This window comes from Anser brachyrhynchus (genome assembly GCF_964034855.1).
Source record: "Anser brachyrhynchus genome assembly, chromosome: 9".
NCBI lineage: Eukaryota > Metazoa > Chordata > Aves > Anseriformes > Anatidae > Anser > Anser brachyrhynchus.
In genome coordinates, this window is record NC_137703.1 from 11,943,469 (window position 1) to 12,049,509 (window position 106,041).

The 106,041-nt window shown below is 43.2% G+C and overlaps 1 protein-coding gene and 3 long non-coding RNA genes across 7 annotated transcripts; 3 read left to right on the forward strand and 1 right to left on the reverse strand.

Moving 5' to 3' along the window:
* The first annotated feature begins 4,658 nt into the window (after positions 1–4,658).
* LOC308199463 lies at positions 4,659–14,371 on the forward strand. Its single transcript, XR_013954670.1, has 3 exons — positions 4,659–5,476; positions 13,088–13,272; positions 13,418–14,371. It is a non-coding gene; the product is annotated as an uncharacterized lncRNA (long non-coding RNA).
* Positions 14,372–18,948: 4,577 nt separating this feature from the next.
* LOC308199462 lies at positions 18,949–34,907 on the forward strand. Its single transcript, XR_013954669.1, has 4 exons — positions 18,949–19,399; positions 26,940–27,030; positions 33,734–33,764; positions 34,765–34,907. It is a non-coding gene; the product is annotated as an uncharacterized lncRNA (long non-coding RNA).
* Positions 34,908–39,508: 4,601 nt separating this feature from the next.
* Positions 39,509–47,415, reverse strand: GMNC (geminin coiled-coil domain containing; the record flags this gene model as incomplete). 2 transcript variants are annotated; one of them, XM_080603648.1, is made up of 5 exons in its annotated part: positions 44,213–47,415; positions 43,093–43,252; positions 42,915–43,000; positions 41,661–41,777; positions 39,509–40,153 (listed from the first exon to the last, which is right to left on the reverse strand). In XM_080603648.1, the coding sequence occupies exons 1-5, from the start codon at positions 44,213–44,215 to the stop codon at positions 39,509–39,511; spliced, it is 1,011 nt and encodes a 336-aa protein (XP_080459774.1). In that variant the 5' UTR covers positions 44,216–47,415. The 2 variants fall into 2 exon arrangements, with proteins under 2 accessions (XP_080459774.1, XP_080459773.1); XM_080603647.1 differs by lacking the exon at positions 44,213–47,415 and having other exon boundaries at positions 43,093–43,809.
* A 181-nt stretch (positions 47,416–47,596) lies between these two features.
* On the forward strand, positions 47,597–102,304 carry LOC308199461. 3 transcript variants are annotated; one of them, XR_013954666.1, is made up of 6 exons: positions 47,597–48,800; positions 83,666–83,789; positions 83,917–83,999; positions 89,240–89,336; positions 89,738–89,824; positions 100,585–102,304. It is a non-coding gene; the product is annotated as an uncharacterized lncRNA (long non-coding RNA). The 3 variants fall into 3 exon arrangements; XR_013954667.1 differs by lacking the exon at positions 89,240–89,336 and having other exon boundaries at positions 47,608–48,800; XR_013954668.1 differs by lacking the exons at positions 83,917–83,999; positions 89,240–89,336 and having other exon boundaries at positions 47,627–48,800.
* Positions 102,305–106,041: the final 3,737 nt, after the last annotated feature.

The window sequence follows — 106,041 nt, forward strand, 5'->3', positions numbered from 1 at the left end:
GCTTACAAAAGACTGCCATGTCTATGTACCTACAGTTACCAGCCAAGCTGGAAATACCGTTGATTGGAAAAGGTTATTTGGGAATAGCTAATCCCATAAAGCCATGTTCATTGGCTACTAATTAGTTATACTGACACCGTGAAATTCCATACGTAGGCACCTCCACACTTACCTTCCCAATACTGAGATCCAGTCTGGGAATGAAGCTGCAATTACTCCTACAGATTCACAAAATATTTGAGTTTCCTATTCATAGAAAATTCCATTGTTCTGGTTATTTTTCCTCTCCTGTTATCAAAACAGAGCACAAATAGCAGATGACATTATTGTTTACCATGAAGAAAATGTTTTCTTAGCAATCTGCATCCATAGTGAGAGGAAAGCATTTAATTCCCAATTTAACTTTATTTTTTTTTAACATAAACATTTAAAATGTGCTATACCAAGAGTGTCAAAAACACGTTGGCATTTCATTTCTGTTTTGTGTACAGTATGTTTTGTTGAAACTAGTCCCTTTGAAACACTTCAACTTAAACAAAAACAGCATTTTCCTTTGAAAAACAACTTCATTATAAACATGCAATCAAGTCTGCTTTGGTCATCACACTGCCCTGTTTCTACATATTGGCCCAGCATACTCAGTTTTCAGTGTTTGCAGTTTCTCAGTATTCTAAGATTTATTAAAGAATTAGGTCAGTGATGCCATGAGCTCCTCAGCCAACACTTTAGCAACTGAAAAGCCTCCAACTGTATTCTTATGGCTAGCTGGAATAAATCAACATGTTTGCATATCAGATCATACCAGCTCCTCAAATCGCACTATGTTAGTGAGTCAGGTCCAAGAACTCGGCTGCAGAGAATGTCTTACTACCTCTTTCCTCTTATATATTGCCAACACAAATGGAGATGTCTCTGAAGACGGTAATCCATGCCTTCTGCTTTGCTCACACTCTTTCAATGTATGCTGTTGCCAGTAAAAGAAAACCCTGCTCCTTTCATGCTTATATTTTAATTGCATGCTCCTTTCTGTAGGCAGGCGAAAGTAACATCTATTGTTTTGTTTCCCATCTCTGTCTCAAATACATCTGCTCCACTTGTGGCGATGCACTAGAGAACAGCTGTTTGCTCCCATTCAGCATCAGCCCTGCTGACACATGTTCATTTACCTGCATTTAACAGCCTGAAAGAGTTGGAAAGCATTTCAAACTCACTCACTATCCCCTTCAGATTTACATGCATGAAAATAAAAATCAAGTACTGGTGAAGTCCCTTAATATCTGAATCTGTTTTGGCTACTTTCATCTACTCGGCAGCACAAGCCTGCCAGAGCCCTGGCTCATCCAAACAACAGTAAATGCGCAATTGGTCTACTCTTGTCCAGCATTTGACAAAAAGCTGGACCTGAATTAAGAAAACTGAGGGCATCTGGGCTATGTCACAGACACCACCACCTTGCATCTCTGCTTTGCTTTGTTTTTAGAAGTGAGCCAGACCACTCGCACGCTGCTCTCTTAGCCCTGCCAGGCTCCCACACACTGTCATCGCTGGGAAGAGGCCCGGAGCTCACTCCAAACCTCCTGCTTTGCTCAGTGCAGCTCTACTGCTTGCAATTCCTCTTACATGAATTTTATGTCTTGAGGTCACCACCTTTTTGACTAGATCAAGATGATTTAACTTCACATCCTCATTGCAAATTTATCTGGCTTTCTTTCTTGCCTGTCCGTATCTGAAGCTTCTCAATAGCCATTGTAACACATGTAACAAGCATCCAAATCCTTCTGGTTGCTCTGCACACTAGGCTGGGTATTAGAGGGAGACAGACTTAGCAGGTGGCTGGGGCTCACTGCCTGGCTGCACTCCAGCCTGCTGCCTTTCTTTATCTTCCCTCATTTACTCCTCTCTGTAATCCAGCAACTTGCACCCTGCCCTTCTACCCCTCCTTTGTCAAAGTATCTTGGCAGTTCACAGTCCTTAGCACATTCTTCCTCTCCATCCTCCATAGGAAAGGACATACGTGCCAGGTGCTACGTAGATGTCAGGAGTTGCTTTCTACTCTAAAGAGGTTCCGCTCTTATTTTGAGCAATCCCAGCTGCCAAACATAGCCCGAGAGGACAGCTCCTGCAGGTACTGCAAGTCTCCTCAGTTTGGTCCTGCATACAATGAAGAGGTCAGCACAGCAGACGCTTTTGAGCAGTGACTTCATCAGCAAATGTGGTCCCAGTCTGTGTGCAGACACCTGTCTGCCAGTTACCAGCCCAATGCTGGAGCAGCCGGATCTGAGCAGCCTGCAGGGTGTCACCTCCTGTCACCGCTTGTTTCAGTTCGGTGCACAGCTTATATTTAGCCTTTAGTAGGTGATGTTATGAGAGGAGATGGAACAAGGAAAGATGTGACAGAGGAAATAGATCACATTGTTCCCATTAAAAAGTGTATTAATCCTGGCATTTTTACTTGTACTTTTATTTATGGTAATTTTTTTTTTTCCCTCCCCAGAAAGATCACTTGACAGGCAAATAGCAGCTCTCTGTTATAGTACTATGAAGTGAAAGCCTGGCCTCTCATTTCACAGACTAAAGCTAACTCTTATTATCCTGCATTTAGCCAATACTTCTCCTGATACATTAAAATAAGATCAACTTGCCCAAAAGCACACACCAGGGCTATTGTTGAGAATTCACAGCTGCGTGGCTTGCACCTTAACAGCATTTCCCATTAGCTGCCGTCACCTTTATTGCTCAATTGGAATACCCACTACATTATTAGATTTTCATCACTTTCCTCTCAGGTTGGCATTTGGCCTTTCTTTTTAAATACCATTTGCTGGGTGTAGCGAGGGACAGCTAGAAGCTCTTGCTGTACAGAGCAGGAGCAGAACAGATAGGATTAATGCTACACAGTAGTACATCAGTATTTTCCTTTCTTTCTGAAGGGTGGAAAGCACCAAAGAAAGGCTACAAAGCTCTGCTCTGAGATACTTGGAACCAGCTCTTCTCTATCAGCAAATAACATTGCTAGTAAATGGCAGGGAGAATCCTTACAAGTCACACCTCTGTTTCCTCAAGCAATTCCCTTAAGGGTCCCATCATTAACTAATTAGTCACAGCTTGTAGGTTCCATCAGCTGTGTCTGAGGATTATAGCAAGGCAAGCAAGCCCCCCCACAAATGGTTGTGAAGCAGGGTTGGGTTGAGGTAGATTGCTACATGTATGCTTTGGAAGCGATGGTTACTGGAGATAACTTTTCCTATGGATCAAAATGGAAAAGTACCAATTACTATTTCCCTTAAGAAAAAAAAATCTAGATATCTGAGTATTTTTGGATACCTTACTCTAAATAACTGCTCTTGGTTACATGCAGACCTTATTGTAGAACAGAGATAAACTTTTGCATCTGTTAAGCTTAGCTTGCTCAGCTTGAGTACAGATTCTGTATTTTCTCTATGGAAAAAATGGAAGGAATGTGTGCTGGTACTTCACCCTGTTATTTTCAAAAAGAACTCCTTTGAGTTTCAGGGATCCTAGTGTTTGCATAAGTGACTAGATAGCTCTCTTCTGGGTGTCCCCAAATCCTGTTAATGTTGAATGGGTGTTCTTACTACTGAGCTCAATAGTGTTTAGCGCTCATCTTCCTCTCCAGGTTTTTGTCAAGTTAGTCCTTCTTATCAAGCTACCCTAGACTTGCTGTCACAATGCACAGCTTATTCTTGACAGTCCCAGTCTTGATAAGCTCACCCCCCCTACCTCCTCATTTTTATTTTTTTCCTTCTGACTATCTACAAATCCTTCTCTGCTGGCCCATTTGGTTTCGGCAAGAAAAGGGTAACCAGGTCATGCAAAATCCTGACATTGTGCTCATGACTTGTGCCGCACAGCAGTTGGATATCCAGTAAGGATAAATACAAGTGAAATCTATAACCACTTTGCACTTTCCCCACCGTGTCATCAGATATAGCTAGTACAGGCTGACTAACACGTTGGGAGTATATCACACCCTTCCAAAGTGCCTGGAGGGTGGAGGATGTGAGTGGGTGATTTTGTCCTGTTCTGCCTTTTCAGAGATGTCTGTGAAGCCCTGTGCTCCCAATGTACAGCTTCTTATACAAGGGTGATGTGTTCAGTCTTCTCCTTGCAGCTGGAGCCCCCAGCAGCTGTGCTTCCCTCTTAACCCTTGCCCTGCCTCCAGGCCAGACAGTCTTCTACAGAGACTAGTGGCGTCACCTGCAGATACAGTCAGACCATTTCCCACAGGTCCAGCCTAAAAGGCAGGTTATCCTCAGAAAATGCAGCCAGCAACTCACACTTCTTTCTGCATTAAGTGCACATCAGAGGGGACGCTAAGGGGTGAGCAGGGGCTCTTTGGGTAGGGTTGGCAGCGTGGGGCTTGGCTGGGTGCTGCCCTGCTCAGAGCTCTCCTCCTGGCATCCACCTTTCGTGGGCACAGGGGTCGTTTGCAGTTCTACCACGAGACAACACACCTTGCCACTCTGATGAGGCAGCTCTTTTGAAGCGTCTTGCTTGCTCAGGACACTTCTGCATGGAGGCGTCAGCTCCTATTGCATTACTGTGTGTACTGGGAGTGCTGTGATATTTGCTCTGTGCTCAGGATGGGAGCTCTTCTAGCCTCCCCCACCCACTTCACATGCAGATACACACACTTCAAGCTGTCCAGTATATCTCCAGAGAGTGGAAAGTAGTTGCTAAAAATACTTATGTACAAGTTATTTATGGCCTGGCCCACATCAACCCTGTGGCACCCATTACACAATGCAGCACAAAGAAGCCCTTATCTGGAGGAGCTCAGAGCCAGTTTTACAGCCCACAAGTAACCAAAGGGCAATCCTACTGGCTTTTCAATTGAATCCTAGGAATTTGAGGTCCAGGCATTCAATTTAGGTGTCAAATCTCGTTCAGCGGGATCTGCCAAGTTTCTTTCTTCTGATTTGCATGGAGCTCTGGTAGAAGGGATCAGAAAATGCTGCACTACTAAAAGGCATGGTATCCCTCTACCAAACAACTGGGGGCAGGAAAAAGCAGATCTTCCCAGCTGGAATTTAGTTCAAGATAATTATTTTCTTTCTCTCTTTTGTAGAAAGATTTGCAATAATCCATGGAAAAGGAGGGAGGCTTACCCCTTAGCTGGCACTGGGCAAATACCCTTTGTTGGGCACAGAAATTGGATTTGGTTCACAAATGCACATCTGGTCTGGGTGGCTTTTGGCTCAAATCCCAATAAAGCCATAGGGAATTCATAAAAACCCTTATTCTTTATTCATAACTAGGTCTGAAGAACAGAAATGACTCAAAACACAGTGCAAGGAAGTTCCATCCTTTTCTTCTGGACCATATCCACTTTCAGATAGCTTCTGATTACACTTGTGTTCCATAATGGCCTCGTGGGTGCTGATCTTTAAAGGTCTGTACTAAAACTTCCAGCTTTCTCTGTTATGGTGAGGACATGAGAAGCAAGCTTATGCAGGTAAGAAATTAGAAGATACTTTTGATGTAATGGTACTGGTGGGACAAAACTATAAAGAGGTTACAGGAGTATTAGCACTCCTTTGCCTGCCAGCTCACGAGTCAGAGGTGGTCAGAGCATAATTCCTTGGTTTACTTATAAGGTGGCAGGGAAAAAGCAGTGGAAGCCTCACCGCTCTCAGGCTAGGACTGCTCACATCAGTCTCCAATTCCCCTTGGGGTCACTCACCATCTCAAGGAAATCAGATTGGTTTGACACACTTGTTCTCATCAAATCCCTGGAGGTGGGTCCTTATCTTCTTATTCTTTTGCTGCTAATGATGGGATGCTCAGTAATTGCTCACATGTCCTGGCTCCTGGACAGACTAATCCCCAGAGCCTCTCTCTGCCCTCTGAGGAGCATTACGCTTGCCCTCCTCTACTCCTTTGGGACCCTTACTGTCATCTTTGCTTCCTCAAATGCAATCGTTAATGTTTCAGAGGTTTAGTTCAGTTAATTCTTTAAGCACTCTAGGGGGAATTTCAGCACTCCTTGCCAGCTTGAGCACATGCTTTTTCTTTAAGCCTAGATATTTCTTTAATTCATTTTTCCTCTATGCTGCTTTGGAGTAATCTATTCTCTTACAATAATTAGCCATGCTAATTGCTTGGTTAGAATTGACTTGTCGATTAAAAATGGAACAAAATAATTCTGAGTGTTTCAGCTTTGATCTGTTTTTCACTACTGAAACTTCTGTGCTGTGCAGTGGGCAGGTAGCTCCTTTTGTCAAAGCCTGTTCCTTCCCCCCTGCACCTCTGCCTCCCCTCTTGCAGATAGCCAGGCCAGAGCACTCCCTTTTCGGGGCTTTTCATAGCAAAAGGGATAGAAAGAAGCCTTCAGAGCTGGAGAACTGGGCAGGACATACATGCTGGCAACACCTGTCTGCTTCTGAGCAAACGTTGGCAGGACTGCAGGACTTTGCCTGCAGCACTTGTGTGCAGGTGAACAGTTCTGAAGGGAGTTTGTGCACTTTTATGCATTTGCTCCTCCTGGTGCTATTACCTCTGCCTTGGTTAGATTTCAGCTGAGGCCACCACCAGCAATTTCCTTCTGGTCCCACAGTGGTACCTGAGCTGGTGTTTGTGTCTCACACACAAGGAGAATGGCAACAGAACTGCCCAGCAGTACTGCCCATGGTTTGGCCACTGAGGACATATCTCTATACAACATGGCCGTAAAGCCACCCCATTTAGAGACATGTCTGGGAAACAGGAGGAGAATTACTTCTGGTTAACACCTTCTATTGCTTGCTGGCATTCCTGAGTTGTTCTTCTGCTGGATGATTATCAGCTGCAACTGCATGCATTTGAAAAAGAGCATTAGATTTATTTTCCTGATGTTTTTCTACCTCTTGCAGGTGTCAAGAGCTAAGGAACATAATCTGTGAAAGTCAAATGGCCAAGTTCTTGTTCTTCCGATCTAAATCAGTTACTGCCTACTAAGATCTGTAGCAAACTAATGTGTGTGAGATTATCATACATCGGCTGCTGTGGTTTTCCTTCCTGTGAAGCACTTGGCTATTATCAGATTCAAGTTCTTGAGTATCTGGGTTGGGTTATGGAACAGTTTGTCTTGTGTCTCTACAAGCGTCAAACAACAACAACAAAAAAAAAGGGGGGGGGGGGATTCTAAAAGCCTTGTAATCATCGTTTTAATCAATCGTTATCTTCAGGCTGATCTGCTTTTGGAAGGGCTGCTTTTGGAAGCACGGATTGCCACCTGCATGCACTATAGTTGATAGTGGATGCAAGCAGTTTGCCCGTACAAGGGCAGCCCGTGTGTTACAGATACATTCTCGGTGTGCACACCCACTTTTAAAATTAACTTCGGGGCTCTTAGGAAGGGCAGGGCCATCCTCAAAGCCGAACCACGTTCCAACTCGCCTTGCTTGATGCCACCTACTGGCAGACGGGAGCTCTTAGAAGAGCACAAAATTTGGGGAACACCTCATCTTTAGGAAAGTGGCACTGCAAGTAGTAGTTATTCTTGGAGTTGCAAACATTAAGCCAGATGAGGTTGCTCTCAATTATCTGCTGGCATTAACCAAGTCACTGAATCCATGGCAGAGCCCAGCACAGGCACGGCTCATCAGAGTTGGCCCAGCTGTCATCTAGAAAAGCCCATCAGGAAACAACCTGTAAAAGTGAATTGTATGTGTGTGTGTCACAGAAGCCACAGAAAAAGAACTTCCTTAAAAACTTATGTCACATCCACAGCATGGATGTGGAGCCAACGCTCATCAGCAGTTTCAAACCTGGCCACTTGCACTTCATGCAAGTCTATTCCAGTTTCTTCCAAATGCTTTTATGGTAGATCTGAGTGACCTAACAAAGGGAGCCAAACACTTTTCCCCAGCCAGCTGTATCCCAACTGATTGCACTGATTTGCATCAAATCCTAATTAAGGCTAAGATTTTGGGTGTAAATGTAGATAATAACCAAATAAAGCATATTTCATTTGGTTAAAATTTGCAACCGAGCAAGTCACCCAATGAAACCTTTCCTCTTTTATTCACAAATCAGTTGAGGCAGACTTTAATTTTTACTGAGTCTACTGAATGATTTCAGACAATGGCTTACAGCCTGCCTGGAATATCCATGTCAATAGATATTTGTCCAAAAGCTAAAGATTATTTCTGGCTTAAATGAGTTTTGATGGAAAACTTATGGTCTCAAATGTTTGTTCGTTTGTCTTAGTGAGCACTAGGAGCTGTGTCTTTTATTTTTAGTGTTTTTGCCTGAGTATTTGAGAAAATACTAATATTTACTTATCAAAACATCTAGGCAGATACAGTCTGAGCTTCTGTAGAATGTCCAATTTATACATAAAAACATGAAAAAGTATGTTTTCCATCACATGATCATAAACCTGTTTTCTGACAACAAGAATTGACTGTATGAGAAATTCCAAATGGAAATTTGATTTCTTTCCTTTTCTGTGATGCTAAGAACTCTAGTTGCATTTGCTTTCTTGGATTATCTGTAGTAAGTTTTTCTAATTTAGCAAAGACAAACTAGAATTTTCAAAATATAAAATATTTAGTATTTATTCCTATAAAGAGAAATAGTTTATTTATATACAGTATTTTTGAATAATTTACTTTCCATACAGCTCAGCTGTCCCAGCTATCTAGATATCCTCTCTAATTCCTCTTTTTGCCTGCTACTGTTTAAACAAAGATCATCTTTATTATTTTTCCAACTAAAAGCTCTTTTAATAGCCACTTACACTGAGCATACATCACAAAGTCTATGGCCCCATAGATCACAAATTATGAGATCATTGGCTGATGAATTGTCAATTGTTTCCAAAGGGTTTGTAGGCAACACAGTTTTGGAAAGGAATGTAGAGAGCCTATTTTTGCTTCTATTATTCATCCATTCCTTTTTCCCCTGAAATAGCCTCTTTTCAGTTCCAGTGCATGTGCAAACTAGAAATAACATCAGCCCTGGAGGATTTTCCTTTACCATTCCCTCAGACATTCGTTCCCCAATTTAGGGTGTCTGTTCTCAACTTTTCAGAATAGCATCTCCTTCCCTTGCTCCGTGCCACATGCCTCCCGTACAGCGGCAGTGACCGGGCTGCCTCGGGAGATTCTTATTTAGGCCAAAGTAAGTCGGAACAACCCCTCTGCTTGTCTTCTGCCCAGGGACCTGACTTCATCCATCAGAATAGATGGTGCAAAAGTCCCTGTTCTCTGCTTTGTAGTCACTAGAGGGCAAAGCAGGTCTCTGTAAGGCAATCCTGCAGCCCGAAGGGGGCTGACCTGGCACAGCTCCTGCCTTTGGCTCAGGAGGCTCTGATGCGGGGATCCTGCCTGCAGGGGCAGAGCTGGACGTACCCAGCCTGGCTGCTGAGCCTCAGCTTGCTCTGTAGCAGCTGCAGTGCTGGCAGACCAGCAGCAGGGAATTTCTGGGGTTGCCCAGGTTTACCTGGGACATGGTCACGTTTGCCCAGAGACAGCAGTTCTCGTGTGTTTCTGCTTTTGGAGCACAGGGTTGGCATCTTTGATCTTGTTTTGCTTTTATAAGAGTATTTACATAAGGTCAGGGCAAGGGGCCTTGTAATCCAGAGTCCAACCACCCATGTGTCTATTTATCCAGAAAATCCTCCCAAATAGCTGTGCTCTGTGGCTCAGATACTCCAGAAAGCAGAGCCGGGACCTTTGTAGCTAACATGATGTTTTCTTCTTGAATTTCTCTGTTTAAAGTACTTTTGTTATGTTCTCACCCATTTGTTTCTCTTTCGGGGTGAAAGGCTCTAGTGAATGTCCAAACCACTAGATACACTAAGTCATTCATCCTGTACAGCAGATCAGGAACCACCCCCTGAAGTCAGTGTAAAGCTAACCTGGGGAGGCAGAGGAGGAGTGAAATCTGGAGATGACAACTCCAGAGCACAGGAAGGGTTTTCAGTCTACAGGGCTTTACCCCAAGATGGGGAGTCAGCTCATAAATTGCCTCTCAGGTGAGTCAGTACACCTGACCTTGAGCCAAAACCAACAAAGCCTGTGCGTGGGCCTTGCTCCTGTGAAATGGTAATTGCTTTGGGAGTTGTGCTCAAAATCTCCAGCTAGAAACAGGACATACATCTCCTATCCATCTCCTTTAATTTCAGTATCACTCTTCACTATTCTCCTCAGTCGTGTAGGTATCAGATATTGTTCAGTAAGTGCAAGAAATAATCAAAAACACACAGATGTGGGGGAATGACCGTTGTTTACTGAAGGGGTTTTATGACAAAGCAGAGTTCCATGACAGTCAATAGGAGGATGTTCCATTCTGTCATGCAACATGTGGCCTTACTGCAGGAAAGATAAAGATCTAAAGCTACTTCTTTTTTTTTTTTAAACCCATTTAAAATGATGCATCTGAATGCCTAGTCTGGGCTTTTTGATTGCTAAGCAGCCACAGCTCACACTGAGCACGGGGATAATTTTAAGTTTTCATCACTTCTAGAAAATAGGCCATTAAATAGGTCATTAAGTATAGCATTAGCTGCCTCATTTCAGCCACCCAGGCTGAAGAAATCTGGCTGTTGAAAGGCAAACAGAGGCTCAGATTAGCACTGGGTTCAGACTGGCTGGCCACGCCATTGTTTGCTACAACATATATGGCACTGCAACTGCACGAGCGTCCCGGGAGCCTTCAAACAGATACCATGAAGTCCAGACTGGTATTTAATAACCCGTCTCCTCAAAAGGAATTTCACCTTTTCTGGAAATGTGTTTCCAGAACACAGAGGAGATCCACACCAGACACAGGACCTCTAAAAGTGGTAATCAGTTTTATGGTTTTAGGTTATCGATTCATGCCTGGTTCAGGATGGAAAGTCATTCAAACATTGGCTCTCGGTATGCTGCTGTAAAGTGAGCTGACTGTTGTCCCTTTTGGAGCCTGGCTGTCCACAGGAGAAACACCCAGGTTCCTCTCACGAGCAGCCATCAGTCCCCTGGGAAGATGAGACTGGCTGTACTGACTTAGTGCAGAGGCCCGTCTATCCTGATATGCTGTCTCCAGCAGTGACAAAAGCAGACCATGGGAAAACATGGAAGAACTCAGCAAGGCCATATGACTTCTCCCAACTCCAGTTAGTTGCTGCTTAGGAACTTTCAGAGTCAGAAGGAGTTTCTGTGTATTTAGTAACTTTCAATGCATTCCTCCTTCAGGAAGTTACTCTGTCCTCCTTGGTCTCACATAGAATTGTAGCATCCACAACATCCTAACATGGGGATAAGCTAAACAAATCTAAATCTGAGAAGTAAGAGAGAATGGATATGAGCAACAGTTGGAAGCAGCAGGAGAAAGCAAGCTGGCTCTCTGCTGGCTCAATTTTTCCTTCATGCAGCTATAAGGAGGTCTTTTCACAGCATGCTGAATCTCTGGATGTGCTGAAACATTTTGTGAAGAATCAGGAACATTAAAAAAAAAAAAAAGGTATTAAGTACTTAGTATGAACATGAGCGAATGAAACCAACAGTGGCACTATGGGATGTCCCCACCCAAACCCACATGAGTTCTGTAGGTCCCGGAAACAGAACTGAGGTCTCAAATAGCATCATTGTACTGCAGAGAGCTCTCTTTTTTTGAAACATTTAATGATAAATGTTTAAACAGCTGCCCTCATAGGATTCAGGGAAGGAGAGCAGTAAGGCATTGTCTTGTATTAAAGCCACAACTGGAGCTTGGCCAGAGCTGAAGAATTTGTAGGTGACCTGAGTACATTTTTCATGCATTTTGCTGAATCCCCTGCATGGCGTAACTTTCTCTGTGGGAGATTTAGCCAAACAGTCCAAAGAAAAGAAAGAAATGTGGACAAACCAGCTTCTGTGATTTATTGCCTCAAAGCCATTCACTACAGATTGTCCCAGCTGGTCATAAACTACACATTTCCTACTTCAGTGGAGGGGAAGAAGGGTACTGGATGCACATTTTACCGAGATAGAGATCTCTATTCTTTAATTTATCTCATACACTTAGGACAAATGAATAGTAGTGTTGATCTTATCCCCTGCTTAATTTCTAGTTTATTTTTCTTTGCTCTACCCCCCCCTCCTTCTTCCGCTCCTCCCCACCAACGTCAGGTGAGATTTACAGAAAGAGAAATAGGCCCATCCCTTATTCAACAAGATGGGAAGTTTCTTACACTAGCTTTGTATTTGGCTGGAGGGTTGATAAAATTCTTAAATCAATAACCTTGGAGATCAAGGCAGAGCAAACCTTATTCATCTCAGTTCCTTAGTAACTGTAATGCCTCATCTGGTATGATCCTAGAGAATACAAATATTCAAGGAGTAGAGTCCTTAGTTGTTTTTTTTTTTTTTTCTTTTAGCACAGCTAATTGTGATTTTCTTCCAAAATACGGATTGAAGCTACAGATCCATTAACTAAAAACACTGTGAAGTCCTGAGTGTGTGTCTGCATTAATGTTTCAGTTCAGATCGGGAGCTCGCTTTGGAAGTAAATTGTTTTGCATTATGGTGTCATCGTAAGAGTACTTGAATTAGTGCCCTTTTGGAGGAAATTTATCTGTAATATGTGCTCCCCTAATCCATTTTAGTCACTACTGGGCAATCAATCCCTAAGGCCAGACTATGGATAGCATGAACTGGAAAAGAAAAAAAAAAGAAAAAAGAATCCAACCATGAGATATACGTACTGTGAATGTCAAGTCCTCAGCAAAAATTCTTGTGGCCCATGGCTTTGCTCTTCTTAGTCCACACTACTTAACAATGCAGATACAGTCCTAGAAAATCCACAGATGGTCCTCAATTAATTTGAAGGCTTCATAGCTAAGCAATTCCAGCATAAACAACAAAGAAACAGTAGGAAATTAAATGAGTGATAGACCAGATGATGTCTGGCCCTTCATGATAGGACAAGGGGTAATGGCTTTAAACTTAATGAGGGGGAATGTAGATTAGACATTAGGAAGAAATTCTTCCCTCAGAGGGTGCTGAGGCCCTGGCCCAGGCTGCCCAGAGAAGCTGTGGATGCCCCATCCCTGGAGGTGTTCAAGGCCAGACTGGATGCTGCTGTAGTTTGCATTTCTTTTTCTTGCCAATGTATGCAGGAAATCACTTAACGTGAAGGCATTCATCCTTTGGAGCACAATCCTGCCCACCTGTGGCACCAGTGTCCCAGCCCCATTGATGGCTTATCCTCAAGGCCAGAGGCCCACCGAGCCCCACACAAGCATGGGTCCCTGTGTCTCCTGTCCTCCCACACCCTGCATCTCCGCTACCCCTTCAGACAACTGTAAGTAAATCCGTCATTCGTCAGAGCTGCCTGAGGTACAGTACCTACGGTGTTACGGGGGCAGAGGTGCAGCATGACCACGGCTGCTCTGTTAGGCGTGGGATTAAGTGTTCCTTGCCATCACACCTCTGTTTCTGCATGCCAGCCCCACGCTCTCACCTGAGTGTACACACTTGGCTTTTCTTCTGGTGACAAAGAAGTCAATTCAAATCAACTGAGGCTGATTCTTTTGAGAGGGAAAGAAGAGAAAGCGAGCGAGACGGGCCGGCACACGTCTGATCCTCCCGAAGCTGCTGCGTAGGTGGTGAGGGCCGAGCAGCGTGCCCTGCTCTGAGCTGCCTCGGTGAAGTGGCGATGAAAAAGTGGGCACGACCCCCACCACCTCGCTGCCCACCATGATTAGAGATCCTCCAGAAGTGAGCTGGGAGGTCGCTTTGTTCAAGTGTTGGCAAGACCTCTGAGTTTCCAGCGGCAGATTGTGAAAGGTTTCTTGGTTTATTTCTTGGGGCTTTCTGTAAAATGACTGAATGCAAGCTTCTTTCTCTTTCTCTCTCTTTCTGACACATGCATGCAGGTGCTAACACCCCCCCTTATGTCAACCACCATCTCAATAATAAGAGAATCACTTTATCCTTGATTTTATACCTATAAGCAACTCAGCTCCAGTCGGTATGAATAATTAAAAGGAAGCTCATGGTGGTGCTGCAAATCAGAATAAAATGTGATGTCTTATATATTTCTTGTTGAAGTATTTTATAATTAAAAATGGCAAAAAAATTAAGTATGTTCTGGAAAAGGTTAATAGTTCTGATCTTTTGCTAAAAAGCACTTTGGCTGAAAGTTTGTTTTCAATTAAGATGTATTACCTCTTCAATAACTTAGAGTTTTAAATATGCTTTTTGCAAGACTTTTAAGGAAATTACAGGCAGTTAAAATGTAAAGGATTGTTAACAACTCTGGCAAAATATCCTACCAGACCTACTTTTTTCTAATTTGGTTTTAAATCCATGAGGCCTGATGCAGTGATGTACCGTGCCCTCAGCACCCATGAACCCCATGGTCTGCCTTCTCAGTGTAATTTTGGTCAATGCATGTAACAGCACTTTGGGGCTCTATCTTCTCCCAGACCATCTCGGTAGCAGCCTTGCCCTCTTCTTGCCCATCCTTTTCCCAGGCCTTTGTGGACACAGATTCCATGGAAGCAGGCTGATACGAGAGAATTTATCAGCCAACCTTCACCTTCTGTGCAGACATGAGAGCTGTGTATGGAAATTCATCACAAACACAGACCCTGAAACCCAATGTGCAACCTTAGGATTTAAGGACACATTCAAACTTAGCAAAAAGTAGTGATTCAGTGAACATGAAAAGTCATGGCCTTTGTTTTGCGGCTTATGTATGACATCCATTTCTGCAGCCACAGTATTTTCCGAAAGGGGTTTCCCACCTGAGCACCTCACTGATCTGTTTTTATGCTGTGGAGAGGTTACAGCACCGTGCTGGACATTGTTTCCTTTTACATACAAGGTGTTGGTAACACTCTGTTTTGCAAATGAGGCATTTCATAAACTATGATGAGAATAAGGAACTACTCCAGCTGGGGGAGGGTGAAATGGAATGAGAGGGAGGAGAGAGCAGAGAATAACTTTGCAGACAAATCCTCCACACTATTGAATTTTGCTGACAGAGAGTAACAAAACAAAACAAAAAAATCAACAACAACAACAACAACAAAAAGTCCAACAACACACAAAAATACATCAGAGAAATCATGCTTCAATTCTCTACCATCTTTTTCTCTTTCATTTGCTAGTTCAAAATACCTAAAGGTATGCTGCCCTCCTTGAAATGGCCTCTTTAAAAATTAAGTGTACATTTCAAAGATTGCGTACAATATAAATCTTTGTGTTTGGCTTGGAGAAATATTTGTTGAGTGGAAAGGAAAAAGGAATTTAAGTAGCTGGTAGTAATTAAATGTTCCAACACTGCCTGAACAAAACACATTGAAAGTAAGGATAGGTCTTGTCTGTGCAGGACAGGAGTTGCATCTTGTGACTTTAGAAAAGAATTGGAGCTCTTGACAGGGCACTGCAAAATCAAACGCCCCCAAGACCTGTCAGACACACCTAGAGATGGGTAAATTCACACTTGTGAATCTGATGGTGCCATAGTGGATGCCATGGTGGGACTGGATGTCTCAGTGTTTGTCCCTGGTCCTGGGCAGGGTCCTGACCTCTCTGTGGCACAGCTGTACCATTGGTGGGGCTGTTACTGGTGAGTTCAAAGTGTACTGTATCTACATGTGGGGCAGCAGTGACAACATACTCTTCTTGTTCCCCCTGCCTTGACCTCTTCATCCTCTCAAAAACTCTGTGAGGCAGAGAAATGACAGTATCTACTGCGTACAGATAGGGACCCGAGGCCTAAAGAGAGAGAACTGGATACTGCCTAGATATTGCCACTAGACTGTGTTACAAATAACTCCACAAGTACTGAGGTTACCTTTGATGAGAGAATGAGAGGGTTTTTTTAATTCCAAACTAGCAACTTGATAGTAAGTCACTTGTTTTCTTTTGGTTCCTCATTTGAGCCAAACACTTCCAAAATACAACTTCTGGAGAGCCAGCAGGAGAATCAATGCTGAAGGGAGGTGACACACTCTACCTGCTCTACATTCCCCAGGTAAAATCAAGCAGGACCAATGATTTGGATCACCTTTTGTTTGCTGAGCACTGGTACAGATGAGACCGATTAGCTAGAATAAGTGGGTAGAAGTGAACTTTCTAAATATATATTTATTTTGTCCTCATTTCTTTTCATTTTGTCTCAGGTGCCAATGCCTGCCAAGCATGTTACCATGATGATATATATACTGAGGTCTTGGAAAATTAGAACTAAATATGTGTATTTTTAGTAAGTTGAGACAGCATATAAAAAGGAACTCTAAGTCAAGTGTAAATAGCTATCAAACTACTGTTTATTTTTCAGTCCAATTGTCTACATGTGCTATTCCTCATGTTTTAAAATAATACTTGAGCTGAGCTGATGCCAGGCTTAATTTTATACATGACAAAGAAGTACCTCAGTTAGTGCTTGAAATCTAGGGAATGCTAATTTCTCACGTCTTGTATGACTTTCAGCCCAGGACAGTCTGAAAGTTCTCCAGTTTTTGACCAATCATGGCCTGAAGATGTCCCAAGCAGAACTGAACATTTCAAGAGTATTAATAATTTCAGTGTATTTTGAAATCCAAAAAATACTGTTACCAAAAAAAAAAAAAAAGAAGCTGTTACAAATGTAATTATATAATTTCATTTTTGAAAGATCATTTTGAAATTAAGAATAAAAGCAGTCAATTTTAAAAGTATTTTAATATTTTAGAAAAGCTTCATTTTGGGTTGGGCTTTCCTATGCCACTGTTTTTTTATTTTGTTTTGCTTTGTTTTGTTTTTCATTTAGATGAAAACAATGTTTGGTTGACAAATATTTCAGTTAAAATCTCCCTTCTAGCTCTCTTCATGAGCATTCGTCAGGGTTACTTTGGAAATGTTTGTTTCAGAGGGCATACAGGTATTCCTGGGCATGGTCCTGAGTACGAGTCCCTCTCCATGAGGTGCCAGCCAACACAAGGATAGCAGGTCTCCTGCCTAGGGACCTCAAAGTTAAGGTACACATTGCTTGTTTCCATGGGGAATAAATAGAGCGAGAGATAGCCAATGAAATAAAAAATGCTATGTTCAAAATCAATTTTAAACTACTTTTTTCATTCCAGGTACAATGGCTGGGAGGCCAGTATCATTTGTAGTAATTGTGGTCAAGAATATCACAAGATGCATAAAATATCTTGGACTTGAGATGAACATAAGTATATATCTGTGTGTACATACATATCATCAGAGCTATCATAACTCATTCTACCATATTTGTATATAATATTAAATATTCTGCCACTGTGTTTGTGCCACAAAGGTGTTTAGGTACTAATCTGTATCTAGGATTTAAGATCACATTGAAATCTAGGAGCCTAAATAGGCTGATTTCCAGCTTCTGTTGTCCAGCTATGAAGCATGCATTGCTCTAGCTCAAATAATCTGACCTGAGTACTGCAGCTCCAGCTGAGCCAGTCTCAGTGCTCTTGGAGATCCAGATGTATAAGCGAAAAAAAAAAAGGCCAACCTGATGGTTCATATTTGGTTGGAGAGTTGCAGGCTGGCCATACTGGCATCTTGTCTATAAAGCAACAGGTTCCAGTGGAGTCAAGTAACTGGAACCTGCCAAAGGGTTGTGTGAGCATGTCCAAGCTGCAAGTTTTGAAACCATTGGGAAGCAGTGAGTCAGCAGAGGGAGCAGAAAAGAATCTGATAAATTCTTTGTCAAGGGCTTGTTCCAGTCCTAATTAATCACATTCAATAACAATTAAATTAGAGCCATGAGTTAAAAATTACCAAGTTAGCTGTATATACTGAGATGGACATATTCAAGGCTGAGATAAAAATAGGCTGGCAGAAATAAGAGGCATTGAATAGAGCAAGGATCTCCTGGGACATTTCTGGAAATTGTTCAGGGCTATTTTCCATGTCCTCATTCTCCAAATGCTTATAGTATCACTTTCCTTCTCTGGCCTAGGTTGTCTGTGGCATTTCTCCCTCACCTTTTTGCTACAGGGGAAGAGTGGAGACTATTGGCATGAACGTGGTCTGGTTAGTTGAAGCAGATTGAAACCTCTCTGAGGAACTCAGTCCCACCCTGTTAAAAGCACTCCATACACATAATAAAAACACAGACACTGGGAAAGCTTTGGAAAGATGGATAAAAACAAATCCACAAGCAAAAGGAATATAATTGACTATAATCAGTATCTCTGACAGCAGATGGTCCAAGTATCTTAGCTGCCAGCCCTCAGTCTTCTGGACACTGCACTCACGTTTACCAGTTGGTAATATACTGTACAGTTTCTTCCTGCTGGCCTCTCCTATAGACCATTTCTGTATGTAGTTACCTCTTTTGTCTTGCTTTTTAGCCTTTACAGCTTTTTGGAATGCGTTCAGTGTTTATACGGCATCAAATACAACAGGGTTCTGACTTCACTTTTTGGCTGGTAAAATAGGAGGTCAAGTGAAACTCATTATCCCGGGCTTTAGAGAATTAAAATTCAGAGATATAAATATACTAAAGGAGCAGAGAAGTTCTTTTACCAAGGGGAAAACAGAAGCACAATATTAAAAATTCTCAGTTATTCTTTTTATAAGAAAATAAAAATTAAACAAGGGAAATCATCTTCCACAAGCCAGGTTTTGTTTCAAACCAAGCTTGTCTTTACCAGAACACAAATTTTACTGCTCAACCAATATCTAACTGGGGTCTAGAGTGACTTTTGTACATAGTGAATCTCCACACATCTCTTCATCAATTAGTCAGAATATTTACCTCTAACCTCATTTCAAACTGAAAAGTGTGAACAAATTCCAATATATCATTCTGGATAAATGATTTGGAAACAAAATTAATCAGAGATGTTTTCTGATACCTAGAAACTTCATCACTTTCTTCTAGTAGCTGGAGGAACTACATGCAAATATACAACCACAGCCTTTAAGGTAGGCCTTAGGGCCCTGATGGTACTAATAGGCCTTAACTAATAGGCCTCACCTGGGCCCTCTACTAATAGCCCCTGCCCAACAATCCTATTTAAACTCAAGCTGGGGTCTTCAGGCCTGTTTTGAGCCCTGTTCTGTAACTTGATACACCTTTATTTTTGGCAATGAACACTACTGAGCAAGGCCCCAGTACCTGGGCTGATTTTCTGGCCTAACCCTGGACGTGCCTTGCTACTGTGGGCCTGACAGGCCATTTTTGGATCTGACCCATGGATTGTCTTCATGGTTGACTTTGAACCTGCCTCATCACCCTGAATGTCTCTAGATGTCCCTAGTTATCTAGGATCTTGGCTGCTTTCAAGGCTGGCTTTGCTTGGATGTATGTGATGGGCTTCTGGCTGGTAAGGCCCTTATGCTGCAAGTCATTGCTGCTCCTGGACAATGTGCTTGGTGCCTTGAATGTAGAAGATCTCTTTGAATTTCCTACACTTGCTGTTTTAGCTGTGGAACTGTCCCCCTCTTCAAAGCAGGTAAGTGCATTGAAGGCATGCATTGAATTTCAAGGTTTCCTTTCTGTTGTGACAAAAGACAGAAGGATTAGGCATGTACTGCTGTACCACATATAGACCTTGCTTTGAGGAGGGATAGCTGTGGCAGCCTGCTATCAGCTACTCTCTTCTTCACATGCTCATCAGCTAGACATAGCACAGGAGATCTGGCCCTTGACAGGACTCTGCATTCACTGAAGCCAGTCTTGGCAGAGGGAGGATCAGGTCTCTGACCCCTAGAGATGTCAGCAGTATGCTATAGGCTTAACTAAGACCCTACTGTATGCCAAGCTTGTAAGCTTGTTTTGGCAAGAACTATCTTTTTATTGCATATGGAGCACTTACTGTTGTGTGGTCTTGGTCACACTTCATGGTGCTGCTGTAATGTAAATAATTATTAAAGTAATATCCAAGTTCCAGAAGCCTTTGTTATGCTTTTCATAAGCTTACATACCAGAGAGGGCTGGAATTCAGGAGTACCAGGAACAGACCGTAATCTAAAGGTGATGTTGTCTCTGGCAGAGAGAGTGATAGTATATAAAGGTGGATGAGGTATGTTAACAGGTAGCAGATGTGGTGGCTCTTGAGGGGGAAAAAAGCTACAATTGCTTGTGAATGCATTGAGAATTATTTAAAGCACAGAGCATGTCCTGCTTGTTTAAAATGTTAGAATTATTCATTAGTTCAGATCGAACTTGCTCTCTTTACCACTATGAATACTTTCAAGTGTACCTCTTATCTGCCTAGGTTAAGCTAACTAATGCTGGTGACAGGTTAAACTATTTGGTGGGTTTTGGAAATCTGTTCTTGGTGACTGGTACTGGGAAGATGAAGGGAGTTGGTGAATCTGAAACAAATCACAGCCCCAAAATCACATTAGAATGACAAAAGGAAGAAAAGTAGTATTGGATGAGGCTGTCTGTAGGGACTTTATGCACATAAAATGTTGAAGAACAGTGTAATGGACTCAATAATATCCTTTGTGTAGGGATGCTTATAGTGCTGTGGTGGTACCTGTAGACCAGCATCATATGGACACTGTCAAGGCTCCAGTCACCCTGTGCTTTGTGTGAATATAGGGAATTTGAGTCACTGGCTGTGTCTGGACTAATCCCAGTGAGCTGCCATTCTTGATGAAAGGTTTGTAGATCACTTGGGTCTGTGGGGCCATGATCTCACCTGACACCCCTTGGGCCTCATCGCAGATGATGATAACACAGCCTTTCAAGACCTGCCTGTAGCCTGCACTTGTGTTGCAAGCTGACACTTCTCTGACAGCAAGTTCTCTGAGATAAGAGATGAAGTCCCAAGATGACTGTTTTTCTTTGCAATTTGCATTTTTTTTTTTTTACCTTAGACCTAGAAACTTAACTGGTTTTAGAGAAAGTGTCTTTTGCTTCATACATCTTTCTAGTACAATTTCTCTCTAATTCTTCACCATGGCAGAGAGTCTTGTAGCTGTTTAGCATTAGTGTAGTGTATTGCTGGTGCAGCTGGAAATGGACAGCTCTGGCATTTGGGTTTTGAAATGGAAATCTCTTCTTTGACTATTTTTCCTCCTGCTGAAGAAAAGCCTCAGATCTGTTTGATTTGGAAATAGATAAAATATTTCTTGTAGCAGCACAAGTACTTGCACTCTTTGTAGTGTTAGGTGTTATGATGCAGAAGTGACATCAGCTCAGTTTACACAAATGCTGTCAAATACCTTTTGGACTTTCTAATAAAATAAATCATCTATAAAGCAATAATTTATACACAGTTCTGTCACTGCAAATGTGTATGCCCTTGGTTACAGATGTTTTCCTATTGATGTAAATGGCAATGTTCAAATGAATAAGTATTTAGTTTCAAATACCATTTGTGTATATATATGGATGCAAAAGTACATGTATATATAAACTGTGCTATTATCCTCCATCAAAATATAGGAAAGAACCTTCTCTGATAAGAGTCTGATAAGAGTAATTCACATGGTATGGGGAAGAGAAATGCAACTGTCTTGGTCTTAATTGCAGCCTCCCAAAATTAGGAACTGTGCTTGAGCAATGCATGCCAGAAGGATTTCTGACTCAGAAAGTTACTTCTGACACTTCCAAACCAGCCCAAGCAAGCATTCCTCCAGGAAACCCACCACAAGTGGGATTCATGTCTCATTTGAGGAAGTTATTAATGCTTGCATTAGTTATACTGGGAAAATGTGTGTGTGTAAGAACAGAACCCAGTGATTGCAGGACATGCTGGCCAAATTTCTAGATCTTCTTGGAAGACTGTGGTGTTTGAGAAACTAGTTTTTGTTTCAAAATTTATTGTCATGTGATTTAACTGAGTTGTTTCAAGGGAAAATTCCTTTGGATCAACCTACTCTGTTTTCAGACAAAACCAGAGCCTTTGCTGAGCAAACAATAGAGGCTGCAGTGCCAGCATCTCCCTTGCTCTGCTGCAATTGTCCATGCACTTCTTACGCAGCTGGACTGGAATCTCAACCCTCATGTCTGATCTGTTTAGAATGAGCTGGTTAAAAGGGCCTGGGATCAGAGTAAAGCTGAGGATTGCAGTCCTCAAGGGAGAGGGATGAATCCTGGGTTCTGCTGTGGCCAGTTGGTTTTGGTAACAGTTCACTTGCGGATCATGGCACCGTTCAGTGCAGTCCTTCAGGCAGTACTTGTGCAGACATCACAGGGGATTCCAGTCTTTGATTTGGAATCAAACAACTCAAGAGAATATTCTGTAGTGTCTGATCAAGCTGCTTTGGAAGCTGCTTCTGTTTTCCTTCTTCTCCCTTCTTCCCTGCCCTACACCTAATCCTCTTTCCTGAACCTTTTTTAGTACATGAAAGCTGAAATTATATAGAATATGCGTACTTAATGCAGGCCACCTGCACACATTCAATGTCTTCTGTACAGTCCATGAATTGTAAGCCTGACAACCTCAATGTAAAATGCACTGCAACAACAAACTGCAGATACGAGAGGGCTATGCTGCTGCTAAGACATAGTGAAAAGCCTAAATTGTTCATATGTGGTTCCATTCCTATAAGTTTTATTTGCATAAGTTCAGAAGAGCCTCCTGGACTTCCTTAAAGCTGCAGCTGTTCCACTGGATTAACCTCAGCCACCTCAATTTGCTCTGCTGTGTGCTACAATTCTGCCAGCACCCAGGGCTGTCTGTAGGGCACAGCTCTTTGGGTGTGTATGCTGCTCCTGACCTAGCACGTCCAGTAGCTGCCAATGGTGTAAAATGCTATTAATGGGACAGATCCAGAAGTTTAGACACATTCATACCTGCTAGGAATATGGTTTTACAGAAATTTTGTACAGAACTCATGCAGTGAAGCTTAAATCTGTAAATACAACAACAGAAGTAGCAGATAATCATAATCAAAGTGCCAATGAATGTTTCATAAGCACTCTCCTGGCATGATGTTCTCATGGGTATGCTGTTATGCAAGCCATTTCCCCTTATTAATTGTTAATTGCTTTCAATGTGAGCGATCCCTTAACTAGCTTAACATGGCGGATTTAAGCAAGAAAATATTTCACTTGCTCAAAGAATAAGTAGAACAAAGCCAGAATAGCTCCTGGGCTTGTCTCTCTCTGCTACTTGGTCTCCTTGGGAATGTTTCATATCACTGCTTTCAGACTCAGTGGGCTGTGCATCTTGTAAAAGAAGAATACAGGTGATATCTGTTGCTTCTCCCTAGTGCAAGTGATTCAAGGACCATTTTTTTTATTTCAGAACACCAGCTTCTACTAGATGTAAAAGCATATTACAGTGATGCCAAAGATGTGCCTTGAATGCTTAACCAGTAACACCAGCTCTGAGACTTTTAAACAATGGCATCAGTCAAAACAAATCTGATCACTTGGAAGGTGGTGGTGCTTCCAATCAAATCTGGACAGAGCCTTTTCTTGAGATGCTCACACAACACTGCACATTTTCATCCTCAGAATAAATAGATTTAACAGCTTGGATCTCTTCAGAAGTGTTTGATTTATGGGACTTGGACACCAATGCTTACCCAGAAAAGCAGGGCCACTGCTGGGTGAGAGAGTATAGTTGAAGGCTGATCTCTGTATAAACATATACAGAGACAGACTTAATCTGATTGTGAATGCAACCTGGCTTTAGCACCCTAATGGTATTTGCTTAAAACACTTGAGTGAAATAAATGGAATCTATAAACAAATAAATATATATTTGGATAATCCACCTCCTTATTTGTCTACTAAACTGCTTAAATGATTGAGGAAACCCAAAGTGTGTAGGGTCTTATTGAGCTGCTTGCTTGTAGCTTGTAAAGCAGGAATATACGATTAGTTATCACTCAACCCCAGGGCTCAGAAAAGAAATGAGTCTTTGAAAACATGTCCTGGTGAAAGACCTTGTAATCCTAGTTTTAACCAAGTCACATGCTGGAACCCTCACAAACCAGAGGTGAAGAGAAATCTGTGGTTCAGATTACCAGAACTGGGAAAAGAGCAGCCAGTCTGAGACTATCGACTGCCAGCACTGTCACAGTAACACATGATGGATAATCCAGGTGCTGGAGAAGACCTGGGCTCCGACTTGTTTCAGCAGCAGATGGGCTTTGATAGGTAGAACAAAAGCAGACTGTGGGGGAGGAAAGAGGTGGTCTGGTCTGAGAGCAGCCCCCCCCCCAGCTGCCAGTATGTGGTGATGCTTTAGATGAAGGACTCTTCTGAGCTGTCTCCAATAGAGCAGAGGGAAAACGGGGTAGCACGAAGAGTGTCCAGGGAACCATGTGCAAAATGCCCATGTAGAGGCACCAGGAGCAGCTCTCAGGAACTGCCCCACTCCTTGACTCAGTCAGGTGTATTTCTGCAAGAGGAGCAAGGAACTTGGCTATTGCTAATACCTCTGTTTGTTTTCTCTACAATACCCTCCTCTGATTCCCTCTTTGGTTAAACTTATTTATGTTCATTGTTCCTTTCTTGTTCTGCTTTAAATTCACAAAACAGTTAAACTTTCCCTCTTGTTTAACTAAAGGCTAAAGGGAGCAGAGCTTGAAGATTGGCCAAAAGTTTTCCAAATGATACAGTGAAGAGGTATGACATGAGTAAATATTCAACTGTTTCCCTGTTGTGTGTGACTCATGGCCACAGGGCACATCTCAGCAAAGTGTAGGCAGGTATAGGGCATCCAGTCCTCTGTCCTCCAGTCTGCAGGGAGAGCTGTGCAAAAGCCCTTGACTGACTTGTTTTCTGGAAATCTGGAGGAAGCTTTGTGTTCAAATGAACTGCACATGAAGCTGCTTGGGATGCTGTATTTAAGGAGAGTGACTGGGAAAACTGATGAGCAATGCTTTTCTGTGATGGTGTGAGGAAACCATTGTCTTCAGCTTAGATGAAGGAGCCTTACTTCATGTAGATGATGTCAAAAGTAGCAAGGACCAAGGAGACAGTGTTATTTTTGCATGCAGATGCCAAAGTCAGCATGGCAGTAAACAGAAGCTGTCCTGTCTGTGCCTTTTTGGTGCATAAGCCAATTCCCAGGCAGGTCAGTGGTTCAACTGGGGCCATCGGTACAGAACCAGATCCCTGTGATCTGTGATGTGTGTACCTGCAAGGCTACTTTGCACCCAGATCAGAAGTACTGGTGTATTAACACAAGGAATATTCACTGAACATCATTTAAGTGTGCTTTAGCCTGGTCCTAAGGATTCGAGCTCTGAGGGTGCTGATCTAGAAAACATCAGACTAACTACAGAGTGATTTTTTTTTTTAAAAACTGTTTTTCATTAACTAAGCATAATTAAGACTGCAATAATTTACTAATAACCATTTTAATATCACTAAAGTATGGGAAGGATCTTAAATGTCATTTAAGAGGTTTCAGTGAGCTTTGGTTTTGAACAACTTCAAATTATAAGCATATTTTTTTTCGCAGAATCGCTCTTCTAACTAACTGTTACAGAAGGGCTTTGAAGGCAGGAAAGAGCTGCTTTCTTACCTGTCCTGCACACCAACACATCACTGCAGCCTAATTAGAGCTGTACTTGTGACCCATCTGTGCCCTATGTTGCTGTTTTATTTTAGCAAGAAAAGACACTACACCACTCTGACCAGAAGATGGCAATGAGAAATGAGGTTTTAAACTTTACACGTAACTGTTTCTTTATCAAGTGTTATATAGTGATTCTTCAAGCTTATCACAGTTTATGCCAAAGAATTCCAAACAGATTATTTTGAATAATTACAAATGAGCAGCTTTAACTCTGTACAGATGAGCTATCAAGGCAGCATCTGAGGGATAAGAGGTGATTTAAGATCACTTTTCCTATAACTGTTTTTTTCACAGCTGGTTTCCCTGGACTGTGTGGTGATTGAAACCCCCAGAAATGCTCACGGTGGATGGGCTTGAATGAGTTCAGCAAGACCTGGCAGCTTCACCCTAGTACTGTAGACCTTCAAGCTTCACCCCAGTACTGAGCTACCCCCTTAGGGTCTCAGCTGACTGGTTTCCCAGGTGTCTACTGTGAGTTTAGTTGTGCAGAGGGAAATTGTTAGAAATACTTGATTTCTCAAGAGTTTCTCACACTCAGTAGGAACATAGCAGTTCTAATACAACATTCTTTGTATGAGTTTCCTCAACACAATTGAAGACAAAGCTGTGTGGTCGCCCTTCAGGAGCTGGATGTGTGGGAGACCTGTTGCTCACCTGCCACGGGGACATGAGGGTGGCGCTCCTCCAAGCCTGGAGTGGCAACTCGGTGTTGTTAGATGTGACACCCAGATCACTTGGAGCTGCATTGCTTTGGCTTTCATTCTCACTTCTGGAAAGCTCTTGAGTCTTGGCACAGGATGGGAGATTTCTGGAAGTCTTCAAAAACCATTTTGCACTAAACTCTTGCTATTGTTACCATGCTGGCTCCTAATATATGTCGGGAGTAGCATGGTGGAGTTGCAGGGGCATACTGGCATGGTGGTAGAAGAAAGCTCTCCTTTAGTAATTCTATGATTGATTGTAAATGCAGCGTGCATCCCAGACAGATAAACTGTGCCAGTGTTACTGACTGGAGGGTGGCTTAAAATGGAATCATTCCTCTGGCCTGAGTGAATGACCAGTTCTTTCAAAAATGTCTCTGTCAAACAGGAAACGAATTGCTCACAGTCTTCACAAGGTCACTTTTGCCAGTCCCCAGGAAATGAGATCTGTTTCCAGCAGGAAAGCAGATAGCAGATCAGCTGAACAGGCAGTGGAGGAGAAGCAATGCCACCCAGGGGAGAGGCTCAGGAGTTAGTGTCAGAGCCAGGCTGAGAGCTCGCCTTATCACCTAACTTGTGCCGTTTCCACAAGGTGTCTCTTGAGATCAGGAGCTCATACCTCACTGTTTCACAGTCCTGCTGGGGCTAACTAGCTTCTGGACCTGCTTGGGGGAGGACTTTGTTTGAGGCTTTCACTGTAGAGTTCAGTGGATGAGTCTGTGGTGGATATTGAGCATAGTGATGGTAATTTGTGTGTCAGTGATTTACTCTAGCTTCCTTGTTTGTATTCATTTCAGCTGTTATAGCGAAGAAACTCCAGTGTCCTCTGCTGTTCAATTCAACCAGACCAAGTGTCAACAAGGAAGCAGCTAATCAAAGGCTGTTAGCGTAAGTGATCAGATCCAAGATAACACAACTAATGCCCATGTGTCCACAAGTGCCCCTTGCCCCCTCTGTTCGTCATTCCTTGGTTTTGCACTAACCTGGCACTGTTGTTCACCTTCTCTGTGGGTGACAGTCACAACTCTGATTTCATGGGACCGTACACAGAAATATCTGGGCACGTGGCTTTCTCTATCTGCTCTTGTCATTTGCCAGAGCTATGTGTTTTTAGCAAGAAGTGTAGGGCCTCCAGTTTGACATTAGCATGTGCCCTCCTAGACTGAGACTAGGTTTCTAAAAAGTTGCATCTCCAGATGCGAGTGCCTGGGGATTCTGCTGTGTGAGATGTGCAGAAGCATCACAGGTGGATGCTATCCAATTTTCTAGCAGAAGGGAGGTGCCAAGCAATCAAAACCTTTTTACACTGTGGCATGTAGTAAATCAAGGCTCTGATATTTTAAGCAGTGAGTTGTGCAAAACCTGAAGGAAGAATAGGCCAGCCATGCTGGTTATTCATCATTTCCATCAGCTTAGGCAGTCTCAGGTATTCAAGTTGTTCTTTCCCTCTTATTTCTCAGTAAGCATTACTTTATTTTGTAGAGAGCACAGAAATAAGAATAGGGAATGAACATAATGATGACAAATGACTGCTTTGGCCTTCTCTGGGAGGACTGTGATAACCTAGGTCTGGTCTTTGTGTGTTCCCTCTGCCTCGCAGTATGGGTTCACCGAGGTGGCTCTGGACTGGCAGACCTCCAAATTGGCGTGTGTCTGACATTGTTCAGCGGGAACACTCTGTGCAGACCCAGGCACGCTCCTCTCTTTAGCATCAGAGGAAAGAAAACAAAAGACCTTGGTCCCAAGTTTGCTGGCTTTATCAGCACGTATTCTGGTTGCCTCCTCTATCTTCAAAAAGCTGTTGCAACCCCAAGATCAGATCATCAGTAGTGTCTGGTAAATCCCTCTTCATTTACTGGTGAGAGATAGCTGGCTGGCTTGGAGCTGATGAGAAATGCTTCTCTGCACACTGGTTATAAGCAGGGAGGAATAGCTGAACATCAATACATCATAGTCATTGTCACCCCGACTACCTGGTAGTGCAGCTTAAGTGTGGCTCTGGCGCAAAACTGATTCAGCCAAGGCTGCTGTATGCAGCTGGATCTCCCATGTGAGAGCATTTGCAATCGATGGCTCTGTTTTCCATCCCCCATGTTTTCCTTCAAAGCTGAGAAAAGCTTTCTGTAAAAAATTCAGCAAAACTGTTTTCCATCAGAAAATGCATTTCCATAAGAATCAAAATACTTCAAGAAATACTATTGATTTTTTGAGATTTCCACTGCAGGTAGAAAATGCATCCCAAACATGTTTCACTTCAAAGTCTGTCTTAACTTTTTAATTTTCCTTGTACAGCGTTTTTTTCAAAATGAAAGTAAAAAGCTGTGTCAAACACTATAAAAATGGAATCAACGGTTTTCAGCTTAGCTTTAGGGGCCATCAGTCAAACCACAGGTGTAAAGATTGCTATCAAACTTCTCAGGTTGATATAAGGGATGGATTACAGTGGAATTTCACAGCAATCTCAAAGCTGATTTTTAATCAGCCTTCAAGTTAGGATGTAAAACTGCTTTTAGTCAGCCTGAACCCAACTCTCCACTTCTGAGTCAAGAGATGGATTTGGTCTCCCAGCTCTTGCTCTAGCTATAGCGTGAGGATGGAAATGAATAAAGGGAGCACTATTTGAATAGTTATCTGCTAATACTAACACCAGCTTGATTCTATTAGTAAGTGCAATGAATGAAAGGTGGTGTGAGAAATTCAGGTTGCCACCTGCATCTCTTACTTCATCCTCTGGTTAGGAAAACTTACCACTGCTGCAGCAGCGATCTGAGCACCTTCTCCTTGAGTCTGCAGCTCTGGGAAGGATGGGAGCTTGTGCCCAAAGTGGTGCTTGAGGCTGCGCAGTTGAGCCCCAGCACTAAGCTGTTTCTCTGTAGGTTTTCACTTGAAATTTCTGCTCTGAAATGCGAAAGCATAAGTTCATGTCAGACTTTGCCCACTTCACAGAAGAAAAACAAGGGCATAGCATCCTCAGGGGACTTCTGCTTCAGAGTAAAGCCCCAGTACTTTGGTCTGGCCCAAAGAGCATCCTGCACTGCTGTAAAAGTGAAGGCTTTATACAGACTTTACACAGGGATGACAACTGCCCAGCAGAGTGAGCTCCTGGGACTCTGGTGAACCTGGGAGTGTGTGTGGGGGGGAGTCTGCATCCCTGGTTACCTCCTGACATGTTAGAAACAGTGCCAGAGGAAAGGCTTCCAATTGCACGGGCTTTTTCCAGTGTTGCTGTCATCGGTTGGGTGACCAACTGGGGAGCATTAAGTGCAGTCTGAGCAGCTGGTGTCTCTGATCTGTGTTAATGTGGAATAACAAGAGACAAAAAAATTATTCTACTCATATTAAACATTAAACATGAAAGAATCACATTAAAATGCCATAGGAGAAGGGAATTAATTGAGTCTTTTTGATCTGTGGGTACTTCTTTTAGAAGACTTGACCCTGGCATGTGTCTGACTTGGTGCACCCAGTTATATTTTAAACATCAGAAGTTGAATTGTCCTTTTTAAATTGAGTGAGTACGTAGCCAGGGTTAATACAGAAACCACCAGAAATGGCTGTCCTTTGAAATGCCTAGGGGAAGAGTTAGAGTGGATGAGTGGGATTTCTGATGCATTTGAACAGAAGGAAGGGTAAGGGGTTACAATGGAGATCTGTAACCCTATATTACAGGGAAAAGGGAAGTGATGGATCATGCTCCAGGTAGTGATGGTTAGTCTAAGGTGGATGAAATCTGAATGACTACATGCAGGTAAATGGTACGTAAACAGATTGCTGATTGAGCAAGTGTGGTCTTAGAATCACTGAAATGTTAACAACTTGAGGTAGAAAGGGATGTATAGAGGCTTTCTTACTCAAACAGGCGTAACTTCAAAGTTGAATCAGGTTGCTCAGAGCCTTGTCCAGCCAACTTCCCACCTGCAGGGAGTAGGTGGTACACCACCTCCTGGGGCCTTGCTGTGCTTCCTGGGAAAAAAGTGTACTTCTGCTAGTATCATGAGGAATTTTATCTGGAAGTACATGCGTCCTTGTTTGTCTGTGCTTAACACAGATGATGAAGAGATGAAAGCCAACATAATACTACTGAAGGTTGCCTAAAAGGGACTGGAAACCACCAGGGGGAGAGGAAAGAAGACAGAGTGAATGCTGTTACTTAGGTAATAGGCTTTAGCTTCACAGCAAACAAAAACCGAAGAGGAGAGGATGTTGCTCACCTGATCTGATCTGATCTGATCTGGATCTGAAAGAGCCAAAGAACATGAAAGTCAAAAGAATCAGCAAGTGCTCACCATTTATTTTCCTTTCCTCCATGCCACTGAGCATTACTTGGCTTTCCTGTCTCTTGATGTCCTGTTGCCTTAGAGTCAGAGAGCAGAGATCTTGAGCAAGCCGTGCAATTTCCTGCTCCACTTCAGGGCCTGCCAGGGAAGGCAAGGGGCTTCCAGCTGCCTTGGACAAGCAGGGGTTGCCGATCCTACGGGCTAGTGGCCAGTACATTTGCTTTGTTCATTGTAGCCTTCGTTGGGATGTGAAGAGTGCCAGCCACGGATTTCATTAATTCCACCATCAGTAGGTCTGAATTCATTGCCACTAATACAATGCCTTTTTCTATATACTGTGCCAGGGGTATTTTTTTGACACCATGTGTGACCTCCTGTTATTTCTCAACAAATGTTGGCAGGCGCAACACAGCCGGCAGAGCAAAACAGCACAGTGTGTCACAAACTGCTGAGTGCATCCATGCTGAAATGAACAGCCAATTCCAAAGTGGGCTGAAAATGAAATCAGGGAGAAAAGAATACATACTAATATTGCTCCCTTCTCCTCCAGCTTTGCTTCCTTTTGCACTTTACCTGCCTTGAACTGGACTCAGGCAACAACTAGAACAAGATGGTATTTTTTATTTTCTAGCCTTCCAAAAATTGCCCGTACTACTGTAGCTGCAGTTTCAAAGCTAATCCAAAGCAATTTACCAATCAGTTCCTTCCTCTGAGCTGACGTTCATCCTGCTTTTTGCCTTTCTACAGAAAGTTTTGACCTGGTCAAATCACTTACTACAAATAACTCCTGTGGTTAATGGTGGTCTTCATCACTGTAAACTCACTTTTCCCTCCCTCCTTTTTCTCTGGGGTGTAGTTTCTCCCCTCCATGTTGCTGCGTACTTGCTGCTGTGGAAGAGGAGAGCAGGGAGAAGCATTGCAGACAGCCTGAGCTTGTCCAGTGACAGAAATAGTTGTGAAAGCTTTAACAGTGCCGATGCAGGACAGGGCTGTGTAATGTTGCAGAGCATGTATGTAGGGGATACTGGGTTTGCTTCTTTATTATTAATCACCTGCATTGTGTGCTAGGGAGCAGCCATGCCAGAAACTCCCCACCACACCAAGTTGGTCTCACTGCATGCCTCTCCCCTCTGCTCAAGCCACCGAGGGGCTCAGTCACTGCTGCCAGCCCAGGGCTCTGCCTGCTCTGCCTCACACATTCAGCCCTCGGGGAATTCAGCTCAGGTTGGTTAACAGTGTTCAGCTCTGTCCCTCAGGGTGACTAATACACACTGCGTTTGGGCTCATGTCTCCTCACGGGGTTTTATTTAGCAGCTGTCAGCTATGGTGCAATTAATTCAACCTGTCTTAGGATGACCACGGTAGGAGGCAAATGCTCGCAGAGCAGATTCATGCTGAGGCACCCTCCGCACTCTGTCAGCCCTGCACATTCTGTGAGCTCAGTATGAGGTGCTGGACTTGAGTCTGGAGACATGTTCCCCTGCCAACATGCCTTTCAAGAAAGCAAGGCAAAAAAAAATAGCTTCAATACAACCATCCTGCAAGCCTGGTTCTGCAGAGAATTGTCATTTTTTTGGCATCAAGGAAAGCATTTTAAAGTTGATGAGAAAAGGCAATAGGCTGATTTACTTGGATGCTTCAGCGTTTCTTTGACTTTAGCCAGGGGAGGCCACAAGGGGGGTAGAGAGAACCAAAATAGAATACTGCACAAGGCTTGTTTGTATGCACTGGGGCTTGCAGACACTTGCTAAACTTGTACCTGCACATAGGCCAAGTGGAAAAGGAGGGCAGGCAGGAGTAAAAAGCAATCAGCCCTTGCAGAGGCAGATTAACTTTCACTGTCAGCAGCCACAAGTGATGCCATGTGGCCTGGAAAAGTTCTTGAACAAAGCGTGTGTGTGTGTGTGTGGGGGTGTCTTATACCTGCATGTTCATGTCCTCTCTGCAATCAGGCTCCGTTGCAGAGGAGTTGGGCTGTTGCATCTCCTCTGACTGCACCCTCCCCTTCCTTCCCATGGGAGTGGGCCTGTAGAGCTGGGGCCCACCACGTGACACTGGCAAGACAAAATGCCCTGCAAAAAGTACTCCTAGAAAAAGCCATGTCCTTGGAGACTTTGACTTCAAAATTCCAGTGCATTTAGGGATGGAGATGCAAGAAAACTCACGCTCCCATTGCAATAGGGAGCACGGTGTTGCATCTCTGGAGCAGCAGTACATGATGGATCTTTCTGGAACAGCTGCTGGACATGTTTATAGCACAGAAACCTGGGTGGAGAGGGTGACTGGTCCTGTGCCATCATGCTGATGTCTCTGGTGATACTTCTTCGATCCTTTTTCTGCTACTGTAGAAGACAAATGAGACCAGAACTCACTGGCTGCTCTTTCCCTTTGCTGTCTTTTTTGGTTAGTTTTCAGGCGCTCAAACTCAATTGCACCTGCTCTCACAGGCCTTCTGTGGGTTTTGGTCATATCCTTTGGAAACCTAGTCCAAAAGTTGGATACTGGCAGTTTTTCCTTTTCTGGTTGACTTAGCAAAAATTTCTGGAAGTGGTCTTGGCTTCTGGAGTTGTGGTGTATACTGCTTGTCTTCCCCCCATGAAGGCTGAATTAGATTAGGACTTGTTTTACAGGAAATCTTAGATAACGCCTGCCTGTGTTCACAGCTCAGCTCCTTGGGTGTTGCCCAGTAGTCTGAATAGACTGTGATTTACTGCCACCAGTGGAATGAAACAAAATCACTTTCTCTGATTTATATCCCCTATTGTAGTTAAATATTTACACGGTATCAAGATCTTAGTAATTGAATGGCTAACAGATAGGCAACAAGTGTTTATACACCTCTGAAATGGCCACAGGGCCATTGAGGTAATGATATTTCAAACTGATAAAAGGCCTTTCAGTAAGGAGAAACTTAAAGCTCTTTCAGCTCCATTTGTTCTCAGGGATAGTACTAACTCATGCAGATTTCAGTGGGCAGTGCAATTTTTAGACTGCAAAAGATGAACAACTTATTTCAGAAAAATAGTTCTGCTGAAATGAAACAATTGTGGAGGCACGCAGCAGCTTTCACACAGCGGTATTGTTGAATGCTTCAGGTAAGAAGGCAAGAATAAACACTAGATTAATATCAGTCTTTGAAGGAAACTGAAGCTGGCAAATTTAAACAATACCTACCAGTATTAAATCAGGACTTCTCCATTCACTTGCAGAAAGGTATCATTAAATATTTCATGACCTATGGGTAATCAAAATTAGCCCTGTTTCCTGAAGCAAGGAGGGATCACTTAATTCCTACTTGTTCTGTGTAATTCTAGGTCCAGGTGAGGAAGCTGGAATTCAAAGCAGGTACAACAGTTGTAAATGAGTTCAAGTACTGCTGAGCTAAATTTTAACTTGTTCTACAGTAATCTTCTGAGCTTTTAAGTAAAGCTGATCTGGGTTACACTATTGTCAGGTCAAGATTTTGTCTGGGGCTGGCCAGTGGTGTCTATTTCCCAGAGAAAGGAGTTACTTGTGCCTTCAAACTGTGGCGTCGTATAATGAAAGAGATGTCAGCACTTCTTAAAACTAAAAACTGCATGGAACCTCTTTATTTACATAGATTTTTCCTTTTCACTATTGTTTGAAGTTGCCAGATAATTTTGCACTGCTGGGATTCAAATGGGACTGGAGGGGCATAGAATAGAAGATCACTGGCAAGCCAGTTCTTATTTTTGGTCTTTTGATGGCTGCAAATCATCACAGCAGCAGTCTGTCATGTAATTCCAGGGTGGATGATGGAAAGTGCAGCAGAATACTATATATTTCAGGTCCCGTTTATGATGGTTTAACTTCAGATAAACTTTTAGAAAAGAGGTAGGCTGTCTGGGATCCTAATTAGTGGAAATGAGAGCAGAATTCACTTGAGAGTATTTAAAGACTGAATAGCATTCCCCAAATAACAGACCCTATATTGCCATCTGGACAGTCAACCTAACCCTACAACAACAACAACAAAAAGTAATGATGATTTTAACTCTAACAAGTTTTAGTGTCCAGGTATAAAACTTAGGATATGTGGAAATAAAGTATGTAATGTTTGAGATTAAAGGGCCTTGCGCGGGCCGCTGGCTCGGCTGCGCCGCCATTTCAGCACCACGGCCAGAGCCGGCGGCCCCGGCCGGGCTCCGGGAGCGCCTCGCTGCTGCGGCGGCCCTCGGAGTGCCGGCTGCGGCCTGGCCTGCCCGGGGGAGGCTCCTGGCCTGTCCCGCTCCTCATCCAAGGGCACGTTCCGAGGCCCTGGAAGTGCCGAAAAGCGCCCACGCTCCCGGGTTTTTTTGACCCTTTCTTCTGTGATCATTAACAGGGAACACGGCGGTGGTGATGGTGGTGGAAGATGTTAGCCATGCGTACGTTGGTTTTATAAACAAAGAGTGTGTTCTTTGGATAACAGCCTTCTGAAGAGGTAACTGGGAGTTTCGGCTAACCATACCAGTGTCGCAGCTACTACTTGAGTGGGGATTTTGACTAAATCAGGAAATATGCAGACCTCCCAGATGTTCATGCCCCTGATGATTTTTATACTCCGTTGCTCGCACTCCTCTATTATGCTGATTTCCTTGGGCTGCGGTGCATGTAAATATTTAGCCTCGAAATAACTCAGCGATGCACAACTGATGAACCAGAGGAATGACTGGAAAGATGGCATTTTAGGTGAATCACAACTCATTCTACGAATTATTTATAGACTGCTCTCTCTGTGACAGGGTGTCATCTACCTGGCAACAAGCCAGGATGTTTGCGAATCATCTGCTAGGCTAACAGTGGCTTCTAGAGGACAAAAGAGTTTAAAGCAGAAGGTTCTTTTTTTATCTCAGGAGCAATTAAAAAATAATAATCTCGCTTTCCAATGAAAAATAGATCTCGCTGGTCCTAGCTGGTGTCTGGTCACTACTAAACCTTCTCCCAGTCAGAAAAGGAAGTTAATAAATAACAGTTTTACTTTTGGTGTCGAGTATAGCTGACTAAATGGAGACTCGCATTCTTTACTCATGCTTTTCTCTCATCTTCAGTCTCTTTACATGACACCTCGGTACCACTTTACAATTCATCACTTCAGAGTCAAAATTAGGAGTACACAGAGTACTATCATGATGCTCAGATGATTAAGAAGGAAGGTGTAGGTCTATTAAGTGGGTTTGCTGCAAAAATAACAGACAAAAAAAAAGCACAGTACTTCCCTTGGTCCTAGTCATCCTGTAGTGTGGAATCTATTTCTTAGCCAAAACAATAGTGGATCACTGAAAGGCATTGTGCAAGCCCTGGCTGAAGTGGCATACCTGTGGCTATTGCATCTTTACTTCTGTTATAACGTGCTCACAAGCTGCACCTACTTGTGTGGACACTTGTGCTTGCAAGAAATAAAGATCTCTCTCAGTCCTCTGAAGAGATGTGTAGGTGCTAGGTGTTATGCTGTGCAGTGTGAACAATGGTTGTTTAATAGATGTTTAAGTGTGTAGTTATGGGCAGATTTGCATCAATTAGGTGTTATTTCAAGTTTTATTAGACATAACTTAAACTTAATTACACAGGTAAAATTGATGTTTATGTATAATCATAGACTCAATCACAAAAATCAAACATCAAGTGTTAAATTAACTTCTGTTTCTAATAGCATACATTCTAGAAACATGGGTTGTTTTAAAGTGTGCAGCTGCATGTGTTCCACTCACAAAGAAAAAGAACTTCAAATAAAAAAATAAAACAGATATGTTAATACAAAAGGAGTATTTACAGACGATGAAGTTCCCATTGCCCAAAGAGCCTCCCAGTGCCCCTGGGCCATTTAAGTCATGCCTCCCAGTCCCAGAGGTACACACATCTGGAGCTGCTCCTGGGCAAGAGGGAACCTCACACAGTTTGCAGCAGCAAGTATTGTGTTTTCTTGTTAAACTGCTCTGAACTGGTTCCACCACTGGTGAAACCAGTAGAAATCAAAGCACAGAAATGAAGTAGCATACCAGAGGCCATATCAGAATCCAGAGGTGCTTCCTCTTGTTTTTAGAGAAACAGAAAGCAGAAGAGTCTCAGTCCTCACCTTGGCTTGTTTATTGTGCACTGGTGCTAGAGTAGTCTTGTCTGCATTGTACTTAATGATAGCTAAGGAAATAGTTATTCAAATCATGGTGTTGGGGGGAAAAAAAAAATCACCTTTAGTTATTTGGTGAATTTCCTTTCCAGTGTGCTCCTTCTGCTATGGCAATCAGCAGCATTGTTCACATGTAGCAGACAGCAGATATATTTTCTCACAGTTTTCTAAACTAGAATTGTAAGTTTTCATGTTTGCAAGCCAGGAGCAGCACTATGGGACTCTACACAAATCCCTGCCACAGGACTCCATATTTCTGTGCTGAGCAAAACTCAGGAGCCTGCAGCAAAAGAGGAAGATATGTTTAGGTGAAGTATTCATTGAACTATTCAGTTACATCTATAATTTATTTGCTACAAGACAAGGGGGCCAGTCATCCTTTTACAAAATGCTGCAAAGATTCGAGCACTGTTTCAGTTCTGCTGAAACCCTACTTGGAATTGTACCAAAGATCTGACTGTTTTGTGCTGGTTCTCTGCAAAGAAATTTTCAAATGAATTGATCTAAAGATGTGGAAAGGAAACGTCAAATGGGGAAAGGTTTTCTCTCCTTAGAGAATACAAAATATGATTTAATATTTGCTGACAGAAGAATATATTTGTTACTGCTGCTGACTCCGTATCATTGAAAATATAGGCAATGGTATTGAGCACCATCAGAATACAGAGATCTTTCTCTGCTTAAGTTTTACAGCTGCTTTGAATGATGTGGTATCTACAGCTGTGTTGGGTATAATCCTCTGGCCACACTGTCTATTTGTCTGCATGTTGTTCATCCCATATCACCACAAATAGCAGGGCTTCCCATCACTTAAGGCCAGATATTTCCTGCACTATCATATGCATCAATAAAAACTCCAGTGAATGGAGTTATTTTCTTCAGTGTCACATTATATATTAAATCTAGAGTCTATTAGTAGAAAAACGCCTTGAAGAAAAATAAACTGTCTGTAGGACAGGTTTTTTTTAAATATACTTCCATGGAAAAGCAGAAAAGTGCTATAGATCAGTAGTCTTGTCTGACCAGTTTTTATCAGCTGGCCACATTTTCACAGACTACAACAAAACCCCAGAAAAAAAATAATCTTGTATTTATTTCATGTGCGTTGTTGTTTTTAATCCAGTGCAATAGTGCCTACAATCAGTGCTTTCAAATAGCCTATTCTGGAAGTCTGCCCTATGACTTTAAAGTAACTACACAGAAATACAATCACTTATTTAAAAGTCTTCTGGGAAATCACTATTGCTCCTGAAGGAGAAATCCAAATATTGTAATTCTAAGGCACAAGAGGCTGTTTGGGAGATGCTTTTATCCTTTAAAAAATAAAATATCTAATTTTCTATAGAAAAATAAGCCCACTGGAAGGAAATCCTCACATATGGTTATTTTTACTTATGAAAGTACTTCCTCAATGTCACTGGGGCCATTCTGAAAGCCAGAATAACCAAATCATTCCCTTCACTTCCAATGTTTAGGCATCAAACAACTACAAAGTGGAAAACAAATGTAACACAAACATCACCAGTGAGCTTACTGCAGGTCAGTTGACTTTATATCATTAATAATGTTACCAACTGCTCTGGGCAGTGCTGGAGCACCTCCTCGCCAGGCATTTTAAAACATTCTCAAGGCAGTCACGGTCTTAGCTTCAGGTCACCACTGTCTGACAGAGACATGGAGAGGCAAGAGGTGGTGTTGAAGGTTGAGTTCCCAAACACTCACTAATCACTAAGTGATACTGCCTCCACAAACCAGGAGAAACATAAGCGTTTCCCACAGGAAGCATGAAGGGTATGGTGGGGAGGAGGAAGCAGCCCTGATTCTGGGCTGATGTTGACTGCAGGTAAATCTCTGCATGATCTCAAAGATCAAGACAAAAAGGTCAAGAAGTTGTTCCCTAGAAACAATATCTCCACTTTCACAAGTGCAAAACAGCCCAATGGAACCAACAGAAACCACTTCTGAAGCCAGGAGTGGCTTCCTTCTATAAAAAACATCCATTATTAGGCCAGTAGAATGGGATGAAAATTGATCAGAAGGCTAGTGGGATCCTGCAGCTGAGCGGAATGCATGTTTTGCAGAAGAAAGAAGTGCTCTGAGTGTACTTCAACCACAGCTGAGAAAATGCCTGCCACTAATATATCAGGTCAGGGCCTTGGCTGGAGATGGCAGTGTCATTACTCCACAGCACCTTCAAATCTAGTTCCTGTTCTGTAGCTAAAGTTGGTGAGATACAGGGCTCTAAGTATCTTAACTCCTGACAGATAAAATGCCTTTAAAACAATGCAGAAAACAGATCGGTCTTCTAATCACAGCAGAAGAAAATCTCTCAAACTTCTGGATCGCTTGTAATTAAGTAGCCTTTAGGCAACAGAAGCAAGTCCTGTTTTGAATTATTATAAAAAAATAAATAATGATAGTACCAAATGACTGCAGGTAGGGCAACCTAGTGTAACACGTTAACAAATAGAGTGGTTGCCTTAATCCAAGGCAATCTATGTAGCCAGGAGAGACCCAAATCACAGACACTGCTGACCCTCAGCCTATGCCATCTTCGTCATCTGTGGATGTTGGGGAGAGATGTTATTTCCAAACTGTGTTCCCCAAATCCCTTCCAGTTTGGTGCATGTGAGAGTGACCGTCAATGCTGAAAGTAGTTCAGTCTGGAAGACATGAGTTAACAAGGAATAGTTGATGACAAAGAAACCATGATGCAAGAAAAAGAAGGTATCTCAACACAGGCACAAGAGAATTAGGTCCAATCTAAACACCTGGCCTGGGGCAGATACCTGTCTCAGTGCAATCCGGAGCCACACCTGTGAAAATCTGGAAGGGAATGACAAATGGGTGGGTGGCAGGGTAGCATTTAACAGGCTTGTTTCTGATGCCTGAAGTTGTCTCAAGCACAGGGTGAAGTGTATGTCTCTTACATCCTCTCTAGCTGACCCTTGATGCAGGTACCTTATTCAGCCTGCTTGGGCACCCAGGTGAATCTCCATCCTCCATCATCTTCTCTGCGCACAAAAGCTTGTCCTTGGTGGAAGGTGTGTGTTCTCACATTGCGGTGAGGACTTAGAGATGTTGTGAAGGCCACTTCTGTTCTGTTAGGTGACAAATCGTTAGTCAAATATGGCAACCCATAGGCTGGGAGGGAGGAAACACTTGGCACTGGTGAAGAGACACAGGGTGCTGAAGGAAACTGGGGAAGGAAGGTAGAGTCCGTGCTGCATGGATGGACACTGCTGTTAGCTGGAGGCATGTGGCTGTAGCTATATGCTGCTGCTGCTCCTTCGCTGTGGCCATAGTCTATTGCTTCATCGGGGCTCAGGCAGTATGAATCTTTTCCAAGGTCTGAGGACAGGGCACTGTAGTTAGCTGAAGATTCATCGATGGTGTCGACATCTTTCAGTCCTAAGGTCTGCAAGACCCAGCTGTCCACAGCAGGACTGGCTTGCTCTTCACAGGCAGTGAATTCATTAAAGAGGTTCCTTCTGGCTTTGGAAGCATGAGGAGTTTCTTGAGGAGTAAAGCAGTAGTCCTCTTTTAATCTCCTTTTGGTGTTTTTGAGAATAGAAGAGTTTTTTTGGCCATGGCAGGATAGCACTTTCTATTTAAAAAAAAAAAAAAAAAAGATAAGATTAAAGGTCAATTATTTAGTTACCAGTAAGTAACATATTTCTGATCTCAGATTTTAGATGGGCAAAACAGTTACTACTGTCCTTATAAAAATATATTTTTTTCCACTCTGTGTTCTTTTTGGACTCCGTAAACATACGGAATATGACTAATTATTTTGTCCTTACAGCCTCTGAAACAACCGAGTTGCTGAAAGAGAAGAATTTGACAATGTCAATAAGGCCTGTGCTTTGATTGCATTCTCACTCAGTAAGGCGTGAAATGAGAGCTCCCGTCTGGCTGTGCTGCACTTCTCCGTGCTGGTGCTGCCAGCAGCATTTGGCAGGTGAGTGGGGTATTGGGGGGGAATGTGGCAGCTTGACAAAGAAGGAGGATGCTGAGGTAAGTCATGCTGGGGCAGGTGCATTCACAGCCAGGGAGCACTTGGAGCTGCAGCCTCCACAACTCTGAGCTCTTTCATCCACCTCGGCTGCCACTAGCCCGGGAAGAAGGCCCTTCAGGCGCCCAGGGATGGTCAAAGAAAGGCAGGAATAACAAGGAAGGTCCCTACCATGTCATGAACTCGCTGCTTGGCCACCTCCCATGACAGTGTCACACTGGACTCTCCTCCACATAGCATCGAGGGGTGGCCACATCTCCCTGCTAGGCCCAATGAAGGAGACCTCTTCTACTACCAGGAGCCAGGTCTTGGCACGGCAGAGGGATGGATGTGCCACATTGTCAGCTGGGAATAGGATGTAAAAGGAAAGGCCCCTATTTTTTTGTAAGCCTTTTTACCTCATGCCCAATCCAAAGAGCTGAGCAAATAATCACTTGTTTTCATGGGGAAGTCTGGAATAGTTTTAAAAAAAAAAAGTCTTTGAGTTGACAAGAAATACATATTTTTATTTTCTTTTGGGAGAGAATTAAAATATCAAAAAATAATAAAGTAAACACAAAGATTTTTAACATGCTAAGTATAATACTAATATACATAATACTAATTAATAAATTGGAAAAAAATGAGAAGATCAGTGTTCTAATGTAAATGAATAAAATGTATCATGGGAAGGTAACAAAAACAAAACAAAAAAGAAATCACCCAAAGCATAAAAAATGGAAAAATTAATCCTCCTCCAAAGGAGTAACTGACAAAGCAAACAATTTCAATAAATATTTTAATATGATCAAATCTGAACTCACCGCAAAAAAAAAAAAAGTTTTAGACCAAATAATTTTACCTTGCTCTACTCACAACCTAAATTTAATCATGCTATGGGCTACAATGTCTCCACAGTCAGAACCTGATAGGATATTACTCCTGAAGGAAACCATCACCTGAGACCCATGAGCAACAATTTCACAGCTCTGGTATGTTAAAAAGCAGATCTCAGCTGCAGGTTGTCTGCACTCTTAGACCTTCTACATATTTTAATGGCATGTATCTATTCAAAGTGTTTCTTCTGCACACATTTGTACAACAGGCTTGAGTACAATACCTTGGCTTTTTCTTCTAAGCATTTAATCAGGGCAGAATTCAGGTATTGTCGGAGGTTATTATTTTCTTCATGTAACCTAGCAAGTTCCTCTTCCTTCTGAAGCAAAGTATCTTGAAGCTGTGGAGTAGAGATACTGATGAATAGGTGTTGACTCTGTAACTTAATAGCAATTGCCCTATGGTACAGGCTGCTTGGATTTGGTGAACTGGGTGTTTGCTTTGTGAACGCAACCCATCCCCTCAAGCCTCTTGCTTCTGTATATCTAAGTGGCTAAGTTCAGTTTTCACTTTTGACTTTTATTCTTTAGTAAGTGTTTGAAAAGATTACTCTGGAGAGAGGAAAAAAACAAACCAACCAACCACCTGTAATTGTGGAATAATAACAGAAAAGAATTAAAGGTAGTTCCATGGACAGCCAGAAACCATCATGGGCATGACAGCAGCTACCAGATCTCCTCCTGAGTGGCAGTAAGCATCCTTTTACATCCCTCTCATTCCAATTTATAGTTGGCTGATGGAGAAAAGGAGAAAGGAGCTGGAGGCTAACAATTTATGGGGATAGGATACAGAAGGAAGATGCAATTGTCATTGGCAGGATCTCCTGCACCCGGCATCTGCTGACCACAGGCTGAAAAACACTGATTTAAATGATTAAGGTAGAGCCAAAGAACGAAGTACACTGATGTCTGGAACTAGGATTTGATTCCAGGGACCTTAAAATTAGTAAGTGAGCTTCCATTTACTTTAATGTGTCAAAATATCACTCCAGGTCTTTCTTCAGAATGATCTCTCTGGAATTCCTTCATCTAGGACTGTTCAGAATTTGTCCTGCTGCTTGATGCGATGTACAAAAAAAAAAAGGAAAGGAGAGAAAATTACAAGGCAATGCTTGTTGGTCAAAATGGTTGATTCTCCATATATATGAGTAGGTAATTCTGGTGGAATCGTTTCTCATGAAGGTAATCCTGGTGGATTAGGAGGACAGACATAGTGTAATTTCAGTTAACAGCATGAGGCTCCGCAACATTACAGCCTGAAGTCCCCGGACTTCCCCTGCGCAATGCGCAGTAAGAGGGGGGAAGGTGAGCAGGGAACCCCCAACAGCTGTCCCATCTCCGTGGGACAACACGGGGAAGACAAACACGAGCAAGGACCGGAGAACCCGCAGAAAGGGGTCAGCCCCGCTCCCCACCCCCGAACCAGCCCCAGAAGGCGCGCAGCGAAGTGCGGGATGCCGAGGGGGGGACACCCTTACCTGCTTGTTCCTGTAGAGCTGGGAGGACAGCTGGTCTCCCCGCCACGCCTCGTCCTGCCCACCGAGCTCGGGGGTGCACAGCCGGCCTGGGCGACAGCAGCGCGGGGTTAGCCCGCTCCGACCGCGGGGCCGCGGCGCTCTCCCTGCCGGGGCCGAGCCCCCCTCGCCCCCCACTTACCGGGCGGCCGAGCCTCCCGCCGGCCCTGGCCGTGCAGCGGCGGCTCCGCGGCGCGGACGGCGGCCCGGCTCTCCCTGGAAACCCCGCCGGGGGCCGGCCAGGGGCAGGAGCAGCCCGGCCCCCCGCTGAAGTCCAGCTGCGGGCACGGCCGGCTGCCGCTCTGCGGAAGGAAAAGGGGTCGTGGGGATGGGGGGGCCGGCGGCTGGGTCCCCCCTCTCCTCTCTCCTGCCCCTCCGGCTGCGGCAAGCCCCGGGGGGGAGGCGGTGTCAGCCCTCCTCTGGACCCTCAGCGGGGCGCATCCCGGTGAGGAGCATCCCATCGCTCCGGCAGGGTCCCCCCTCGGTGGGGAAGGGCTCCCCCCTTTCCCCTCTCCCCTTATTCCCTCCCTTACCCCTTCCCCTCTGTCCCAGCTGGGGCTCGCTCAGGTGCCTGGCTCAGGAGGGCACCGCTGCCCCCCCCGGCAGCTCCCAGCCCCGCCCCGGGTGCCCGCTCGGGGACCCGGCCCCCCCCATGTCCCCCCCCGGCCCGGCGGCACCGCAGCGCCCCGCTCTCAGCCGCTGGGCACCCGGCGGTGCCGCCCCCGCCGCAGCCCCCCGTGGCAGAGGGGCTCCGAGCAGAGGTGTGCCAGGGAGGGGGCTGAGTTTCCTGCGGTGCCTTGGGAAATGCTACGGTCCTGAGCGGGTTTAAGATGGAGAGAGGAGCCAGGTTGTCCTCGGCCGGTTCATTCGTCCCACCTTGGGGGCTTGATTCAGGTCTACAGCTGCACAAAGCTAGCGGAGTCACCTCCAGGCTGCCTGCTCTCTTTTCTGCCCCTGCCGTTCTGCAGGAGTCCCAGACTGCACAGTAGCAAAGCCTGGGGGTTGTCTCTGGAGTCACCCCTTTTCCCTCCAAATAAGCACGATCTGAATCTCTGCAAAGCAACGGCAGAGCCTGGAGCCTCGAGAGGGGAATCTGCTCATCCTTGGGAAGGCAAAGCAGCAGGGACTGCTCCTGCAGGTAGAGGAGAGCCCTCTTCCTTCCCCATATTAGAGGGCACAAAACCTCCTGCAAAGCCCCAAGGCAAAGAGACCAGCTGCTCCTTTTCTGCCTCCAGGTCGAGAGAAATGCAAAGAGCACTTACCATGTTAGAGGCAGAATGAAATGCAGGTCTTGGGAGCACGTTTCTGTTAAAGCCCCAGCGAGGTTTAAATGGCTCTGAAGGAGGGGGAGAGGGGGGAGACCGGGGAGGCGAGTTTAATCTAAAGGAGCTCCCAGTGACGCCTCAGAGCTCTCCTGAAACCCAGCAATCTGATTTGGTGTAAAGCTGTCAAACTTGTGACGTGAATAAACAGCAAACTTGCTGAAATCAAAGTCATTCTGGCCCCACAAATCAACACAAGGAAGGAGGGAAAAGAAAAGAAGGAGAGAGAGGAAAAAAAAGCCTCCACACACTTCAGGACAGCACTGAGCTGGTGTGTCTGAGTTTCACTCCAGGAAATGAGCAGGGATCCAGGGAAGCATCCCACACGTTCAGAGCAGGGCTGTTGGTGTTACTAGTAAGGTTTTTTTGTTTTGTTTTGTTTTGATTTGTTTTGAAGCCTTGTTTGCAGCTGTAAAATCCAGCAGAAGGAAGCAAGTTTGTCCAACATGCCTGGCTGAGGGAGTGAGTTTTCCACAATTTCCTGGGGGTGTGTAAAAGCAAACATGATCCAGGGCAGTTCTGTGGACAGTTCTGATGAGAAAGAAAGCACAGATTTCAGAGCAATACAGTCTGCAATGACAAGCTTCTGCAAAAGTCTCACTTTATTGGGAATTTGATTGCTGTCAAGCCCCAGGTTTCCAGGAGAAGATCTCAGGATAAAAATGCAGTGTCAATGGTGTAAGATTTACTGTCATACAGGGTAATGTTGCAAAAGCCATATGCAGGTGTGTAACAGATTGTCTGCATACAGTCACCTCTAACTCAAAGCAGTTCCATGACAACTAAAATCTGTAGATAGACTTTGGATTTTCCCAGGGGGAAAAAAAAAAAAGTCAAAAACCTCTTCAGTGAGGGTCTGTCTTTGAATAGCACAGGGGATGGTGTGAATAAGGCTAACAGCAGAGCAGTTGTTTGGTCAGGATCCTGCCTCCTGCCATGGTGAGGGCTGTTCAGGGAGGTGACCCGACCTGCTTGAGGACACAAGCTGCAGCCAGCTGACAGTGAGGCAGGGCCAAAGGCAGGCCAGGCTGGCATATGGGACGGTCTTTCATTTCCCCCATGAAGGATGCTCAGTGCTGTTACCCATTTAGCAAGGCTCAGGGACAATAAAAACCAAGGGGGCCACTTATATTCTTTTCTTATTGGCATACTTTCCTAGGTTGCTGCCCAAGGTAAACTGGTGGCTATGCCAAATTAAATCACTGCCATCACCCGCCTCGATTATGTTTTCTTCCAAGAGAGGCATTTTACAAAGGGCTTGCGCTCCAGAGCCACACCACACCCAGCCTTGGGTCACCAAGCTATGTCAGCTTTCCTAAACCCCAGCTCTGCACAGTCTGTCCCCTAACTGCTGCAATAACCCCCGCTCTTCAGGTGCCAGCTTGGCTGGGGGGCTCGCCAGGACCACAAGCACAACGAAATGCTCCCAGTGGGCATCAGGGCCCCGTACTGCTGTGCTTGGCTTGTTTTTATTCCCTTCTCTGGACTGCTTCAGGGGCCTCCCAGGGCTATGCAGCAGCGGCTGCTCCCTCACACCCGGGGCACTAACGCCCTGGGGAAGGGCCGTGGGCAGGCAGGCAAAGCCCCCAGAGGCCGCAGGGCGGGAGAGGCAGCGGGCCTGGCAGCCTCGGGCGGGCTGGAAGGGACGGCGGGGCCCGCAACAGCGCTGCGTGAGGCGCCGAGGCCGCGCGGTGCCCGCCCGTCCCCGGGAGCCCCTCCAGGGGCTGCGACTTCGGCCCCGGGCCGGCCGAGGCAGCCGCCATCTTGGGGCTGCCTCAGGCAGCGGGAGCGCCGGGCCCCGCCATTGGGAGAGGCGAGCGGGCCCGGTGACGTCATCAGCCAGCGTCTGCTGAGCGGGGGGATGGTGGCTGGGGGGGCAATGGTGGCTGTAGGGGGCATTGCCTCAGCCAGGGCAGCCTGGGGGTGTTCCTGCATGTGGGCCTCCCCTGGGGTCTGCAGGCGGCTCTGCTCGGCCCTGTGGGTACCACAGATACCCCCTGCGCAGGGGCTGCCTCTTGTAATGCCCCCCAGTCATAGAGTTACTAAGGTTGCAAAAGACCTCCACATCATCTGGTCCAGAAATTCCCCTGCGATTTCATTTCACGTTTCGTTCCTCATGGTGCGCCGAGTGTCTTAAAAGCATGTCTGCAGGTGCAGGGGAAGTTTCCTTCCTGCTTTGTGGACCTGGGTGGGTGGATTGCTGCTCAATCAGATGATGACAGGACAAGGGGGAATGGTTTTAAACTAAAAGAGGGGGAACTTAGATTAGAGGCTAGGAGGAAATTCTTCACTTAAGAGGGTGGTGAGGCACTGGAACAGTTTGCCCAGAGCGGTTGTGGATGCCCTGTCCCTGGAAGTGTTCAAGGCCGGGTTGGATGAAGCCCTGAGGAACCTGTTCTAATGGGTGGCATCCCTGCATGTGGCAGGGAGTTTGAAACTGGATAATCTTTAAGGTCCCTTCCAACCCAAGCCGTTCTATGATTTTATGATTCATTCTATGCTGGCCCATAGTTGCTACTAGGTGGCCCTTTGCCTGGCACAACGCTGGGAGCTCTGTGCTTCCTCTTGGCTGAAGCATGTGTGCTCTGGCATGCTATTTGTCTCTGAGAAGTGGTAGGAGGAGTGTGGACACACTGAGTGAAAAACAGGTATGAACAAAACCTGTGGTCACCCCATTGTTGCATCTACAAAGCTGGCATCTTGTTGGTTTTATACTGTTGGCTTTGCTTTCTAAGCTCAACTGATTCATTTTGACTCCCTGCATCATGGTTTCCATGCCCGAGAATGAAAGATGGTACATGGTAACAGGCTGCCATATCAGAGCCTAACTGCCTCATAGGTTTGGGGAGTTAACTTCTGAGTGATATTCCGTCAAGGGAAGGCCAAATGCAGTTGGTGTAAGAGAGAAGGAGCTAATTTTGCAAAGTGGCTGGGGATGTTACATATGATGATAGAAAAGCTTCAAGTCACATTAGCAATTATACATCAATGCATCATGTAAAACAAAACCAAGTAACAATCACCTGCTAATTCTTTTCCCGTTTATCTGAGGCAGCTAGTCTCAGAGCTCTTACTGCTTGTTGTAGTTAATCTGGCACTTTAGTTGGAGTGAAAGTTCAGGGATGAGACATTTGTGAATACTGTAGTATTACTGTCGGATTCTGTGTACATACATTTATCAATGTTTGAATTAAATTTAATTTTCATTAAATTTTATTATTATTTTTGTTTAAATGATAATAATGAAGCTAATCCTCCTTGGATTTTTCTGATTTAACACATTTCTATGTAGAAATGGCTCTAAAATTGTGTTTGGACGATTGTGAACTGGCTTCCAGAAGTGACGGTTTACAGAAGTATAAAAGTTTTCTTAAACTATTTGTAAATATTATTATTTTTCTGGATTTACCTCAGTCAGTCTTACTTTTCATGCTACCACCTGCACAGATGTCTAGACTCACCCAAAAGCCTCTTCATTTATTCTGTCATATTGCTGCTACAGTGCTTCTTATCCCTCTTAGGAATGGCAAGTGTATTGGTGGCAAAAAAAAAAAAAAAGGCTCATATAATATGTCCCAGTATTGGACCTATACTGGGGTTCATACAGGTATCTGGTATTTGCATGAATCTGTGATGATGTTTGTGAACTAAATGTGTGATTAGTTAAGCCTGATGAGACTAATTTGCAGGAATGCTTTTCAGTGGAAATTTGTTCAGATACAGGTCCTGATTGTTTCTGTGATTAGTCTTCATCCACAAACACAGGTCTAAAAGGCACTTCCCAAACCTAATCCCCTGCTGTTTACTTTCATATTTTTTCAATCTCCCTCTTAAAACTAATTAGGTTATTTTCCTTATGTCATTCCTACTGAGAGGCTCTCTGGGCTCTGATGGCTAGGCACTTCCTAGTTTCCTGACTGAATGTATTCATAGCAGTTATAATCCTTTTTGTCCTAGTGCCAATATCTTGCTTGAATTTAGACAGTCCTTGTTCCTCTGTAGTGTTTATCTTTGATGTCTCTGCAGAGTGCTGTCACGTACTGTCGTTTCCCTTGCTTTTAAGTCAAATAAGGCATGCTCTTTTACAATCTTCCCATAATATATACACCACAGGGACCCATCTCAGAGAATATTCCAGCTGACATTGACCTGTTTCTTAGATGGATGACAAAAATTGCTCAAGTCTGCTGTGTAATTCACCAACGTTTTAGAGAAGAATATTGGTAAAACTTTTATTTCTTCCTGGTACATTTTAAGCTAATGTTTAGCTTTTCTATCACTCTCTCAGGTGAGTGACCAGTTTGGAAATTGTTGTCAGCTGGCAGTAAATACAACAAATGAAGTCCACAGGTGTAAAATGCAGTCTATCAAACTGAGCCCCAGTCTGTTGAGCTCCAGCTCTGCTGTTTTTATGCAATGTAGCACTGTGGTATTTCAAAAGTATTTGGAAGCAAACAAATTCAAAAGACAACCAAAAAACTGTAACAGACCCTTCTGGATTTGCCTGTGGTTTCTCACAGTGAGGACGGTGAGTCAGTGATAGAGTCTATACTACACAGACATGATTCTTTTGGTGGCTTCAACGCTTTCTTGTGGTTTGAAATGAAGGCACACAGTACATTTAGATATTTGTGATTGCATTTCTGTGTTTTCTGGTGCATGCACGCTGGATGAGATTTACCTCTGACAGCTCCCCAGAAGTGAATTTGGTATTACTAGTGTTTAGTTTGCTGTGTTCTGAAAAGGGTCACTTGTTATTTTTTAACTCTCCAAAGGAAATAAGTTGTATTTTAGCAGCAACATGGAAAAGGGTAACATTGTGATGATATAGAAAGTTAATTTGAGTAATGGATATTATTTGATGGATTTATATGCACATAGTGCTGGGTGCGCTCAAATTAAATAATGAAAAGCCAAATGAGTATCTCTTAATTTTAGTTAATCTTGAATGGCTTTGACAGTATTTGCGGACTTTTAGAAAGTGTCCTATAGTGCTTAAGGTCCTGAGAAGCTTATACGCTTCCCAATTTGCAGTCATCTTCCACGCTTATCCTCTGGATAGTAGCATTGCAAGGAACTTATTATCACCCTATGCAGACATTAGGATTTTGAAAGGATGTTCTTTATTGGACATGCTTAATTTTAAAGTGGAAAATCACATTACCATTGCATCACGTTTTCTTCTATAAATGGACTTCCATAAATTCGCAGCCATGCTTCAGATTTATCTGAAAATGTTAACTTTATACATAGGTAGCATGCTTCTTATGTATAAGAATATCCTTACAGATGAAGTATATAAGCAATGTGCTTGAATAATATAAGAGGTGTTTGTGTGCCATGTGTTGTGTGCACAAGTGCTCACCCATCTGTCATCACCCGTGTTCTGTTAACTGCTCAGCCTGGTTGTCTCCTGTGGACGTAACTGCTGTTTTAAGAGGGACAGAAGATCCCTGCTTCAGAGAGAGATCTGTTAGCTAAACCCTAGATAACAACTTGTGATAGCCTAGGACTTGAAGGGGCTTGTGAGTCATCTTGTCCCATATCCTGGTTTTGTTAGGCAGTCAGTTCATAAAAATTTTAATGACAACCCTCCCATATATTCTTTTATGACACCGGTACTACTTCTTATTTCTTGACAGTTTGAAATGTTATTCTAACTTCCTATCTAAACTTATTAGTGGAGATTAGTCTCTTCTGCTTTTTTTTGACTTTAGCTTATGTGGTTCTTTTTCAGCCTGGGTGTTTGCCGTCTCGATGTGCTTATAAGCAACGATCTATGCTGATTTTGTTTGGTTTTGTAATCATCTTTCTGTTTTCCTGATCATCTGAGGAACAACACGCCTCTAGCAATTAGATCTCATCTTTCTTCAGTGTGGAGCACTCTAGATGGCAGTTTATCATACTTCCAGATGTGGGAATGAGTAATCATCTCCTGAAGTGAAAAGACAAATAGAAAGTGCTGTTTCTATGTAGCATGGGATATGCTTATAGAATTCACTGCTATACTGTGTCATTGAGGGTGAGAGTATCATGGTAATAAAATAAATAGAAGAAAACTTTCTATCATTCTGGAGTTTTCTTCTAGATGCTCTATCACAGGAGGACACTAATTGCACTGCTTTTGTGTTTATCTCAGAAAAAATCCCAGTCCCTTTACATTGTAGGTGTCTTGCTATTTCCTTTGGAGGAGCTGGAACTGTAACATAAAAATAAGGCCCTAAAGAGACACCGATCTCATGTCTGCCTCTTGACATCCTGATAGGTTCTCTCGAAAACTACGAGTGGGAACCTGTTGCTATTGCCAGTCTGATAGCTGTATAAAAAGTAAATACGTTCTGCTCCTGGGTCTGATGTTATACAGGGGTAGCAGTGTTTGTTCTGAGGTTTCAGACAAGCTCCTGGGATTGTCTGTTGTCTTTCTTTTTAGCAGAGTCTTTAACGGGATTCATGGGAGCTTTGTGTCACCAATTTACTTTGTATGCCCAGGTCATTCTTTGCATCTTTGTGTTCAGTTGCTCATCTCTCCATCAGGAATGGTGTGTCTGCTTAGATTTTATATTAGTGTAGTCACAAATGCAGTCATATAGCCCGTGGTCAAATGAATCCCTCTGTTCTTGGCTGTGACCGCTGGGCTCTACAAAAGTGATGTTATTTTTGAACAGAAAACTTCTTTCGTGAGTTTTAGGGACTAATTGGGTGGGAGTTTTAACACAAACCTTGATGTGGTTTTGGAACTGAAGCCTCCTCTTTACGTGGCATCAGCAGCACGCTACTACTGTGTTTGTTTTCCTCCATCCAGAGGTTACCACTGAGCCGAGTTGCCATGCTGCAGCTAAGTAACCTTTTCATCACAGAACTCTGCTTCTGCGGTGCAAACAAATGCACTGAGGTAGCCCTGTGGTTAAATGACAGATCATAGAAACAGTTTCTCTCGACTGTGTTATGAGGGTTGAGCATCAATCACGGTTTGGGTGAAATTGCTGAGTGTATGAGAGAAACAATGGTGTGCTGAGAAGCCATGTTTTTTTCCATGGTGTTTTCTGTCGAAGTCAAACTATTTTGCAGGGAGACCTGCCAGAAGAGCTTAGCTCGTGGGTTTCATCCAAACTGGGATGAATTTTCATGGGACCAGATGCAGAGCTGGATGGGGCTCCATGTCTCATCAGCCACTGATGCATGCATCTGCCTGCTTCATAACCTGGTCTGTGGGCTCTCAGATGTGCACCGTATTGCCGGTACCTATGGACTGGACTTCACCTATTTAGTGCTGCTTTTCCTCTTGGCTGGTGCTCAGGAGCTGGCAGTCTGGCTCCCCTCCATCTCTCCTTGGGTGTAGTGCTGGGCACTTTTCATTCTTGGCTGGCAGCTGGGAGGCTTGGCAGAGATCTCTGATCTGAGTAAATATATGTGAGGGCATCTCTTCATTGCAGAGCTGTATAGCGCTGCCTTCCCTAATCAATAATGAATGAAAGATCCCAGGATGCGTGGAAATGTGTTGGGGGTCAGAAGGTGAAGGATGTTGTTGTCACGAGCTGAGAAAGATGTCAGGGTTTTTGTGCACGCCATTCAAAGGCTGAGTTAAAACAGTAAGTCACTAGGGAGACATTCTAGTAAAACAGCTCTGTCCGTATACACAAACTCTCCAGCTCCTAGTCCGTGCAGGTAGTGTTCGATGAACTGGTGATGAAAAGAAATTAGTTGGCTGGTAATTCATCTAAAAGATTGGCAGAGGATTTTACAGGCTTACACCAGAGCTGGCTGGAGACAATAATCTCTTTTCTCAAAGAATGCTGAGGTCCTGACGCCCAGCTCGTTGGAATGAAACCTGAATGCTTTTTAATTCTCTGTGAAAGATTTTTTTTTCCTCTTTGGTTTTTGTTTTTAGGAAGGAACAAAATGTTTCATTGTGATTTTGTCAATGATTTTGATATAATGGATTAAAAGAGTAAATGTCTTCCAAATCCCAAAGCTTTTTAAAAGAAGAATTCCATTCCAAACACATCAGAGCTGTTTTCTCCTCTGAATTTTTGCTGAAATTTCATTTTAAGGAAAAGTTTACACATTTCAATGGCAGTGTGGGCTCTGTTGCAGCAATGATGTGCAGCAGATATTGACTGCTAGCAGGATTTTTTGTACAGTTATACTCTGTGCTATCCTGGAGGTGAAAGAGGTGGTGGGGGAGGCTTGCATCCACTTGGCAGCCTTTTACTATGCCAAAGCAATGTAAAAAGACCTCAGAGTGAATAAGAAACAAGAGAAATGTTTGGTTTTTAACTGCCCGTGGATGAGAGAGCAGGATTCATCGATGCCTCACTGTGATTTTACACTTGTGCAATTGCATTGCAAAATGTAATAGTACAACAGGGATAGAAATGAGATTAGTAAGCTGCTGCGGGGTAGGCTTCAGAGAAGAGACTTCTCTTGGCTCAGGGTTCCTGTGTCATACTCTCCTGATGTGGCATATTGCCCTCCAAATCCCTTGCTTCTTCCCTCTTCCAGGGGATATACTCTCTGAGGAGACTCTACCTTGCAGTAAGAACTTTCGTGTAGGGCTTGTGTGGAAAACACAGCTGTTTCTCTGAAACATGGCTTTGGGAAAATGAATCCTTGTACATTTTACAGTTTCCATGGAGTCTCCCTGCCCTTGGTCCTGGAGACTCGTTTGTGTTTGTGACATTCTGGCCTCCAAGCATTCTGATATGGGCCACAGAAACTCCTGATGCCCACCACTGGATTTTGGCTTCTGTCCTCGTGCTGTGCTATGCATCTCCAAAGCTTGTGGTCTCTTTCTCAGTATTCTGCTGAAGTGCTGCAGACGCTCCGCAGGCATTCACTTTGTGTCTGTGCCTTTCTGTTTCTGTGGATGCAAGGTGGAACTGAGCCATGCAATTTGGATAAGAACCCAAGTTCATGAGGTTTTTGAAGTTTTGGCTGTTGTTCTGTAATTTGTCAAACATCAAGGGAGTTACTTTTCAGTAACAGAGCTTAGACCTAGGTGAAACCCCCAGCACCCAGAACCTACAAGGAGGTGTCTGGCGAGCACACCTGATGCGTCAGGCACAAAGAAGCTGGAGCCCCCCAGAACAAAATCTTTCACTGGGGAGCTGAAAGGCTCTACAGTACTAATTCTGGGCCAGCTACTGCCTGCGGGATAGCCTTCAGCAAGTCGCTTTATCTCTTTGTTTATCAATTTATGCCAAAATGTGTGGTGAAGAAAATGCTGGGTTAGATGTTCTGACCGATGAATAGCCCTCTGCAAGCGCAGGTATTTTTATTTTCAGGAGTAACAGTGATCATAGACTTTATTCCTTCAAAGAAGTGGTTTGCTGCCGTGAGTGAGGAGGGATAAGGCGTTGCTGAAAATGTTTTGGTTTTCAGGCATCCCCTGCGTGGTGGTGTGTTTTATAGAGCTGTGCAATGTGTGGACGCTAGAGGGCTTGCTAGCATCCCTCCATCTGCTCCCACACAAGCAGATCGAGGTTGTGGAGTGGAATAAATCAGGGAGCCTTCACTCAAGTTCTTGCAATTGGATTTAGGTTTTATTTTTGGGACAGCCTGGGAGCAGTGGGCAGTTCTGTCACTTTTTCACCGAGCACAATTATTCACCAGATTATTTCCATCAATAAGTCCAGATCCATCGTGTGTCCTCTGCTCCCCCAAACAAAGTTATATTCTTTGACCAGCATTTTCCAAATCCAGAAGAACTGGTTGATTTCATCTAATGGCATAAATAATTTGATCTGTGTATTTGCTTCAGTGGAGCAAAGTTGCTGTTGGCCTGCTTTTTAAATCAAAAGGAAAAAAAAAACCAAACTTTTGTTTTCTTATTTGTTTGTTTTTGCAACCCTAAGACCTTATAAGCAGACATTCTTAAGTAATTGTGTAAATACAGTCCCTGAAATTTGTGCCTTAAGACAACTCTTTCATATAGTGAAATATCTCTAGTACAGAAGGAAAGGAAAAAAAAGTGTGGAGGTAGCAGACGGATGTGTACTCAGATTCTGCAGACTTGGTTTCTGTAATTAGGTTATGAAGTGCATATTTTAAGTGATTAAAGATTTCGGAAGTTCTTTTCAGTCATATTTGAAAAAAAATCTTCATGAAAGTCTGTTTTTGCATTTCAGTGGGCTGTCGTTGTAAGCTACTAGCTATTACTTTAAAGACTTACTCCAACAGTTTATTCTTCAATGGCATTTATAAATGAAGAAACAGTGATAGATATTTGCAGTTCTATGTCAGGATCCCAGCTTCCACTTAGGCATTGTCTTCTTAGAGTCTACAACTAGTGATTGGTCTTTCTTTGTAAGTCTGATGTTAATGTTGCCCAAGTACAGCAGTTGTATTAATATAGTCATAGTCAAGCAGCATGGAGATAGCAAGCCATCGCTTCCTGAAAGAAGTTCATGACACCTGAAGATGTTCAGGTACTCTTGAGATCCCAGCATCTGTGCTTCCACATCATTGCCCAGCTCTGCATACTGGATGAATTCCATTTTTATCTGGGGTGGAATAAAGTTGTTGTGTTTATCACCCAAAAGCAACCAGACACTGTACTGCCAGATAGGAAAGCAAAACTTCTGTGGTTAAAATGTGCATGTGTGTAAGCTGAATGTAGGTTTTTGAGTGTGGCAGTTTGGCTGTGATAGTAAGGTTTAACATCCTTTTTGGTTGGTTTTTTGTTTGTTTGTTTTTGTTGTTTTGTTTGTTTTTGGTTTTCCCCTGAAGGGTTTAGAGGCCATGTCATGGTTTCAATGTGGTTACACAAAGTGACTGATTGGCAAGACTACTTAATACTTAGTGAAAGTGAAACAAAAAGATCAAGGAACTCTGGCAAAATCAATGGTGTCTCTCTAGCTACTTGTGTTTTATAGAAGACTGATTTTTAATTAGTCCAGATTTTTAAAACTCAGCCTTTTTCAGAACAACGTAGTTCTGTTTGGTTTTCGTTCAGGTGTGTCAGTGACAGAGGAGAGCATGTAAAAATAAATACATTTTCCCCACTTATTGGACAGAACTGAAAATTTCAGTGAATAGGTTTGATAACTAAAATGTAGAAGTGTTCTAAAATTATGTAGGAGGTTTTTTTTTTTTCCATAGTTGGTTGTTTTCTCTTTTAGTGCATCAAAATGAAGAAAAAGAGCCTCCTGGCAAAGGGAGAATACTCAACCAAGAGCAGGGCTCCAGACCCCCAGTTAAAGCACCTGTCTGGGAGGGAAGGGCCAGCCTCTCAATTCAGCACTAGCAGCTGTTTGTGGGTTCTGGCCAGCAAATATTTACTGTAAAATCTGAAACAGTGCTGGAAGCAGGACATGAGTTGTCTTCATCTGGGAGGTATATCCTGACCGCTGGGCTAGAAAGTTATTCTTGCTTGCTTTTGGCTGTAAAGAATCTTGAATCTTTTTCTCCACATCCTCTGGGATGTGTCAAGTTTATTCTGAGATTGCCTGAGAGGGTGCCAGTTCCTGGATCTGAATGGGGGAGGAGTGCTGGGCTGTGGGGAGGAGAGTGTTTCAGGGTGCGCACAGGCAGCTGGGGAGCTTCCAGAGACTATCTAAAGGAGGGGAGGGAAATAAATAATAAATAATAAAAAAAAAGTTGCTTGTGAAATTGAGGGTGATAGCACTTCCTCTGCCTTACAGCATCAAGTGCATCTCTAACCAAACACAAGTTGCTAACTGGAACACTGCAAACACAGACTTTGTTTTGGTGCAGGAAGGCTGATTGCACCAGCAGTTAACTACAATCATTTAAGCACTTAGTTTTCAGTGATATTCAGGTCATCTGAGTCTAAGTCCTTAAGTTAGGCTGGTTTTCCTACAAAGAATCTCTGTAGTGCTTGGAGGTGTGAGGCCCCTAGGATGGGCAGGCTCCTGATTAAAGTGCTGTGGATCCCTTTCTGGAAGTCTCCAGCACTCTCCATTGATACAGGGAATGTGGCTTAGTGCAGGCAGCATGACGATTGCCCTGTGCCATCCCAAATCAGAGCAGTACCTGATCTCAGTCTGATATCAATGAACAGAAAACACAGGAGCTTTTTCTGTGTGGCACACTTATGACTGGCCCACCACTGGGCCTATCATAACTTACCGTTTTCACTGATACTTAAAAAGTGTTTTTCTTTTCCTCCCTATAATTGCATCTCCTGAGGTTCAGAGTGGAGCAGTGAGTGCAGATGACCGCTGTGCAGCCCACTGGAAATTCGGTTGTTTGCAAGGTATCCCCTAGTCGTGCTGCTGTTGCTCACGTACGAGGCTGAGCACAGCGTTCAGTGCAGCACACTCGCCTCGTGGCAGTGTTCCCAGCCACTGTGTCTCTCCCTCAAGCTGGTGGCCCTAGTTCTGCTTTACCTACTGGCTGGGCTGCTACTTAACATTATGTTTGACTGGTTTAGAAACAACTATATCACTGAGTCCCCCCTTCAGTGTTTAACAAGAAACCTCTGACTGCAGCACTGAGGAATAAGAGATGAAATGGCTTTGGAAGTCAGCACGCTGCCATCAGGCAGCCTTACAGCAACGGGTTAAGCAGGTACATCCCTGTAGCCCGTCACTCACCAGGCTTTTTTGAGTTGACCTGCTAGGATTTTTCCCTCTGCTCCCACCCCTTCCTCTTTTCTTTCTTTCTCTCTATTCTTTTTCTCGAGTCTCTTGATTTCATGCTGGCTTTTTAAATTGAGGATAAAGGTAATTCACTTCACAATGCCACAGCTGGAATGAAATTCGGCCGCTCGCCTGTGTGGCAGGGAGGGGTGTGTGCTGGCTGGGGGTGGCTCATTGCATCTCCTAAGGCCACTACGGGCTGTCGCTGATTTATTGATAGTGCCTCTAGCGACAAAGCAAGAAGTTAACTAATTATGAACATATGGTTCAGCTCATGCTTGACTCAGCAGACACCTTGTTAGCCTGGAGTTGGCTAGGTGTTCAGAAGCAGAAGAGGAAAGTTTTGGGTGGAAGTTGTGGTCCAAAGTCCCACTGACAAGCCAGAGGGAGACCTGATTGATCCTAATCTATCCTTTTTGTTAGCAGGCAGCATGCTGCTCTCAGGAACAGCTTGGTAATAACAGATTTGTGGCCTCTAAGTCCTTGTGGTTATAGTCAGCACGCGACACTCAGTCGGCTCCTTGCATGCTCTGTACTTAATTGGTCTCAACGGTGGGGTCTGAAATGAGACGGTAGTTCAAGGTGCAACACATGCTGTACCTGCGATTGCAGCCGGCGAGCTGCCGCACAGATGTCAGCTTTTTGCCCGTGGGCTTACCACTGGGGAACCGGAGGGTCCCCACAGAAAGGGACAAGGGATGTCTGAGAGGACCCTGCAGATTTTCGGTGCTTAGTACGGGCTTAATTAGAGGAAAATTTAGAGCGTGCGTGGCTGGTAGAGGAAGAAGGAGGGAGGCACACAGAACTTGTTAGGAAGTTTATCAAGGTGAATTGCAATTTTCTCTGCATTGAGCGGTCAGCATGCGTAGTCTGGACACAGGAGTGTTTAATGGGAATTGATACCAGTGAAAGGGGGAGGAGGGTGTCTCTTTCTGTCCATCTGTTGGTCTTTCACAAGTGAATCGGGCTATGCCACAGAACTCAAAATGGTGTAGTTAGAGGCTATTTTTTTTTCCCATGGGTGTGCATGGTCTCCAGGAAGAGTGGGCTTGTTGCTGTCTGGATCATAGTGAATTTAAAACAATTTTAAGGTTCTCGTAGTTTGCTTGACTGGAAGTGTTGAGGATAGAAAGACAGCAATTTTAATATTAGGCAGCAGAAAGAACAACAGGGATGTATGATTTCAGACAACCAACAAACAACTTGTCTGTGACTACCCAGGCAAAGCAGAAGCGGGCAGTGAAGGCTACCTGTATCCTGGGCATGCCTGCTCACCTCTGCTAGGCACTGGTGAAGCTGTATCTGAAGTACTTCATTTAGTTTTGGTCTTCGCAGTACAAGAAAGGTGCTAAAAAGCTGGAGAATACAGCAGGAGGGCCGCTGAGTTGGTCAGGAGGCTGGAGCACGTGATGTGTGAGGAGAGCGTGAGGGAGCTGGGCTTGCTTAGCTTGGAGAATGGGCTGAGGGAGTCTGACTGTGGTCTTCCACTGCCATGGGGGAGTGCAGAGAAGGCTCTTCTCAGACACGCACAGTGAAAGGTCAAGTGGCCAAAAACTGAGACAAGTTACATTAGAACTAGATATGAGGGGGTAAAAAGCCATGATAAGGGTAACTAAACACCGGAGCAGGGGCTAGAGAGGCTGTGAAATCGTTGTTCTTGGAGGTTTTCGTAACTTGATTGGAGCAGGTCCTGAGAAGCATGATCTAAGTTTGGAATTGAGCCTTAGTTTTTCTATGATTTTGTGGGTTCCTGCTTAGGTAAGAGCAGGATTTCACTCACACCAGGCAGTAGCTGGAGCCTGCCCAGGGTGTGGGACAGTGACACAGGACACGGCTCATGTGCTGCTGGGCACTGCCCTGCTGACTGTCTCGTGGCTGCCACGCTGGTGTCATACCACGATGCACGTGGCAATTATCATTGTCTTAAAATGTAATGAGGTAGAACAGTTAATTAGTGGATAGAGTCTGTATGCATGTTCGGAATATAGTTCTCCCAGGTACAGCCATAGCTTTTCTTAGTGGAGGCTGTGCTTAGATGGTTAGAGCAGAAACAGATGTTGGGCCAAAGAGGTGCCTGTCCCTCAGCTATTTCTTATCACTGCCTGTGAGAGGATGCTGCAGGCGAGTTGGAGACCAACATGTGGGAAACCCACGTGTAAACTCAAGTGGCTGCTGAAGGTGGTTTGAGCTCACCTGGCTGACTGCGCTGCTGTAGGTTGGAAGCACTCGTGTAATTTGTACTACAGGTTCAGTATGCTGAGATATTAATCCCTTGTTAAGTCATCTAGAGGAAGCAGAGAAATAAATTCTTAAGCTATTAAGGCTGCTCTTGCAGTGTTTTTCTGACTAAAGCTTTTGCTTTGTATTTGCTTGTAGGGATCTTCTCTGATGGAAAGCTTTGCCTGCTATTGTAACCAAATAACAATAGTTCCTTATCGAGATCACTATGTCAGCATCTCTGCTGTGAGCTGTCTCAGTTCTTTGTCTGATATTAAACGTTCAGGCTTAAATCCTCAATAAATTCTCATTTATGTTGCTCTATTAGTGTGAGGAAGAGATCTGCATGGAATAGCACTTAAGCCCAGCATAACGCCTTATTAGCATGTCTGCGTGGTGCAAAGCTGCTTTGGAGGAAAGGAGAAGCAGGATTTGATGCTTGTCATTTTCTCTCAGAACCCATTTCCCTTCGATTCCTTACCCCATGAAGCGGAGTGGGGCAGTGAGACCTTCTCAAGGTGGTGTCAGCATTCCTCACTTCTGAAAAACAGCCACTGCTTTGGTTTGTGACAAGTGCGTGTTATTTCAAAAGAGGAGGTGGTGTTCATGAACACTGAAGTAACTGAGCTCAGGTTTGAAAGTATCTGGATCAGTGAGGAGTTTTGTACCTAACTCAGAGAGGGAGCTGGGAGTGAAGGTTAGGATTTAAATCACGATCCAAAAATCCTGTATGATATTCAGGAGGATCTGACTAGGAAGTTTCTGACTGTGTTTCCCTGTCTGCTAATTGTCTTTGGCTTCCCAGCAGAAATCCAGCTCTTAGCAGTTGCCGTGCCGCGATGCTCCTGTGTTGATACCAATTGCTGCTCCCTTTCCCGCCAAACGCAGATGCAGCAATTAGGATGACTTGCATCCTGCTGCAAGCAATATGTCCGATCTTCAACGTACAAAGGTATTGTTTGAAGGGCTCTAAAGATTTTGAACAAACTGGCCTGGCAGGGGGACTTTGAGCTTCCCCTCCCTTATGGGCGCAACAGCCTGTGTTTGTAAACAGAGCCTTACAGGACTAGTGGGAGCCACTAGAGGACTGTCAGCTAGTTAATTGGATGTCAGCTCCCCGCCGGGGAAAAAGGCTAATGAGTCATCCTGCATAAAGAGAAGGGCCCTGAGAGAAAGGCGAGGAATTGTACAGCAATAATCACATCCACAGAGGAGCCCAGAGCTCGCCTGTCGGGATAAAGGCAGAGCAGCATTTGGGGACAGAGGGCTTCCATGGTTGGATTTAGTTAAACAGAGATTAAGCAGGTTATGAATCTATAATGATGAGGTATGGCTGGTGTGTGTTGCCCATGCGTACATGCACATGTGTGATGGCTATCTATACAATATAAACAACATTTTTAGTCTTAATATTTTGGTTGCCTTTGTTTTATGAAAAATACATGCTCATCTTTACAAAGTAAAGAAATCAAAATGGCTCACTAATGGGGAGTTTGAAGGAAATGGCAAAAAGAATCAGGAAAGGAATACTGCAGCCATTACTTCAAGCTAGGAAGTTACATTTTTCTTGTGAAAAGTTAAAACCAGTTTTTGCTAAAAACTGTCTTCTAAAATGATGAGGCTTTCATTGAGAACCTGATGTTTTCCAAAAAAAAATTGATTTTTTTTTAGGTTAGCATTTTGTGCATAAATCCATCGTACTTCAAAGAACATTTTGATTGAAAATATATATCAGTGTAGTTACATCTTTTTCAGTAGATGAATGAGAGAAACATTAGATATTGGCTTCAAGTTGTATAATAAAGGCATGTGTTACCGTTTAAACCATTTTGCCAAAGGAAAAGCTAATAATAGAGAAGTAGGCAGGCAGGCACACAAAAAAGGTAAATAAAGCTTGAAAGAATCTTAGAAAAGATGTCTGTATGAGATCCTGGGAAGTTGTTAGGCCTGGCTGCATGCCCTAAAATGGACTTTCTATGCCTAAACTCTGCCTGACAGGTGTTTGCCTAGCCAGTTCTTAAAATACAGAACTGGTATTTACTGGTATGTACCTCACCATACCTCTGTGGAAATTGTCTTGATGTTTAGCTTAAACCATCCCTGTAGCCATTTAAGTCCATTGCTTCACGTCCTGTGCTCCCTGGACAACAAGTTATCCCATTTCCTCTTTCAGCAACCTTTTCTATATTTGCTGTCTTAAAACTTATTCAGAACAAGCAACATGTTATTTTCTTCCTCTTTCCTGGTATCCAGACCACTGATCTTTCTGGTATCTCCCCACAGGGCCTTCTCTATTACTATTTGTGACTTTCCTGAACAACCAGGAGGGGGAGAAAGAAAAAGTTAAAAAAAAGGTGAAGATGCTGCAAAGACAATTTGTTAGTTGGGAGAACTTTGTAGGCAGGAGCTACCTGCTAATTGGAATGTGTCAGGGATGTAGCAATGGTGCTGGATGCAGAGAAGCCACAGTTATCATCCTAAAACTTCAACACTTCTAGTCCTGTGTGGCCCACTCATCTTGTCCTCTACAGCACACAAGTAGTTTGCACCCTGATCCTATTATAGCTCATGGCAATAGCACCAGGAAGACCTGTATGCCTCAGTGCTCTTAAGTCATTCAAAAGTGGCAATTTGTATGGGCTGAGAGCCAACCGAGTAAATGAGGCGTTGGCTTCTCTCCAAATTTATGCAACATGCTGGATTTTATCAGTGCTGCTCTGAGTTTTTCAATATAGACTTGGAAAACAAACATGCAAAGTAATGTTAGCATTTGATCTACGGTCATCTGCAGGTACAGCTGTATCAGTCCAAAACTGTTCCAAAACAGTTGAGGAAATACTTCTCCCTACCCAGTTTCTGTAATTGCTGAGAGACTGGGAGGTGGCCTGGGACTGTGGGACTTCTTGGTTAGGGAAATAGGGAAACACTCTGTTCTGAAATCTGCAGATCCTTCAGCATCTGTGACAATCACATGAGCCCATTTTTTTTTTTTTTTTCCCCTGGGCTTCTGTATGTGCCTTCTAACAGAGGAGCTGTTTTGGAAGTAAAGTTTTCTAATGAAGCAGTATTTGTAACAAAAAAGACAGCTTGCAAAGAGCTGGAAGGATGGTGTGGTTCCAGTTATCCAAGGGAGGATGAAGCACCGTACCACCTCCTTCCAAATCAACAGTGAGTCATATTAGCCATATAGCATGGTGTATTTATCTGGCTGCTGCTAATGCTGGTCAGCTCTGGGGAGAAAACTCAAGGCTGTCTGTCAATCCTGCACCAAATTAAAACAGAATCATGAGAATTAATGTGCTTTATAAATGCAGGTTAAGCACACTATAAGCACGCTGTAATTACAGTCAGCTGCCTGGCTAGTGCAATCCAGTAGCACTGAGTTTAGGATTAAGTTGAATATACAATTAATAGGAGCTTATATTAAAGGCATTAGTAGAGTTACAAAAGCTTTGTAACAACAGTGTGACCCAGGCTTGGACACAGACAATGGGTTTTTGTGTGCTATAATTAGCACACACAAAAACTCCCTATTAACTTGACAGTTTTCCATTTGTTCTTTAAAGAATTGAGCAGTGCAAAGTACCTTTGGCCCGTCAGAAATGGGAGCTGTGCTCTGGCGTAGGGATCTTGGTGTTGTCTCCTTTTGGGAATTTGGGCAGTGCCAGCTGGTCGGTGCAGATACCTGACAAAATCACCTACAAGGGCAAACTGCCACGCACTGCTTGTGCCTCCCCGAGTGATCCCAGGTCTGGGGCACAGAGTTGCAACCAGCCCTCTGAAGTCCCCTTTTGCTGTCATCCTCCAATTTTGGGGACAGGTGTTAGTCCCCCAAAATGTTATTTCTTTCAAAACTTACCCGCTGCATGACTTTGTTTGGACCTGAACCTTGTTCTAGTGCTCTCTTGAGATGGAAGCATCTGTCTGCAGGTTTCATACACTTAAAGGGGATGCTACTTCTCCTATTTAAAAGAGCAGGCCTTTTTTTGGTACCTGAGTTTCAAAAATTTGCCACTCACAGAAAAATTGTGTATTTCCAAGTGGTTGCAGAGAAGGTCAGAATTACTGGATAAAATCATTCCTTACTGTTTCCTTTCTTTTCTATTAACTACACAGTCTGTGCTGGAGGATTTTATAAAGCGCGCATTACTAGCGGCTGTGGCTTTCCTGTAGTGCACTAATATGTAGTACAAATGACATCTGTCATGTTAGATTTGTTCTGGTGCTTGATTTCGGGGAAGAATAGCTCTCACTTGTGATGGAAAGTTTCAAGTATCTCGCTGTGTGTTAGACTCCTGTAATTTGTTAGGGGGCAGATAAGAGGGCTGTTCTCTGCTGAAGCTAGGCTAGAAGTCCTACTAATGTGCTAATTCATCGACTCCTAGAATGGCTTGGGTTGGAAAGGACCTTAAAGCTCATCCAGTTCCAACCCCTGCCATGGGCATGGATGCCACCCACCAGACCAGGTTGCCCAGGGCCTTGTCCAACCTGGCCTTGAACACCTCCATGGATGGGGCATCCACAACCTCTCTGGGCAAATTGTTCCACTGCCTCACCAACTTCTGATTGAAGAATTTCTTCCTAACATCTAATCGAAATCTCCCCTCTTTTAGTTTAAAACCATTCCAATTTGTCCTGTCATTTATCTGCGTGAGCAGAAAGTTGATCTCTATCTTTTTATAAGCCCCCTTTGAGTATTGGAAAGCTGCAATGAGGTCTCCCCAGAGTTGCCTGGTCCTTTGGTACCTTTGTATCAACATATTCTTCATAAAGATCAACTGATTAACTTTCACTCCTTCTTCCCCAAATAAGGACCATTTATCCAGCTCTCCAGTGTCGTGTTGCTTAATTTCTTCTGCGTGTGCCACTTCTCATCCCAAAGGTGGTGATAGCTGGAGGATTAATATTATCTGGGGTTTTTCCTGTGCTGAGTTAGAAAGATGACTAAAATAAAATGTTCCAACCAAGACAGTGATTTGCTGTCTTATCCTCATCTTGAATTGTGACAAAACTTAAAATAACAAATTTCTTACTGAATGACATTTTAAAAATAAAATTAAATTAGAAAATATCGTTAGATTTGCTTCTCTTTTTGGTCTGTCCGAGAAATGTGCTCCAGGTTGTCTTAGGCTGCAAGTCTTCCTGCACTTCCCAGGTCTTGGCTATCTGTCCTGTATTACTCCCTGCCCAGTTCTTTTTTTTTTTTTTTATTTCTCTTGGTGCCTGAACCTTTCAGTTTCTGCTGTTCTACCTTTTGTTCTTTGATGTTTATGTAATACTTAATTGAAACATTTTTAAAGCTATTTGGTAGATGGTTTGCCTGAAATACAAGCAAATAGATTTTTCTTGTTTTCTGTAGGATTGTAGGGGAAAGCTATGTTTGCCAAGGTATACTCTGATGCGCACATGCTTTTCATTTTTATATGAGCAATGTATATTTTTCTCTACATATGGACACACACACCTACCTACCTAATCTGTTTTATCACCCTGTTGTGTGTGCTCCTGTTGTACACCCTGCCTCCAGATAGATTTCATACACCCAGCCCGATGGTCTGATTGTTGCTATTATGCTTCAGAGTATGTTTTCAAAAATAATTTCCTGCCACATTCCTGACTGTATTTGTAGGCTGAGTTTATCCTCTTCCCTGCTGTTCCATGATCTGCCCCTAGGTTACTAACAACCCCAACAGACAGCCTGGCTCATGCTACCTGCTGCTTAGACGCAGATTAACTCACTACCAGCCATATGGACTACCGACTTCACAAATTCCTCTCCTTTTGCTTTCTGTGCTCAGAAAAGTTAATGGACAGTTTGCTGGTTAAGAAAACACAAAACAAAACCCCAAACCTGTGACATAATCACCTGGGTTTAACACAACTGGCCCCTCCATCTGCCTTTACACTGGGATTTGTGCACAGAAAGCAGAATGAGGTGCTGTGTGCAGTGTGGGCTCGTGGTAGCGACTTTCCCTTATGGCATATGGGCTTGTTTAGAATACAAGGGAATTAGACGAAGGCATTAGGCATATATTGCATCCACACATAAACATATATGACTTTATATTTCTCAAGTAATCCCTGTTGAGGGACTGGGCTTTATTCAGCAGTAATACTTGTGTTGTTGTTGGTTGCCTTCTTTGCTACCATTTCTGGCTTGGTCTCTGGTACTGGAAACCTACACCACTCTAAGCATTATTAGATTGGTGTACCGTATTTCAAGGTGATTGTCACAGGGATGTATGAAGGCATACAAGGTAAAGATTTGGGGGTGATGTGAGACCAGAAAAACAGATTTTCAGGAGGTTAAGATGATGTGACATAAATAAGGAGAGGGCTGGTTGTCAGAAAACTGAACTCTTTAATGCCCAGCATTGACATTAGCGTGTCCTCTCTAAATATTATTTACTGCCGGTGTTTTAGAGATGGGGAGCCAAGAGCCTCAGGAATTACTGGGCTGAGTGAAGGACTAAATAGTTATGAAAATGAGAAGGACTTGAGGCCGTTGATATGCAACGATGTAATTCCTGTAAGTGCTGTGATAGTTGGAGCAGCAGCGGGTTCATGGGTGTTTATACTTTGCTAAGCACTAGTGGAGTGGTTTATTCTTTGAGCATTTTGTTGAACAAGAAATTTAAAGATTTAGAAAGAAACAAGTGAAAAGTAAAAATATAATTTAAACTCTTAAAATATGTTTTTTTGCAGTAATCTCAGACTTCTAAATAGGAAATACAAACACTTCCAAAATACCTTTGACTTTACTATTTATTTGTATTGCACCATAGAAATTCAAAGCTATCTTATTGGAGCTGATCCAGTACTTAGCAGGCCACCTCTTTTCCTTACTCCTCCCCAGAATTAACATTTTGGCTAACATTTTTGGGTGTTCTGAATTTTTCAGTCTATGGGGAAAGAAAAAAAAAGAATCATATAAACAAACAAATAATCCTATATGGCTTCTGCAGTGACAGAAAGCAGAGTGGGATAGAATAAGGGAGAAGAGAGAGAGTAAAGTATAGTGTGCTTATTTTCCAAAAGATGAAGGATTTTCAACAAAATACTTCTGTGGTTTCTTTTTAGAAAGAAAAATCTAAATATCACAACTTCTGATTACCTTTTGAGCTCTTTAACTAAACATCCACAGAAGAGCCAGGCATCCTGTGTGGGAAATATTGGGGCAAAAAAAAGTTTGAATTTCACATTTGATGATGTACTCAGGTGATACTGGCTTTGGTGCCTCCTTTCAGCTATAGCGGTTACTACTGAATTATATATATATATAAACACACACACACACATATATATATATATATATACACACACACACAGTTTCTGGCTTAGATTTTAATTGAAGGAGATTTATAGGTGATCTTTTAAAAGTGATAATTAATCTGAAATATATCCCTTCTTGTATAGTCCATTTTGTAATATAAGTGTCTTAAAGTTGTCGGTACAGTCAGAGGCAAGTCTTACTCCTGTTTTTATTCCAGATGGTAATAGGGAAATGGATCACAGAGCCCCAGAGCAGCTGAGGTTGGAAGGGACCTCTGCAGATTATCTAGTCCAACCCACCTGCCCAAGCAGGGTCACCTGCAGCAAAATGAAATTAAAGGAACGAGCTGGTTCTCGGGTAGATCCATTGAAAAGTTCTGCTGGAAATTTGGATGCTGAATCTCACCTGAATAGAGTCAAGTAGGGCTGTTCCTCCATCTTGGGATGCTGGAGAGCTAAATATCTGGGGACATCCATCCTGCCCACTTGCTGACTATGACCCCATATGTCATTCTGTCAAGCTAGATGGATTTACTTGTGTGTCTGAAGAGAGGGAACCTGAATTTTCTACCTCTGAGTTTAATAACAAAAAGCCCTCATTTACATCTCAAAACTAGATTATTTGACTTTGACTTCCTTGTCTTGAACCAAATGGATCTCATCCCCTTGGGTTTGCACGGTTGTTGTGGCCATCTGAAAAAGCAGGGCAGAGGCAGGCCTGAGGGCAGGGTATGTTGGGAAGGAGGGAATACAACGGTCTTTCTTTAGTCTTTGGAAAATGGGAACGTTTCTTCAGTTTTAAGGCTTGAAAACCCTAAGGCTTCAGCAAGGAGGGAAAATGAGACAGTAGGCCCAAGGTGCCAAGCTGTGCTACGGCCCAGTCCAAGAGCAGCCCAAGAGCAAATTCAGTTGGCTGCACCACAGCAGCAGCGTGGGAGAAAGGGGTTTTGCAGTTTGCTTCGCTCTGCCTGGCTTACACGGCCTCCTGGCTGGCTGACGGCATGCTCAGAGGAGCGGGCACGATGTACAGTTGTAAGTTTTTTGCTTCTCTGATAATACACATCCAGCTTGAGTCCTCTGTCCCATCCTCGTATAATGAAAATTTCCCAGCAGGATGGTGACTTGTGCTGTGGCCCCGGGGCCTTGGGAGGAGGGGCAGGGGGGGAGGAAGAGATTTCTATATCAGCAAATACCTCGGGAGTGGACACAGGATATTTAGCAAGCACGTGCAGGCCGCCATGAGAGCAACAGGGAACCAAATGCTTAATGAAACCCTCTGACAGGAGGGTAAGGCTCGCTGGCGTGGTCACTGGCGCTTAGCTCTGGTGTAGACGCCAGCCAGGCCCTGCTGAAATAATCCTCTTAGGAAAGAAAGAGTAGAAAGCATTTCCATCTGCTGCATGCTCTCGTTGGATGCAGCAGTTGCTGGGTCCCATTCTTCTACATTTCTCCCGGCCTTCCCTCTCCAAGGCGTGGCAGAAGATCTTAGGAAGGGAGAAGCACTTAGAGTTGTAGCCCTCCTCATCTGAACCTGGATATAACCACAGATATGGGAAGGAAACCAATAGGAATTGGTCTGCCTCCCATGAATCTCTTCAAGTATGGGCTGGCAGTCCTTACAGCCCCACTTCTTGCCTCTGTTCTTACATCTCTGTTTTATTTCTCCTTTCTTCTCCAATGCTGGATCACACTGCTTCTCTCTTCTCACTGCTGCCTCCTGAAGATCTCATACAGAGACATTTTTCTTTCCACAAGCTGTCTTCTAAAGTTCTGCTGATGGTTTGGTACCTCTTGGGACTAAATGGATGCTGAGATCAATATTCTAGGATAATTGAGTTTTGGCATCAAAATCCTGAATCCAGACATGTTTTATGCAGGGAAGGAAGCTCTGGTCTGAATATTGCTGGTAATAATCTGAAACAAATCTTCTGCACTTTTTTAAACAAAGGAGTTGCAAAATCAGATTTCCCACCAAATTTAAAGAGTTTGAGCAGAGCTTCTCTCTGCCCAATGTGAATCACAGACCCAGGATAATGTTTGGTGCCTCAAGACTCTCTTAAAGCAGTAATACCACAAGCCTGTGGGTCAAGGCTTGCCATCTTCAGCCTAAAAGGACAGGTCTCTATGTCTTCAGAAGAAGAATCAAACCTTCACACTCTGTTTTTGCTACCGCTACTGATTTTTTTTTTTTTTTCCTTTTAATGTTGTGGACAATCTCTGACACTTACTTTGTGGCATTAGGTTTTTAGCTTAGTGCTGTACAACATCCTTAGTGTGCTGTGTGCTTGCCATTCTAGGAGAAGCTGGTCCCAGTCATGTGAGGTTTGGTCTTTGTACTGGCCAGGTCAGGTAGAGGAGCAGCATGTTTATTTCAATATTAAGCCATCAGCAGATTATAGCAATATGTTGTAAGGAAAAAGAGGTTCCTGAACATTATTAAGTCTTTAGTTTGGGATTAGGAGGTTTTAAGACAGATTTAATTAAACAGAGCAGGGACACCTTTATAAACCTGAAGTTGGGGTTAATTCACTCCCCTAATATGCTCCGTTTCTTGATTACACAAAGATGAAACAAATTCCACGTCCTACCTGGGGAGCCCTGCAAGGGAATGCGGAGTTTCATCTCCAGACAGTGCCGTGACAGGCCATGATTAATAACCATGTCAGGGGACTCTTAATGATGGGATGAAATGAAATCAAGCCATGTCTGACAGTGAGCCAGTCCCACACAGGGTGCTTTCATGGAGATAGTGGCCCTAGCTGAAGGGACAGGGACTGACCCAGTAAAAGAGGCCCTTCAGAGCTGCAGCACGATGGGGGAAGAGGAGAGTGGGATCCAGAAGTTGTCAGTAGTTCATGAGTAATGGGATTGGAGAGAGGTGTTTGTTTAATTGCCTTTTGCTTGGCATCTCTTGGGCTGTGATGAGTGTCTTTTCAGTTAAGTGGTGAAATAGGTCAGATGCAATTAGAGCTTATCCAAACTGCCACCGCTACATGTATTAACTGTATTAATACAATCCTGAATTGTGAACTTTATGCAAACTGTGTAATAAAGAAATTAGAGTATTTGATCAGGAGAAATGATTGAAAATGTCTGGATGTTTGGCAGTAAGACAGTAAATACAGTTTTGGAGATATAACAGCAAATTTTCTGTTCTGTATTAATGTGTTTAGAGATCGTTAAACCCAAAAGGGACCATCTTGCCGCTCACAATGTAGCCCTGACAATTTTTTTCTTAGTTTTCTCTGTACTGAGACTGAGGTTTTGTATGTGATTAAAACATCCTTTCCCAAAAGACATCTGCCCTGGTTTTGAGTTACTAGGGTAGGGGAAAGTTGCAGTGTCTTTGGAGAGCCAGTTCCAGTGCTTCATCACCGGTGTTATTTAAAGTTTCCATTTCCTTCCCATTGTGAGCAGTAACTTCCAGCTGTGCAACCTGTATGTACCTGAAACTGGAAGCATACTCACACGCTGCTGTTGGTCTACATCCCACGTATATTTTTTGGTGGACTGAGCAGACTGGCCTCTTACCATCTCTAACTGTTCGGCAGGCTCCCAGGATACAGTCCTTTCTGTCTGTAACCTCTGTTTTATTTTTATGCTTAACCCACCAGTGTCTCCTGAGCCACGGACTCCCTATGCTTGCACAGAGCACCCTCCTTCACATCCTTGACAAAAGAGATAAAAGCTGATGTTAAGTCTTGGAGGAATTTGTTGAATTTCTTGCCCGCTGTGTTCTCCAGTTCCTTCTAAGTACTGTTGCTGTTCAGAGTATTGAACTGTTCCCAGTTCTGCATATGCATGTAGTAAAATGAACTCTATTTGAATGGGCCCAGCTCCCAGAGGGATTTGGACCACTTCCTAACACTTATCATTCTGAGAGATCAGTACATTTCATTATCAGAACTTTTATGTTTATTACCAGGTTCTGGTAAAAATACCGAGAAGTATCAGACCAATACAGAGCTCTGCAGGATGCTAGGATGTTCTCAAGTAAATAAGTTAATGTGTGTGGCCAGATCTTGAGGCGGTGCATACTTAACAAACCCAGCACTCAGTGCCTGTAAGTGTCTTTCGCCTTCTTAAATCTCTTATAGGTTTACTCCTTCAGCTTCTAGGTTTGAACTAAGTAAAGTCATAATGCACATCTTACATTTTTAGACAGAAAAGAAGATTCTTAATCCAAACACACCACAAATACTGTGCAAGATGAGGGAAATGTTGGTTCCTTGTTCCGTAGTTTCAATTCTGTACCTGAAAAGTACTGCTACATGCCATCTTAAAAAAAAAAAAAAAAAGTTTGAAATCCTCTGTGTTTACTGTAAGTAGATGAACATTCAGACCTAGCTTCTGTATCCTTTGCAATTGTTTTCTCATTTTTTGTTCTAAGTATCTGTATAAAGCTGGTGCAAGTTCATGGTGTAGGCAATCACAGCTGAACACTGAGCCAAGGATACAAATTAAGTCCAGATTTTTGAAACGTTCCTTTAGAAGTCCTCTATAGTTAATGCACCATCAGCCTAATAGTGATGCCTTTGGTCAGACCACTTCATACACACAGTATTCAGGGAAAATTTGAAACTGGGGAGGGGGTCAGGATTTGCCTTTGTGTAGTATTCTGAATGCCACTTGGTACAGACATTATTTTCTCCTTTTGTTATTAGTGGTGTTGTTGTTTCTGGAATACCAAACAGCTTGTTTGTAGCAGGGTTGTATCACTACTGACATGCGGATCTGGACTCTGGCCCTGCAGATAGTTAACGAAGGGAAATAATGCCACCTTATGTCCTGATTTGTCACTGCCGAGCCTGATGTTTTGAGTCAAATGCATTTTCAGAAAGGACTGTTCTGAATTGTGTTTCCCTTGCTTTGTGGAGTTATTTCTACTTGATCAGAATGGATATGAGATGGATGTGAAATGCTTAAGTGTGGGGGTAACGTTTTGGTTCCTACTTTGCATGAGCTTGGTAGCATCAAAGCAAAAGCAAGTAATCATCAGCCCCAAAGGGCTAGCACCAAGCCACTGAATGAAATACTTCTTGGGTTACTAGCAAATGAGATAAAATTTATAAATGCAAAAAGGTTTAGGCATGTGGTGCATTGATTTGAAACTCTACACAATAAATTTAAGACTTTAAAAAAACAAGTGATACTGAATGTGAACTGCATTGGAAATGTATATTTACAGGTAGTATATTTCCTTGTGTTTTTGACTGTTGCTTTGTGTGTATGCTATTTGTGTTTTTGACACAAATTTTTTTTTTAGAAAATACAGTTACTTTCTGAAATTAAATACATGCATATATATATATATAAATATATATATAAGTAGTTGAAGTATTAGGAGCTAACTGAGCACAAATATGTGGAGAGAAACCTGCTAAAAGACCAATTACTATTTTACTCAGGCAAAGGGGAAATAAACCTGCCAAGACGGTGGTGCTGAAGTCATTGGAACTCACTGAAGTAAGCAGAAGTTGAAGGTGATGTTCTCTGAAAAGAGATGGACAGTTTAAACTCCTTAAAATACAATGCAAAGCTATTCTTTTCATTAAAGATTTCCTCATCTTTGTTGTACAATATTAGAATTGACCAAGGCAGGTTCCTGCCCTCCAGAAAGGAACAAGTATAGAAGATATTTTGTTTTCCTTAGTCATATTCTGTTAGGAAAGTTGGTATGCTGCTCTAAATAACCTCAGGCACGCTCAAATAATAGACAGGTTAACATCTTCCCCTCTTCTCCCAACAAAACAATAAAAATAAGAGCTTAATACTGAAGGAGTACCAAGAGGTCACAGCTACAATTTTTAGAAATTGTTAAAAACAGGGAAGTGATCAAACTGGATCATGGCAGAGGAACTGCTGCAAGGGATGGTGGCCTTCGGAAAGGAAAGATGTGTTTCCTATAAGACAGCGAGTTCACTCGTGCAATGGCACAGGTGTATACTCATTTACCTGCTCCTTATGGTGACATACAGAAAAATGCACCATAGATTGGTGTCTGTCAGCTTTTTCCACGTGGCCACAGTAGAATTTATTAAAAGTAACTGCACAAAAACATAGCTTTTGTGGTCAACTGAACTGTCTTGTATAATTCTCTGGAATCGAGGCTTTACACAGGACTCTAATGCAGCAGAAATTGTGCTTCCTTATATCTTACAGCCTGAGGAGAAAATATGGTCACTTTCTACAGAAATGGGCACTCGAGTATTTCGTTTCTCTGGTGAAAAACAGAGGTTCTGATCTTTGAGTTTTACTACAGCATGAATTTGTTTTTCCTCACGCTCAGATTGCATTCTAGGGGGTTGCTGTTGTCTAAGCAACTTCTTTGGGATGGAATACTAGAGAGAGAGAGAGAAAGAAAAAAGAATTCACTCACTCTCCTGCTTTTGTATTCTCTTTCCAGGGTTTTGGCATCATCTCTCTGTGTATCTGGTGTGCAGTTAAGAGAACATTTAACTCTGCTTTTGCTATCTTTATGCCCTAGTGGGCTCCTTCATAGGTAACACCTCCTTCTGGGAACACATTCATTTCACTTGCTTTTGTCCTGAACCCTTATCTTCCTCGGCTAAATAGAGTGTTGAAATAGTTGGCAAACTATGGGCATCTTTAATTATCATTAGTAAATTATTGAGAGCACAGCGGACAATTGACGGTCTGGTCTTCAGAGCACCATTAAAAGAGATTAGAAAAGGCTGTTTGTGTGCGTTGTACAAATTTGTTTGTTTTCAAGCACCGAGAGTATAATGAAAATGTCGCAGGAAGGCTTAGCTGTTGCCGTAGTACCAGTCAAAGCCTGGGACATACGATTGAAGCATCATTGTTCTGGGTTACCCAGGACCTCTGGGTTACTGAAGCTGGCCTTTCTGAGTGGAAGACTCAAAGGGATAATCAAAGACAAGTGTAGACCAACTGCTTTACCTCTCCTCAAACCTGTCCAGGAATGTCTGCCTGTCAGTTGCAGGTGGATTCTGAAGGCACTTTTATATAATGACATCACTTAATTATATAAATCAGTAATATATTGAGTAAATATCTCGGGTGGATATATGTGTTACCTCCAGCAAAAATCAATAACAAATGCTTTGGTTAAGAATGCAAGAAAAAAAATAATAAAGGCTCAAACATCATCAAGGGAAGCTTCAATGTGAAGCAATGAATGTTCAGCCTGTTCTCGGATAAACAGGCAGTTAGGTGTTTTTAATTGTAGGCTTTGTTTAATATAAAAATATATTCTCTTATTACTTGCGCAGGAGCTTGTCTAAACATTTAGTATCAGTAATGTCTTTTATCTGATGGATTTCCCAGGATAAAGTTCCTAGCTCCAGAGTGCATTGAAAGAGTGTGGTGAAATGTGAAGCACAAGGGTCAGAAGGATGGAGCCCTGCTGTTAGTTGTAGGTCTTCTGACTTGGTGTAAATTTCTGTTGAAAGTTTTTCTGGTTTGCATATATCTTAGTTGTGTGTGTCAAACAGGAGAGACGCTGGAAACATCCTTCACACTTTGCAGAAATTCATCTGGCTTTTCCCTCTGCATTGCCCATGTGTTTCTAGCAAAGAATCTGTCACTTCATTTTTGGATTCACACATGAGTTTGAAATATTGAAGCGGAGCTTGACAAAGTGTCTTAAATTTCTCACTTTCATCAAAATTCTGAATGGTTGTGTTTCAAATCAACAATACTTTCTCTCAGGTTTCCTTGGAAGTTTGCCGAATTCTAGCAAACGCTTACAGACTTTCAAGCTTTTCACAACGTCTGGTTGGTTTGATACAGTTTCTAATAGTGTTTTGCTGAAAAATTTACAATAGTCTTGATTGTGCGGATATTGTTGTCTCTGCACAGGTATATATTTTCACTGTAGGGTGGAATTAATGGGTGTCTGGAGAGGGTTTTCAGTTCCTCCAGCAAAATGTGCTTTGTGAGTTCCACTATTCTACCTAATATATGTTGCCACAGTTTATCATATGAGACAGATTGGATATGCAGGCGAGCCAGTTCAGATTTCCTCACATGTAAAGTGTTACAACGGTTTTTGAAAGAGAGGAGATGGTCATTTTGTTGACCCCACAAACTGCCAGACAATGATGTATATCACTACCTGGTGTTATAAATAGCAGGTGAAAAACCTTATATATTAGACTGTCTCCTTGCCAAAAGATGCTGTAGAGGCTGAACTTTTACATGTGTTTGAATGAAAACTGGAGTAATTCAGGAAAGAGAAATGCAGCCAGGGTTACTAAACACGGAGAACACCCGTCTGACTCAGGAAGTTCCTGAGCTGAAAATAGTTGGAGATGTGATGAGTTTAAGGGCAAAGTATCCCATGTGTCGTGTCTAGCAGTGGCTGGGGTCACTGTTGAGGTCAAGGATTGGGTCGATATTCAATCTGATCTGATGCAGCAAGCATTCTTATGTTTTTATATAAAACTTTGTTACTTTTAACCCATTTTCCTCATAACCTTATACTGTAGCTTTAAGAAATATTGAAATATCAGATGATTGCATCTGGCTTGAAATATTTCCATCCAGAGCTGAATGAATCCCTTGAAGTTGCAGACCTTTGGGCACACAAGTGAATCTAGACTTGATGCAAAGTTACTTCCTTAATTAGACCAAAAACCATACTGTACTAATGCAAAAAAAAAAAAAATCATGTTTTTGCTTGCTGTCCTGTGAATTATGCCCCCTCTTCTGTGTGGCTGCTGTGCTTTGGGCTCCGTGGAAAGGCCCTGTGTGAACCCTAGAGGAACAGTTAAGAAAGCTACCATCTGCAACTCCATGCCCTAGAAGGGTGGCATGTACAAACGTGAGCATTTCTTTTAGCCATTCTGCCAGCCTAATATTAATTAATTCAGCAATTAAGCTAGATCTGAGTAGGATGCCTTGCCACCTATTACAGTGACAGATATGAGGGCATGAAATTCTGGTTCAACCAAAAAGAAGGTTCAAACCAAAAAAAGAAGGTTCAACCAGACCAGGGGGAGAAGTGGGTTTGTGTCAGTTCCTGAAGGTCTGCGAATGGCCCCGTCGCTGCCGCGTACTTCTGCACGCACCCTGCGCACAGCCAGCAGAGTGGCTGAGTTTCACATGGCGCTGCACACGATGCAGTTCTTCGGTCCTTCCTCTTTTTGTCCCCCTAATCAATTTTTTCCACTTTCTTTGGGGAAGAAAGAAAAGGTTGTGGAGGTGGGGAGAAGCAATTTCCTTTTAATTGCTTGTTTGTCCTTGTCTACTCTCCCATCCTTTCACGTTTCTCAGAAAAGGGTTGGGGGTGTTTTTGTCTCTCCTTTCTTATTTTTGCTGGTACTGATGGGGAAGAATGACATTTTCTGCTTGGATGGAAACCAATTGCTTCCCCAAACCCCCTTGAAAAAGCTTAATTTGCTCAACTAGTCAGTATTCCATCTTCGTTAAAAACTCCCAGACTGGAATTTGGATTTAATTCTTTGACTCACATTTTTCCTTCTCTCCCCTGCCTTCCACATACCCACTTATACTTTGCAAAGTACTTTCCTCACCACCTTTTTTATTACCGTAGACTCAAGTTACCCTTAGTTAGGGAGTAGGAAGGCCAAAAACCCCAACCCCCTCCCAAACATAAGCAAATAAAAAAGACCCTCACCAAAATAAATAAATAAGTAGCTAGAGAAAACAAGCTGCTAGTTCATAGTCTTCTGTCTTTCCCTTAAGGCATGAGGTAATGCCAAACTATTCAGCGTGTGATGCAACTGCCTGATAGACATTCAGAGAATCCCAGCAGCAGTAAAGACAGAGTTTACCCAAGCACAGTTTGGCAGTGAGACCAGTCTTCCCAACAAGAGGCTATTTAAAGCCACAATGCAACGCATTTTTAACATTTTCATTCAGCACAGGATTTAATTGCTCACTGACAAACCACCTAGACGTTTGTGCCAGTGTGTCTGTGACTGGAATTGTTTGCTATCTGTGTATTGTGTCTGTACACTTTCTCCTTTTTTGCAGAGCTGTTCAGTTGTCAACTGAGGTTCCGAGGCAGGAATGAGAATGCGTTCCCTTAGCACTTGCTGTCTGAGACAGGTCAGGAGGGGCTTTACCCTTTGGTCATGTCTTGCATCCTCCATTTTTCTACAGTTACTTCTTCCCAGCAGCCTTTCCCCTTCTGCCAGCTTGTTCACAAGTTGAATGGGATATGAAGATGTACTTAACTGTATTATCTTCACATAAAAGTGAGAAACTGTAGCACAGAGAGGTTCAATGTCTTGCTGAAGGATGTGGAGATGATTTTTGACAGAACCAGGAATAACCATGGCTCCTGACTCAGTGCCACCAGGATGATTGGGCCACACAGGCTTTGCTCTACCACAGGCTTTGCACTAGCTAGCTTTGTGGCTGCACAGCCACAGCACAGCCAGAGCTTTACAGCTTGCTTTTTATCTGTGCCCCTATGGGTTATGCTGTTACCATATTCACTGTAGCTATCTGATGGTAGCTCATGGATATCCATACACTTTGGTGTCCCAAGCCTTGAATAAATGTCACTGAATGCCAGAAATATTACGTATACTCCCCTTGAACAGCAAGCTATGATCCTCAGTGCTCTGTGCATTTCTTTCTTTCATTCTTACCTGCCTCATCGGAAAGTCTTGAGGTTGAGTTAATTTTACCAATGAAAAAACACCAGCACTTAAAAATGTGCTTAAGCTGCATCAAAGTCAAGTCAGGTCAAATCATAGGACTGACATGTTTTGACACTTTGCTGAGCCAGGGCCTTAATGTCTGTTGAACAGTTTGATATCCGTAGATAGGAGTAGTTTTGTGCGAGTCAGCAAAGGAAGATGGAGTTACACATGCAGATGGCAGCTTTATTTTGTGAGAACTATCCAGGTTGATGAGCCTTAGTAGTATCCTTTCGGAGATGTTCGCAGCGAGCCGGCATTTTCAGCAACTAAAGCACCTAAGTTGGATTCAGGGCAGCTGGATTCAGGTAACCAATTTGTTTACTAGTATGAGCTTGTGGAAGTCACTGTATCTGTCAGTGCCTCAGTTTCCCCACATGCCAAACGGCCGTAGTGATGATTGCCCTCCTCCGTGAAGCGCTCAGGAGCCAGGCGCTGCTGGTTTGCAGGAGGTCGCCACGGGTGCTGATCATCTGTGTACATCGGCAATGGGAAGAGAGTCCAAGAAATGCCAGGCAGCCCCGCTCCCTGCAGCCTCCCTCCCATCACAGCACAACTTCCGGTACTTAAGTATTAATTAACAAATGAGCCAGACCAGAAGCTCTTAAATGATTGGCTTGGGTGGACTGTCCATTCCCTTGAGGCTTCTAAGCTTTTTTTTTTTCCTTTTTCTTTTAAATCAAGGCAATGTCTCAGATGTGGTGAACGTGTTGACATTGCACAATATGGAACCACCCGCTCGTCTATCGGTGCTTTCGCTGCCTTAGCATAGGACGTTACTGCAGAAACGCTGCTGGGACACTACACTTCATGCCATCCTGTTGCATGGCAGAAGGCCAGGCCAGCACCCGGGAGCGAGTCAATGTATGAGATTAGTTTAATCCTCTCTCAGAGCCCTCTGATGGGGAGGGGAAGGACAAGGACCTAGTGCCAGCGTTTATTTTGTCCACAAGTTCAGCTTGAATAGAGAGGAGAAGGTGGCGGTGGTGGAGAAAGGGGAGAAAAAACCTTCCTAGAGTTCATTGGGTCTGGAGGGGTGCCAAGCCCTGGGGGTGGCTCGCAAATGGGGAGCGAAGAAAAAGGGGGAAAGAAGAGCGGAATGGTGATTAGAAATCACAAATGAAAGAATCCCAAGGAAGGGGGAGGAAAAAAAAAAAAAGACAAAAAACTTCTCTGCTTTTCTGAATAGGGGCAAGAAGGAGAAAAATTCCTTGCCTTTCTAAGGGTCCTATTCATCAGCAGACGCACTTGCTCTTTTGCCAAGGGAAAAGGAGCACCCTGAACAGTCCTCCCCTCTCTCCTTGGGAGGCACCTGCTGGCATAACTTCGGTGCAAGAGAAAATACTGTCTGTCCCCTGCTGAAGCTTCTTTTACAGTCCTGTTTCTTGCAAGACTCTTCGGTCTCCATCTCCTTTTGCTCCAGCCCCACTCTCACTGTTGTTATGCCTCCTTTCTGAGATGCGTGTGTGCATCTGTGGGCAGCTCAGAGATTGCTAAATACAGCTTCTCCAGTCTGCTTAGCCGTGCAGAATCACAGCATGTAGGAGGATGCCTTCTAATGCCTCACCTGTGTATTGCTGTCAATGCAGATCTGTTCCACACAGACATTTCCACATCTTAGGAGAAATCACCAACACACAGGATCCAAAGCCAGGCTGAGCTCTGCATTCTGTGAGCGGTCCTGGATGTTGGGGCTGTTTAGATCTCTATGCTGTTGGTAAAACGCAAGCCTCAGTCCCTCTGCCACTCTGTACACCTGCAGCCAGGCAGGGCGAGAGCTGTCTGGACAGCCAGGCTCCCTCCTGAAGGGCAGAGGGACTGTACTCTGCAGGTACTTGGACATGAGCAGCCCTCGGGTAGAGAGCCAGCAGCACACACAGAGGGAAGCAGGTATAGGTGTTATCCATAGCAGACTTTGGAGGGAACCCAAGTTGCTGCTTTACAATGGGTCTGTTTGTGGCCTTTTCCGCAGAAGCTGTATGCAGGAGTGCATTTAAGAGACCTCTCTTCCAGTCTTACGCCCCTTGCAGAGTTTATTTTACTCATGCCTCTCTTCTGCTGTGCATAAGCCCACAGTGACATGCAGAGACAGTGCACCTGTGGCCTTCTGGACTCACCAGCATTTTATTTTTCCCCTTCACATACCCTTCCAGCTATTCAGGCTCGTTTTTTTTTTTTTTTTTTAAAAAAAAGGAAAAGTGTGTTGTGTATCCTGCTCTCCCTCCTTTATGCATAAAGCAGCTTTAAGCTAGGACTCCTTTCCCTGGCGTGCATCGACTCATGGCCTTGGTGAGGCTCATGCTCCCTTTTGGGGAGCAAGTGTCTTGAGTCCCACCTCTTGCCATCGTGACGGACACAGCCACAGGCTCTGTCTCCCAGGTGAATGAAACCGGTGAATGTGCCTTTCTTTTTCTAAAGTGAGACACGCTTTTGTGCCAAGAGCCATCCGGGCAAGGTGCATCCTCCCTTTTCTCCTGTGGCACGCTGCCTAAAGCCCACCGCTCGGACCCCACTGGCTGCTGGCAGCTGCTCGGCTTTCCCCTTTCCGCCAGGGGCTCAGCAAGAAGACCCCAGCAGCAGCACCCAGCTCCCACCTCCCTCTCCTCCTGGGCTGCAGCCTAACAGGAAAGCTGGAGTTTTTTTCCCCCCTGCATCACCGCCGGGAGCTTTGCGCAGCGCTCGGACAGCCCCACCTGGCGGCAGCGCCACGGGCCGAGGGAGGGAGGTGGGAAGGCAGAGCTCGAAGGGCAGACAGCGGTTGGTGCAAAACGCCTTGTCCGGGGAGCTTACCCCGTAAGGGTGAAACAGGTTCTAGCCACTTGGTGCAGAATCTCTCGAGAGTGCAGGGGTGTGTGATTTTAATTATTCCTTTTTTTTTTTTTTTTTTAACCAGATGTGAGGTTTGGACCCGAATCCAAATCCGGATCTGAATTTCCTCCCGGATCGGGTTTCTTTTGTTCTGGGACCGCGTTTTAATTTGTAGACAGCTAGGAATACAGAAACACATGTTCCCTGGAAGCAGCCGGAGTGATGCTGGGTCGTTAAGTATCAACAGAAATGACTGAAATACCACATGTGAGTGCTAGTGGACAGAGTAACAATTTTGGAAAAAGCCTTGCTGGAGTGCTACAAAATGCAATTGTTTAATCTGGTAGGGCAGAATGAATCTATTTGGAAGCTGGAAGCCCAGTTCCTGCAGGCCCCGTTTCCTGCTGTTCTCACTTCCCTGTGCTATCTATCAAGTGTGCTTATTGCTTTAGTTTTTGCCTGTTCTTTTAAATGACTTTTGACTGTTTTTTAATGCATCACTGGGGCTCTCTGAGAGTACCAGAGCTGCAGTGGAGTAAGATATCCATCTGACTGAGAACCTGGTGGAAGGTAGAAGACGCCCCTGTTGCTTGCCCTTTCTGAGCTCCTTCTGATTCCTATTCTTCACTGTCAGCAGAGTACTGAAGTCCACATATTTCCATCGGATGTAACTTGGGAATCAAGAGTGCAGGAACTGTGTAATCCCAAAGAGGCTGTAGAGACTCTGCTACTAGCAAACAAGCTCAGGTTCTCTTTTCCATCAGAAACCGAACTGGGTGTACCAGGATCCCCCCCCCACCCAGCTGATGGGGCCATGTGCAGTAATACTTAAATGCAGCACATCCTAGCGTGACAATACAAGACACAGCTATCCTGGCTTTTCAATTATTTCACAGGAAGCTGTCAGGAACGAAATATTCCTGGAGCAGCCCACTGAGTCTAGCGTTTAATTCCTCTGTATATTTTTCTAAAGCAATCTCAGGTTATAACTCTCCAAGTGGAAATCCAGGGGGTGAAATTTGCTATATGTTTCCCTGGTAAAGAGTGTGTGTGCTTGAAGGAGGTGGAGAGAGAAAAGCCTAGGCTGTTTTCACTGCTCAGCTGTCCACTGAGAGCTGTCTAGAATAAACGTAGGTTTACATTGCATAAAAAGTGATTGATGCTTAACCTGTATCATTGTTCTGTAACTATCTTCTGGAGGAAAAGCATACCTCAGGGCTCATTCATAAACATATTGAACATACGTTATTTAACATATATTATTTTACATGTATGTAAAATGTGGATCAAACTTTATCGGTGTTTTGCATCCTTTCCCGAGCTATGCACTTGACTTGTCCTCATGTTGCATCTGTATAATTACTAAAGCAAACTTCCAGGCAGCGAGGAATCCCATGCAGTACAAATACACTGGTTGATTTTGGGGACTGATTTCAGATGGAGCTTTTATTCGTAGTCAGCGTTAAATCCTGCACAAAAATCAAGCAATAACTTATACGCTCCGTTATTTTGTCTGTAACAAGCTTCATTATTATTAGCCATCTCACATGAGGGGAACAACCTAAGTGTGAAAGCACTGCAGCCACGCTGTCACTGTGCTATGCCCAGGCCAAAAAACCCCGCTGCCCCTCTGCCGACAATTCTGCTTTTGGTGGTGATGGTAGTGGAAACCATCTTAGCTCAGCCATCTCAGCCCATACTGCTGTTCCCATGTGGTATTCCTGTGCTGCTCACTATAGAACAAAGAGGAACTCGGTCTTATCATTTTTTAATTTTTATTTTTCCCTAGAAGTGCTTTTTAAGTAAGCCAAGACCTAGAGATATTTAAAGCACGGGTATTCAGGTTCAGTACTTCTCATCTGGCTGGGAATCACATTTTTTCCACTGGGCCGTTCTTCCCTCCATGAGGCCAAGGAAAACCAGCAGCGCAGCACTGCACAGCGTAGGACCATGCAGGTTCCTGGCTTTGGCACCTCTGTCCTTGATGTTTGCAGGAGTGCCCGATATCAGATGAAGGCATGGATGTGCTTAGGTGCTTTACAGGGTGAGCACTGCTCTGCAGATGGGGGCAGCATGTTTGTCAGAGAGATGTTTGGGTGCTAGTTCTGTGCATAAAACAGAGAATACCTTTTTTTTGTTTGTTAACAAAACCTCTTCTCTGTGCTTAGTGAAATTTTGACATCCATTCCAGGTTTGTTCAACCAAGCTGCCTTTGGTCTGATTTTTCTTTCAGAAGGCTGGATTTTGTTCAGATTTTTCCTCTAACTAGATCTAGAGAATGCCATCCCCTCCACAGCAGAACAGTACAATTTTTTGAGTATGTGTTTTAGCAGGGTTTATCCCTCTGATCCATAGTCATGTAGTCTGGCTTAACACCTTAGCCTCTCACACAGAGGGCAGTTAGCAAGATATCTGCAAACTGTTTGCTGTAAATTCAAGGTGAGACCTATGTGTGTGACTATCAAGACTTTTTCATGCAAGAAACATTTGTGGGGGAATCCTGGCACAGGCTATCAACAGGGGGAGTTTTGCTGTTGACCTCTGCAAGGCAGTCATTGCACCCAAGGCCCCTGAGGAGATGCAGTGGACACAAACCAGGACCCCAGAACACCCTGTTCTGTATCCCATTGCTAGCATCTCGCAGCAGCCCATCCACCTGTGCAGCACATGGCAGAACCTCGGGATGGTCTGCAACCCATAAATATGCACCATGTCTTCCCTAAAAACTGGAGGTAACAGCAGCATCGTGACTGAATCACATCTTTTCGTGAGCTTGTGCACTGGGTCTGGTCGTGTTCATGTTTCTGTATCCTGCTGTACCACACTCCACAGATTACCTGGTGATCTGGCAGAGCTGCTGGATCAATCCAGGGAAGTTTTTGTATGCCCTCCTCGCTGGCTGTGACAGCTGCTTGGATAACCATCACAGCTCTATATCTTCCTAGCCATAAAAGCAAAAGCATTTATTTGAAAAGCAGCTCACTGAGGGTTCTTTATAAGGCTTCAGATTGATTCTGAGAGGCTGTAAAACCCTTCCTAAAGCTCATTAAGAACTCAGTGAACAAAGGGAGTTGCAGCTGTTTGACAGATTGTCTCAGGGCTGTCACACAGAGGCTTAACGTAACCTGTCGTGTGTTATTTAGGCTCATGAGTGATGAAGGAAGAGAAGTTTTGGAAATAGGAAAGGGAAACCATAATAAGCCAAGGGAAACCGTGTTCTGGGCTTTTGGCCGGCAGTGGCTTTAAGCATAGATCATTTAAATGGCAGGCTGTTGGGCTGGCATTAGACCTATAGGTTATTTAAAAATAGCAGCATCTTAATAATTTAAGAGAGTATGAGTATCAGTACGTGTGAAGTGATCAGAAATACACTGGTATAATTCCAGGAGCCTTCTGCTGCATGACTGGACTCACTGCAGTAGGAGAGGATTTGGGACATGTCTTAACAGTTGGAAAACATCTAGAATGAATGAATGGTGGGAAGATTTCACACTGTATTGAATCTGCATATGTAAGCACACACATTATAGCAAACATATATTGTTCTGTTCTGTTTTCATGTTTCTGTGATTGATTTCTAATTTATTAGGGGTTGAAAACTGTCACTGGAGGAAAAAAAATGGTTTCTCTAGTGTAGACAGAGGACTGTCTGTTTGATTTAAGGTCTGTTGTTGTGAGTGATGGTGTTTGCTCCCTAAAAGCTACCATACATGCAGGCAAACTTAGAATTATGCGGTAGACATGCTAAATGTTTATATGTTTTTCAAGGCTAACCACAAATAGAAAATGAAAAACAGAAGGGAAGTAAACTCTTTTTTTTTTTTTCTTTTTTTCTTCAGGCTTTCCTCTGGCTAGTGGAAGGAAACATCTCTGGGCTGGTTAGTGAATCACAGTCCGTGATGGAGGCCCCTGACCCAACCTGCTAGTCATGCTTGAAATTAGCCGTTGAACTGATCAGATCTGGTAATTCTGGCTCTCTGTACCAAAAAATGCTAGCACAGATTAATTATGTGCCCTTGCGCCCTAATTTCTGCTTGCAGCCCCATCCCCACCATATCTAGGTAGCAGAAATGCCTTTCTTAATTTCCAGATCACCACGCTGTCACGCCCTGAAGAAAGGAGGGTCGGTCCTTCATGGTCTCCTTGCCAAAGCTGCCGCTCAGGTTGCAAGATGTACGTTGTTTTTGCTTGTCTGCGTGCAGACATAACACCTAAAACTTCAAAGTGATAGCAAAAGTAAAATACAGGTTCTTCTGCTACAGAAGGTGTCTTGATAGCTCCTTGCTGGATGTTCTTTCTACCATCTGGCAGAAGGAGATGGTGCACATGCATGCATACAGATACCCACAGGCAGCCACTTTGCAACACTGACTGTACGGTGTGCAAAGACTTTTTCTTCCTTAAGAGGCAGCGTGCTTCACATTTCGTTTCATTAAAGTCAGAACAATTCATGCCAAAGGGATCAAGAACCTAATGGAAAAATCAGTCTTGGAAAATGCATATTTGGAAAGGGTTACTACCACACTGGGCGGTTGGCATTGCTTTGCTTATTAGATTTGCTAGTGCTTGAGAGTGATGGAATGCTTCAGCAGTGCAGTAATATTAAAGCAGCTGAATGGCTTGGGTTTCCCCTTTACTCCTAGGTGAAAGGCAGAGGAAAGAAATGCTTTAAGAGGAAAGCAGCAAGATGAGAATTTGCCGCTTGCCACCATCAGCTCTGGGAGGAATTTGACCAAAATGAAGGACTGGCACTGGCAAATATCAGCTTTGCCTTGGGGAGTGTAGAGTTAATTAGAAAGCCAGAGCCAGCCTTGCAAAAATCGCATCTGTGCTGTCATGTACACCAAGTAACCCAAAAGAATGTGGTTTGTCTCCATAATAGTGACTTACAGGGCCAAATAACACTTCTCCAAACCTTTGGCTAACAGCCATAGAAGTCTTCTTTAAACAGATGCTGTCAACATGAAAAATCATTATATGTATTCGTTTGGAGATATATATCTTTATTAATGTTCCTAACCTGTGTTACTAAAATAAACTCTTTTTGCTTTAAGCCTCACTGACACTTTGCCATTTCTGTGGTCTATTTGCCTCAACTCAATTTGGGTTCCCAAATCTGACTCGTCAAGTTCCCCTACGCCCTGTAAGCCTTTTCAGTGACAGCACCAGTAAAAGGGAAAATGACAACTCTTGAATTCAGCTTAATCTAATGTGGGACCAAAGATGTTTGGATGCATTTTCTCCTAACTGCACATTTTCAGCTTCCCTTGTGTTGGGGGTTCTTTTCGGTTGAATCATTATAGCACTCTTTTTCTGTTGTCTTAGCACCTGGTGAGGTGATCAGTACCACATCTCTGTGATGTATTTTATTAATACTGGGTAGTGATTGCTTAGGTTATAGTATCATTTTGTCTAGAATATAAATGGGCTGCTGTGTGGGGCTATCTTATTCATACTTTTTCCCTGATAAATTCCTGAATTCCTCAGACTTAATTTAGTCCTTGCCTCACAAGTTTAGTCTTTAAAAAAAGATAAGCCAGGAAAAAAAAAAAAGCAAATGGAAACAAACCGTTAACTATTCCTGAAATGTTTGAAGGTAGCTCTTGGCCTTTTCTGAGGGAAGAATATACTCAGGCCCATCTCTATATAGAGCGATGTTTTTTCCTATTAACTCTACCTGCCCACTGCTTGGTGCAGATTGCATCTGCGTTCACTTGTTTCAAGACAGCAGAAGCACTGGAAACCTTTCTTGCTTCTTTTCCAGACAGACCATAACCTGCATTATACTGTATGATCTTACAATGGAAGGTAAAATATGTCAGTGTGTCTGGTCAGCGCAGAGCTGAACTGCTGCTTTGTCTCCTGGGCGCTTGAGACTGAGTTGTTAATTTAAATTAAGACTTTCATTTCATCTCTTAGAAGAAACTGTTTTGCTTTCTTGGTGTACTTTCTTACTGAGCTGCTAAGTCTAAGGCAAAAGCTAACAGGTAAAGGATATTTTAAACAACAACAACAAAAGGCTGAGGCAGAGCTATTCAAAGCAATCACAAGCAACATTTTCTTTGGCATCAATTCAGGTAATTGTTGTGACATGTTAGTAACTTACAGTGAAAAAATCCAGGTCTGAGAGCAATGGTGATTAGATAAACATATCTTTATGATGGGAGCAGACCTTGTTAACAGCCTGTGGTATTTATGTTCCTCTCAGATCACCGTTTTATGATCAGAAGCTCTCCAGTGGGAAACACAACTGCAGTTTTTCAATATGCACCTGACAACACTTAGTTTCAGTGACTCTTTTTCTGGCTCTGGTGCAGACTGTGTGTACTTTTAGCCATCTCACTTGATCCCTCAGTGGTCCAGTTCCAAAAAAGCAGGGGTCTTCACTGTCTTTTGTTAGCCTCTGGAAATGGTGGAGTGGATCACCAGGGAAACCTGAGTCAAAGCAGCACATGCTAATGTGAAACAGCAAAGAGCATTTGCACGTAGCTGTCTTGTGTCTAACTGCTGTTCCAGAAAAGATTTCTTATTGAAAGGCAGCAAAGTTCAGGTATGGATTTACCAGGGGAGGCCTGGGAACTGCAGCACTGGAGATGTTTGTCTGGATGGGGTTGATCACCCATTGGATTCTGTGAAACTAGGACAAATAGCGATGAGCACGATGATGCCATGCCCTCAGTTAGGTTCACTAACCATTACCATAAAACACTTCATAAATGGATTGACTTGAAATACTGGGGTTTCTTCTTGTAAACAGAACCAGTCACAAGTAATTACCATCATTAGCTTTTTATGTTTATTTGAGACTTCTCCTTTTAATCACTGGGGACGGCCACAGATTTAAGAACTCTGCACTACTATGAACTGCTTCAGAGTTCGATATTATTTATATCCTGAATTTTGGGTAGTGTCTACCTTTAAGAACAATAACTGAAGTCAGTGAAATGCAAACAGCAATTTAACCATTGGGAAAGAAAATATTAATGAACAGTCTGTGAGCTCCCAAAACTTTGATTCAAGTTTCGGATAAGGGTTCAGCTCAATTCTGCTTCTAATTGAGTGTGCTTCCACCCCAACTGTGTCAATAAATAAATAAATGAATAAATAAATAAATCAGATCTCCAGTCTCTGGAGAATTCTCAGTAGACTGTATTAATTATTGCTATAGTATCTGATTGATCCAGAAAATAATTAAGGCTAGCCTCATAACTGGGAGTATTCGATATGAGAAAGCTGTAATTCAGCAAGGCCCGCCCAGGAGGTCTTGTACCTTCTGTGGTCACTTTGCTTCTGACTATAGGCACTTTTATTTTAGTGTATTTTTGACTATGATTACATTTATATTTTTCTATCTCCAAGAGTTAGTTTATACTTTCTGCTTTTCAGTCATGGTGGTGGAGCTGCATATTAATTTCAGATTTCCTGTATCAGATCATCTATCTCAAGACACTCAACTACCTCTCTATTTTGGTATCGCATTACAAAGCTGTGCCTGTCTTGATGCAAACTGTAGTAATTTGACTAAGCGTGGAATAACATGTTTGGAAGGTGAATAATACTGTAATTCCTCAAGAAAATAGGATCTTTTTGTTTCATACCTAATAACATGGAGCTGTATAAACTTAACCTGTTCTTGTTTACAGTCTTCAGATATTTTCTTGTAGTACCTCTGTAATGCAGGAAAATCTAGTCTGATGCTATTAATAAATACTAATCACTATTAATAAAATGCATGTCTAGTTTTAAGGGGTTTTTCCTTTAAGAATTATGCTTATTTTATTTTACGTTTAAGTCTTTTCTGATTGTTGCTAAATTCCAGGGATTAGGGACTGGTACTGCAAGACCAAAGGGAAAAAAAAAAAAAAGAAAAAGTGTACTTCATTAAGAGACTCAATCCTTCATTTCCCATGATAGTTATCAGAGATTGAATTGAGCCCACTAAGGTGGTAGGATAAGGTCTGTACCACACAATCCACAGGAGTAAATAAATATACATATTTTAAAAAGCTCATAAATTTGACTAAGAATAAGTTGCAATACAATCAGTATTTCCCTGAAGGTTGTTTAGTTGTTTAACTGTCAGTGCTGTTCTTTTTCCTTTAAGCTTTGGTACAATCAGTTCCCTGTATGTTATCCAACAGATTTTAGGAGATTATAGGAAGTTTCAGTATCAATGAACAACATCTGGCTTTCTGACATTCATGACTGTGTGGAGTAGAATTTATTCTGCAATTCAAGAACATCATTATAATATTTGTTTCAATATTTCAAAGAGTACGTCTGTTCATCTTCAGGAATTCTGCAGGGATATGTACTGTTTCCACTGTATTTTTCAAGTTGCTGTGGTAACAAGGAGATACCGCACTTAATATTTATCACGTGCCAGATCTCTGCCCTGATTATTGGCCCAGTTCTTCGAGGTATTTAATACTGCCTGAAAGTGTCAGAGAGCTGACAATTCACAAGTAAACCAGAGGTAACCGAGGGCATTTAGTCAACATCACTGTTGTGAAAATGTTCATATGCCTGTTGATAGCCATGGCAGGATAAAAATTCAATACACCTGGCTGCAGGTACATGCCACGAGATACAAGTGTCAGCCAGACTTGTTGACCAAGAGAAATCCAGTGAAGTTGTCCTCAGCAGCAAGAGAAACAGAAAGCAATAATTTTCCCTAATTTTTTCCCTATTTTTGTCTCTAATTTTTTCCCTAATAATTTCCCTAAATTATTAATTTTCTTTAACACCTAGAGATTATTTGTTTTCCAGCCTGCGTTCCCTGTAATTTGTACTTGGATTTCTTGGGCAGAATACCTGAGAGAGTGAGTGTCAACCAGAGAGGTGTTGCTTTGTGTAGGATCTCCCCAGTTACAGCCTACCTGGAACCTGAGCTCTGTGGTCCCATCCAGTCCTGTAGGCTGTGGCCCACAGTGTGTTTGCTTCTGAAGTCCAAGAAACTTGACAGTGAATAACTGTGGAATTAGCTAAGCACAGCTGAAAATTTATTTTTGTCAAGATGTTCATGTCTAGAAAGAATCCTTTATAAGCTTTGTTATTGCAAGTCTGCTATAAATCTGTATTATTACTGATCTGATGCTTTCATTAGCTATTTAAATGAATAATACTTAAACAAAAACAAAAAAAAACCTACCATGTTGAAGCAATTATAGAAATAGTGATCTTCTGATAAAGGGATACACCTGTATGTTATTTTTCATTATCAAGTGAAGCAGGGAAACACTGGCACAGTGTTTGAGGTTCTGGGAAACTGTTAGGTCCTGCACTGTGGTTTGCTCTGGGCTTCTTTTGTGGCCATGGGAAAATAGCTTGGATTCAAATATACGCTCATATTGCTGTGGCTCAGCAAATAATTACTGCATGTTGTCTGAGTCTTGGTAATTGTCTCAATGCAGGTGCTCAGCCCTCTCTTCATGTAGGGTCATGCTGCCTTAGTAAAACTTCCTCTACTGCACACTAAGCTAAGTCCTACCACTGTGTGTTTGCTGAGAGGTGAGAGCATTCACGGATTTGGTTCACCTAAATCCAGTGGTGCATGCTAGCTTACTGGTTCCTTGGGTCTTTCTGTCTATGTGAAGTCTACCTTAAGCATATGTTTGCCTCTGCTACATGATGTGCTGCAAGCCAGCTGTAGTGGCAGCTGTACTGGCTGTAAAGTGTTCTTTTGTTTGTTTTCTGATTTCCTGTAACTAAAACTCTGTCCTTCTACAGACACAAAACAGTATCAAGCACTGGCACACAGTGATCCTTTTATTAAAACATGCGGATGAATGCTTTGAAAAGAGAACACTAGCTGCCACAAAAGGGTAAAATGGGTAAACCGAAGGGTAGAGCATGGATTTAAGATAGAATCTGTGCTGAATTTTATCTTACCCAGTATGTTTTGTTGACAGTTTCACATGGAGAAAGCATTGGATTGGAACTCGGAATCCCTGACATGTGTGCTTGGTGGCTGTTCCAGACCAGGTGCTTGATTGTGGGTGAGTCACATCATATCCCTCTGCCTTGTGTTTCCCATGGGTAATTACATCCCACAGCTGTAAAGTGCTGTGAGACTTTCCAGCGAGAGTTAGGTGTGATCCGTTATCTTTAGAGTAAATATCCAACACATACTATTTACCATCACAGGTAATGTAGTTCCAAAAGCTTGGCAGCCTGCCATTAGAGGTCACTGTAGCTCTTTATGTACTAGACATAAAAAACTGCTCAGAATCATAGCAGTAGTCACTTACCTTCCAGTTCAACCTGGTTTCATGGGTGTTTGTATAGGAAAGAATAGCCTGGAGTTAAGTGATACATAAGTTTGCTGAGATCACGTCTGGGGAAGGCACATGTTGAATAAAGATCACCAGTCTCAAGTTTGGTTTCCCTAGTGATACTACAAATAGCAAAACCAAGCCAGAAAAGATTGCACGAGAGTGTTAAAACTGTGCTTCTCTCCGGTCATGAGGATGTGAATCTGTCCAGTTTGGCATGCAGGTGTGGTTTCAGCAAAGCATTAAACATGATCATGAGAAGAGAATAGCACAGATGGTCTAGCTACTACCGAGTCCCCTGAACTTGAGACCTCTTAATCTAGATGTGCTCCTGTCTCTTGTGGATTTTGAGATAAACCTTGCAGTTTGCTGTGATTTGTGTTTGCTACTATCATGTAAGAGAAATGGATAAATAACACTTTTGAAACTTCACAGTCCAGTAGGACGTAGATATGTGGGAGTGAAACATGAAATATGCAAGAAATAAAACATGTCTAGATGTGGTTGGTGCCATACGAATTCCAAGTATTAAACAATCTAGATCTTAAAGATGTTGCGGTAGAGTGGCATGAACAATTGTTATTAAGGTACAATTTTATTGTTTTTCATTGACAATAAACTCTGGCCAAACTTTCCTCTCTTTACTTGAGAATGCAAGACACAATTTCCTTGAACATTTGTTTTTACCATTTTGTGTTATAACCAAATATCAAGAGACATTTCTCTTCTGCTAGTATAGCCACTTGAGGTGAATGATGTGGACTTTACAAAAATGGTCAAATAGTGACAGTAGATAATGCAAAGGCTGGCATGTTTTCAGTCGCCTTTATGTCTGTTTTGTGGTGATTACCCAGAGTACTGGAGGACACTACCAAGCATCTGTATGGGATAGCGTGTACTATGTGGAGTACTGCCAAGTTAGAGATACCTGAGCTAGGTCTGAACAAATGGTTGTATTTGTGTTGCACAGCATAGTATCGTATGGAGCCTGTAGCTCTGCCACATCAGCCTAGTCCTGCAGGAGCCTTGTTTTCTGTGTCTTTCAGCAGCATTAACTTACCCAAGTGGAATAGAACATCGTGTTATTCCAGATTCAGGGGCACCTACTGTGGGACTGTGTAACCACGTGAGGACGTGCCCTCAACACACCAGAGCATTTTTCTCTCTTACATGAATGAGTGTTGCTAAAGATAGTGCTGATCAGCAGAGATAAATGCGGAGAATAAAAGTAACTCGTTTGAGTGGAAGTAAACAGAATGTGGTGAAATTAAATGTGCAGAGCTAAATGACAAAACCATGAGATCTTCAGTAAGAGAGTCTGTGCACAGATCCCAAAGATGAGCACTGTCTGTGATTAGACTGGGGGCTGCTCAATTCTGTCAGATCAGAGGTAGCCTGACTGCGTCCCAGTTCATAATGTTACAGAGAGGAGGGTGAGGCTGTGCAGCACAACCTGTGCACCGAGTTGGTCTATCGTTTCAATCACACAGCTCTCATGTCCTTGAATTCTTTGCAGTTCCTCGTGGTTTATTCTTAGTGGATATGTTCATCATCTCTTTGTTGTGAGACTAATGAACCTATACCAGAAATCCTGACAATGATTTGGAAAAATCAATGATGTAAAGAAAGGCTGTTAGCACTTAGTATGCTTTACAAGCATACTAGCTGGAAGGTCGTTGCTAACAGAAGAAATTATTTTCCTCCTGTCAGTGGTATGGCTGGAAGCTGTTAAAGTCACGCAGCCCTGTGCTGGCCTAAGAGAAATGAGTGGCATGAAACCTGCCAAGTTTTACTCAAAGGGCTGCTGTTCATATCAGAAACCTTGTCACCTCAGGGAACTTAAAGGGAGGAGTGGGAAAGGAAGTTCTGTTCTATCATTTACATGTGGCTGTGGGTTTTTATTTATTTGTTTATTTAAGCAATTTTCCGTTTTTAAAATGAACTGAAACATCAGCGTGCAGCGTTGATGCTCATAGGGTGGCTGTACTCTGCCAGTACAAATACAGTCCAGGTGTATTAGGCAGCTGACCTGTGGAGATAGGGATGTTTTAATGACACTGCACAAGGTACTGGCAAGATACCTGGAAACGAAACCGCAGTGCAGAGCAGAAAGGCTCTGGAAGTGATTTGAGTGCAGGCTGAGACTGTTTGGGATGAGGAGTCAGTGGGACAGGAAAGAATAATGTATGAAGACATCTCAAAATGAAACCAGGAGCAAAGGGAGAACTGGTCCTCGCTGGTTTGAAAGACAGCCGGGACAAATGTCATTAGCTCCTTCCACGTGATTTAATCAATGTTTTTGAGAGACCAGCTGGGCAAAGAGCAGGGGAGGCTGAGTGACAGGACTGACCCTGTGATGAGAAGCTTGAGAAACAGGTGTTGGTCCAGAGCCTGGGTAAAGGTAAGATTCTGAGAAGGCATAGAAGAACATCATTACAGGGGTAGGAGGAGTATAAGCATGTTTGAGATCCCTGTGGTGTCCTCTGAGAGGCTGGTGGATGTCTGTTGGGGCTTGTGGAGGACAGTTTTGCAGGCCCGAGCAAACCGCTTGGACTGCAAGTGGACACAACCTCCTACATTCTTTGGTACACAATACCTAGGAAAATCATACCCAAATACTCTCCTGCCAGTGGGTTTAGCATCAAGAAGCCACATCGTTCAGAATGCTGCCCTGCTTCACTCACAGTGCCTTTGAACATGCACCAGGCGGTTTGGCAGGAGAGCCAAGAGATACTGGAGGAATGCCTGCCTGAAGGGCTGTCCTGCCCAGCTCTGGTGAGCTCCTCCTGACCCAGAGAAACAAGGGACAAGAGAGCCACTGATGTCAGAGTTGGACTGAGCAGCGAGGTTCTCTGAGACTGTAGAAATAGAGCAATTTCTCCAGAACTCTCCGAGTCAGCATCGTATTTGGATAGTCTGACAGGCTTCCTGCACACCCGTGTATTCTCACTGAGCATCTTGAAAGCCTTTTGGCCAGCATCACAGGTAGAAGTTTCCTTCTGTTACTAATATTCTTCTTCCTGCACTTTAATTTAATTTCCCCTATCATTCCTTCTTTTTCCACTGCACATTTCCCCTTGAAAGCTGAGATTGCACAAACGGATGTATATTCTTCCTCCCCAGGTGCATGTAGCCTTTTCTCTACTGTTTGAAGAAGTTAATGTTCTGTCTGAAGTGCACCTGCAATTCCCATTAATGTAAGAGAGTGAAAATGACCCACTGGTAGAGAGAGAAGCTCTAAACTCCCTTCCTCTGACATCAGGCCTCAGGGGAGGAAAAGAAGGACACACAGAAGATGGTGGGGAAGTCTTCTTTCTAAGCAGTGGCAGCACGTAGGGTGTACTGGCTGCTGATTGAGCCTGCATTTCCAAATCCTACTCGTGTGCTTAAGCCTAACCTTGCCATTAGGTGCCTTACTCTGAACAGGCACAGACTGCAAAGCCCCCGATTCTTGCTTAGGGTGTTTAATCCTGTATGGTTGTTACCCACAGATGTGTGACTCAGATGGATAAGCTAAAAAGTTCTGCAACTCAAACTGTATACAGAAAGAATTATAGAGTGCTAGAGTGTAGTTCTGGTCCTCTGATCCAATAAAACAAATTAAATTCTGACAAAAGCTGTGCGTGAAGAGCAGTTCAAAAGAAAGTTCCAAACAGTTTAAGTACCACGTCCCAGACAAATTATTCTTAGGACAGTGAGTCAAGTTATTTATTAAGAATAATGTTTGTAAGGAAATAACTTCTCTATTTTTTCCTCATTTATCTGTTTTTTCCTAGTATAGTTTTTGCTTGCCAAATAATTTGGACAAGCACATGTAGCGTGCTTCTGCTTTTGTTCGTGCAAGCTGTTCCTCGTTTGATGTTTGTGGCACATCCAGATGATACTCTGGAAGGAGTGACTGAAATGTGGTAAAATGGGCACTGTCAGTAAGGCTTACAGAGGGACGTCTCATTAGGATGAGGAATAAGACAAACTCTCCAGAGAAGACCATGGGTTCCAAGTGGTGTTTTGCATATTGTGTCCAGTTAATAGCTCAAGCTCTGAAAATGCAGTGGGGACAAAGGGGCAGGGTTGGCCTTCTGGGGCGTGGAGGGGGGAAAGATGCAAATAGTGTTCTTTGCAGTGATCGTCTAGATTTGTCTTCCCCTAAGTCTTTACCTGTCTGCTTTCTAACAGGATTGTGAAAACCTATCTGATTTTTAGCTATCTAGCTGGCTCTGGTTACTAAAGATAAAACTGGTGTATAGGACAAGCTCTCTTCTATCTGAGCTGTGGATCTGTTTTGCCTCAGGTAGTGCAGGAGCTGACTCATGAGGAAAAGATGAAAGAATTAGGAAAGGACATTGCAGGTAATTGATTACAAAGTGGCCACAGGTAGTCTTCTGCTAGAGATGTGGATTTTTTTTTTTCCCAGACTGTGCATGTATAATATGTAGTGTCTTGTTCTGAGGGTGGTAAGGGCTGTGTTTCCCTTCAGTCCCTTGTGAAGTGGTTCGTATTAATGAGATTCTGTATTTTTCCTTTTAGGAGCTCCTCTCCTTCAGCCTCAGTTTCTCCCACACCATTGTGTGATTACTGCCTATCAGTATCCTTAGTGTACTCCTCCTGCTCTTGACGTTTCTTTCAGACCTCTGTTTCTGACAGTGCCTTATAAATATTACACAAGAGTATTTTCTCTGCCCTTCTCCACAATGAAGGCGTATGTGATCCAAAAGCCTCTCCTCACTCCCCTTTCTGTATGCAGCTGGTAGATATTGTTGCCTCTGCCAGGTGAAGCAGGTCAGTGCCTTTTGTGTCACACTGTGTTTTCAGCTGTTTGTGACGAGGCATCTCAGTGCTCTGTGCTGCACTTCAGCTGAGGATTGAGTTCAGGACACTCTCATACGTCTTCGTGGTGGGCAGCAGCCTCGGCGACTGGCTCTTGTGGCACTTACCACTTCTGAGCAGAATTCCAGTCATGCTTGCAAGATCTTATTTGCTGTGTCAGGCAACCAAAGGTTCTTGCTTTGATGTAGGAAGGGTAGGTAGGAAGATATTGAACCAGCAGTCTTTGTGATTGTTTTATATGGTATGTATTCGTGTAGTTTGAATTTCAGCATCTCAGCAGTTCATCTGAAAGTTGGAAGTAGGCAGAAAGAGCAGAGGAGACTGTGGCATTGAAAGGAAAAATGTAGAACAAAATTTCAGTCTGCAAGATAGCTGGATTCAAAGTGTGCTTTTTTCTCTTTCTTTATAATAGGAAATGAATCCCAGATTCCAAACTCTGTATCCCTAGTATAAGTCTGCGGTAGCTGTTAAAGCTGAGTGGGTGTAAATAGGAGCAAAACTGGGCCTTCAAAGTTCAATAGGAATCCTGGCTAGTGAGTGCAGTTTGTGAAAAGGCAGGTTTCCTGATAGATCAAATTGCTACTCCCCATTGCATTAGCCCTCTCAGTTTCAGGGAATGACACACCAACACAGTCCAGGTCTGCAGTTTGTGAGACTGGGCATTTGCAGATCCCAGTGAGCCAGAACACAGGATCTGCAAGGAGAACAGGGCGAGGAGGAAAAAAAAAAGAGAATTGAGAACCAAAAATAGATCTCATAGTCCAGCTGGCAAATATTCCCAGGCCACAATTGTCTTTGGCACCCCTCCACCCCCCAAGGTCTCCAATGGTTCTGAGGCCCCCACCACAAGAAAATCAAGGGTTTAAAAATACAATTAAAGAAAATCTTGATGTCATTTGGGTTTGGGAGTATTTGGAGGTTAGTGTTGTATGAGTGTATTTGCACATATGTTTTGCTCAAGTCTGAACTGTTCAATGACTGAAATCAACTGCTCTGGGGACAGAGGGAGGGTATTCTCACCCATGTGTTGCTCTAAAAATCTTGGAATTGGTGGGATGAAATGGTGCTTTCTGTGGAAGAAGCTTTAAATTGGCAAGTCCCTCTTCTTGTTTTGTGCCAGCTCCACCCCACTGACCTGCAAAGTTCTGGACTATATTCAGCTTCGTGTCATGATGTGGGTGGCTTGACCCAGTGATGTTGCTTGTGTTTGCCTCCAGTGTTTTGTATATGGGAGCAGAACGCAGATGGGGAAAGCTGTATCTGTACGTATCTTAATTTTTGGACTAAACTTAGGCACATATGCTTATTGTACCCTCACCTATGAAAACAGGAGAGAGCACGTATAACAGGATTGTTCGTCTGATGCATCAGCGACTGAGTTGGCTGCAGTAGAGATCTGGTTCCCTTTCAATGTCATTGGCATTATAGACAAATCAGTCTTGCCCCTGCCTTGCCTTCCTTTCCATATTGGTTGAATTTGCCCTTGCTTCTGGGTTTCCAAAAGATGCCTAGAATGGACTGTCTGAGCAAGCAGCAGATGCTTTCTGTCTGCGAGGTGCAGGACTGCCCAACACAGTAAAATGAGAGCTGTTGGCTCTCTATGCTGTCGTGATCACTGTATCTATTTCAAGAAGGGTGACTCTAAAGTGGTTGAGTTGAAGGCTGCTCATTATAATCCTATCTGATTAGAGATCAGGATTATGCAAATTAAGTATGCAGAAATTAAAATGATGATGCAGGGGGGAAAAAAAGCATAGTTCCCCTCTCTCCGGAGTTGGAGAGAGAATGTGTCTCTTTTGGTGGCTGCAGACTTCTCTGGTGTTGATTTCAAACAGTGTATTTGAAACCTGGTCTTCTCTGGCAGAAGCTTGCCAGCCCTCTTCTGCATATCAGCAGCTCTCTTTGGTTTCTTTGGCAAGGTATTTGAAAGTAGAGCAGATATAACTAATTCTTTTGAACTAACTCAACTGATGTAGATGCTGACTTTAATTCAAGTGTGTCTGATTGTTTATAACCAGCTACTTAAAAAGTACCAGTTAAGACAGTAAGTTTTCTTAAAATGTGTCACTTTATGATAGTTTTCTCCCTAATTTTTAACAATTGCTTCCTTATCAGTAGCTGATGCGTCGTGCCTAACTCATCCTCCCACAGTTTGGAACTGACTAAGGAGAATTTTCACAGTCTTATCAAAAGACAAGAGACAAATCATTTTTTAGGAGGAATAAGGTAGAGAAAGTTTCTACCCCAGACGGAAAGTTTCAGAAATGAGCATCTCAAAGCAGGGTTATTACAATGGACAGTGTTCTTCACTCTTGACAGGGTTTGCTCACACTAAATTCAATATTCTCCATGTTCCTTGGCTAAGTGGTGGTGCTCACTGATGTATATGCTGGAATAAAATAGAGATGAGTATTTTTGCAGCTAACCGCTGGCTGAACTATCAAAGTTTCTGCACTGACAGAGTGAGAGGAGTGGAGAGGAGGCATGTCTTATTAAATAAATAGTTCCTTCTTTCCTGCATTGCAGGTGATGTAGGGATGGGACTAAATCTTCAGTTCTGTCATCTTTTGGTTGTACTATCTTGCTCCTTTCTCTTCAACAAGAGCAATGTTAGTCACCTGCTGATGGTTTAAAAATGTCATAGAGCATGTAATAGCTGATAAAAGCCTAAGTGAGGGTAGGTCTCAGGGATCATAACTGGAAATCTGAGTTCCCCGTTTCTTTGCTCCCTGAAGGGGAGATGGCCAAAGCTGCAGTCTTGTTCTCTGCAAGCAGCGCTCAGACATGAAGGGACAGGAAGGAGAGTGAATAGCTGTAATCTTTCCTGCAGAGAGGCCATGCTGCCCTGCTCCAGTGAGGTACAGCTCACCCTGGGCACAAACCATTGCCTTAGGTGTCACACAGCACTGGCACTTGGCATCTGGATCGACCTCGGAGCAGGTCCTGGAACAGACGGTGAAGATGCATGCCCTGGCATACAGCGTGGTTATCAGTCAGCACCCTACCTGACGGCCCAGATTAGAGTTTCATCTCTCACTTGAAGAATTTCCATTTGCTTCAGCATCAGGTGAGGGTGAGGTGACCAGGCCCTTAATCTGCCTCCTGTGGCAGACTCTTACCTGAGCCCTGCTTAGCTGCTGTGTGCTGATGGTGTCTGGCAGCTGTCTGCCAGCCAGATGACAGAAGAGAGAGTTGAGCACAGCAGTGTTTATTGGGGGGGTACAGGTGGGCAGGAGCCATTCTCTTGTGTCCTCACGGAGCTGCCAGGCTGCTGTAGCAGACCCCGATGAGAACAAGCACAGCCATTGCTGCTGTTAATGTTTACAAGCAACTGATCTCTCTGTGGAAGTGCCATAAATGAAGAAGAGCAATTTTGTTATTAAAAATACTAAAATCTTCCATATGGGAGAAATATTTTTATTTTTTTAATTACTGTATATTTAGGGTACAATGAGAAAAATAAACATTGCACTGTCCAGCTGGCTGAGCCACAGAACAGAATGAAATATCTGCCCCATCTGTAAAGGCACGAACCTATAAAGTGCAGATGACAGACTGAAGTCTCAAATCTTCACTCCGTTCACATATATGGAAGTTTTACATTGGCTTCAATGAGACCAGAACCGGGATTTGGCTCACAGGAAAGGAGCATTAGCCAAATGAGGATAAGCACATGAGTCAGAAGTCCTGGGTTGATTCCTGCTTTTCCCACTGTTTGGCTGATTTCTTTACTGCTCTCTGCCTCAGTTTCCCTTATTTATCACAGTGCGCAACAGATTGAGGATTAGTCTCACCTTCCAGCTGTTAAATAATAAAGTACTTAAATTGCGTAGTAAAACTTACACCTATGATGCTATTTTTGTAAGGGACTTTTGAAACTCCACTAGGGGTGTTATTTTGCTAGCATAAAACCAGTTTATATCACGAGGATTATCAGCTTCTGTCTGTGTGTCTGGCTCGCTCTGCTCGTCCCCAGCAGTTATGTTTGTAAAAGACCACGGCATCCATTACACTGTAGGTGTTCAGGTACAAAGAAGCCACAGTCACTACTTTGAATAAGTGTCCTGATTTATTTATTTTTTTCAGAAAAGGGAGGGGAGCAAGGAGCTTTCCATTTCCCCCACGAATTGTAAGTTGGTTTTGAGAGGTGTCCAGCTAAAGAAGCTCCGCAAACGTAGCTCCAAATAATACTGGGTCACCTCTGCAGGGATATTGCTGTGGTTAGTACAGGCACCTTTGTTACCATCTAAGGACTTAAATGCATCTGCATGGCTTACTAGATAAAGCAAAGTGGGAGAAGCCACTCAGTGGATAGAGCTTCATGTTATTTTTGGACGATTCCAGCTTTTCTCTGAAATGCCATCTTTGTGCTTAGTGGATGGTTTATCTGACCGTATTGCTGTGGTTGGAGTGCAATGCATAGGACAGCATAGTTTGTGTTAATAATAATAATTAATAAGAAGGCAGTAACAGTAGCAATTGTTATCCCTTGATTCAAGCATAGCATCTTTGCTGTTAAGACAGATTGGTTTGTTCTGAACTCCAGAGGCTGTCACTTTTCAAAAGTGTTATTTTCTTATTTTTTTCCTAGCTTTATTATTTCAAGATCCTAAGGTTCCTTGCCAGTCCTAAATTATCTTTTTTTATATTTATTTGGCTTCCCATTGAAACCATCCATTCATCCAGTTTCCATAAAACCCCTAATAACTATTTTAAAGCTTTTGTTCTTGGCTCTTTCCAAACCCATAAATACTGGTTTGAAAACCCAAGCTGAATTCTGTGCAAATAATCCTCTCTACCACCCCTTCTCCTCTGGTTATAAGTGGGGCCTTCAGAATTTTCCTTCCCAGCTCTTGTTAGTTATCAGTGGTCCATATACTCCTTGGTTGGGGGCAGAGGGAAAGGTGATGGTGGCATATAAGTAACTGACAGATGGTATCTCAGAGACATGTTGGATGCAGTAATAAATCAAAGTGGCAGTAGGTAAATTAGTTAAAACACGTTTTCACTCCAGATGTCTTTTCTTCCTCCTTTAGTTATATCCTATCTTAAGCATATGCATGCCCCTGAGTGAGGAGGGAATTATGCTTCCATAAGAGTCAACAGATCTCAATTTTTCTGTGGCAGACACAGGCCAAGCTCAGCACTAGCACCACTCGCTGGTGAGGGCACGGGGAAAGTCCTGACAGCCACAACTTGCCCCATGAGATCTTTAAGCTCGTGAAATGTTGCGGTGCTCTGATAAGAGGCGTAATCATAGCCGTGCGCTGAGCTGTTGTGTAGCTTGTCAGATTGTGAAGGATGAAGCAGTAGAGATGATGTCCCCTTTGCAGCATATCAGTGCCTTGGGGAGATATGGCTCTTTACAGAGCTGCCTTTTGGACAATAAACCAGCCCCAGGATCTTTTTCCAGAGAGTAAGTCTTGCCACTGATATCTAGGATTGTTATGGGAAAGTTTTGTTCCTGTCAAAAAGCACACTCCCTTATGCATAGCTTCCCTGAGAAACTCCTTGGTATGCTTGTACCGGTTGAAGTATGGAGCTCAGTCAGGACACAGAACTCACATGGACTTGGTGCCAGGTCCCTCAGAAGAGGATTGGGTTCAGTCTCTCGTCTTTTTCTCTGTGCTGTGTTGGCTTTTCTTTGTGTTGTGTAGGTCCTAGGATGCTGCTTCCTGAGTGTGATGGACTTGTCTCGTCCTAGCTTCTGCAGCCATGGACACTACACTTATTGCAGCTAGCCAGAGCCAGCCCTTTACTTAACAAGTGCCTGAAGTGAATTCAGAGTTAAATGTCCATCATGCGTCCTTTGCAGATGCTCAGTCTTGTCGATCCATCAGCAGAACTGTGTTTTCAGAAGCTAACCAGTGTCAGAAGCAGGAGGCCGGACCCAGAGCTATTGAACTCAGTGGAAAAAAATCTGTATGCCTTCCAGAGCCTTGAATCCTCACCAGAGATAAAAGTAAATCTTCCAATATGCTTTTTCTACGTAGAGACACTGAGTGCGGCCTCTGGCCAACATCTGAAAAACTGGGGCCTAAAATTAGGCCCCTAGAATACCAAGAGCAGTGAGTGATTCCAACTGATACCAAGTTAGGAAAAAGGGCCTGAAATAAACAGATTCCTCAGTAACCAAGATCCTGTTTTTGAGACAAGTGTTCATTCTCACAAATCAAAACAAGAAACCAAAAAAAAAAAAAAAAAAAGAAAAAAAGAAAACGTCAAATCAAATCCCAGCAACCCTATGATATTATCAACCAAAGCATGTCTTAATAGAATGTTTTCCAAAATTCCTCAGGGAGTACCAGTGAGCCGTGAAGGGGATATTGCTCTTTTTTGAAGTATTAGATTGGAGTTTTTTTGGAATGCACTGCATTTATTCATGTGTCGTATTTGTTCTTCTGTTAAGTCATATATCTGCTGTATAGCTCTTCTTGTCCCTTGTGAAGTTTCTTCCCTTTCCAGGCTTATGCTATAAGATGCAGTATGATTGTTTGTCTCATTTGGCAGGTAAAGGAAGAAAACAATTAGCAACAGTAAATACACTGTCAAGAGGATTAGATTGATGTTCAGGAGTTAATGCACTTTGATAAGTGCATGCACACATTGTCCATTGTAATCCTGTTCCCTGGCTGAAATTGTTGGGGCTACTGAAATATAAGTGTCAAAAATGTTAATAGGAATAACAGCAATCCTGGGAACATCTCAGAATTCTTTACAATTAGCACTTGGATCTGGTTTTCAGCCCTCTTCTAAGGTCGTGGTGGTGTTCTTTTTTTTTGTTGTTCTGTTATGTCCCAAATGTTCCTAATAAATGTATCAGGAACATTCGGGATGAATGACTAAGCAATAAGGCATAGGAAGTCTTAGAAGATTATTAGCTGTTTATTGTTGTATATACAATTGTTAAAGGGGATTGAGCATCTAGTATGTATGTAGTATGCTTCACTTGAATTGCTGTCCTGTGCCAGTACCCTGCTTTTCAGTCAAGATCTCATTGCAGTTACACAACCAGAAGGCAGTTTCTGTCCTAGGAGACCATGTACCTGCTTGGCACCACACGAGGGGAGGGAGGACTCATACTGGGCTGAACCTTGTAGTTCCCCAAAGTGAGTGGGTGTAACTTTGCAGGCTGCTTTGGGCACCAACCAATTTTTTTATATGTACCCGTAGAGAACTTAGGAAAATTAGTGTGATTACTGGCTTAGTTTTCATGCTTTTAATACAGGTTGAATAAGTAATATCTCTAAGAATATGCACCTTGAAATCCATGTATAAGGAAGAGTGTAGAGGGCATGCTAAAATTTGCAGCAAAGAAAAATAATGTCTCTGTTGTTTTCCTGTACCAAAAAAAATTAAAATAAATAAAAATACACAGTCATCTCAGTTCTGCACAGTATCATTTCTAACAAACTTTTTTTTTTCATTCTTTTTTTCTGTGTCCTATGCTACCAGATTGCCCTGGCAGCTGTAGACAGGGAAGATCATAAAAAACTGAGCTAAAATATTCTCAGGACAGGAGAAGTGCTATACACAGCCATTAGGGAGTCTGACCATCCTTATGAAATCCAGCAGGAGCTTTCTTTTTTAACAAGGGCTGGACTCCACTGCAGTCCATGTTGCCTATCCTCTCTCTGTAACTAGAGAACTCGCTAGTCCCTGTAAATGGAGCATGGTAAGAAGCTGAATCTTCCGGAAGCCCTACTGACAACTTGCTTTGCAGTCTAATTAAGAAGGGAGGTGGTCAGAAACTAGACTGGCACTGCTGCAAAGCTCTAGATAGACCCTGACATAGAAAAAGGGTTTTTCCTGACAATCCACTCAGTTGAGTCTTTTCCATTTTAAGTTCAAGCGCAGTCATGGTGGCTATAGTGACTTGTTCTCTCCAGTGTCAGTTTATGATGGAACATAAATGTAGTTTTAAAAATACATATTGGGTTTAAATGCAGCTCAAAATGTCAGCATATTACTCTGTGGTCTTGCAACAGCAGAGTTCTAATAAAATCACAGCTATTTAGCTTCTGGAAGACAGCGCAGAGAATGATACTCCACTGGTATTGTAAGTTATATTTTCCCTTTATGGCTCTGGCAGATTTCTCGAAAGTTCAGTGATGTCCAGAGAAAAACTATCTTAAAGAAACCCGAACTCTGCCTAGAAAGGAATCCTGATGTTACCTACACGTGGAGTTTCCTTGCACTAATTTCAACAGAATGCTTTGGTGATTGAAGAAGTTTTTATGTGCGTTTGTGTGGTTGGGAGGGGGTTCCATTCCTCTCCTCCATCCCTATTCAAGAAACATTCTGCTGCTGTTTTAGTAGGGAGATATTTCTACTCTGAAGATTTCTAAGGGAACCCAAGGCACTGTACACATAGCTTGGCTACAGTGTGGGGTAGTGCACTTCTTGTCTCTGTGTTGGAAGTCTTTATGGTGCCTCTATCACCCTTTAGGAGGGCTGATGGGACAGACTGGGACTCTCCAGCCTGGGAAAGCGACTACATGTGGTGGTATGGTAGATGCCAACAAAATCATGAGGTGTGGCACCCCCAGCTCTTTGCTACCGCCGCTGCCCAGCCTTGAGACTCAAAAGTCCCCTTTCTCCACTTCCTAACATCTCTGCAGTTTCTGCCCTCTACACCTCCTTCATTCTCAGCTGACAGCAGCTCTCAAATAAGCAGGCATCTGTCTGATGTTGTTGGGCAAGTCCTAGGGCAATTTGCATCTCCCCCTTGTCCATATTAACTCTTTGTAAAAGTTAGGTGCTGTCTCCTGCTCTCTTTTCCATACCTGCTTCAAGAAAGGTTGAGAGTTTTCCATGGTGTGGATTTGTTGCTTTACCTCTCTTCCATTCCCTCCCAAAATGTTGCTCATCACCAGTGATTCACAATGCATGTCTACCTGGATTGAGCTGTCCTTGGAACATAGACAATCTTAGACTGGAGAGCTGAAGTTAATTGAGAAGAAGGTTTTTCCATCCGTGGGCCGTCCGAAGTCATGGAGAGGCCACTGCAATTCCTCTCTTGGTTAGGTCCTTGGGGGCAGCCTCCTCAAAGGGAAGAGAGGAACAACCAGAAGCTAACACCTCTGTCTTCCATTGCAGGTTGCTGGAAAATGAGCTCTTCCTTCTGATGATAAAAAGTCAAATGTGTGTGTCGTATAAATCACATAATATTCAGCTCTTATGTGAGATTGATGTTGCAGCTGCACAAAGTAGATTTCTTCTATATTTCTTGATTTCTTACCTAGGGAAGTGCTGAATTCTCTGACTACATATTCAAACTGGATGCCTCTGTTTTAACTTAACCTAACAAAAGTTAATGAATGCTGACTTAGTAAAATGTCACCATTATCTGTAGAGATCAACTCAAGATCTGGTGGCCTGATGCTCTAGGAGTCCATTAATTCTTCAGAAGTTTCTTTTCACCTTAAGTAACGTACAAGCAGTTTCTTACTGACATCCAAGCGGATAAATATGTGAGGTTTTCACAGGCATAATTTGTCGGGTTTAGTTTGGTTCTTTCTTTGAGCAGTGTATGAAAATGAAATACAGTGAGAGCTGCATTAAATTTTTCAACTCTTAAAGCTATTTAATGTAAAAATAAACAAGATTCTGGGCAGAGGAAGGGAAAGAGTATTTGAAATCATTGCAGGAAACTTAGCATTATTTTCAAAATGTGGACTTGTGTTTCTTTTCCATCAAAATAATCAAATTTTGAAGAAGGTATTGTAAGTGTTAGGCTACTAAAAACCTGTCAGCGTTTTCAATGATGGGGAAAATATCCTTGCATGTCATAGCAGATTCCAACTTTAACTTCCAATCTACTTTTTCCTTTAGTTGCTTTAAGCATTCCTTTACTCTTGGACTCATTCTCTCTTACTTTATATTTATATCAACCCTAGCACCATTACATCTCTGGACATTCCTCTTTTGTCTCTGTACAGTGTCATAAAAGCACCATTAAGGAACCCTTATAGTTTATCCCGAGACTGCAGAATTTCTTTGTATAACACCATTTCAGTTAACACTTCGGAGTGCATCACTGAGGGTCTGCAATACTTGAAGGATTTATGCCAGCTAAGATATGTAGCAACCCGCTTTAAAATCATTTATTAAAATTTGTTTGAAACATAAAAAGTTTGCCTTCTCCTGCCCCAGCTTCATTACGGACTGTCAGCTTTCTTCTGTGAAGGTAACGGACCCAGTGTTGATGAGTCAGGCTTCAGTAGAGCTATGCTGATTCATACTGGCTCAAGATCTGAGCAAGTTCAAAGGCATGTGGCATTTGGAGTTGGAGCAGGAACCTTAAATCAGAGGTCTTTTCCATCTGTAACATGTGGGTATGGCAAGGTTATCCATTGGAAGGCACATGCGGTATCGTAAAAAGATAAGTGCAGCTCAGTTCTTCTGTTTTGTGGGTGCTGCAGTTAGCAGAACTGTTGCCTAACTTGAATGCCATGCTATTTCTTCTGGATCCCAGTGAGTCATGTTTCTGTCCCTAAAAACAGGGAATGCAGTGTTTCCTTCCTTTCTTCAGGGGCCTTGTCTCCTTCATCATCAGCAAGGAAATACTGTCCCTTTGCCAGGCAGAAAAGGCAAGTCACCACATCAGCTTTTCAGCCTGGAACCAGTCCTGGAACTGGTGGAGCTCAGGCTCTGGTAAACCAGGAAGCATAAGTCATGCCTTTGCTGCTTATGAAAGAAGTGGCAGCCAGCATGCCAGCTTCAGACATTTCCCTGGCTTTCTGCTTGCTTTCTGCCACATGGGCGATGTCTCTAATGTAACACTCACATCCTGTATGTATTATTGTCTGTCTGTAGGTACTCAGACATGCAATTGTGTTCCAGAATTTAACACATCCCCTCATACTGTCTGCCCAGGGCACTCTGAGCCTGAAGGGATGTAACATGGATTCACTTAGTCTGCGATGGAGGAAGGTGAAGCTGAATCAGGTCATCCTGCTGCAAACTAAGGACGCACAAGCAAGAAACACTACAGTCAGCTAATGCACAGTTAAGCTGTGGTAACTTGACTGTACCCGAAGCCTTTGACTGTACCCGAAGCCTTTGACTGTAAGGCTGTGAAACAGGAGAGGGTCTTTCCATCCTGTTCATAC